Source organism: Convolutriloba macropyga, chromosome 1, assembly GCF_964194025.1.
Source record: "Convolutriloba macropyga chromosome 1, txConMacr16.3, whole genome shotgun sequence".
NCBI lineage: Eukaryota > Metazoa > Xenacoelomorpha > Acoela > Convolutidae > Convolutriloba > Convolutriloba macropyga.
The window spans coordinates 22985060-23103456 of record NC_134468.1 but is presented as its reverse complement, the minus strand read 5'-3'; the positions used below and the strand labels follow the sequence as shown (position 1 = coordinate 23103456).

The 118397-nt window shown below is 34.5% G+C and overlaps 3 protein-coding genes across 6 annotated transcripts; 1 reads left to right on the top strand and 2 right to left on the bottom strand.

Annotated features, from left to right (window-relative positions):
• Window positions 1-1622: 1622 nt before the first annotated feature.
• Window positions 1623-6966, bottom strand: LOC142347341 (uncharacterized). The gene is made up of 2 exons (XM_075398926.1): window positions 6384-6966; window positions 1623-1901 (listed from the first exon to the last, which is right to left on the bottom strand). The coding sequence occupies exons 1-2, from the start codon at window positions 6642-6644 to the stop codon at window positions 1761-1763; spliced, it is 402 nt and encodes a 133-aa protein (XP_075255041.1). The 5' UTR covers window positions 6645-6966; the 3' UTR covers window positions 1623-1760.
• Window positions 6967-14448: 7482 nt separating this feature from the next.
• Window positions 14449-20261, top strand: LOC142335980 (uncharacterized). Its single transcript, XM_075384446.1, has 3 exons — window positions 14449-14592; window positions 15832-15892; window positions 20251-20261. Exons 1-3 carry the CDS (start codon window positions 14449-14451, stop codon window positions 20259-20261), a joined length of 216 nt encoding a protein of 71 aa, XP_075240561.1.
• A 1473-nt stretch (window positions 20262-21734) lies between these two features.
• LOC142336675 (broad substrate specificity ATP-binding cassette transporter ABCG2-like) lies at window positions 21735-89991 on the bottom strand. 4 transcript variants are annotated; one of them, XM_075385587.1, is made up of 15 exons: window positions 89699-89991; window positions 87038-87107; window positions 66203-66569; window positions 63538-63721; window positions 62820-62969; window positions 56806-57121; window positions 32941-33222; window positions 32462-32637; window positions 29604-29669; window positions 27332-27507; window positions 26735-26859; window positions 25828-25982; window positions 25387-25476; window positions 24361-24563; window positions 21735-22200 (listed from the first exon to the last, which is right to left on the bottom strand). In XM_075385587.1, the coding sequence occupies exons 2-15, from the start codon at window positions 87069-87071 to the stop codon at window positions 22056-22058; spliced, it is 2469 nt and encodes an 822-aa protein (XP_075241702.1). In that variant the 5' UTR covers window positions 87072-87107; window positions 89699-89991; the 3' UTR covers window positions 21735-22055. The 4 variants fall into 4 exon arrangements, with proteins under 4 accessions (XP_075241702.1, XP_075241709.1, XP_075241723.1 ...); XM_075385594.1 differs by lacking the exon at window positions 89699-89991 and having other exon boundaries at window positions 87038-87469; XM_075385608.1 differs by lacking the exons at window positions 87038-87107; window positions 89699-89991 and adding an exon at window positions 78647-79213.
• Window positions 89992-118397: the final 28406 nt, after the last annotated feature.

Genomic DNA, 118397 nt, shown 5'->3' with positions numbered 1-118397 from the left:
ATTTGCAACAAGCAACAAAGCCATTTATTGAATGATCGCATATACGTACAGATGTGGTGCAATGAACATATAATGTTTTCGACCAAAGAGCTCATGGATTTAATGGCTTTATTGCTGTGTATGCCTAAAACAGTTTTTGAAGTTTTTAATTAAGTTCTTTGTTTGTCGTTATTTTGCTACATTACAACTCAGCCTTTCCAATGGCAATTACAATTCGGGTCCCAGAGGTATATGAGTCAATCTATCTACTGTCTGTTAGTTGAAAGCTTTTTGTTATGACATTTAGAAATATATTGTTAACAAATAGTGAAAATTTGAGCTTTACCACTTCTTTATTTAATTGTTTGAGAAAAAAAGAAGTTACTTCAGATTGCGTTGTTTTGTTTTTGTATAATAATTTTTTGCTCTGATTCTATGAATTATATTCGAAACAAAATCGGACAATTAACCGGTTTTGACGTTCTGGTCACATATGGAATTACTAGCGTTAAACAAAGGAGCAATTGAAAAAATCTAGTAAAATCATAGCTAATAGATGATGATTGTTATAGCTTCGAAACCATTTCCCTGCAAAATAAGTAGATTTTTTAAAATCTTTAATTATCTTTCATCTTTGAGCTTTTAATATGCGTTGTCTCATATAGTCGTATGATAAATTCTGAATAATGGTTGCTCTTAATGGCTTCCAACAGAAGTATTAATGAACCTATATAAATAAATTATCTGATATTTAAAAGTTTGCATGCATGAATTTGAATGTGATTGCTTTCCTGAAAAAAAAGCTTTGTCTCATTAATGACCGATTGCTTTTTTTGTGAAACAAAGCTAGTGTCTTCTTGTCTCGTTAATGGCAAAGCTCCTCGGTTCCCTAAAACGGCATTGTTTAATTCGTTTAATGGTTTGAGTTTTAAGCGATTCTCATTGCCTTCTTCTTCATTTGAGAAATAGGTCAAAAATGCCGATGAGCGTGAAATACACCTTACCTGGCTTTTTAATGAACTATATTAGAGATATTATTTAATTAAGAATTTTGCAAATATTTATGGAAAAAATTGCAAAAAACGTAATATAAATGGGCTAGTTTTTATCCCGCGTGTAGGAACTTCCTTCATTTCTTCTAGTGACTATCAGGATGACGTTTCAAGAAATTGACGTACCAAAATCCTAAAAATTTAGCAAATCTTTTTCTCAAATTCGTTGAGAATTTTGTTAACCGCTATCTATTTGCGCTCAAAGAAACCAACAGCAGCATAGCCTTATTCTGACCATTTTAATGCTACATCTTCCAGTCATAGATGGGTGACTAAGGCCAAGCCTCCATTGGACTTGATATGAATCTTTCCATATTCGAACATGAGATTGGGTTACCCAATATTTTTCTTCAGGTTGAGCACGGTTCCTGAATAATGATGATAATTCGTTGGACTTCATTGATGAAGCAATAAACCAATTAGAATACTGAGCTTACATTTTCTGAATTGGGATTGGCCAGTCAGCGCGTTACTAAATATGAAAGTCAGACAGTTCTTTGGAAAGTAAGCAAAAAATTGTGCTGCAAAACGCAACATTTCCCGCTACTTATTTGAGGTTTCTTCACCTGACTCAAGATAATTTTTGCAACAAAAAGAATTCAAAAGTTATTTTGATATATGTAAATCTTTTGCACCCAGTAAAATTAACTACTGGCTTCCTTCCAAAGTTTTATTTTCAAAAATATAAAAATGAAAATCAAGTTTTGTTTTTTTTTTCATTTCCCCCATTCAATTCCCTCTGCTTGATTTGGTGACCACTTGATTGACAGCTGCATTCGTCTGTCCCGGAGCAGGTACCACCTGTGTTATGTGTTCCATTGTGCATTTGGAGACATTCCCTATTGTAGAGGCACAGCGCGAAATGATTCTCTAAAGGCACATCAAATGCAATATATAACCGAATCGAGTCGGAGCGCCAGTCGAAACCTCGACTTCATCAAATGATTTAAGAAGTCCTTCAAGAAATTGATTTTACGGGAAGGGACTCTTGTTAAACTCCAGCGCAATTCTTTTCATGCGTCAGGTCAAATTATTTTCACGCCGGAATTATTGTCGAAACTATTCTTTTTTAGAAAGTCGAGCTTTTTCACAAATAACTTTCATGCAGTGGCCCCTAAGACCAGTTTATTTGATCTATTCACAACAACTGAAAAAATATTCTCTTGTTCCTCCAAATAATTGAACTCTTTGGATAATTTTCACTATTTTCCCTTGAAATAGTTCAATAACTCGGACTATACTTTATCGGCAAACTAAATAGTCTCATTTAAAGGAGCCAAAGTTTAGAACAACGTCTCTTGTCAATGACAATAGAACATAAGACCATAATAAGACTACAATCGCGTTTTCCATTAAGTGGAATTTTTTGTTCCGACCCCACTTGTGGGGGAAGGAACTATATACTCAAATGGGTTTTATTTTTGTTCAGTCAATTTTGGCCGATCGATATATTCATCGTAGAGAAATGTGAGTGCTATCATTAAAAAGCTCGTCCAGCCTAGATTTTGAAATTGAATTTTTTTTTGAATTTCGTATTTTTCGAGGAGTTATCGAGGATTGAAGTTTTGTGTGAACACGTCATATTTGGTATGAATTCGTTCACTTTTAGTGTAATTTTTCTTCAAATTATGATCTTTTCTTTAAAAAAAATTTCATTCCAAATTACATTTCACGCCACAAAAGGAATCAATTTTGTATTCCTAATAAACAAAAGGTGATAAAAAGATTAGTTCTGTTCTCATAGGGAAGTTTACAATAAAAAATCGAATTTTATTTGAGAGCTGTTTTTTAGAGAATTTAATATTTTTAGGTCACCTAGAAGTTGGTCTCTTTTTGTATCGATGTTTGGTTAATGATAAACCTGATTTATAGTAAAATGACGCCTAATGAACAAAAAACACGTCTTCAAGGAATCGCACATGTTTTTTATGGCTTCGACTCTGAGCTTTTGTAACTTTTAACGAAATTTTGAATTTCGTTTTGAGGTTTTTACTGAGTTTTTGGAGCCCTATGGCATAGAATCGTTAACTGAAAGTGCAATGAGTTTTGTAATGAGCAAAATTGAAGCTATTCAGTCCTTTGATTGGACAGCTAATGACTGTTAAGACTTTATATAAAATTTTTTGAAAATTTTTAAAAACTTTAACCGATCATAAACTTCTTTTTGTAATATGTAAGTCAGTCTCAGTACTGAAAGGAACCCTCTCTTTTCTACTGCAATCAAAACTAAACTGTTTGGCTGTTTTTCCTTCTAACATTTGGTTTATGACTTCAATACTACAAGATTTCAAAAACAATTTAAAAATTTGTTTTTGGATATTTTCGTATTTTTGAGTCCTTTTGAAAATTTATTACATTATTCTAATTTGGACAGCTCCCCTTGGTTTAGTGAAGACGTATAATGGATCATAGATAAAGTTTTCAGAGAAAAATTTACTGTTTAAATGGTTTCGACACTTTCTTGCACTTTTCTACTGAACTTTTGGTTTTTGCCTCTATTTGTTGTTGTTTTCTCAGTCAATGACATATTGTAATGTCCTATTGTATCGACAATTTGTCAATCACAAACAATCTTGTCGTACCATCGAGTCATAACTTTTATGCTCCCATCGAGCGCTTTTATTGCCTTTCGCTGAAAGCAATTAAGTTTAATGGCGTTGATACTACCGGTTTTATCAGAAATTTCGTGGTTTTAATATATTTGTTCATATTTGTTGAAATTTCGAATTCATTTTGAAAAAGAAAAGAATATCATGTTGTTAAAAAATTAATGGATGATAGAAAAATCATTACCGAAAAGTTATTTTTCAACGGCTTCGACACTTTTCTCGCTCCATTTTTTTTTAATTAGCGGTTTTTGCCTATTTTTTTGTAAATCTTTAGGTAAGCGTAAAATGCTGACCGGTCTCGAAAGCTTGTAATTGAGTATTCAAGGATTGATGTTAACCGAGGCAGTCATTTTATAGCGAATAATCTCAAAGTTTATGATATTTTACGTTTTCAATGGTTTTTTAAACTTTTCAGTTTTTGTTTTTTTTCGTCAACTTGTAGCTTATTTTGATCACTGAGAGACTTAATTCAATTTTTTGTATTCGCAGAATTTAAATTTTCAGTGATATCATGTCGTAACTGATGTTTTGTTTGCGGACTATATGCGTTTAAATAAAAGTTTTAGTGGTATACTTGTGTTTCTTTTTCTCTTGTTTTAGCACATTCGCGTACTAACAGATCCCAATGATTTTCAAATTTGGCCCGCATGCACTAATTCAATCTTTCATTTTAATTTTAGTTGTATTAGTATGAATGAAAATGGAAGGAAGAATACATACTATTCAGATCATAGCTAATGGTTTTAATGGCTTCAAGAATTTGTGTTTTCGCAAATTGTATAATTTTTTGAGCTTTTCTGCTTCTGTAGTCCGTTCCTATGGCTTAATCTAACCAACGACAGTTCCTATTGGTTTCATTATGAATGTTTAGCAAATTTTAAGAATTTTTTGTTAAAATCTAATAATTTAAGACTTTAGAAATTATTTGGTTTAAAAATGTTGCTTGTTTTTCCAATTTCGCCTTTTTATTTCCGTTTGTCGACTTTGTTACCTAGTCTCATTAAGAAAAATTGCCATCTACTGAATAGTATGGACAAAGTAAAATTGTGCAGTTAAGGTTTATACGATTGCATTTCGGCTTTGTTACTATGTGCGTTCAAATTTAGATACTTTGTTTTGCCGTGAAATTTTTATTTTTGCTTCTTTTTTTGTTTCTTTTCTTTTGTTTCGTAGTTTTTTCAATGAAAGATCTTGTCAGCGCTGTAATGAGGCATGGCATTATTTAATTCAATAAGTATTTAGGTTTTTAAACGTTTTTTTTTTTAAAACTCAAACATCTATTTTTATTAAGTCTTCATTTGGTTGACAATTAAGTCAAAAGTGTAGATGAGCTCGGGTCGGAACATCATGTGCGAACGCACATTAACGGGCATCCTTGTTTGCATTTTATTTGCAAAGCAAAGAAAAAAATAAATCGACAGTTTAGTCCTGCCTTGCACGTTTTCTATGAGTTGAAAGTGTGACAATTGTCGTGATACAATTCTGCCACAAAAAAGCTTTCAACCTAACTAAGCGTATGAAAAATCAGTTTATTGAAGCTCAGAGTTGATGCACAGAGGAACATTGAAAAACTCTCTGAAATCCACAAATTACATACAAGATTAGCAGAAGGAAAAGACTCACAAACTAACACAATGATCATGGAAATTAACCAATTGGGAAAAAATCTTTGATATGAAAAACTTTTTGGAAATAAAAACAAACGTCCACCATCGTACAACAAGCAACCCATCTGCAGTATTAGACTGAGAGCAGACTGATGTATAAACCAGCGCAATTGAAATAAGATAGAAGTTTTTGTAGTTGCAGGGATCCCTGGAAGCAGAGGCAACCAAGCACTCTTTCTAGTCGAGAGCACATAATGCCGTGAAAAAGAGTTACCCACTACATTTTTGCTTGAAGAAAAAGTAGTTACTGGTGGTTATAGTGCTTAATTCCCAATTTTACAGCTTGAGCTTTACAAACTTCATATATAAAATTTTAAATTCCGTCCCATTTTTTTCTATGGTTTCTGTTTCTAATTCTCTTTATAATTTTCGCAGAGGCGATATCAGAAGGTTCAAGTTTCGCAATGAAACTTTTGTTTCAATCATTGTTAGTAGAGCTTAGGTGTGGCAGCGACAATATTATAATTGTGCGACCATATAATTGTGCAATATGATAATGATAATCTCGCTTGACTACCGACGATGTATAAGAGTTCACAATTTCTGAGCAATTGCTGTCTCCCGGTTGGAAAAGAGAACAGAAATTATTGTGTCACGCAATGAAGGGGGACAATTTTTTTCATCACTAATACTCGACTGTGATTGTTTTAATACTCATATGTTGTAAACTATTTTGTATGGCTTCATTGGCCCAAATTAATGAATAGTGGGTTTTTGCGTGGGTCAATCTGCGGCCTCACTTATATCTTACCTATGTGGGTCGCATTGCGAGATGAACCTATGTTGGGTGATTCTATGAACAGAATCATTTATTATTTTTTCAATAAAAACCATGGGTTTTATATATAAATATTTTGTTAATTCATTAAGAATGTAAAACAAATTAGAAGTTATGTGCAAAGGGGGACTCAATGTGCAGCTTTCCCGCTATTTGGTGCATGGTCTAGTAACTCGTCAGCTTGCACAGCCTGTGTTGATTAGAATTGTAAGAAAATCTTCAAAATGGGCCTTCAAATGGGCATTGTTTGCCGAATATGAGTTAATACCTCTACCTCAGTAACAATCGATAATCTCACCTTCGCCTTGGCTCGTTTCACTCCCTTGACTTTAGTGGACTGTTGTAGGATAGCGTATGAAGATGAAGACTGAACGGGTGCTGACTTAGACCTCTCCAGGACAGGAGTTGCGCCGGTGGTTTCTTCCTCATCATCCTCCCAGGACTCCTCAGCAAGCGTCTTCATTTCTATCTGATCTGCTGTGAGGGCTGCTTTTTTAAACCTCGCTCCTCCCCTCGTAGGGCGAAGTTTGATATGGTACAGAAATTTATTGTCACTCATTGCCAATCGAAATTAAATGAGAATCAACTCCTACAAAGTTATACTTTATTTATGATTATAAATAATAAAGTTGATCACGTTACCAAGTTGCTGGACAGTTTTGTCTAAAAATAAGCCAAGAAAAAATACAAAATTTGTTGTATTTGCTACAGATGCGTTCGAAGAGGACTTTCAAAAGTAGATATCAAATGTTGTGGAACTTTATGCGATCGTTTGGCGAAAATCATTTGGTAAAATCAAATGTTCTCGTAAGAACGGTTTCAATGCATATTTGTGTTTTGCTTATTAAAAACACGAGTAAGCATTATTGTTTACAGTTAGAGCTTTCGTAATATTTGCTATGAAATAGAACTAAATTAATATGCTGATCATTTGACAATTAAACAGTGTTATGGTTATTTTCCTTCATTTGCTTTGACTCTGGTTACTTTCAAACCAGACGATCATTATAGACGTTGTATTAGAGTAATAATCTCGATTTTGGATCAAATGAGCCCTCTAGATTCTTTTTCAAACAATGTTTATCAGATATCCCAAGAACATGAATAAAATACAGCGTCCCGGGCCGAGGAATTTGGCCAAAAATTTGTAAGATCAGCGGCAACTAGCGTTGACAAGTCGGAAAATTCACCGCAATTTTCTTACATAATTTTGCGTTGAATGCGTTGAATTTAAAGACAAAAATTCAACGCATTTAGCGCAAAATTATGTAAGAAATGGCGGTGAATTTTCCAACTTGTCAACGCTAGTTGCCGCTGATCTTACATATTTAGCGTTGAATTTAGCGTAGATCTTACATAATTAGCGTTGAATTTAGCGTAGATCTTACATATTTTTGCGTTGAATTTAGCGTTGATCTGACAAAAAATCAACGGGTATGGGACTCGAACCACTGCGCTCCTGTTTACTTGTCGCCTCTTCTACCTTTGCGCCACCGTACCTTGGTTTCCTTAAGAGCCGCAATCCTTATAAAGCGTAGATCTTACATATTTTGCGTTGAATTTAGCGTAGATCTTACATATTTTGCGTTGATTTTAGCGTAGACCTTACGTATTTTGCATTGAATTTAGCGTAGAACTTGCATATATTTCGTTGAATTTAGCCTAGATCTTACATATTTTTTGTTGTATTTAGCCGAGATCTTACATAATTTCAACGTATTCAACGCATTTATCATGTGAGAAGTACTGGGAAAAATTTAATTTTTTTTTAAGTTTTGAAAAAAATTTGAATTCCCAAAATGGTCTGAAATGGTTTTTGCACCGTAAGAGAGCAAATGGTTATTTTTTGCTGACTTCATTTTTCTCAATTGTGCAGTATAGGGGTCGAAACAGTAAAAAAATTAATTTTTCGAAAAAAAACTTGAAAAATTTGAAATCTTCAAATGGTCTGAATTGGATTTTGCACTTTAAAAGAGCACTTAAAAAGATTTTTTCTGACTTCTGGTTACTCACCTTTGGAGTATCGGTTTCGAAATATTGAAAAAATTAATTTTTCGAAAAAAAACTTGAAAAAGTTTTTAAATCGTAAAATGGTCTGAAACAGATTTTGCACTATAAAAGAGCACTAAAAAGTGATTTTTCTCACCTGTGCAGTATAGGGTCGAAACAGTTAAAAAAATTAACTTTTTGAAAAATTAACTTTTTGGAACTCTCAATTGGATTTTGCACTATAAAAGAGCCCTAAAAATGATTTTTCTCTGATTTCACGTTTCTCACCTTTGCAGCATAGGGGTCGAAACAGTGAAAATGATTTTTCGAAAAAAAACCTGGAAAAGTTCTGAAGTCGTGAAATGTTCTCAATTGGATTTTGAACTATAAAAGAGCACTAAAGAGTGGTTTTTTTGCTGACTTCGCTTTTCTCACCTGTGAAGTATCGGGGTCAAAACAGTGAAAAAATTGACTTTTTGGAAAGAAAACTTGAAAAATTTTTGGAATCATAAAGTGGTCTGAAATGGAATTCAAAAAATTCAACCTTAAATTTGTAAGATCTAAGCCAAAATTCTACGCAAAATATGTAAGATTGGTGTTGAGAGCGTTGAATTTATGTAAGATCTACGTTAAATACAACGCTAAAAATGTAAGGTCTACGCTAAAATTCAACGCTAAATATGTAAGATCTACGCCAAATTTCAACGCAAAATATGTAAGATTGGCGTTGAATGCGTTGAATTTATGTAACATCTACACTAAAATTCAACGCTAAATATGTAGGATCTACGCCAAAATTCAACGCAAAAATATGTAAGATTGGCGTTGAATGCGTTGAATTTATGTAAGATCAACGCTAAATTCAACGCTAAATATGTAAGATCTACGCTAAAATTCAACGCTAAATATGTAAGATCTACGCCAAAATTCAACGCAAAATTATGTAAGATTGGCGTTGAATGCGTTGAATTTATGTAAGATCTACGCTAAATTCAACGCTAAATATATAAGATCTACGCTAAAATTCAACGCTAATTATGTAAGATCTACGCCAAAATTCAACGCAAAATTATGTAAGATTTCCGTTGAATGCGTTGAATTTATGTAAGATCTACGATCAAGCGTAGATCTTACATAAATTCAACGCATTCAACGCAAATCTTACATAACTTTGCGTTTTTTAGCGTTGACACCTCGGCCCGGGGTGGATAACAGCCAAAGGGAAAGTTTCCAATACCATTGTAAGTCAGTACTGAATCACTGTATTTCTGGGGGTGGTTGCCGTATTGGCCGACAGGGCGTTTAGCCGACAACCAAAAAATGAGAAATTTAACCGACAATTTAAGAAATGAGCAATAAAGCTTATTCTGAAGCTGTGATTGGCCAATTTAAAACACTATTTCGTAAGCGGGCGAATATACCGCAGTGTTTTCATCAACGAGTGTAACGAAGGTCTATCCGTGGTCGGACCGTATTTTCAACCGCATCTGGCCATGCCTCGCAGGCCATGGCCATGCCTCAGCGGCCCGTGGGACTTGATATGAATCTATCACAACCGAACAACTGATTTATGGACCAATGAGACTTTTATTACCAATTATGATAAAACTGTCGGCTAAAATTCTCATTTATTCCTTGTCGGCTATACGCCCGGTCGGCCAATTTTCCTAGCACCATTTCTGGACGTATTTCTATTGTGCACAATTTATGGCGTCTTTGCACCAATCGAAAAGAATTAAGTATTAAATTAGCCAATGGAAATCGAGAGCTCACAAATGAAGAAAATCAAAACCTATTTGAAGAGGTGAAAAATGTAGACGGACAACTTAAACACACCTCAAAATTGACGTCCAGGCCATTAGACGTGAAATTTTATATAAATCATATTGAAAAAAATATATATAGTCTTATACAAATTTGTTTAAAAACAAAAAAAATCATTATAACATTATACAAAAGGAGTATTCAAAAGACAAACTTTTTGAAAAGTTTATTTGCAGTTCAGCTGGTTTCCGATGTAGCCAAAACAGGAAAAAGTCATAAAACGTGAAAACCGAGAAAGTGTGAACAGCTTGAACAAAATACGTTAAAAAAAAATTATTCACTTTTTTCTTTGAACTATTAAAAAGACATATAACCTTGGTGTTTTATGCGGTTTCATTTACTTTAAACTGAATTAAAAAGCAGATACTTTTTGTAGAATTTTTTGTTGAAGGGAAGCAGCATTTGAAAATTATTATAAATTCTGCGATTTACGAGATTGAACAGACAAAAACATTTATGAAAAGTAAAATCTTGCCAAATTTTGCAGTCATCGAGGCTAAATCCAATTCCATCTCAGCGTTTATTTAATAAAATTTTTTATTGATAATTTTTTCAGCTGAGTAATTATTGGATACTTGGAAACGAACAACTGAAAATCAAGATTTTTGAGGAAAAAAGGAAAAAACTTTTTTTCAGAGTTTATATTGATTACTCCATACTGACGTTTTAGGTTTAATTATGCTTAAAGGCTGCTCTTTAACTCAGTTAACTAAAAATGTGAAGCAATCGCTATTATAGTTCTGCTTTCATTAATACTAGCAGGCCCGCAAAAGCATCACAAGAGAATCATTTAAAAGAAAAGATAGAAGGTTAAGAATCGGATTTTTTTGCACCACCTTGGGGTGGAACCTATTCCCCTCGTTCAAAAGCAATAGGTATTAAGTTTCGTCACCGATGTGTTTGGTTTGAGTATATCACCCTATGTGCCAACAATTTTTTGTTCAACCACGTTTTCTGCTTTACCATTTTATTTTTCAGCTTTACCAATTTGCATATTTAAGGAGCGCTCAGACTTGTAGAGATAACTATATTCTACATATGGCATAGTGTAACTCATGTTCTAGGTTAGTCTGCATGTATAAGGAGCGTTTGTAACATGCGATGAAACGGAGCTTAAACATACGAAAGAGAAAAGAGAGAAGAAAGAAACGAAAGAGAAAAGACAGAGAAAAGAGAGAAAATAAACAAAGAAAAAAGAAAAGGAAAGAGATAAACAAAAGAGAGAAGGAGAGAAAATAGAAAAAAAAAACAGAACAGAAGAGAAAAGACAGAAAAACGAAACACAAAAAAGACAAATGAAAATGGGAAAAGAGAAAAACAAACAAAAAAAACCAAGACAAAAGAAAAAGAGAAAAGAAAGAGAAAAAATCGAGAAACGAAAGACATAAATGAAAGAAGAGAAAAGCAAAAAAAATAGAAAAGCAAAAGAGAAAATAGAGAAAAGCGAGAGAAAAGGAGAGAAGACAGACAAAAAGAAATGCAGAAAATGAACAGAAAAGAGAAATAAAGGAAAACAAAGAGAAAAGACACAGAGAAAACCAAAAAAGAAAAGAAGAGAAAAGCAAAGAAAAGAAGAAAGAGAAAAAAGGAGAGAAAATGGACAGGAAAAAATAGAAAAGAAACGATACAGAAAAAAAGAGAAAGAAACGAAAAAGAAGAAAGAAAAAGGAAGGCAGAAAAAGAAGAGAAACGAAAAGAGAAAAGAAACAACAGAAGCAGAAAAGGAGAAAAGAAAAAAAGGAAAGAAAGAGAGAGACAGGAGAGACCAAAACGACAGAGAGAAAAGCAAGACAGAAAACAGGGATAAAAGAAAGGCAGAAAAGAAGAAGAAACGCAAGAGAAAAGGAAAGAGAAAAGAACAAAAACCTAAAGAAAAAAAGGAAAGAGAGGAACCGAAGAAAGAAAAACAAAAGAGAGAAGAATGAGAAAAAGGCAAAAAAAGAACAGAAGAGAAAAAAAGAAAGGAATGAAAAAAATGAGAAAAAGAAGAGAAAGGCAGAAAAAAGAATAGAAAAAAGAGAAAAGAAACGAAAGAGAAAAGTAAGGAAGAGAAAAGAGCAGAAAAGAGAGAGGGCAAAAGAGAAGACAGAAACAAAAGACACAAGGGAGAAAAGCGAAGAAAGAGAAAAGCAAGTGAGAGAAAGACGAAAAGAAAAAGAAAAGCAAGAGATAAAAAGGAAAAAGAGAAAAGGAAGCGAACGGAAGGAGAAAAACGAAATAGAAAAGAGACTGAAAAAAAAGACCGAAAGGAAAGAGAGAAAAGGAAAGAAATAAGACAGAAAAGAGAAGACAGACAAAAGAAAATAAAACGGAAAAATGAAAGCGAAAATCAATTCAGAAAAGAAAAGAAAAGAGAAAAGCAGGTGAGAAATGAAAGAAACAAAAGAAAAAGAAAAGTACAAAAGAAGCTGGAGAAAAGAAGGAAATAATAGAAAAAAGAAAGGCTTAAAAAACAAGAAAAGAAAAGAAGGACGGAAACGGAGGACAAAAAAAGTGAAAAGCAAGACAGAAAAGAAAAAGAGAAAACGAAGAAGAAGGGCTGACAAGAAGGAGAAAAACAAGAGATAAAGAAAAAAGAAGGAAAGAAAAAATATCAAACTAAAGAAAAAACCTAAAAGAGGAACGAAAGAGAAGAATGTGAGAAGAAGTTAAAAAACGAAAAGAACAGAAAAACAGAGAAAAGAAGGTGAAAAAAGGAGAAAGTAAACAAACAAAAGAGAAGAAAGGCAGAAAGGCAAAGGCCAAAAGAACGCAAAATAAAGAGGGAAGAGCAAAGAAATACAGAAACAAAAGACAAGAGAGAGAAAAACAAGAGAAAAAAGCAAGACAGTAAAGAAAGAGCAAAGAAGATTGAAAAAATAGACGAAAGCGAAAGAGAAAAGAAAGCGAAAAGAAGAGAAAAGGACAGAAAATATAGATAGGTAGCCAAACCAAAGAAAATAAAGATAAAAAGTAAAGAAAGCGAGAAAAGCAAATCCGAAAAGAAGAGAATAGAGAAAGAAGAAAATGAAAAGCAAGAGAGAAAGGCACAAAGAAAAGACAGAAAAAGAAACGATGCAGAGAAAAGAGACAAAAAAAGAAAGATAGAGAAAGAAGAAAGAGAAAAAAAAGAAAAGGCAGAAGAAACTCAGAACAGAAAGAAAAAAGCAAGAGAAAGAAAATATGGAAAGGAAAGCGGAAAGAAAAAAAACGAAAGAAGAACAAAAGAGAGAAGGATTAGAAAGAAAGAAACGAATATAAAAAAGAAAAGAAAAAGAAAAAAACAAAGTAACAAAAGAAAGGCAGAAAAAAGAACAGAAAAGAGAAAAGAAACACAAGAAAAAAGAAAAGAAGAGACAAGAAAGAGATAAAGACAGAAAAGAAAGAGAAAAAGAGAAAAAAAGCGAACAGAAAGAAAGAAGCAAAAGAGTAGAGAGACAGAAAAGAAAAAGAAAGGAACGAGAGGGAGGAGAGAGAAAAGACAGAATAAAACAGACAAGAGAGATCACAGAAACTGAAAAAAATACAAAGAAGATAAGGAGAGAAAACAAAGCAAGAAAAGAAAATCAGAATAGAAGAAAAGAAGAAAAGAGAAAAGCAAGATACAAATGGAGTAGAAAAAGACAAAAGAAAGAGAAAAAGAAAAAATACAAGAAAAAGAAACTGAAACGAAAAATAGGGAACGAAGAGAAAAGCAAGAAAATTGAAAAGCAGAAGAAAGGCAGAAAAACAGGAATGAGAGCGAGAAAAAAAGAAGGCTATAAAAGGCAGAAGAGAAAAAAGAGAACCGAAAAAGAGACCAAAGACAGGAAAGAAAGAAAAGTAAGATAGAAAAGACAGGAATGAGAGAAAAGCATGAGAGCAAGGTAGAGAGAAAAGACAGAAAAAAAAGATAAAACGAAACGATACAGAGAAAAGAGACAGAAGAGAAATATGGAGAAAGAAAAGAAAGAAAAGGCAGAAGAAACTCAGAACAGAAACAGAAAAGCAAGAGAAAGAAAAACGAAAAAGAATAACAAGAGAGAGAAGGATTAGAAAGAAAGGCGAAAAAAAGAAACAAAAAAATAGAAGAAAAAAAAACAAAGAAACAAAAGAGAGAAGAAAGGCAGAAAGAAGAAAAGAAAAGAGAAAAGAAACAAAAGAGAGAAGAAAGGCAGAAAGAAGAACAGAAAAGAGAAGAAACAAAAGAGAAAAGAAACAAAAGAGAAAAGAATAGAAGAGAAAAGAAAGAGATCAAGAGAAAGACAGAAAAGAAAAAGCAAAGAAACAAAGATGCGAAAGAGAAGAGAGACAGAAAAGAACGAGAAAGGAAAAAGAGAGGAGAGGAAAAAGACAGAAAAAGAACAGAAAGGAGAGGAGACAGAAACTAAAAAGTACAAAGAAGGTAGAGAAAACAAAGCGAGAACAGCAAATCAGAAAAGGAGAAAACGAAGAGAAAAGCAAGATACAAATGGAGAAAAAGGACAGAAACGAAAGAGAAAAAGAAACAATTTGGAGAAAAGAGAAAAATGAAAGATAAATCAGAGAAAACCAAGAAAAAAAAGCAGAAGAAAGGCAGAAAAAAAACTAAAATGAAAGCGAGAAGAAAAGAAGAAACAGGTAAAAGAAAGGCAGAAGAAAAAAGAGAACAGAGAAAAGAGACAAAAGACAGTAAAAAAAGAAAAGCCAAAATGAGAGAAAAGCAAGAGAAAAGAAAGAAACGAAAGAAAAGAAAGGCATAAAAGGACAGGAAAAAAGAGAAAGCAAAAAAACGACAGCAACGAAAGACAGAAAAGAAAAAGACAGTCGAGAGAAGAGAAAAAAATGAGGAAGAACAAAAATCTGAAGCGAGAACCGAGAGAGAAGAACAAAAGAGGGCAAAAAGAATGAAAAAGGCAGAAAAAAGTAGAGAAAAGAAAGCGAGGAAAGAAAAAGCAGAAGGCACAAAAAATAGAAAAAGAGATGTGAGAGTGAGAAAAAAAGAGAGATAAAAGAAGGGCAGAAAAGGAGAAAAAAGAGAACAAAAAAGAGACGAAAGACGGAAAAGAAAGACAAAAGCAAGAGAGAAAAGAAAGAAACGAAAAAAGGAAAAGCAGAAAGGAAGGACAGAAAAAAAGAGAGAGAAAAAGAAAGAAAGAAACGAAAAACAAAAGAAAGAGAGAAGCGAAAGAGAAGGGAGAAAAATGAGACAGAGCGAGAAACTGAAGAGAGAAACGAGAGCGAAGAACAAAAGACGGCAAAAGAGATCATAAAAGCAGAAAATTGAAGAGAAAAGAAAGTGAAAAAAGAATGACAGAAAAGAAAAAGACAAAACAAAGACAAAAGAAAGACAGACAGGAAATACTGAAAAGAGAGAAGCAAGACAGAAAAGCAAGAGATAAACGAAAGAGAAAAGATAGAAGAGAAAAGACAGACAGAAGAAAACTGGAAAAAAAAGAATCGAAGGAGAAAAGAAAGAAAAAGAAGCGACAAAAGAATGACAAAAGAGAAAAAAGCAACGAAAAGAGGGGAAAAAGAAATGAGAAACTAAAGAGTAGTTAAAAAAAGAACGAAAGAGAAAAAATAATGAGAAAAAGAAAGACAGAAAAAAGAACCGAAAAGAAAGAAAAACGGAAAAGAAAAAGACAAACAAGAGAAGACAGAAATAAAAATTAAAGAGAAAGGGGGAGAGCGAAAGATAGAAAAGATACAGAAAAAAGAAAGAAGGAAAGAAAGAAAAGATATACAGAAAAAAAACCAAAAGAAACGCGAAAGAGAACAGGAGGAGAAAAAAGGCAGAGAAAAGAAGGAGAAAAAATTGAAAGAAAAAAGAAAAACAGAAAAGAAAGGGACAATAGAAAAAAAAAGAAAAAAGACAGATAAAAGAAAGAAAAATCGGAAACGAAAGAAAGAACAGACAGAAATGAAAAGAGAGAAAAGAAAAAACGGTAGAGAAAAAAAGCAGAAAAGAAGAACAGAAAAATAAGACTAAAGACAGAAAAGAAAGAGAGAAAAAAAAGAGAAAAGCAAGAGAGAAAAGAAAGAAACGAAAAAAAGGCAGAAAAGAAGGACAGAAAAAAAGAGGAAAGAGAATAAAGAAAGACAAACGAAAGACAGGAAAGGCAGACGAACGAAAAAAAAGAAGACAAAAACGACAGACGGGAAAAACAGAAAAGAGAAAAAAAAGTTATAGAGAAAAGCAAGAGATAATCGAAAGAAAGGAAAGAGAGAAGAGAATAGACAGAAAAAACAGAACAAAAACGAATAGAAAGAGAAAAGAACGAAACAGAAGGGAGAAAAAGACAGAAAAGAAATAGAAAAGCAAGAGAGAAAAGAAAAACAAAAAAAGGGGCGAAAGAAAAAAAGGAACGACAGAAAAGGAGAAAAGAAAAAGAGAAAATAGAGAGGCAAAGATACGAGAAACTAAAGAGAAGCGGAGGAGGAACAAAGAGAAAAAAGAATGAGAAAAAATAGACAAAAGAAGGAGAAAAAAGTCTGAACAAGAAAGAAAAGACAAAGAAACGAAAGACAAAAACAAACGAAAAGACAGGAAAGAAAAAGAAAAAGAGAAAAGAAAAAGAAGACCAGAAAAGAAGAACAGAAACAAAGAGGAGGAAGAAAGAAAGACAAACCAAAGACAGAAAAGACAGACAGGAAAAACAAAAAAGTGAGAGGAAAGCAAGAGATGAACGAAAAAGAGAAAAGAAAGAAGAGAACAGACAGACAGAAGAAAAAAGAAAAGCGAATAGAAAAAGAAAAGAAAGGAACAGAAGGGAGAAAAGAAAGACAGGAACGAAAGTCAGAAAAGAAAGCGAAAAAAGAAAGACGGAAGAGAAAAAACAAAAGAAAGGGAAAAGAACGACAAAAAAGACAGACAGAAAAAACAGAAAAGAAGAAGAAAAGAAAGAGATAATCGAAAGAAGAGAATAGACAGACAGACGAAAACAAAAAAAAACAAATAGAAAGATAAGAAAGAAACAGAGGGGAGAAAAAGACAGAAAAGAAAGAGAAAAGCAAGCGAGAAAAGAAAGACAGAAAAAAAAACAGAGAAAGGAACGACAGAAAGGGAGAAAAGCAACAGAGAAGAAAAACATAGGAAAAAAGATGCGAGAAACTAAAGGGAAGCGGAAGAGGAACAAAAAGAAAAAAGAATCAGAAAAAGAAAGACAGATAAAAAACAGAAAAGAAAGATAGAGAGAGAGAGAGAAAGAGAGAAAAGAAAGATAGTAAAAAAGACAAAAGAGAGAAAAGACAGAAAAGGAATACAGAAAAGAAAGAATGAAAAGCCAAAGAGACGGAGAGAAAAGAAAGAGCGAAAGAAGAAGCACAGAAAGAACAAGAAAAACGAAAGAAAAAAGCAAGAGAGGAAAGACGGAAAAAAGCACGACAGAAAGAAAAGAGAAAAGCAAAAAAGAAAAACAGAAAGGAAAAAAGATGCGAGCAAATAAAGAGAAGCGGGAGAGGGACAAAGAGAAAAAAGAATAAGAAAAAGAAGAGAAACAGACAAAAGAAAGAGAAAAAAGACTGGAAAAGAGAGAAAAGACAGAGAAACGAAATAGAGAAAAGACGAAAGACAAACGAAAAGACAGACAGGAAATACAGAAAAACAAGAGAAAAGAAAGAGATAAAGGAAAGATACAAATGAAAGAGAACGGACAGACAAAATAAAACAGAAAAAAAGGGAATAGATAGAGAAAAGAAACAAACAAGAGAGAAAAATACAGAAAAGAAAAACAAAAGAGAAGCAAGAGAGAAAAGAAAGACAGAAAAAAAAGCAACAGAGAAACAAACGACTGAAAAGAGTGAGAAAAGCAAAATAGAAGAGCAGAAAGGACAAAGATACGAGAAACTAAAAACAAGCGGAACAGGAACATAGAGAAAAAGAATGAGAAGAAGAAAGACAGATAAAAAGAACAGAAAACAAAGAGAGAAATAGAGAAAAGAAAGATGGAAAAGAAAAAGACAAAAGAGAGAAAAGACAGAAAAGGAGCACAGAAAAGAAAGAAAGGAAAACGAGAGAGAGGGAGAAAAAAGAGCGAAAGAGAAAAGAGATACCGAAAGAAAAAGAAAAACGAAAGAGAAAAGATACAGCAAAAGACAAAAGAAAGAGAAAAAAATCGCAACAATCTTTGTTGAGAATTTAAAAACTACACAAAATCTTGACCGTGTTCCACTTCTATTTACTTCTATCTAGGTAATTCAAATTTCTTTATCATTTTTTATCATTTAAATGGACAACTTTTCATCTTCGATTTCATTTCGGACTTTTACTTAAAGAATCTTTATTCTGTCAACATCTGTGATGCATCGCAAATGTCATTCAAAGACTGTTTTCGTGTGACAAATTTTTCTGTGATGGAATAAATTTTTATAAGCAGGTTTTCAGTCATTGACCTCCTATTTTTGCATCCCCAGTTTTTCGATCGTTGACCTTTTTGGCTCAGGCAGGTTTTCGGACTTGTGTAGCTTTTTGGTCAATGACCTATTTTTTCATCCACGGCTAATCATTCATTGACCTTTAAGGCATAGGTAGCTTTTAGGTCATAGACCTATTTTTGCATCCGCAGTTTTTCGGTCAATGACCTTTTTGGCACGGGCAGCTTTTCGGACATTGGCAGTTTTTCGGTCAATGACCTATTTTTGCATCCACGGCTAATCAGTCATTGACCTTTACGGCATAGGTAGCTTTTCGGTCAAAGGCTATTCTGGCAATAGCAAGCATGCATGCAAAACGATGTGGCGCATGGTGTTCAGTGGCTCTCTGTCCAAGTTGAACTAATTGATGGATAACAGCAAGGGATTTAGCCTAGTGGTTTGCGAAAGTTTTTATACCCTGATCGAACTCAACAGACCCCGGTTCGAATCCACCTCGCAGCGCTCAAAATGCATGCAAAACGCTAGGCTGCATGTTCAAGGGACGCTAAAACATGTGAAGATTAGGAGCTTAAACATGGTGACATAGCATTCGAGTTAGAATTAATATATAGATGTAAAAGACTCAAATCGAAAGATTTTTTGACGAAATAAAAACTCATTTTTTTCTGGCAATAATGTAGCTTGTAACTGACTGTGTGTCCCATTTTTGGGGCGCTCATTTTGACATTTAAAGTAGTTAGGTCATTCTTTTAGGATCAATAAAAAAGTAAGACAAAAATATGGATATCCAAAATCATCCCTATAGTATAGACTCGAGAGCAGAAAAATATTTTCCCCATTTTTTTTAAATTTCAATTTAGAGACATAAAATTTCTTCGAATCAATCGTTGTTTAGTTAATTTCCTATTAATTAGCAGCACAAATGTCCTCAAGACTGATTTAACGGAATTTCCATTTGAGTTATTTTTCAGTTTATTCGAAACAAATAAAAAATTGATTGTTTTTATTGTAGTGAAGTTTTATTTTTTTATTAGACCAAAATACTTTTGGAAACAAAATTCTCCGGGTAAATGAAGTTTTCATTGTTCGGTTATTGTAATTGGTCACTCATGAGAACTTTGTAAAAATAAACAAAATTAAGTGATGAGAAAAAACGAAGAAAAACTTTATTTTCCAACAACACTCTGTTCTTCTGAGCTGATACTTGGTTGTCTTTTGAAGTTTCTCCAACTGATCAAAATTCAATTGAAGCATGAAGCCATCAAATACGAAAAGCATCCTGCCTGAGACAATTGATCTATTAAAACGCCAGTTTTTCAGTCAATAATTTTTTTTATAAAATCAAATTTTTTCTTTGATTTGAAACGTAAATAATGAGAAGAAAGAAAAAATTATTTGTTTGGTTTATTTTAAAATACAAATGTTTAAAATCTTTCAAAAAAAGATCAAATGAATTAAAATTATTTGTGTTAACATTTTGCTAAAAAGACAGAACTTGACATATATTTCGGCTCTACTTTCTGATTTTTTTTCGTTAAAAAAATTTTAAACTTTGATCTTTTTTATCTGTAACTTTTGCGAGAAAATCTTATTTATTTGCAAAATATATGACGTTGGTTTTTCATCTGGTAAAACTATTTCAGCGCATAAGTATAACTTTTGTTTTTAAAAAAATAAAATAGTTGTACTCAAGGTTAATACGAGAAAAAAATGTTTCAAATTTAGAATCCAAAAAAAAGATATTCAAAAAGCTCTCCGTCTTTGAACAAAAGCAGTTTTCACAAATTTGAGACGCATGGTGGATCATTCTGTGCTTCGCGCAGCTTCTTGCGAGCCGTCTTATTTCAGTTAAAATCTGTACATAATTTGCATCAAAAACCATAAACAAAAAAAACATTTACGCAACTCAGTCCCATTTGAAAATGAAAACATTTTGTGAAAATTTAGTTAAGTAAAAAAAAGAGCGAACACCAATACGCTCAAAAATCGTTTAACTATACAAAAAGCTGTTAAATTATTCATAAAATTATTCATTCTAGATAAGTTGTGAATTCTGACCAAATTGTTTAGTAACATAGCCGGCAGATTGCCGGAAAATAGCCGCCGTTTACGTGCTTAATTCATTTCGGGATTGAAACAGAAAACGAAAAATAGAAGAAACATTAAACGAATTTTTCTCTGTTTTCCAGTGTCAAAAAGTGTTCTAAACTGTTCTTAAAACAGCTTCTAAACTGAAAGATTATAAGCTTAATACCAATGTGAGCTAACAAAAACTCTAAGGAACTTTGATAACCTAATCCTAATTGACTTAATGACCGAGCTTTATCGGTTTATCCCGTCTCTTTTTATTTTGATTTTTTGACATTGACTGTAATCACGACATTGCGTAATTCAATACGTGAAAAAAATTTAAAATCCATTCAATTGAAATAGTGGGTGAAGTAAGTCAAGCGTGAAAATCGTGACTTATGTAAAACGAAAAACATGAATAAAAGGTAAAGCCAATTAAAAAACATAGCAGGACAAGTCCTGGCGTACAAATCAAAGAATTTTCATTGACTAAACAAAAAATAGACTAATAATGGACTATGAGTGAATTGGGAAAACCATTTCCAAAATAAATCAGATAAAAAGCAGAAAATCAAAGTCAAAATACCGCATGCGAACAAAAATCACTAGCAAGAAAGGAAAATTTGGTTCAAACAAAAAAAACTAGGCCTAGAATGAACAGTGAAGGGATTGGGAAAACTTTAAGAAAAAAATCCGATCCAAAAAATTGAAAAAACAGTAAACATCAAAATGAAATTGCTGCATGTGAACAAAACATCAGTAGCGAGAAAGCGGATTTTTGTTCAAACACCGTTTTCTCACTCTACTTTAAAATTAGAGTAACAAAATTTTACGCTGAAAAACCAGTCGCTTTTTGGCTCCTTTTCCTGTTTAGTTGTGACCAAAATCACTAAGCCAATTTGAGTTCAAAAATCATGAAAACGTGTGAACAGATCTTAAAAAAAATTCAACGCCCCAATATAATTCAAATTCTTTCAATTGTAAAAAAGGGAGAGCGCCTAAATAATAGCCGCTGAGAGGCTGACGGCGGCTATTAAAAATCTTCTTTACAAAAACGTGTTTCGTTTACAGCCATTGAACAAAAAAAATGGTTTTATAAATGTGATTTCATTCGGTTTTCTCAATATTACGCTCTTGCGGTGCCTTCTCCCATAATTGATAGTGGAGTAGTTAGGTAAACTCTTTTTCCCTTGTTTGTAAGGTTAAAATAAAAGTGAAACCTGGCAAACATTTTAAAACAATTTTTAAACGTATCGTTCTGGACCAGTGCCTGTTGTTAGTTTTTTATTCTTTAAACTCTAAAGGTGGCATAAAACTCATAGTTCGTAGCATTAATAGTTCAGTCATTCGTTCTCTGAAAAAGCAAAAAGACAGCAACATCATGTCGAAATGACAAATTAATTTGACCATGGTTCGAATACCCATCTCGGAGGTTCTAAACTACCGAAACGAATTTTAAGTCTACAAACATAAATTTCTTTACTATACAAATTAGTTTCAAAAATGCCCAATTCATCATTATTCTGTCAAGCACGTCAAACATAAAACAGTTTCCCTTAGTTTGGTCAAAGATATCAGAGACCTGACACATGTCACATAGATTTGCATAAGGTAACAAATAGAAGAATCTATCGTTGATTGTAAATTAGTTTCACTATTTGGCAACGATCAAGTTTAGTGGCTTCAAGGAGGAGTTCGATTATATCTGCAACTGTCTAAAGAGGTCATCCAATTGGCTATGTGTGATGTATTCTCCCCCACTGTTAGTTGGTTGTTATCTTCTGTTTGAGAAGTAAAGCCTGAAGAATGTGAGTGTGTAAGCAATGAGCGCCCCCACAAGGGTCATGAACGCGTAGAACCACTTGTTCACATTCTTGTAGTCAATGCCCTGAATATCCAAACCAGCTTCGCCTGCCACACTAAATAAAATTTTGGTTTGGTCAATAAACCCATGAAGTCAAACGAAAAGCAGTTTGATTTTATTTCATTGGTATTTTTAAATATATAGAAAAATTTGGTTTTTACTAAAGTTTTTATTTTTTGATGGGGTTGAAAAAAATTTATTGCAGGGGTGCAAATAAGAAAATTTGTCGTTCATCTGTTTCCCCAGGAAGAGATGCGCAATTTGACTTTGATCAGACCACATAAAAACTTGGACCATACACGGGAGTAGTGAACCAAAACAGACGCAAACTCCTGATTATCAACGTTTTGGAAATTCTGAGGGCAGCTCAAGGATATTGTCTTGTTACTATATAAAACTATTTTCTACGATCCCACAGGTCCCCTAAAATCACATTATGATTGATTTAGGTCAGCGTCAACCTCTAATGTAGTCAGAGTTGCTCAATAAAAAATTCATAAAATGTTCAATGTAATTTTTCAAAGTTCAAATGAACTGACAAGAGATCAGATTTGGGCGATGAAATAAATTTATTTCTCTCTACAGCTAGTACTGAATTGCAAAGGGAGAATTTGCCCACAATTGTAAGTAATTTTCACACTTTAAAATATGGGTGAAACACATAGTGCAGATTTTACTTCCGTCAAAATTCTGCCAATTTTTAAGCCGGATAAATGTAGTTTGGGCGGATAAATGTAAGTAGCTCTACCATAAAATTAACGTAACCGACTAACGTCGCGCGAATTGCTCTCAAACAGCCGGTGAGCGGTTGGCTTCGACAGTAGCTAGCCACGGTTTAGTGAGTCTAGCTTTAGTTTAATTGAATGAGCGTGAGGTGAGCGCGGCTGGGGGTTCACCAGGGGGTGGGGGCAACAGCGAGGGGGCAACGGTTGGAGGGCGTTTTTTAGCTACACGGTGCCCTTATGACCTGACCGTTGTGCAGAAGTGGGATTGGGGGGAGGGGGGTGAAACGAGAGGGGGTGTTGGGGAGGGGTTCGGGAGTATTACTGCTCGTTTGAGAGCAGTAATAAACAACTTTACAACAACGAATGCCAGCCCTGTTCTGTGAATTATCCAAATCACGACACGCGGCCGCATCCAATGTCATATCCCCGGGTCACTTTCCGATGATAAGAGTTACTCAGAGAAACTACGCATAAAAAATGGTGCGTTTCAAGAACATGAAATCTTCTTGGATGCCATACGGGAACAATAACACTTGCTCGATGATAAGTTGAGCAGAAAAATTGATCTTGCTTGTTTTCTCGCAAAAACTCAGGTGGCAAATTGCAAAATTCTCAAAACTCTTTATCATCGAACTATCTCACGTCCAAATTTAATGACAAGAGAAAAAACTCAAACACCAGATAATGAGATAATGTATTGAATATGAGTACTTAGTTACACTCATCACGTATAGCGCATACTTGTATGGACTAATGATGTAGGAAATTAAACTAAGTTTTAGCTCATACTGCTTCAGCCACATCGCTAAGCATTTAGCCGCCGCGCTTAGCTGAGTTTAGTGTTATTTACGGCTATGTGTCTGCTGCTGGGCTTGAATTCCCAGCCAGTGGATTGTAACCTCGCAGAGATGGAAAAAAACTACAACTTCCTCTAAAAATTTACTGTTTTTTATATTGATGGTTTATACTTTTTGCAGTTTGTCTGATTGAACATAGTCTGATTGGTTGATTCACTATTTCAACGTACAATATGGCAACAACACGGTAGTATTGCATCAGATAGTAATAAAAACATATGAGCGTTGTATTGTATGTAGCACTACTACATATTAAATTCCCGGTTTTTTGGGCTCACTCACTCAGTTCTTATCTGCGTGCTCGCTTATTTTTGGCTCGGTTGTTTTTGATTCCGATAAAAATAGTATCTCAGCGGATAAATGTCCGATCAGTGGAAATTAGTTGCTTAAATTCTTTCTAAGATTTCCTAAAGTCGTCATACTGTGATGAAGACATTAAATCCCACAAGCTTGATGTTGTAATTTTTATAAATCATTTACTTGCTAAAAACTGATACAAGTAAAGCTATCTCGATGAAAGTTTGGTCATTTTCTACATGATGTAAAATTTCTGGTTGCGTCAAAATATTTTTCAGCAAACAGAAAGCCTTCCGTTTCAGATATTTAACAGTTTTAGCATTTGATATATCTTACCAAATATCGAGTTGTTTGGAGAAAAATTTGGCAGCAGTGTCTGGATTGCTCATAAATGACATCATTGCTCTGTCAAATGTATCTCCACTGCCTGAGTCCACAAACTGTGCCTCTGAGAGAGCCATCTCCATCCCAGGACATGCATCATTGATGGAGGTCCTCCCACAGAACTGAAGGCCGTGGAACTCGTTCACTGATAGACCCTAAAAAATATCACATCAAGGCAAAATTCGAGAAATATGAGAAAAATTATCAAGAACTTCAGTTACGTGATGCCCATAATTAAAAAGATATGTGATCAGCCAAAAATTAAAATATCACAATTTTTGGTTATATTTGTGTATGAATTGTTCATGTAGATGGCTATGCCGTTAAATTTTCGACGTCCTAGCTGTGAGATAAAATGTACGCAGTAAACATACGCAGTAAAAATGCAATGCGAGCATTCTGTTGTCACAGTGCAGTTAGAAGAAGCTTAACTTTCAGAAGCGATTGAAAAAAAGAATTAAACACGACAGCCTGAAGGCTGAAAGAAATGCTCTCTAACGACTGGCCATGGATTGGCTTTGATAATAGCTCGTTTCAAGTAGGCGAGCCTCACTGAGTGAGGGAGGCAATTAAAGTGTAAATCTAGGATCTCCCAAAATTTCCACGTCAAGCTAAAAAGAAGTGCAAAGCGACTTAATGATCTGGTTAGAAAAAAACCATTGAACTGAAAAGTTGGTTGAATATTTCGTAAGTGAATATTTCGCTGAGAAAAAAAATTGCTTTAAAACGACCAATATTTCCCAAATAATTGCTGCGAATCTTCATTGTCTTTCAAACAATTAATCGGTAATTGGGGAAAAAAATTCAGGAAATAATTTGATTTTTGAAGAGCTTCTCAGTGACACCACTTTTACATCTCCGCAAAAGACACCAATCGGCCAAAATTAGCTCACCAAAAAAGAAGTGCTTGCCTCAGGTTACCAGCGCCTTCATAAATTTTGAGGGTTGGAATAACAATGAAGAAGTTAATTTACTCACAGATACTCCGTAGTAGACTAGACTGATGTACTTTAGGAACTCCACCCACTCTGGCAACGTCTTCAGGTTGATTATCAGACCCGCAAACACCTGAAACATGCAGATTCTCAAAACAGTCACCTCAGGGCTTAATAAAACGTTCTTTTCGGTAAGAAGATTTTCATTTTTTTGCGAAAATATCAGCGGAGAGCCTGACAGAATCGAACCAAAAGAATGGTCTTGGATCTTAACAGGACCACGAGTAAGTTGTTTTCTTTACGATATTGGATCGCTTTTCACGCTTTTGGATAATCCTCAATGCAATATAATTATTGCACGTTCAGAGCACGTTTCTAACAAAATAGAAATTTTTCTGTTCAATTCAAATTATTGTGGTTGATCAGATCAAGACATAATTGCCTTTTTAAAATTCTCTTCAGTGTCGGTTTTATTTTTCCTTACCATCATGACAACGAATACGAGAATGACTGAGATGTGTGAGATGTAGAATGTCTTGAGGAGGGACGTCGTCAGGTAGGACACCCCACAGCCACTCACAGCCAACAGGATCAACATCAGCAGAAAGAACAACAGGTGCTCAAAATCTGATCGGAGACCTATGGAACCAATCACATCCAGGGTTCAATTAGAAAATACTCAGTCAACTTTTTTCGACAATGCAAATAATTAAAAAGACGGGCTAATTAACTTTTCAATCAAACAATGGAGCTCCAAGAAAGCTGCCAAAACATATAACAGTGCCACAATTTAATGAAGGCTTTTGATGAACATAGCTTGCAGATTGCCAGAAAATAGCCGCGATAGGTTTGTAAACCTGCAGTCTCAAAAAGATACTAAAAACCGAAAAATAGAAATTTCTATTACGTTTATTAATTGCTGAGTTGTTATTTTTGATTACGAATCTGCCTAATTTAATGCTGTTTCTATTAGTTGCTCTGAAATAACCTTCAATTAGAGTGATAAACCGTCACTTAGCATTATCTTCCTGAATTAAGGAAAAATTTAATTTGATAGTAAGAAAGTCATTTTTGACAGTGTTGTAAGTCACGTGTGAACAAAAATTCAATCAGGCAAATGAACAACAAACTCGCTCCACGGAGACTGAAAAAGGACGTCATGTACACATTTCACTCAAAGAAATTAAATGATTGAATGAATGAATGAACAAAAGCAAATTCGAAGTAATCGTGATTTCATAACATCGTAGCTACCGAACAAAAATATTGACAAAGAATTAAAAAATACACAGCTGAACATGTGCCAAATAACAACCCTGAGAACTGAAAAAACTAAGGACTAGAGAAAAAAACAATGTGCGCACTAGTTCCAATAGATTGTGAGTGCTAACCGACAGTGTATGTGAGTGTGATGCCCATGATCATAGCTGGCACCACTCTCAAGGTCAGAAGGTCAAACAGCACGTTGGACAAGAAGTAGGGCAACATGTAGAAGAAGCCATTGGCGTATTCGTGACTGAAAAAACACAATACATGGTGATCATAACAATAAGTCCTTCATAAGATGTCAAATAACCGCAAATATTCCGATTTCGATACACGATAACAAAATGCGGTCTGGGTCTGCAAACTCAAAGTATACTGTGCAATAAAATTTCCAAACAGGTACCCACAAAGCGAGCAGCAGTTTTTGAATAAAATTGGGAAATTCATTAATTTTTGACAACATGTCGCAATATTTGCGAGATTAGCCATTGATGAACGTAAGATAGTTGATAAAGACATAGAATAAAGTTGTACTTCTCGCAAAACAAATGACGTCTTCTTTTAATATAACATGTTTTTCGTTTAACGTGATAAATCATACACCCATATGTTTTCCCATATGACCTTGGAATAAAATAGTTCAACACTATGTAATGTCTTGCAAAATGTTTGCAAGATTCTTGAAAGAGAGGTAGCCATTGGAAGTTGACTGGGGTACTCACAAGAATAGCTTTTGTTGGCTGATGAATAACTCTATGTGTGCTAGGTTCATCATCATCAGGGACAGAGAGAGGAAGAAGAAGAGGCCGTGTCTGTTCTGGAATCCTCTGTCCGGACTCAGTTCACTCTGCCAATACAGGGCACCAAACAGCAGAGACAACAGAGTCGCTATTATCACCTAGTACAAAAAAGGCTGTCTTTTTAGGTTACGTTGTTAGGTTCGAATTGGTACATTTGAGGGCCGAGTTAATTATCTGGGATTAGCAAGCAATCCTCATACATGCAATCCCACCCAGGCTGAGGTCCCATGCCGAAAGTCGATATGTTCAGACAGAAATGAACGCATCAGGAGGGCGACGTGCGTTCAAAATTGCATCGTCTGCATATCATAAGTCAACGCACGAGAGTCTGGATACAGGTAAGTGGACACAGGGAGAAAAGAAGCTAAATAACGTGGAAAATTCACTTTTTCTTGAGTAAATATATTCGAGTGAGTCACTCTTTTCACGACCATGTTTTAAAATTCAGATTTGTGTCATTAAGCAAATTTAGTTCAATTTGGCTCAGAGTATCGTGGTATCTGTCACACTTTTTCACCATGCCTTTTTGGAAGGAGTGTGGACAACAGTGACGAAAGTTTTTCACTTTTTTACGCTCATAGTTACACTTGTCCATAAGTCACTCGTGTCCATGGTTGAAGAATATAAACATAAACCGACTAACGTCGGACCAGACGAATTGCTCTCGAACGACAGGCGATAATGCTGTACAACTACTGTACTAATGCTGTCTATCGCTGTACAAAGAAAACTTTTTTATGGGTTCAAAAATTCAGACAAATGATTGATTTGAACTCCCGACCTCCTGCGTCCTAGACTGCAGCACTTAACACTGGGGTATCCGTCCTGTATATACCGGTTTTTTTTGCGCAGCGCAGACTTAATTTTCCAACAAGAGCCACATTGGACTTGCATAAAATCAAGAAGTCACGCCTGCAAAAACCACTCAAGAATTGAAATCGAAACAATTTTCTAGAAGAAAACAGTAAGGCAAAATTTTGCATAAGAGCAGACACATTCACATTAATTACTTCATGTTTCGTTCGAAAGCAATTAATAACTACGATAATGTCAATCAGACCGAAATGAAAGAAAGCTGAAATCGTGATTATTTTCAAAAATTTCTCTCACAATACTCATTTTGGGGTAAGTAGATGTTTAGCAGTTTAATTTTCAAGCAATAATATTTTTGGCTATTTACATGCTAGAAACAATTGAAAATGGTTATATTTAGCTGCAAATACATATGATGAAATTCATGCTGTTTCGGTCACGTATGTCGGTTCTTTTCCGCTAGCGCCCCCCCCCCCCTCCACCCCGGTTGAAAAAAATATGTGTACAGTAATGCATATAATGTAAAGATCAACCAAAAACTTGTTCTTGTTGCATTTTTAGTAATTACGAGCTTTGTAAAGCTCGTATTTACAGCCTACAGCTAAAACTTTCCTGAAAAATTGTTACATGTATGGCTGTTGATGTATTATACTAGGAACAATAGTATGAAAAAAATATAACCTTTTCAGAGGGGAGCAAAACAATAATTTTTTGGGTGACGAGCTATTGTAACAGCAATTTGGAGATGCGCCACATAATATCAGAATTTTAGACGAATGGTCGTTTAGCAGAATGAGAGGAGAACTCTAGCGAAACGCTTGAACTTCACCGGCCAAACAACCTAATTGGATAAATTTACGTACAAGAAATTTAAGAAATGAGGAAACTACTTGGACATTGCAACCACGAATAGTTTACAAGTCACGTTTTTCTTTGCCTCATGCTGGATCGCTATCCTCACACAGACACTAATATGACATTCTTGGCGTCAAAGTGACAGCAAGATGATTTTAAAGCTATGTAACCACGCTGCTCAATATTGAATTTTATTAATCAAACAAGGTCATAGATAATTTTGCAGTCGTACAATGATCATAAAAAAATTTTAAAAGGCATGCGGGCTTTAATTGATTCAATCATTTTGAGCATCCGTTAATCTAGGAACTGTAGGAATCTTGTAATTGATCAACGGAATTCACTAACGCAAGATGTTTTTGGATCTATTAAGTCTGAAGTTAGGCTCATCAAAGCATAGAAAACGCAAACTAACTGTTAAGAAAGCTAGCTGTAAAGTTCATTCACCATCAGATCTCAGTCAAAGCTACTCAAAAAAGATTGCAGAATTGGAAGAAGAGAAAATATACCAGAGTTGAGTACTTACCTGGCCAAAAAGGCACTCTGGATTTCTGTATAATTGTTTCACATCTCGTTTGAATAACACACTCATCTAAAACATACAAACATTCATGATACAATACTCATTTTGATTTACGTTTTTTATGGGGTTAGTTTTTCAGTACATAATTTAACCTAGAACTCGACAATTTGTTCATGGGATGAATTATTTCTTCAAGGCAGTTCCTCGTATAGACAGTTCTGACAAACTTGAAAATATTCAGCTCAACATTATGAATGATATCAGCTATAGTGTCAATAGAAGAAAATATCTATTTAGATTATTTCTGGGTTTAGTTCTTTCCCAAAATCAAATAGTAGGAAAAGTTAGATGTTTCCCTGTTTCATCATTATCTGAAGAAACTTTCAACCTATTCAGCGGAAAACAACAATGCAGTTTCTAAGACCTAATATGATTTCAAAATTAAAACACTAAAGCATTAATAGTTTCCCAGATGCAATAGAAAACCACACGTTTTCAATCTAATATCAAAAGCATTAACTGATTCCTCTGACTAAAAACTAATAACGAGTCAACAAATAAAGTCTTGGATCAACTCAACCAAAAGTCTCAGAGTTCGTGAAAACCTACCCAAGTCAAGGTTTTATATATGATTACAAAATCAATCACTGAAAAATTCAGCTTTGATTATGTTCATTTATTGCTCTGAAAACGGGCGTTTTAAGCATAAAAAACGTTCTAAACCTATATTCAGGTCCAAAAATTCATACACAGTAATGGATTCACATAATTGGAGATATGTGAATAGAAAAACAGTACAGAATAAAAAACATTCCATCCGTCTACATGAAAGTCACCGTAAATTAGAAGCAAAATCCGAAAACATATATGTCTTCTCAAAAAACGTGAGATATTATAAATTTACAGATATGATTGGTGATCGCATTCTGTCATTTCAAAAAACAGTCTATAAGTCCATATTTTCAAAACAGTACCAAAAAAGCCACGATTCACTCCCCATAACTCCCGATTAGAATTGAAATAAACAAAAATCAACAAATTTTTATCTATTGTTTTGTAACAAAAAAACATAGCTGGCAGATTGCCAGAAACTAGCCGCAATAGGTTTGTAGATCTGCAGTCTCAAAAAAACAGTAAAAAAGACAGACCAAAAAAAATCGTCTTTTGATTGAAAACTAATATGTTATATTTTGATTAAAAATCTGTATAAGTTTTTGCTGCCTCTATTAGTTGCTCTCTAATAAACTTCATTTAGAGTGACACACACCCATTTGACCTTATCGCTTTGAATTAAAGTAAAAAAAGTCAATTTCAAAGTGAGGAAGTCATTTTTGTGAGTGAGGTAAGTCAAGTGGTACCGAAAATTTAATAAAGCAAATGAACCAAAAAAACTAGCTCCACTAAGAGCAAAAATTGACGTCACGCTCGCACTTCAGTTGAAATTGCATGAACGAATGAACAAAAAGCAGATTTGAAGTGGTTGTGACGTCATATGGTCGTAACAAAAATCGCGACGACGAAATAGAAAAACTTAGCCGGACAAGTCCTGACGAACAATTCAAAGAATTTTCATAGATTAAACAAAGAAGTAGACCTAGAACGGACTATGAGTGAAATGGATAAACCATTTCTAAAAAAAAACAGATAAAAAAGTAAGAAAAACCAGAAAAATCAATGTCAAAATGCCGCATGTGAACAAATATACCACTAGCGAGAAGTGGATATTTGGTTCAAACAGAAAAACTAGGCCTAAAATGAACTCTGAATGGATATGGAAAACCATTCAGAAAAAATCCAAGTCAAAAAATTGAAAAAAAGTAAAAATCAAAGTGAAATGGTCGCATGTGAACAAAAAACCACTAGCTAGAAATCGAATTTTTGTTCAAACACCGTTTTCTCACTCGTCTTTAAAATTAGAGCTAAAAAATTTCACGCCGCAAAACCACTCGCTTTTTCACCCCACTTTCTGTTTCGGCAACACCAAAATCTTTACTCCAATTTGCCTTCAAAAATCATGAAAATGTGCGAACAGATTTTTAAAAAAAGACAGCGCCCCAATACAATTCGGATTCTTTGAATTGAAAAAAAAAACAAAGAGAAGGCCAATATTAGCCCCAGCTATCACTGTGCGGATATAAATTACACAAGTACGTGTTATTTTGATTGGAGTTAGTAAATGCGCTTACTACTGCTTCTTAATGGGAGGATAAAGAGACCAGTACTAAAACCAATAAGCATTACATCAGCAAACTGAGTCTAATTAAAATCAAATTTAAGCTACGGTTATCAAAAATGGGCTCTATGGGTTTATCGAGTTCCTATTCGAAGCTTTTGCTTGACAATGACTCTGTTCATTTTAAATTGCTTTGCTGAGCGAGCAACTGGTTTTAAATACCGATTCGGTAAAAATGGTGACGAATGAAACTAACACATGGAGAATTGATATGTTGAATAATAGGCAGAAGTATGTAAAGCGAAACAAAATCTTTTGTCGTAGTAAAAAATAGGAGCACAATAATAGCTGAGTAGATGACTCAACCATTGATTATTAGGAAAGTAGGGGTGAAAATTAAAAGAAAAAATGTAGTTTATGAACGTAAACATAAAAACATCGCCAGTTTGGGTATTCGTTTTTTACAATGTTTAAATTTTGAGTATTTAAATGTAGTAAAAACAAATACTTCTTTCTTTCCTTTACTTTTCTATTTTTACCTATTATTTTTTTACATTACTTTTACACAATTTAAAGTTAGAATTTTACGCTACACCCTTAGCTGAACTAGTTTTGAAAACATTATTTAGTTCGCAGTGAAGTAGTCGACTTGATCGTTTGCCTCTGTGTTGCGCATTTGAAATCTCACCTGTGTTCCAAATGGCTGGTACTCCTTGCTGGCCTCCACTTTCTCACAATGGAAACTTGACTCTATCTTCCTTCTCATTTCACTCATTTCTTTACTTCCACTGAACAGTGACTGCAGAGTCTGTTTCAGAGCACCAACCACATTCTCCTCACAGTGACTGTTGGCACTCTCTTGTTCTAAAAAGAGCTCAATTTTATTTCAATTGCCAAAGAATTGCTCGCTCGGAATAAGCTATTAGGCAACGTTCTTTTTATTGAACTTTATGAAAATTTGAGCTTCTTAAACATCTAAGGCAAAATTTTGGCAATTTTAGTAGAATTTTGCTTAAGAAAGGTAAGATCAAGGGAGGCTGACATTCAAAGGGCGGTCTAAAAGGGCTTTAATATTTGAAATCTTTGTTACAATTAATTGAAAGTAGTAACAATCTTGACATTAGATAAATTTATTAATGAATTTTTTGCCACAAAATTACAACTCACTTTGTTTATTAGCTTTATGGATTCCGTTGGGTACTGTTATAACTGCTGTGGTGTCGTCACAATTCACAGACAAGTTGCTGCCATTGTTGTTCACTTGCTTGTTCAAGTCACCCTCTGTTTGACCCCGACCGTAAGCGTCATTTTGAGAAAGAGTAGAAAAGGTCAAATGCTGCCCCTGTGCCTCTGTGTAGTTACTGTCTGGCAGACCTGCCTCATGTGCATAGCTCTGCACAAGGTCGAGGAAAAAGTCACAGGGGTTCTCGGCCAGTTCACAGAAGAAATCTAAGAGAGAAATTTAGCTTAATATTTAAATTGTGCTTGCAACAATTTTTAGTGAAAAGATATTTTAAATTGAAATTATACAGTTCCAGTGATGGACTAGCTTAAACAAACGTGAGTAGTATTCATATCTGCCATGTTACTGGAGGGGGGGGGGGGTCCGGACCCCCCCACCCCCTACAAGAACTCTCACCACCGAAAAACTGATTTTCTCTTAGTGAAAGCAAGTTTTTTGGTTAAGTTTCGCCAGCCTGAGAGAAGTTCTTGGGTTAAGTTGACTGGCGAAACTTAACCAAAAAACTTGCTTTCACTAAGAGAAAATCAGTTTTTCGGTGGTGAGAGTTCTTGTAGGGGGGGTGTCCGGACCCCCCGCCCTCCAGTAACATGGCAGACACCGGCTGCTTCAATGTGTATTTCAGAAGAAAGAATGCGTAGTACTGAGTGCTTAGACTATGGTTATAGCCTGTTGTAGTAACTTTAATTTTTTTATCTTTGAGACCATGAGAGGCATACTTGAAAAACTTTGAAAAATTTTCAAATTTTTTTTCGAAAAATTTTCAAAGTTTTTCAAAGTCCTAAAATGGTCTGAAATGGATTTTGCGCTATGAAAGAGCACTCAAAAGTGATTTTTTGTTGACTTCACTTTTTTCACCTAAGTAGTATAGGGGTCGAAACATAAAAATTTCGAATTTTTGAAAAAAATTTTTCAAAAATTTCCAGAGTCCTAAAATGGTCTGAAATGGATTTTGCGCTATGAAAGAGCACTCAAAACTGATTTTTTGTTGACTTGAAAAAACTTCTCAGTTAATGCGTTTATTATAAAAGATAGAAAAATTTTCTTGAAAAAAGTCAATTTTTGTCATTTTTATTATTTTCATATATAAAAGTAACTTTTGTGCATTTATTTATTTTTCTGTTTGAGAATCAGCATGACAACCATAGCGACAGTAGATTTGAAAAACATTCATCAAATTTACGAACAAATAAAAGTCGACTATCCTGAATATAGTGAACGATTTAGATACTTTTTGGCAGCATGTCTTTATCTGGACCCAGAAATTAACTTGGAAATAGTTCTCAAGTTGAGACCATATGGTGGTCTTATAGGTATAGACAGCTCTTCACTAGACACTTACCTGAAGTCTTATAAATTCATTCGATTACATGCAATACTTCACGACGCTTCAGGGTTTATTGCAGAGCATAGTCAGAAAAGCCCTGGATATTCATACGTTTTACCTTGTCCAATCACAAACGCCTACATTGGTCACATGACTGGATTAATGTTTTGCCTCTTCGTGAAAACTTTTAAAAAGAATTTGTTTAATTTGCTGGAATGTTGAAGCCAGAAGTTGTTGTCTTAGATTTTGAAGGTTTTCGTCATAAGAAATCGGGTTTTATAATTAAGAAGTTATCGATTTGCTCAAACAACTACACAGACACAATCTTGTTCCTTCCACCAGTTTCTTACAACTCACTATCCGCTAGTGAGAAAAAATCTCATCAGTGGGTTAGTAGGTTCTTACACGGTTTGTCGTGGAATAGTGGCAATTATCCTTACTGGTTTATATCTCAAATTTTTATTGCAATTAAACTTCGATTTCCTTCAGGAAAGTTTTATGCTAAAGGGAAAAAGAAAACTGAATCACTGCAAACACTTTTACAGAAAGAAGTGATAGATTTGGATACCCTTTCATGCCCTAAAGTTGAGGAAATTGTTTCCCCAATTAAACAATTTACTTGTGCTCTACACTCTCTTTACTTGCCTGAGAAACAAAAGAAAAGACATTGCGCTAAAAGAAAAGCAGTTGTATTTCTATTGGCTAACATTGCCCGCCAATGAGCCGTCGAGTGGAGAAAGTAGCTCCTTCAGTTCTTCAAGTGAATTTATCTCCAAGTTTGACAGTATGCAGTTGCATAACGAATGATAATCAAATAAATCTATCTTTGGTCAGAGAGGAAAAAATAGAATCACGTGGGCAATCCATTCTGAGGAAACAACAGATTATTTGCAACTTATCGGAGGTTGAGACGCTGAAGAAATATCTTTCACTGCTCGAATATTTTCAAATGTACCATGTCTTTACAAGAGAAAATGAGAAGACTGAAACTAACCCCTTTACCTTTGCACAAGTCGCCAACCCCAGTTCAAGTGAGCCTGGACGACGAAAGTCTCCCTGATGAAATCAAACAGATAGTCAGCAAAGCAAACGTGGAGTCAACTGTCTACTACGCAAAGGATTGTGGCATGCAATCGTACTACAAAGTGACTTTCAAGAAAGAAGACAAAGACTCTAGATATACTACATATGAATTTTTTATGGTTGAGAGAGTTACTAACAAAATAATGAACTAACACAAAAAACTGATGTTTTAATTCATTTTTGATCAAAACGTCTTTTCAAATGAGTGATAAAGAAGACCAGATAGATTCTCCCGCTGGAATAGGTTTGAATGATTTAGTTTTCAATGAAGAAAATCAAGAGAGACGCTCATGGAAATTTTGTAACTCTAGACTACCACGATCAGAAGTAGTGTATTTTACTCAAATCGTATTAATACTGTTTCTTATTGGTGTGTCCTTGATCAAACTTGTGTTTTTTCATCTTGATTGTGATGAGTCAACATTTTGGTTTTCATTGCTTTCATGCACAGTTGGCTACGCGCTTTCTAATCCGAAGCTATGAACAAGATAATTTCAACAAAAGATAGACTATTCATGGCTGTTTGTGGGCCATCATGCTGTGGTAAAACTGAGCTCATATTCCAAATGCTACTGAGAAACACTTTTTACCCAAAATTTAATTCTATTTACTACTTCTATCAACATGAGCAACCAAAGTTCAGCTCTATAGAGCGTAACTTGAACATTTTTTTCACAAAGTTTTCTGGATTTTGATTTCATTTCACAGCTGGAAAACTGTCTGCTTGTTTTTGACGACTCTTGCGAGGAAATTTTCAACGACAAAGAGTTTTCTAAACTCGCAACTGCTGGACGTCACAGAAATATTAGCGTCATTTACGTTAAGCATAACTTATTCCAACAGAGTAAATGGTCAAGAACAATTGATCTCAATACAACTCACATCATTTTGTTCAAATCACCTAGAGACATACAGCAGATCACCTATATTGGCAAACAGTTGAACAACACAAGTTTTTTAAAAGAAAGCTAAGAGTTAGCAACAAAATTACCCTTTGGTTACTTACTCATCGTTTTGGATCCAAAAACTTCAGACTTCTTGCGTTATTGTTCAAATATTGTACAACCAGGTCCTACAATTTTTTATCTACCTTCCTCCAAAGCGGTTATAACTAATTTGACAGATGAGAGAGAAAGAGTTATGTATGCTAAAGCAAATGCTCGAGATGTCTGATATTAATTTCAGAAAGTTCCTCAAAGAAGCACCAAATAGTTTTATAAATATTCTTTGTGAGTGTTTGCTCATTGTAATCAATGGCAATGTTCCAGTCAACAAACAGCCACTAAAAAATCAAGAGGTATCATTTCAGCAGTTATTATCAAAGGAAACAAGTCTGAAGAAAAAGCGATTTATTTTGACGAGAAAATCACAACTTATCAAGGCAATAGCATTCTCGTGCTATCTTTACTTAAAACTCAAATAATGCATGCAGAAGAATTCGTTTTGATTCCCAAGAGAATGTTCATATCAAAAAATCCAACCAAGGAAGAAATTCTTGATAATCCAATATATCAACAAAAAGCCACTCAGTTATCGCTCCTAGAAAGATCTAATCCAAACTTTGAGCAGAGCAGTGGAAAAAAAGATGCTGACACAAGCACTGATAGACTGATCATGAGAACAAGAATTGTCGGTGATGGAACAAGTGATCGAGATGATGTAAACACAGAATCATTTTTTAGTGATGACAGTGAAATTGAACCTGTAGTGAAAAAACGGAAAGACTCAGCCTTTGACTCAATAATGCTGGAACTAAAACTAATGGATGAAAATAAAACAAAAAGAGCTGCAATAATCCTGAAAAAAATTTTTGATTCCGATACTGTTTCTATTAGTGAAGAGAATAATGTTCTCCATATTGAAGATGAACCTCAAGGAGTGAAGGTGACAAATTTCTTGTACAATTTACAACAACCTACCAAAAAAATTGACGTTCAAAAGTATTCCAAAATATTGAGTGAACTTGATATAGCAGCCCACTTGGTTTACAGTACACATTCAAAAAAAGTTCTCGATGAGTTTTACAGCGAAGAAGAGGAAGAACAACCAACTCGAAAACAAAAGAAACAGCAACAAAAACAACCAAGAGGAAGATCTGAGACAAAAGAAAAAAGTGCAAAGCCAAAAGTCGATGAGAGCAAAAAAAAGACAGACGAAGACACGAGTAGAAAAGACTGGGCTTTCTATAGATGATGTGAAGAAACTTGATAACCTCTATTTAAAATGAAATGCGTCATTTGGAAACGCAAAACGACTGCAAAATTTGAGTAAAATATCAACGAAAAAAGTAAAAATGTATTTGGAAGCGAAACCATCCTTCACCAAATATTGTTCACGTCGCCTCAGATTTCCAAGGCTTAAAGTAAACGACCTAAATGAGATCTGGTCCGTAGATCTAGCATTTGTTGATAAACTTGCAAAGTACAACAGTGGTGTAAAATACCTTCTTGTTGCAGTTGACTGTCTGTCAAGATATCTCAGAGTTGAACCACTAAAAACAAAATATGCTACAGAAACTGCAGAGGCTTTCAAAAAGATGATCAAGCATAAGCAACCTAAAAAAGTTTGGGTCGATGATGGTACAGAGTTCCTCGGTGCTTTCAAAGCCCTCTGCAATAAACGCGGAATTCATTTATACAGTACGTTCAGTGAGAAAAAGTCTGCTTTTGCTGAAAGAAATATACGTTCCATCAAAAAATATAATATACAGATACTTAGAAGAAAAGTGGACCTATTCATATCGAGATAAACTGGATTCATTTGTTAAAACTATCAATTCTAGAGTTAATCGAACAATCAATCTTGCTCCAAACAAAGTCACAAAAAAAGACGTTCCGCGACTGGTATCGCTGATTGCGAATACAACATATTCTCAAAAACCAAAATTTTTTGTCGGTGATCTTGTACGAATACTGAAAAGAGAAGAGACGTTTGGAAAGGGCTACAAACAGTCATTTACAGACGAGGTTTTTGAAATTTCGTCTGTCCCAACATTGAACCCTCCAACGTATTCTCTTATCGATAAGGATAAGGAAATTATTCAGGGTAAATTCTATCAACCCGAACTCCAATTAGTTCGAGAGTCGCTTGTGCAAAATGGCAAATAAACGTTTTGAAGATGAATTTACGGTTCATGTAATCTCCTCCGCTTCGATGGAGATCTTCGATCAAAACACATTAGCTTCATTCAAGAATTTTTTCAATGATGAAATACAACTGTCGGGAGAATGGAGAGTAGCTTTGAGTGAAATTATTTTTCCAACAAAAATAGAGCACATCACAAACGGAGTCCTAATTTCTTACAGTTTAGGTGGTTTAGAAGATCATCAACGGAATAGCTCTGGAGCCAATGTCATATCACGTCCATACAACGGTGAGCGATTAGCTTTCATGCCAGGAACTTTTGATACTGTGCCACAGTTGTTAGCTACCATTAAAAGAACTGTTGGTTTACCAAATTTTTCTTTCAGAGAAATTAAAAGTTCCGGTAAATTTGAAATTGTCTTTGGAAAATACGACAGAATTACGTTTCCAAGCGATGAAATTCCTAGCATTATTGGTTTCAAGGGCACTCCTGATGGACGAGGAACACACATTGGTTATAAAATGGACACAATTGCAAATAAACTGATGAAAAAGATGATACTAAAGCTTTCATGGGTGACTTTCCAGCTGATCTGTGCGCCGGGAAACATTTGATATTCATTTATACAAACATTATTGAGTATCAATACGTGGGCGATGCGAAAGCACCTTTATTACGAGTCATTGATTCAAAACAACGATTGAAAAACGGTAGCGTCTGCGAGCTTGAACCAACACAAAGAATAGTTTTTTCGAATTTGGACTACAAAGAACTTCTTTCAAATACGATTCAGTCAATTTCTATAGAACTACGCACAGAAACAGGTCAATTAGTCCCTTTTTCAGGGACCGGAAAAGTCATTTTGACGTTACAGTTTAAAGAATTTGGTGAGTAAAAGCAATGGATTCATACTACACCAATCAAGCATCTGCATTGCCTTATTTTTCTGGGCACTATAGGCAAAAAGGTAGCGGCTTTGGAGCTTTAGCAAGTGGTATCGGAAGAATCGCTCTACCTATTGCAAGAAAATTTATTTTACCAGCAGCAAAACGAGTTGGAAAAGAACTTCTGTTACAGAGCGTACCAGAGTTAATGGACGTTGTCAGTAAAAAAAATCTCCAAAGCAAGCGCTGAAAAACACGATATCAAATACAGTCAAAAAGCAAACAGGAGGCTCATTGGCACTGCGAATGAGACAAAGACGAATGAATCGTAGACAATCTAAACGTTCAGGTCCAAAAGCGAGAAAAAGTAGCAAAAAAAGAAAAGTAGTCATTTCAAAATACAAACAGCCAAAGAGAATTGGGTCGGATTTCTTTGCAAAGTTAAAGATGATCGGTAATATGTTACCAACAGAGGCAACACATAGTTCCTTGGATTTATTCGAAAAACCAGCGCTTCTTGTAACTTTTGATGGGAGCTTTTGTCAAAACGTAGGGCCAGTTTACAGTCCTAACGGACCCATGCTTGAGTTTGAGGTTGCTGGAGACAGAAATAATTTTATTGATCTGCAAAAAATCTTCCTGGAAATCAAATGCAAGATATTTCAGGCTTCTGACGCTGACTTAAAATATGATGCTGGAGCTGCAGCAGATGTAACCAAAACAGACGCTCCTTACTTTTGTAATAATGTTTTACATTCACTCTTTTCTGACTGTACAGTATCTGCCAACGGACTGAAAATTTCAAATGCAAATGGAAATTATGCTCACAAAAGCTTCATTGAAACTGAATTTTCTCACAACAAAGACGCAAAGGCTACTTGGTTGGCTTGCCAAGGTTATTCGTACGAGGATAATCCTGGAGCGATAGCAACAGCTGAAGTTAACAGACGAAAAACTTTGGTTAGACAATCTGCTGAATGTACTTTTTATGAAAAAGTGGCAGTAGATTTTTTTACATGTGATCGACATCTTTTGAGTGGAGTCACATTGCGAATTTCCTTTCGAAGATCAATAGATGATTTTGTTGTAATATCTGACGATGCTGGAAAATCATACAAAGTAAAAATTATAGAAGCTAATTTGTATGTGAGAAAAATGACATTGAACGACGACGTCGTTTCTGCCATTGAAAGAACTTTACTAACAAGCCCAGCGTCCTATCTTTACTTGGAAACTATAACTAAAACATTTCTGGCTTCTACTGGTTTGCAAAGTTGGAAACAGGAAGATGTTTTTAGCAGGGAGCCTATTCGACGTCTTACCATTTGTCTTAACACAAATGAAGCTTTCTTAGGAAGCAAACAACTCAATCCTTTTCACTTTCGTAAATTTAATCTGGAGCAGATATGTATTTATCGAAATGGACTCCCCGTTGCAGACAGCCCCATAAATACAGCTGACGTAAAACGCTTGTACTTCAACACAATGTCAGATTTAGCCTATATTGACAATGGACATGGAATAAGTTTGTCTGAATACCCTAACCATTTTATTATGGTGTTTGATCTCACCAGCACTCAGCAGGCGTCACATGATTTTATTCACCCCGAACTCACCAATTGTTCAATTTTAATTGAACTTAAGTTTTCAGCGGCCTTACAAAGCAACATTGAAATTTTTATAATTGGTGAAAAAGCTAGCACAATTTTCATTGACTCTGCTCGGAGAGTTTCAAAAACTCATATTCTCACAAACTGATGGTTGAAGATGAAATAAACAACCTCGTTCAACGATGTAAATTGTTAAAGCATAAATTTCATGGTGTATTTGCTGCTGATAATTTTCCGCTTAGCCTATCTCAGAACAGCTTCATTATAGTGAATGTATCAACTTCTCAAACAATTGGAACACATTGGACACTTATTTGTCGGAAAAACGGAAAATATATTTTTGCAGATCCACTGGGACAAAATCTATCTTCATATAAACAATATAACATTTATACATATAAACAATATAACAATATAACATTCATATAACATTTAAACAATAGACTTGCTTCCTCTGCTGGTAATATTCAAACAGTGTTTGAATTGCTTAGAAACCAACCAATTCAAAAACCAAACTCAATATTGTGTGGCTTATTTTGCATTTATATTGCTCATTACCTTTTTGATGAAAAAGAATTTGTAAAGATGAGTGATGTTGATTTGATAAGTTTCACGCTTCATATATTGCTCTAACATTACTAACTTTTGTTTTGAAATAAATTTTTTTTTCAAAATTTTATTTTTTCTTCATAAACTAAGCGAACACACAAAACATCATTGTCAATATCCAATTTTCCATAACCACTCACAAAGATATCCATTATTTGACAGAAATCACCAGAATGAGGACCATGCAAGATTTTCTCAAATCTCTTAAGAGTTTCAGTAGACAATCGGTCAGTTTGCAATTGTTGGTTTGATTTTTTCTCAACACTATTTTCTAGAGTTTTGAAAGCAGTACTTCCAACTGTCCGATGAGTTTTGCAGCCAACGCCATTGACCAAATTGGGTAAACGTTTTTGAATGTTTGTAGTGTCTCCCTTCGTCTGTAACGTTAGACCATTGTATTCCACAGCTAGCTTCAATTTTTCGAAAACCGTTCCGATTGTCTCCAAGTCCTTGCCATTCGAGAATAAACAATTGAAAGATGTAAATAAGCATGGAACAGAACAAAGTTTAGTTCTTTTTAAGAAATCTGTAGTAACATCTGTCACATCAAACAAAACATGATAATGATTAGCAGGTAAAACTCCACAAAAAAGGCTATCAGTGTGCATGCATATGGCTAAAACTTTAGCAAACGTTGATTTTGGTTTCTCTTCAGTGATAAAAAACCTGAAATTTTTTTGAAATTGCTTGAAGTAACCAGGTGAACGTTCATACATAGCTTCTACCATTTTCAATTGAGCTCTTTAAATTATTCAGAGAATTCGTGTTCGTCGTCTTTTTGTTTTAATTTAGGTTTCTTTGCAGAGGGAGCTTTCAGAGTAGAATCGTTTTCAGTGTTGTCGTTAGCAGCAGAACGAATTTTTCCGTTCTTTTTCGATAACTTTTCAAACTCTTCTAAGTCAGTGTTATTCGCTGTTGAAGTTCAAACTCTTGACCAACTTTTTTGAACAACTTTAGGAAGATATAAGTTCCTGTTTTGTCATAAGTTTTCACTGTTGCTCGGATCAAACGTTTTTCACTTTTGGAAACGTCAAAATGAGCGTCTCCAAACTCAGCGTCTGTCTCCGCTGTAAAAGGCATTTTTGTGTTTCTTATTCAATTTATTCAACTAACTGTTTTGCTTCAAGAAAAACCGTGTCAATGATTTCGTGCACTAAAATTTTAGAAATTACACACAGACGCTAAAAATAGAATTGGTTAACTGATAAGAAATATGATCTATTGAGTTAACAGTATTTGTACGTTAGTCCTGTAGGCAAACGCATAAATGTCTTTATCCTATGTATGCATACAAATTCCCATGGTACTAGAGCCTGCCTTAACTTCAGGGTGGTCTTGTCAGGAAACAATACAACTTTAATGTTTGTTTTAACAGATAAAACCAAAATGAAGAGTACATGTATGACCTTAGGTGTGTCAAGAGACTAACTTGATCAATAAAGTGAACCCAACACGTGTGCCAAAACTTGACGCTTTAACGACATTGAACAACCTACATACTTGTTGAAATTTTCATTCAATTCTATATTCAAGTTCATGCTTGTAATACTGCAAACAAGTGTCTTTTTAAAATAACTGTACCTCAATTCATTTTTATTCAATTTTTCGTTTCAACATTACTAGTATTTGCTTCAAGGAAACATTATCTTTCAAAATTTTCGTTATTGTTGTTTAACTTCAATTATAACTTAACAGTTCATCTGAATTTTCCAGAGCAATTGCAATGTCTTAACATATTTTGTCAGAAAGCGATTTGTCATGTGAACGCACAATTATCTATCAAACTGTACATGATAACTTCATAGTAATTGTACGACAAAAACGTTCTCATGAAAAAGAAGAGTGGATAACGACCATGGCATGCTTCCAAAAATATTCATCAATTTTATGGCTCAGTTACCCGACAAACCCGAAACTACTGGTAGTGGATTCATTACATCAGGCGGAATTGTACCACCAACAACACTTTTGCACCCTCTGGAACAATATGATATATCGAACTTACCAATTGGAACGAAAATTTATATACAAATACGATTGCGACTGTGTACCATTCTATGAGAACCAGCTCGGTGTTTTGCAAGCATGCGACAACCTAGGGGATCTTTGGGGGCTTCCAAAATCTCCTGAGTCTCCTACAAATCCGTCACCATTTTGCACGCCTACTGCGGACCCCAGTCCAACACTCAGCCCAGATAGCTCAGAGCAGAGTCCTTCACTTTTTTCGAATCTAAAAAGCAACAACTTATGGATAAACTTTGACAGTCCTACAGACACAAACGATCTGTTGAAAAACCTTTCTGGAGACAACTTTGAGACTCCCACAACTTACAATGGAATTGAAGAACAAGAAGATACCCCTACCAAAAACTTCTCTTTAACTCCCGAAAACACTGAAAACCCCCCAGTTGACAATGCTCCAAAAAAGAGAAAAATTTCAGCTATGCGAGAACTCTTTGACAACTCAAAATAAATTCATTTTTGATGCGCTGATTTTATAAAACTTGAAAACAGTATGGTGTCCTAACTGTATTCTTATTCATTCGCCGCATATTGATCACAATTGGATTTCCATAATTGTATTTTCTTCAGAATATATAATTTTTCATTATCTCTAAGTAAGGAAGCAAAAAATCAAATAAGAAATAAACTATCTTGACATTTTTGCAGAACAATTAATTTCTTCTGAGGGCTGAGAGTCAAATTGAGATATCTCTGCTTACAGTGAACACAAAATCTGTTTGAAGAAACAATTCAAATAACTGAGAAACATAATTTTTAAAGGTTCCTATATGAAAAATGATATTTAGAAAAGAACTCAGAAAACAAAATTTTAGAGTTTTAATGAAATTTGCGTCCACTTTTCACAAGGTATTGTGAAAGTGATCGAACTAACTGTTAGGAACCGATTAAAAGAATGAAGGTACTATTAAAAATTAATAGAGATATTTTCTATTTTCAACAGAAATATCACAAAAAATGCAATTTTTATTGATATTTTGAACCTTAACTCAAAAACTTGACATACGATTTTTGATTTTTCTACTTGAATCCATAGGTAAGTGATCTGGAATTACAATTTAATACTTTTGAGGCACCATTGAAAAAATTTGTTTCATAATGAATTTTTGATTCAAACTTTTTCATTAATTTCTCTCTGATCTTGCGGTGATCAACAAAAACAATGAAAATCTCATATTTGTTCAAAATACTGCGTTTACTATGCATATATTCGCTGAGCAGAAGGCATTCCTTTGATTTGACCCTCCCCTGATCTACAGTAACCGTTCAGTACGTTTCTAAATATAATCAACTTTACTGTTTAATGAAAAGATTGTGTTTAGTACAGAGCCCAAAAGTTGGGAAATTTAACAGTTTTTGTTATCTGAAGCGTTCAGGATTTAGGTGGAGTTCAGTTTCATGAAACGTTTTCCTTTGATATGACACTCCCTGCTCTACAGTAACCGTTCAGTACGTTTCTAAATTTAGTCAACTTTACAGTTTACGAAAAGATTGTGCTTATTACACAGTCCAAAATTAGGGAAATAAAACAGTTTTTGTTATCTGAAACGTGCAGGGGTTAGGTTAGAGTTCAATTTCATGAACCGTTTTCCTTTGATATGACACTCCATGCTCTACAACAACCAATGGGTAAAATTTTATTTTCGATCAAGTTTACTGGTTAATGAAAAGACTAGTGTTATTACCAAGCAAACATTGAAGGGAAAGAATTTTCGTTATCTGCGAAGAGGGAACTTAGTGTTAGGTTTGCACTCAATTTGAATGAAAACTCTCTCACTTTGCTCTATTATTCATTACAACACGTTTAACAATAACTCAGCATATACTGGCCGATAGAATTTTCTTACTATTCTTATATATATTTCTGCAATAAACTCAAATTAAAACTCAAATTCCATAATACAAAGAAAACTTATTATGGGAGTACATGCAATATTTAAGAAGAACTGATAAGCCTATTTATTGTTCTTGCCATATTTTGCCTATGTTTTACACAAAGGTCTCACACAGAGTTGAAATTTGTATATTATGAATTGTCATGATAAGAATTATATTTAATTACGCCCCCCTCAGGTTTAGAAAACATTGTACTACCTAAAGCTGTAAACTGGAGGTGTGCTCAAGAATTAAACGAAACCCGTGTAGTGCCACGCAATCAAAACTTCATTTCTTGAATTGATTGCAGAAAATTCAGCTTTAACTGTTCGTCAACTTTTGGGTGAAAAAGTTTTTATAAATTGGAAAACATAAAGCAAAGAATTTATACCTCTATTTTGTTGCAAAAAATTTTGAAAGCTTTTCAGACTTTTACTATAAATTAATATTTCCTAAGCTTTTTAAAAACTCTCACAACTTAGAAATATCTGAAATTCATTCTTAACGTTATCAATCATTATTTTCTACATTTCTTACCCTATTATTCAAAAGTCTCAACACCATTCAAAGCTTTAAAACTGCGTTCCGTACTTCTGTACAGAATGCCAGTTCAGTGTCCAAACTGTTCTGCTCAGCTCTCCAACAGAAGGTCCCTTAACAGGCATATGAAAAATATACATAAAATTTTTCCAGATATACCGACTTTCAGCTGTTTTCAGTGCTTCGAGAACGTTAGAAGTCTTCCTACACTGCGTATAAGCATTCTCATATTTCTCATCAACAGCCCTTTTTAAAAGTCTGCTATACTTGTCGCGTAGGTTTTCAAACAAAACTCGAATATGCAGAGCACATAAACAATGAGCATGGTCTGCCCATTTTGGACTTGGAAACCCACGAAGTTGATACGTCTAGACCAACAGTCTGTTCAATTAGCAATGGTATAAACTACTACGAATTTGAGCCGGCCCAGGGGGATTTAGACATTATGGAATATCTGTTCAGGAACCGGGTCGAAATTTCGAAAACAGTCCAAAAACACACGCACAAGTTTCATCAAAAGGTTCAACTTGTAGTCGAAATGACGCTTCAGAAACCTTTGGATGATGATCAAGAAAAATTGAGCGTGTTTTTCATTACGAATACACGAATCGTATATCATTCAGGGATTTCGGATGAAATTTTTGAAGACTTTGTCGACAACATTGTTTCAAAACTTGTTTCGTTTTCAAGCTACGGAAGTGGTTGGCAGCTACTTTCAATAGACAAAGTTACCCTGAAGCTGGCCAAATATGTGCCTGTCCGGGGAAGCAGTTTCATACCGTTTCATGAGGAACATCCGCTAAGAGGAGATTCGAACTTGTTAAACATACACAATGCAAACGTTGATAACTGTTTCCTTTACTGCTACACAGCTGGATACCATCTGGTTTACAAAAAAGAAAAATTAGAACCGCCAACACCATGCTTCAGGTCACGCACCAACGTTCTGACGTACAGCAAAGAAAACCCATCAGCAAAGCAACCGAAAGGGGACTTTGAAATGCCAATGAGTCTACAGGACATATCAAAGTTTGAGGAACTCAATGAAGTACAAGTTAAAGTGTTCAGGTAAGAACAAATCGTATTATTCTGCATTTAAATGTGATTTTATTTTTTTGTAAAAAAAGGCAAAAAAAACGAAAAGTTGTTAAAAAAAGGGGAACAAAATTTTTCGTTCATCATAACAGTTCTTAACATTTTGCTGTTTAAAAAACCTCACTATCCAGAAAAAGTCTGAGATTTTTCATATTTAAGGTATCAGACGAAGCAATTACTACCATTGAGGCTGTAACGAGGCAAAAATTTCCCATTCGTACTCGACTTGTTGCTCCTACAAAACGAACAGACATACCACTACGTACTCATTATCAATTTGATGAAACTTGTCGCTAAAATCAACGGTAAAGAGTATCGTGATAGAATTGAGCTGTGCAGGAACTGTTTTCACATTTGTTCGTCAGCGGATGTGCTATTAGCACATCAGAAATCGTGTTTGGAAAATGATTCTCTGCAAATCACGATGCCCGATCCTGCTAACAACAAGTTAAAGTTCGAAAACTACGCCGCGAGGTGATTTTCACCTTTTGTAGTATACTTGGACTTAGAATCTCTACTTGTGCCTGTAGCAACAGCGAAAAGTAACCCAATGACTTCAAGCACGTGTGCCTTGGAACACCATTTACCGTGTAGTTACTGCTTAATTGTGGTCGAACATAACAACCCTGAACCAATACATTTTGACATTTACACAGGCCCCGATTGTATGAAACGCTTCATTACAAAAATCGAAAAACTTGCAAGGTTCTTTTACCATCAGAAAAGGAAATTTCCTAAATTTATTGGAGCCGCCCCTTTGCAAAGTACATTCTCGAGATGTTGGATTCGTGATGTTGCTTTCAACAATGACAACGAAAAAGTGTTAGACCACTGTCACTACAGTGGTCAATTCATCGGTTACGCGCACGACGAATGCAACCTCAAGCGCCGAACACTCAATTTCACGCCCGTAATTGCCCACAACATGATGAACTATGACTTACATCACATAGTTAAGTCCTTGCATACAGCCTCACAGTCAACAAAAATTGAAGTGATACCGACAAACGACGAAAAATTCATTGCACTAAATTTTGGTGTATTCATTGAAACACGAAAAAGGAAGCGAGATGAAGTCACTGTTTACGAGTACATGCGCTTTATTGACAGTTTCAAGTTTATGCCGTGCAGCCTCGATAAAATTGTACAAACTCTGCCTCACAATAAATTCAGTATTCTTGACAACTTTTACCGAGGCTATACCACTGAGCAACGCAACTTGTTGAAGAAAAAGGGAAGTTTTCCCTACTCGTATGTCAATGACTTCAGAAAACTGAGAGAACTTTCCCTTCCCAGTCTCGAAAACTGGAAAAACAGTTTGAAAGACAATAAAATTGATGTTACCAGTGAGGAACTCAATCAGTTGAATTTTGTCTTCAACGAGTTCAATTGCCAAAGTCTGAAAGAATTCCTGGAGCTATATCTCACTGGCGATGTGCTACAGCTGTCATGCTGGTTCGAGGAGCTGCGTTCTGTGTGCTATGACACATACGGCCTGGACTGTGCACAGTTCTACACAGCTTCAAACCTTTCTGGAAACGCGTTTCTCAAAACCTGCAAGCCCGAAATTGAGCTGTTGACAGACCGACTGATCCTTGAAATGGCAGAGAAAATGATACGTGGAGGCCTGTCCTCCATCTACAGTTCAAGACTAGAGATTGCAAACAACACCCTACTGCCTAACTTTGATAGCTCACAGGAAGTCTCATCAATCATTTATATTGATGCTAATAACCTTTACGGGGGAATCATGTTACATTTCCCTCTTCCCCTGAATCAGTTTGAATTGATTGAAGATGTTGCACTAGAAACGATTTTGCAGACCGACGACGAAGGGGATGTTGGTTTCATTGTTGAGGTGGATCTAGAGTACCCTGATGCTCTACATGATGAACATGCAGACTACCCATTGATACCCGACAAGGAACCAATCGATACCCTAGAACTTAGTGACTATCAGACAACTCTTAGAAGCGCTCTAAGTCTAACTTCGTCGAAATCAAGTAAGTTGAGACAGACGTTTCACCCAAAGAAGAACTATGTTGTTCACTACCGGAACCTCAAATTCTATGTTGATAGCGGAATTAAGGTCACCCGAGTTCATCGAGCAGTAAAGTTTCATCAATCTAAGTGGTTAGCAAGTTATATTGCACTTAACACACAGAAACGTCAAGAAGCTAGCTCTAAGCTTGATCAGGATTTCTACAAACTTATTTCAAACTCTACTTTTGGCAAGCTATGTGAAAGTCTGAGAAATAGAGTGTCCGTTAAATTTGTTCGCACAGAAGAGGAGCTACTTAAAACAACATCAAAAGGAAATATTTCATCGATAAAGATCATAGATGAGAATCTAACAATTATCACAAAAAAAGTGCAATCCATAGTATGGAACAAACCAACAATTATTGGAGCCAGCATTCTTGAGCTTTCAAAGCTGTTTATGTTGGATTTTCATTACAACGTAATGAAAAAACAAACAGAGTGCAGTTTGCTGTATTCAGATACAGAGTCATTCGTATACAAAATTAAAACGAATAGTTTCTATGATGATTTGACGAAAAACTCTACCCTGAAAAAACACTTTGATCTCTCAAACTTCCCCAGCGACCACAAACTCTATGACAAAACGAATGCAAAGGTGGTGCTTAAGTTCAAGGACGAACTTGCAGGAACACCAATAGAAGAATTCTGTGCCCTTAAGCCTAAATTTTACTCGGTTGTTGCTAGTAATGGTGAAAACAAAATGTCGGCGAAAGGAACTAAAAAATTCGCGCAAGCCTAATTAAATCATGAAATGTTCAAAGAGACATTGGAGACGAGCAACGTAGTGAGACTTGAAAACATCAAAATATCAACACTTAAACATCAACTACAAACTGTGTGCTTGAACAAAATTGCCCTCTGCGCATACGACGACAAAAGATATATAAATACAGACAAAAAAACGACACTGCCCTTCGGACATTTTTCTTTGCGTGATGAATACGTTTCAAAAAAACTGTGTGCCGAAACCGACTGGGAAGACGAATTGAACGAACCCTATAAAGTGCTTGAACTTCCTGAAGGAGGGGAGGCCTCAGGCTGGTAAACACCCGATCCAGGTTTTCATCAGCCCTCGTACTCTAATGAAGAGTTGAATGATGTTATTGACCTTTCAAATTTATAGGAACAAAGTGATGAGTCTGACAAGGAAATCAATAACCCGTTCATTCTCAATGAAGCTGATGAAAACCCAGATTGCTGCTCTTTAAGCAGTGAGAATGCAACATTAGCCAGCATCAGCAACAAAAAGAAGCAAGCAACATTAAGCAATAACTTATTCAGAGAAATAGATAGTGTTGAATCTACTAACTCTTCAGAGGTAACACTCTCTGAAAATGAGGAATTGCCAGTAATCTCGATTAAACGTGCCCGTGCTTATATTGTAGATTCTGACACTGAGTAATCTGTTATTTTTCTTTGTATTGTAATAAGTACTTCTTTTATAGAACGGAAAATTTAAAAATACAAAGATAAATATTAATAATGATATTTTTATACAATTGGTGAGAAGAAAACTTACTTTAAGGAAATTTCCCAGTCCTCCTGTCGGATATTCTTTGCACTTTGCACCGACAAAAATTTTTCAAATGCTTCTCGAGCTCCTGTTTATAAAAAAAATTTTGCCTGCAGAAAGGGCAAATTTGGTCCAATATTTTCCCCGAAACAAGGGATCGAGAACAGTATAATGGGTTGGTTTCAAGAAATTTGTTGTGCTTTTTATGCTTGGTGAACTGAGGAAGAAAATAAATGGCTTCCTGACATCTTGAACAATATTTTATGTATCGGTTTTTGTGATTTTCTGTGAAATGTTTCAATTTTTCTTGAAAATTGTTGAAAGTGAGCTCACAAGTCTCACATTTGTGTCCTGGCGTTCTTTTTAATAGCTTCAAGTTTCACTTAGTTCGCTCTGTAGACGCAATACAATTGAGAGGAAATAGGAAATAGTCTCTTCAGAAGGCTCATTTTGGTGATTTAACATTTATCTCTACCTAACAGGCAGAAAAGAATTTATTCCAAACATTTGCCAAGAAACGGTTCAGTTCTAACACCGAGGGCCCTGCTTTATTCCCCTCACCAAATTTATACTTCCAAACTGCTTTCACAGCCATACATTTACTTTTATTATAATTGGAACACTTCATACACCGAAGCAAATTAATTTCAAAATCAATAAAACACACCGCACTAATTTAATTTTGTTTTGAAATTCAGTTTCCAAGAGCCCGCTTTGATTTAATTCCACATAAAATCCCCCACCGTAAACAAAACTTGACAAGTTTAAACAATCCCTACTTTCGAAAGCTCAATAAAAGTTCAAATTAGGCATATCAGCCCACTCATGCGCGCGGAAGGAAATATTCCAAACTCTCCAAATTTATTTCCCAAAGTTCACATAACATGAACTTACAATCCAAAAGATTGAAGTAGGTAAAACAATAAGACTCTCAAAGTTGCTTCAAAAGTACAAGAAATCAACTTTTACAGAGTGAAAGTTCTTGTAGGGGGGGTCCGGACCCCCCCCCCCCCTCCAGTAACATGGCAGATATGAATACTACTAACGTGAATCAAATTTGCTGGACACACGCTCCAGTTTAAGTTCGCTAGACAAGTATCAAATTGTTGATTTCAAATGACTCTCGCACTAGTGTAGGGATAAAGAATTAAAGTTAATTACCGATCAATTCAATGGTTTGAAGTAAGTAAAGAAACGCACAATGCATTGCTTATGGTAGCTGTCTTTGGGTGCAAAATGTCCAGCTACAAAAATTTTTTCTGAGAATCAAATTGAATTCTGCACAAATCAAGACGCGAGGGTCGTGAACGGTACTCAAAAACTAGGAGAAACTATCCCAAATTTAAAAATATTGCTCTACATTTTGAATACACTAGCTTTATTGGCTTCAAATACAATACTTTTTTGGCAAAAAGTTAAGTTTAAAAATGTCTACCAGGAAAAGCTGTTTTTAATCCCTGAAAAATGAAAAACATGAACTTTTGAGTAGGAGCAAATATTGATACATTTTTAAAAATAAGTGTCTGTTAATGTCTCTACAACTGACAAACATTTAATTGAAACTCGATATAAATTTTTGGTATTTTCAAAACAAAACATACATAGATCAGGCAAAAATTATCATTCTGTATAGTACATAGAATCAGATTGCCGAGTAATAGCCGCGAAATAGACTGTTGAGATCCCCTGTTCACAAAAAAATACACCAGAGATAATAAATGCAGATCAAAAAATAAACAATTTCTGCAAACAGAAAAACAATTTTCATTAAGATGACCCAAATACGATTTAATTTCTTTGTGTTGTTAACACCAACAGAATGGGACCAATCGCAGGCTTTTTTATCGCTTCGGAGCAAAAATTCCAAAGCTTCTCTTCAAAAAAATCTCTAGCTGCGAAAAATGTAAAGGTACCAAATCTACAAAATTGCATGAGCTTTGGTTTGGTCTAATCAGGTTTGCTTGATTTTTATAATTTGAACTGAAAATGTAGATTATTAGTAAATTTTGAAGAGAAATCATTCCAGGTTCAAGTAGTAATATCAAACAACAGTTTGGACAAAAGGTCCACAGTTTTGCAAGATCACAATATCAAGTTAGAATCTATTTGGGTCGCTAGAAATGAATCATTTACAATAGTTTCTTTTTCAATAGTTTTTCTTTGTATTGAAAATCAAATCTTTGTCGTTTCTTTGACCTTTAATGAACATTTGGTTGCTGATGAATTTGAAAATTAGATCAAGTCAGTTTTTGCTATGAATCATGTAAGAAAGCCAACTATTTCTTCCTTTCTTTTCTATATCAAATAGGAGAAACTAAGAATTAATGAGCTCCTTTCACATCATATTGCAGCCATATATGTTAATTTTCTTAAAATAATTATTTCAATAAAATAATTCTTAAAATAATTAATTACAAATTTTCTTTAAACAATTATTTCATGTTCTACTAGACTTCTTCTGATAAGTTGATTTTTCTCATGAAATAAATCAACTGGACATTACTTGTTTTTTAAAAAAGCAAATAATCATTGTGTCAACCGTCCATTGAGAGCAATTGATAAGAATTTCGCAGAAAAAAATTTAAAAGAGGCGTTGGTGCATTGAAATATATAATTTTGAACTGAAAAGCTCCACGTGAAGTTTTTCGGAGTTTTCTTAAGAATAGAACTGGCTAAATCTAAATGTTTAACATCCTTTGGCATTTTTTTGTGACATCTTAACTGGTAAAAGAGTCTAAATAAGTTTCAACTTAATCCCAGTTGGAAAAAAAACCGACAAATTGTCAAAATAATTGCGAAACAGATTTTCAATTTGCATGCTGTAGATTATGAAACGAAAGAGAAAAATGTCTTCGCTGGAGTTGCCGATGCGATCTATTTAAGCTATTTATGAACTCAATTGTTTTTTAGGTTGAAGTACTTTCAAACCATGAAAGGGTTCTTATCTGCCCACTCGTAAAGCCATAATTTCATGGGATTCTGGGAGATGGGATATTAGGAGAAAACTCGATTAGGCGAACGAAATTTTGTAGCGAATAGTCAAAAATCCTGAAATAATGTTTTGTGGAAATTAGGCGATCAGCAATTAAAAATCCAGTCGATGTTAAAGAGGTTGTCAATTGTAGCTAACAATCGTCCTTACACGCAAAGCAATTGCTAATATTACATGCAAAATGCATCAGTGTTTTCAATATTCTGCATCTCTTTTAATGTACTCATTGTCATCGCGGCAAATGATTTTGATTTTAACAAACAGTAAAGAGGGAAAAAATATTTAAAATAATTTGATGTAAATACTTTAGAACAACTGGTTGCAAAAAAGCATGAAAAATTAAAAGTGTTGGTGTTGAATTACATCTTGAAAATAATAAGTTAATTGTTATCGTCACTTCATTACACTATTACCCAGCGGACATTGCAGTACCTCCTTTAAGTGTTTTAATTGGAATTCGCTTAATTTCCACCAAACCTAATTGCGAAAATTTCTTTCGTCTAGTCGAGTTTTCGCCTAATATCCTTCGCCCCTGAAATTTCGTCACAGCTATTGATTGTATCAAGTGGATGCTAGCAAATATAAACAGTTAAAGAGTGAAAAAAAGTTTAAAAATGCTTTTGAAGTTTGCGGTGTGAAGAAACTGAAAACCAAAAAATGACCGTCTGACTATCAAACATAGCCGGTAAATTACTGGAAACAACTCGAAGAGTCGTGCAATAAAATTACTCTTATCTAACACTAGCAATTTCAGAATTACGAAAAAAAAATCAGAAAGCAAAATACAGTTTGAAAAAAAACTTTTGAAAGAAAATCATATTTTACTGAGAAAATTGGGTAAGTAGAGGTGTGGTGGTGTGCAAAGCTAGTGGGGAGGGAGGTTAAGTTAGATAGGTTGGAGGGACTTATTGTTCCGGCACCTCTTCAGGGGGGAGGAACTATGTAGCCAAATGGTTTTTTTTTGTACAGTCAATTTTGACCGATCGATAAATTCATCGTAGAGATTTGTTAGTGGTATCATTAAAAAAACCGTCCTATCTAGAATATGGTATTTAAAAAAACGATTTTTTTTATTGTCGTTTTCGGTTTTCGAGAACGAGTTATCGTGGTATAAATGTTTGTGAATATGGCGTTATTTTTATTCACATTTTCCGGAAGTTTTGAAAAATTTTCGTCAATTTTGCTAAAATATGTAAAAATTGTTACCAATAGTACTGTTGATTTTTTTCAAAGACAAAAAAGCCTCTTTGACTGTTTTGATTTAATTTGTCAGTGCTAAAATTTTGGCTAAATAATTTAACACTCAGCATCTTTCATCAAAAATGTTTCATTTTTAAACAAACAATGGATCAAGAAACTTTGTCACTATTTTCCATTTAATATGGTCAAGTTGTAGCTTACTGTCAGCAAAAAAGAATGCTACTTCTTCCTGTTATCTCTACTAATGCAAAATTTGTTTTTTTGCTGTTTTACGCGTTAACTTATGGTTTTCCTGCTTTGATACTACTAGAAGTCACAATTTCTTTGTTTTCAGGTATTGGCCCGTTTTTCAGGTTTTTTTTCTGATTTTGTCACATTATCATATCATTAGACATTCACAATTTACATTATTGGCGTTCAAAAAAGGCATAATTGAACATATAAGAGTCATTAAAGGCACAGATTATAATTTTAACGGCTTTGGCCCCCTTTTTCAAAGAATTTAAATAACTTTTTTACAGTTGTCTTTATCTGTCGTTTCAAAAATAAAAAAATTTTAACTTCGTATTCTTGTTAAATTTTGTGTATTTGTTAACTAGTCTCGTTTTTTACTGGTCACATAAGACCGTATTGTTATCGATGGAAGCTGCAAGTGTACAAAATCTAATGTTTTTAATGTTTTGAGTTTTGTCTATATTTGACAATCTTATTGTAGGAGTAAGACATATTCTGATTAATTACAGGTCTCAAGTGCTTCCTTTGGACGAATAAATGAACCTATTTTTATTTTGTGGCCAGTGGCTTTCATTAAATTGAAATTAATTTCTACAAATCTTTTTTTTTCTAATTCTTTTCAAATTAATTACAAAAGTATTAAATATTATTGCCCTTTTTTCTCTTTTTTGTCTGCTTGTTACCTATTCTCTATAGAGAAAAGTTGCCTACTACGTTATTGGCGTTCGAGGAAGACTCAGTTAAACATACTTTGAGGGGCAAAATATGGTTTTACGGCTTCGACAGCGTTTTCTCGCAAGTTTTAATTGAATTTTTTTTGGTTGTCTCTTTTTCTTGTGCAATTTGTAATTGCATCAAAGAATTAAATAACGACAGGTCTATATGCCCTCTAAAACAGGCGTATGTGATCAACAAGTTTGATGTTTTCAATTGCTATTTAAAGGTTTTCTTTTCTTTAAAATTATTTGTTGTAAAAAACATAAGCCAATTTTTTTTTTATTTTTGCTGTTTTTTCTCTTTTTTTTCTATTTGATACTGAGATTTATTATGGAGTTGTCCCATATCTTTTTTAGTAAATTATAAAATGATTGTTTAGTCTCAGTTTTATCTAACCCTATTTTAACCTAGTTAATAAGTTTTTTTAAATTGAATTTAAGTTTTGGATTTAATTATTGTTTGTTGTTATTGTTGTTTGATTTTGTCGTTCGTCTTGTCTTGTGTTCTCAAAAATGGCTGATCCCATCAATCTAACGCGGCATTTTGTACTCCACTGAGTTATTTGCGTTGGAGGCGATCTTTTTGTTCATGCACATTTTTTTGTTGAAAAACACTTTATTTTTTGGGGGTTTTCTATCTGTTACTTTAGTAGACATTTATGCCAAAAAAACGGATGAGCGGGGTCGGAACTTTATGTGTGAATGCACAATACCGAGCCTCCTTGTATGGGATCGAATTTCTCGAAATGACCTTTTCACCTTCCATTTTTTGAAAACGGAAGTCAACGTTCTAAAACAGAAATCAAATTTCAAGTAATGACTTCAGCTTAAAAAAACTTTTAGAATCTCAATACTTATCTTCGAGTCGTAAAAACCATATCGAACACTATATAGATGCGTCTAGCTTCGCAGTGATAACAAATTATTGCAAATGTATCTGCGAACGGAAACTTGACATCATTACCTCTATTTTCAAAATAGCTTCTGGCATTGGAGGCCATCCCATGATAGGCTAATCGTCCATCAACTGTAAGCAATGTCAAATTGTCCAATTTCTTAAAAATAGCGTATCTTGGCTGGTGAAGAGACATGATAATTGTCCGTCCGTTCTCATTGGCCACTTTCGTGAGACAATTAACGATTTCATTGGCTGAAAAACTGTCCAATCCAGTTGTGGGCTCATCAAGTAGCAGGATTTGAGGTTCTAGAAGTAGCTCCATTGCAATGCATGTGCGTTTCTTTTCACCAGTTGAAACTCCGCGAATTAAGAAGTTCCCAATCTAAATCAATTTTTCATCAATTTTGGACTAAAATTAACACTTGTTTTGGGTGTTTTAAATCAGTTATCAATATAGCTAGCTATCTGTGAGCTTGCAACAGAAAAGTTTTCTAAAAGATTTTTCAATGATATGTCAAGAGAGTTTGTAATGATTCAAATGAGACCAATTGTCATTTGGGAAAAGTCAAGGAGTTCTTCTCGCACTCCGATCACTACTTAGGTCGGTGATTGACTGTAAGCTAATCATCATCATTTCCAGTGTGCCTTACCCCATGAATCTGTAAACAAGCGCTATACTGTTCACTCTTTCATCACCATCACTACGTTAACGCAATTTAGTCACAATGATTTGATAATATGTTTACATCGCTTTCAACATTACCAATTGCGTCTTCTAAAAGACTCGAAAAGAGGCCTTTATTGCTGATTGTTAATTCTTCGATCTCTTAGAAAAACTCTTAGAAGCATTTTCAGCAATGATACTTCTTTTTTAGTAATGTCCTATACCCAATACAATTTGCCATTTCACTGCAACCAAAGTATGACTCCATTATTAAAAAGAAAAACCACTTTAAACTGAGAGTTGATTTCCAGAACCATAGGAAAAGAATTCGGAGAAACACAGAAATATCAGACAAAAAACAAAGAATAATAAGTATGCTGAAAAATGTAGTATCTATTATTCTATTATGGCACTGAAAAAACTTTAAAATTCAACATGATACAACTTAGACGTCTGAGTTTTCAAAATTCTAAACCCCTAACAAATATGGTCTTCTATTAAAATTATTTTTATCACAATGTAGAAGGAAAATGTAGATGAAAAATTTGGTAGTTGTCCAAAAAATTACAGAAATGAAAGGTACATTTTTGTTCCCTTGAAGGGTTTTGACATAGTACAAAACATTTTAAGACATTGACGTACAATCTCCATTGAAAAAAGCACGGTGTTAATATTCAACAGTTTGTCTAATGGCTTTAAACAAAAGCCAGAAGACAAAAGAAAAACCAATATAGAAAGATTATTATCAATTGTCTCTTTATCTATCTGTCAAAAATATAGGTCGTATTTTAAACAACAAAAATTTACACAAAAAGCTACTTTCCTCTTCTAACTAACGAAATACTTAGTTAAACCGAAAACAAAACAAAACAGAACCAACTAACATCGATGGAATTGTCCTCAAACTTCCAAGTCGTAACCATCTAGGGTTTAGGAATGGTAAAATTAGGGCGTGCATGGTGATGGGGGGATTGAGAGCCTTCATTCAAACTCTTAGATTAGGAACCACCTTTTACAATACCTTTTAAGTGTACCCATGCTCAAAACAGTTTCGATGAAACTAGTAGGGCGTAGGTGAACTGCTCAGTCACTTCATAACCTCAGGGTGTTGCCTGCTGATCCTGTTTTATATGAGAACGAAATGTTAAGACCTTCATAGGAAAACTCGGCCAAGCAAAAAATTGCACTAAAAGAGACCAAAAGACTAATACAACTGCAACAAATTTTGATTGAGAAAGTTTGAAAATGCCTAAAATCTGCTTAAAGGAAAAGTGAACTCTAAAGCAACAAAGAGGTTCCGAGAGTGTGTGCAACAAAATTTAACGTTCTCTTCGTCGTTTTTGCTTTACGAATAAAAAACAAGGCCATAACAACCCAACAAGCCCTGTGATTACACATATAAAATTAAAGAATAGAAAAATGGCATAAGCATAAACTTGAGAATATTTAATCTGATCGCTCGGATTTTTTTTTGCAAAAATTAGCAAACATTTTGTTTTCTGCTTGTAGAAAAAAATTAACAATTTCCACAAATTCGCTCCCGAAATTTGTTTTTAACCCAAAAAAGCAAATATCCGGAAGTTTGTTGATCAATGAAAACTATGGCAAATGAATTTTGGCAACTGACTGAATGACTGAATACAAATCAACACTAGTCAAGTTCTTAATATATATTTAAAACAAGGCGGCTCGGTAATGTGCGACGTCACATAAGGTTCCGACCCCGCCCATCCACAATTTTGGCATAATTGTCTACCAAATGAGGAACAGATAGAAAAACCCAAAAATTATTTTTTGTGAATCCCGAAAAAGCCCAAGTCTTTTCCAAAAAATTCTGTATGAACGATAAGATAGTCTTCCAAGCAAATAATTCAGTGGAGTAAACATTAATGCATTAGATGGCTGTAATATCTCAATATTAAGAAAGCGAGTCAAGACGAACAGCAAAATCAAACAACAACAACAACAACAAACATTAATTACATCAAAAAATTTATGTCCCTCTTAAAAACTAAATTTAATAGCAAAGTCAACATACCGTCGGATAAACCTAAAACTAAACAAAAATAACTTATAAATCACCAGAAAACATATGCAACCAGTCCATAAAATGGTTTGGTAACAATTATACAAAAAAGAACAAAAACAGTAGGTAAAAAAATTAACTTATTTTTTTGAAACAGTTAACTTCAAAGTAATAAATTCCATTAGGAATCAATTAAAATTACCACAAATTTATGATTACCACTGCTTCTATAGAAGGGCATTAGGACCTGTCCTTATTCATTTTTTAAAGCGGCTAAAAAGAACAACAAAGAACAAACAAAATTTCAATTGAAACTTGCCAGAAAACGCTGTCAAAACAGTCAAGCCAAATTTTGGCACACAAAATATATTTGATCGCGCCTTCTTCAAACAGTTATAATGTAGTACGTGAACATTCATTAGTAAGACTAGGTAACAAGTAGACAAAAAAAGCGAAGTGCTAAAGTATGTAATACTTTTGATTTTTTTTTCGAAACATTCATTATCATAAAAGAGATTACATTCAATATTACATTCAATATCATTACATTCAATATCATATTACATTCAATATCATAAAAGGCATTAATTACAAAAGAGCTATTTAAATCGGGTCGTTTATTCGTGAAAAGGAAGCCCTCGAGACCTGTAATTATCCAGAATATTTCCTGCATCAACAAAAAGAACGTCAAATATGACAAAAATCAAATTAATTTACTTTTTTTGTGAAAAACCGATGTCGAAGCCAGTAAGGTCATAGCAAATTCTTTAGAAAAAAGATTTTGGGACACCAATCCCTTTTATTCCCTTGACACCCAAAATGTCATATTTGACCTGTAATTAACTAACGAGATTAGGTAACAAAAAGAAATATAAAAAAAACAAAGTTGCGAAATTAAAAAGTTTTTTTTTCAAAATTTTGGAAAACGATTGTATTCAAAGTCATGAAAGCCATCAGCTATCTATTAATATCAGAATATCGGTTCTTCTGTTCTTCCATGAAAAGCCAATGAAAGCTATCACTATACAGGAAATTTCATACGACCGAACCGACAAATCATAAATGACAGTTAGAGACAAAATAAATTTAAAAAGTCGAGGCCGTTAAAACGATGATATATATCTTTCAGGATTTTATTATGTTCAATTGTGCCTTATTTTGAATGGAAATAAGGTGACATGAGAACTGTCAATAATCTGATAATGTGACAAAATTAGAATACGTGAAAAACTGGCAAATATCAAAACAAACAAAAATCTGAAACCTTGTCGTATCAAAGCCAGAAAACAATAACTTCAGGCTTAAAACTGCAACCGAGATTAAATTTTAAATCAGTATGAAAAAAAAGCAGTCTTTCTTTGCTGACACTAAGCTGGAAGTTGTACAAATTAAGAAAAAATAGAGGAAAAAATACTTAAGCCATTATTTATTGAAAAGTCAATTATTTTTAAAAAAGAAACGACCATAAACTTTCAATTAAAAAACTAAATGCATTAGCTTGGAGCTGCTTAGCAAGCGAATTGGTCGGACCTATCACTCCTGAGCTTTGATTTGATATGTTCTGCTCTTTATTATTAATAAAATTTTTTTTTAAAAAAAAAGACCGACTGATTACAACCCGATTTTTTCGGATTGTAACAGTCCAAGAATGGCCCATAACTAGCCCTGTAAATACTTATTGTCAGTTAGGAACAATTGATTTTTCGAATGTTGTAGATATAGATAATTTGTTAGTTAAAAACTCAAAATAAAATCTGCATTTTTGATAATCAACGAGTAAAGTTAGCAAAAAACGGCAAAGTTTTAACTACAGTGCACTCTCAGCGGACTCTGAAGTAGAAATAGCCCCCCTCTGAGTCTACAAAGATTGTATGAGTGTTGTTTGGGGGTTTACTGTCGGCAAATTTAATCAAAGTGGACAAAAGTAGCTTATTTCGTGCTGTTTTTGATGAAAAAGGCTAAATTTTGAAATGTTTATCCAGATTTTTTGACCAAAAAAATGAAATCAAAACAATCAACAATGCTTTTTCGTCTTCAAAAATAAAATCAACGACACTATTTATAAAAATTATAACAAATTTTAGCAAAATTGACGAAAATTTAGGCAAAAATTCCGGAAAATGTGAATAAAAACAACGTGAATTCACTCTTCTTTTCTCAGAAGTTTAAACCTCGATAACTCCCTGTAAAAAACGAAAATTAAAAAAACTTTTTATTTCCATATTCTACGCTGGACGAGCTTTCTAATGATACCAGTCTCAACTCTCTACGATGAATATATCGAGCGGCGAAAATTCACGGAACAAAAAAAAAACCCAGTTGAGTATATAGTTCCTCCCCCCCTCAAGAGGGTCGGAACAATTAATCAAAAAAGGGTGACTCCGTGATGACCTGCAAAAACGCAAACAAACTGCAGTGGAATACACAACGTGGATAAATTTTTCACAATATCACCAGTATATGAGTTGTGAAATTTAAATGGGAAAATGTTGCAAAAAATGGTGATTTGCTTGAAACGTTGTGATAAAATGAAACTAATTAACTTTCTACACCAGTAAAGGTAATAAAAATGGGACCCTAAACTTCCCAAAATTGTATTGCACGTTATGAACAGACACTTAATGCCCTAGAGTTTTTCTAGCTTACCCCGTTTATGAGGACAAAAATAAAAGTCCGCATCCACATAAAACCAGTCGCGCGCAAAATCGCTTGAGAAAATGGCCAACTTTGACCACAAAACTTTTTTTGTGAGCAGATAGAAAGTTTAAAAAAATGGTAAAATTAGCTAAAAGCTAGCAACACTTAAACCGCGATAACTATTTCAAAAAGATGAAGCTCAAAAAACCATTCAATTAAATATTACACTGTCTGTGGGCTTTCTAAATATACCACTTGAATCGTTGTACGTTTATACATTTAGATCGGTCAAAATTGTCAGAAGAAAATATAACTTTTTAAGTATGCAGTCCCTTATTAATTGGAGTCGGAACAATTAAATGAAAATTTTGATGTGGAATGGGACATTACACGAAACCAAACAATGTTTTTATCGACAAATGACCAATATAATTATTGTAGTTAGGCAAAAGTTTGCGTTTGCATCAGACGACTGGCAGTTTTCAGTCGTTAAAATGAACCTAGATAATTCCATTCACATTTCAAATAACCCATTTCTTAACAACCATTCATGCAAATCATACACTATAGTTTTTTTCCACGCTTTGTATAAATACTAAAAGTTATGTTAAAATATCGGATGGTTTTCCTGAAGTTTTTGGAACTTTTTTAATAGCAAGGAATTTTGCATGAACCTTTATGACTACCAAGAATCATATATGATTGCCAGAAAACGTGTTTATAAAATCTTGTAACATATGTTATGTGTCTCACCAATGTGTCCTGACACCTCTCCAAGTGGAGTAATTCAATCATGCGGTCCACAGCTGAGTACTTCTCCACTGAAGTCTTGCCCACCATTCGCATGTTGGCAGAGAACATGAGGTTCTCACGCACTGTCAGGAATTCGGACAGGTTGTCGTCCTGAAAACAATTTATCATTGATGAAGAAATAACTATTGCCCCAGTAGCTTTCAAAGGGTTCTTACTATAAATCAACATTCAATTAATTTGTTGCTTAATACTGCTGTAAAAGTGTGGGCTTGATAGCGGAGAACCGTGTCCGTGTGCTCATCTTAATGCTCCTTATCAGTACGTCCGAGTATAATCATCACATAAAATAGTCACTTGAGTTTGTGATTTAAAACAGTTATCGGGGTCATAATTTTGTGCGAAACGAACAGACGAGAAGCCATTTAACCGAACAAAGAAAGTATAGCAAATGATCAGTAAGAAAAACGGTATCAAGTAATGCGTTCAGTATACGTTTTTAATACTCAAAAACGCGCCAATTTTTCAGTTGTTGAATTTTACAAAATAGCAAATGGTTGAAAAATATGGTTTTTGAAAATTGACTATGATCTCAACTGACACAAACGTATCCATGATGCAACCACAGTTGTTGTCCATAAATAATATATTTTTGAATACAGAAGATAGAGAATTCTTGCAACAAATTATACAATAATTTAAAGAGCCTAGTCTGTGTTACCTGTGGCACGTAGGCTGATATGGCTCTGAAGGAAGGACCAGAGATGGGGTTTCCATTGACCAGAATGTGTCCAGATAGATACTTTTTCTGCATTGGTTTATGACACGCAATCAAATCCAGAATGGTAGTCTTCCCGCAGCCAGAGGGACCCAGTATTCCATTCACTCCCGGCTCAAAGTGTAGTCTGATAAATGGCAAGTTTATGATCAAAACTACCGATCATTAGAGAAATCGATATGAAAAATAGAAATCAAATGACATTTTTGACAATCAAGATACTGTTATTTATGGGGTAAAAATAAATTAATAAACATAATCGACTAACGTCAGAAGAATTGCTCTAAGAGGACAGACGACCGAATAGCTTCGGTAGTAGTCAGCTTAGGAGGCTAGCGATAGGGGGTGCATTGATGGGAGGAGTGGGGAGTCAACAGGAACGAGGCGTTGGACGCTGGGGGGGGGGGTGTTGGTAGAGGTGCGGAGGTGTCAGGAGAGGGGAGTTCCAAATCGCCAAAAACTGCCCTTTACACCATGATCCTATGTATTCTCAGCAGCTTCAATTAATTGAACAGGTCAAACTAGCAGAACTCTCAGAGAGCTCTTCAGAGACTTTATGCCCGCCGGAAATTACCTGCTTATCCCGTTAAAAGGTCAGATGAAAAATGGATTCAGAAAAATACGCAAAATAGTGTAAAAACTGAAGCTCTACCTTCGTCTACAAAACAAGTGCTTTCTATGATAAAACATTTGGCAATTCAGAACAGCAGGAATCAAAAAATGTATCTCCATTGAGAGTGCACGAAAATGTCAACAAAATATTGTACGCTCATTCTTGAGGACTCAGAAGATATAGTTCAATTAAATTGCAAAAAAGAAATGGAAAAAAATTACATAAAATAGTAATTAATGCCCAAAAAAACTATAATTTGAAACAACAGGTCAAAAATGTTTCAGAAATGTATGAGATATTTTGGAGCAAAAAATCAGTCATGCACGAATCAAAAATAGTGAAACACTTGTTATATCACAAATATATGTTGTCCTAGCTGTAAACCATATCATTTTATGTATTGCTTTAATTTGCAGGGAAAATTATTGAGATTAGCATTAGCATTTATTATTAGCATATTTAGCAATTATTAGCATTTTGTCTATCCCAAACAATTGCGTATCCATAAAACAAAACTGAGCAGCTATCAATTTGTTTCAAGTGAACAAACATCAAGCACTGACGTAAAAAAGCAGTTAAAAAATTTCATAATAAAGATAGTTAGAAAATAATTTATTTACTGCTTAAAATGAGATGAATTGACTATATAAAAAAATTCTTTGAAAAATTGGAAAAGTTTAGAAATCAACGAAAAACTTTTGAAAAACAAGAGTTGCAAAAACACGCGCAACTGTTGGGCTTTTGGAAGAAACACTAAAATGCTCTTCTATGATCGCTCTGATCACTCACAGGCCTGTACAGAATATCCAACCCTATTTATTTAGTACAGAAATTCTCAATGAGGAACTCCTTTAAATTTTACAATTTTAGAAACAATCGACACTTTTTGTGTCTAAATTTAAATGTAAGCAATAGTCGTACAGGAATCTAAAATTAAAAACATTTTCAGTTTCTTCAAAAAGTTTTGGGGACATTTTCAATGATTTTTGAGTAAATATACTTCCATCAATTTTTGAGAACCACACTTTTGTGACTTAGTATCATTGTTCGTATCGTCCAAAAAATTGTCAATGGATCTTTTGTTTCTCTTTTTTTGCTGAGCCCCTATTTGTTCTCTATAATAAAGATTTAATTAAAATGATTAACACTGAAATCATTGGTACTGGTCCTGTGTATTATTGATCTCTGGATCAGATCAAACCGGCATAAAAAATTTTATTTTTTCTAGAATTTGAATTTTTCCCCATATATGAGAGTAATTTCCATTAATCTAAACTACTGATCAACTTTTCACGACAAAGAAACTATGTCCTGGGAACGCAAAGACAAATCTTTTTTAAATGTTTTTTTCAACGAACTGTTGTTGACTTGTGGCAATAGCAATTGTTTGGCAAAATTGTTAAGGGCAAAAAATGTTGTCCCTATTACGCTGATGTAGCTTCGACATTTTTGCCTGTTTAATCTCAATGCTTTAAATTCGTACAACTCTTGTCATATAAAAAAATTGGAAACAGACGTGCATCGCATAGCTCTTTGATTGTACCATTGAAATGCACTTGATAGTTCTGGCAATCAAAAACTTGCGAGTACGCCGGTAGAGCCGAAAAGGAGCAGAGCCGAATGTTATAAATGCGATTTAGAGCCAAATTTTTCCCGTGCTATGATTGGTTGATCTTAAACTCGTTAATTTAGGGGTAGTATTTTACAAAATAGCGTAACGAAGGTCTATCCGTCGTCTCAACCTCCCCCCGGCCACAGAGCGGCCGAGTGAAGCGCAACCCGACCGCACACCATAGATAATAAAGCGACGACAACTAATTAATTCGCCATTTGACATTAGCTGTACTTCAATTTAAAACAATTAGAATATGTTGGCAATTAAATTTTTAGCATTCGGCTCTAATTCTCACTTTTTTCATCCGGCTCTGCGCCCCTTAGGCTCTAATTCCTAGCTCCAACAATTTGCCATATTTTGAGAAATTTAATGAAACTTACGATATATTGTGCAGTATTTGCTTCTTCTTTGACTTCCAATATGCTTTCACGGAGTAATTGACGTCTACCAAGCTGACAGAGTAACAATTCTCATCGACAAAACCCGGGAGGCGTCGGTTCGAGTCCAACCCATTCCTGTGATTTTCCACATTTTTTCTGCTGAGTGAGATTTCGTCCTGTGATACATCGCTGTCTTCTTTAGTGTACTTTGAGCTGTTATGAGAACTGATGATGCCATTACTGTGTTTTACGCCATTGAGTTCTTCGTGGTTTGTTTGCTCGACATCTCCGTCTTGTACAGTCATGTCAGCTTCTTCTAGAAGGTTCTGACTTTCGAGGTGATTAAGTTGACGTAAACGTGCTCTCGCTAAATACAAGCAAATTATTTATTTTTTGGTTCCTTTATCCGTAAAAAATAAAAGTAACTATTGTCTATTTTCCAGAACTGGATAATTTATAAAAGAAATGCTTTCTAGACAAATAAATAAAAGACTGTAAAATCTAAGTGAACTTTCCAGCAAAAATAACTTTCATTGCATGTGACGTATAGATTTATTTACAATCTAGAAGACCAAGATTTCATTTAGAAAGAAATTCTATATATTTAACTTTTTTTAGAACAGAAAAAAAACGAAAGTGAAATAACTACGTAACTTTCTATAAACGTTGTGATAAGTATTCGTATGCACTTGAAAAATTTCGCAGTAAATTGAATTGCTTGCAGACAGTTATTAACATTGGGGTAAAATCTGGCTTAGTTCTCGAAAGAGAAAAATATTTTGCAAGCGACTTATAAATGTCACATTTGAATCCATCACCCGCTGTGCTTCTTATTTATAGTCAAGCCCCGGACTTATGTTGATAAGTTGTACGTGCTCTTACGTGAATGGAATGCGCACACGTGAATAAAATGTATACATACACACGCACGTGAACAAAATGCATGCGAACGCACGCACGTGAACAAAACCATGTATCAATTCATTCCCTCAAATTTCCCAATGCAATCGTATGTACCAATGGTTAGAGTAGCGGTTGGAAGTGTGAATTAATCTACGGAAAATGCAAAATGTTTCCCTTTATTCACTCGACACTGCAGTAGACGTACTATATGGGGTATATTTTTAGGCTACAAAGGATTAAAAGGTCATTACGTCACTGCCATAGAGCCAGCTTCTTTGCTTGGATAAAAGGACTTGAAGAACTTAAAAAGAATTAGGTGACATGGAAAATGTGTTCACACTTGGTAATCTCTCAAATTTGAGATTACGAATCAGTGTGATCATGTTTAACTACAATTCCAGAGCTTGATGTAAAAATAGTGGTATGTGGTATTTAAAAAAAAAGATGTAAAGAAGGGGTTAGTGGGCTTGGTAAGCGTTAATTTTCAGCAAAAAGACCCATTATTACAGGTTCTTTGCAGGCATAATGTGAGTAGACTTGCAAGTTGGGCGCCTTCGGAGCTCTACCGTTTTCCAAAATTGCACTACAGCTACCTTCGCCAAAGAATATAAAAAAGTTGAGTGGAATTCAGTAATCAAATAGATCGGACGAATTACAATTGCTGCCAAATATCAATCGAAACAATTTGGTTGACTTTTACAAAAAGTTAGAAACTGCTCTTCATTTATTTAGCCAGCTGATACCACTAAACTATATTAAGTCAGTACTACGAACACAATGTCGGGTATATCGCTGCTTAAAACAAAAGAGCTTCGTAAAAAAGTGAAATACAGGCTTCGTCAAAACGTTTTTTGTAAAAACATAAGAAACCTAAAATAAAATTGCGGAGTTAAATATGTACAAAAATTTTACTGCATCACTTCAAATTTGCTCAAGTAAAATATCTTCCACTGAAGAAAATATCGTTCGTTTCATTTCTCTGTTGCGAAAATCACAACTCGTTTTATCGAATTAACCGATAACGGAGTGTCTGGCATATTCCTTTTCAATTGGCTGCCAGTATTTTGTTCACCAAAAAATTTTCAGCGATATAACAAACATCGGACCTTTTCCGTTGGTGCCCCCCCCCAAGTACGTTATGCCCCCAAAAACAGAGTACCTGCCCATACGTAGTCAACAATTATGTAAAAATATGACACGTGAGTCTGGGGGTGCAAATAATATGCATCCACTAAGCCGTGGGGGAACAAACGGAAAAGATCCAAAAAATGTTAACACTGTACCAAAATAGCTCATTCAATTTTAATCAGAAGAGAAATTGTAAAAATAGCCATGCAACGTAGAAAAAATTTGATCTAACTTCAAAAGTTGCAAAGAAGAATGTGATCAATCAGGCACAAAATGAAGTTGCGATAGCCATACTTGCACAAGAAAGGAAGTTATTGGGACCCAGACCTTCGAATTCAAGCATCTCAGCGCTGACTCATACTATTTCAAGTCTGTGATTTTACTCTGAGCAGTACTGTGTCCATGTCATTTTTTAAACTGATCAAATTAAAAATTCAGAACAAAAAAGATACTCTGAATTTAGTCTGAACTTAATCTGAATACGGTTTGAACCTCATCTGCACAGGTCATTTTTACATTCTGCTCAGTCTGAACTTATGCTGAAAAAGGACATTCTGAGAAATAGTCCATGTACGGGTACCTACGTCTGAGAAATTGTCCATGCACGGATGCCTAGGGCTGAGAAATAGCCCTTGAACGGGTACCTACGGCTGAGAACTAGACCTTGTACGGGTACCTAAGGCTGAAGTGCGGTCCGTGTACGAGTATCTGTGGCTGAAGGAAGGCCCAAAGAAACGGATGTAGCTAATAATCTGTTGCGCTGATAAATCAGCGTGAACTTGTTGAACTCACTCTAAGTGAGCTTAAAACAAGCTTTTGAGCTATCCTGAATTTTAGAGCGTTAATTGAGGAGAAAATTTCAAAATGTTTAAAACAAAATTGAGAGCTTTGACCACCAAATGTAAACAACTGACTCAGACCCTGTTGATTCCACAAATAATAAAACTGAACCATTACTTGCATATTTTATGAAAAAGAACAATGATTAAACTCCTCAAATTGATCCAGACCGTGTCTGACCGCAAAACATCACCTTTCAACTGTATCTCAGAGAAGTTAGTTCTTGCACAGAGTAAAAATTTCAGCCCGCGAACCGTCAAAATGTCCTGTAGAATTTTTCATCGCACAAACTTCACGATGAAACTGCACTTCATCATAGTTTGTTTAAATAATTATGTAATGAAGAAAATGAAAAATGTTTGGCGAAAATTTAGAGTCAATTGAATCTCGTCAACGTACCTCGATAAATAGCGCTAGTAGACATAATCAACACTGACAATAATTTATTTGTTAGGCAGGAAAGTACTATAATTTTGAATAACAATTAATATGATTAACTCAAGTAGATAAATAATGAAGAGATTACTGACTCAATATTAGATCATCATCATTATTAAAACGCAAAGAAAGTTATAGTCAACTAAACTCTTTTCTATAATGGTCACCATGCACATCTGTTTCTTGCAGACTACTTCCAATCAAGTTGCTGAAGCACGGAAGGATGAAACCATATTTGACAACGCACTTAAAATTCTGCTTCCAAATGTCGCAAATAGTATTTCAACGAAAATAATTTCATTTTTTTTAAATCCGAAACTTATCTGTATGAGCACTAATAGTTTTAAATTTTAATGCGTTTTGTCCTTAGATTTTGTTTTCATTACAACTGGGACTGACATTCTATCGCAATAATAACGATAGCGCTTCTCTGCAAGTTCGCGGTGTGACATGGAGTATAAAACTGTCAATAACCGGAAATAGTTAGTTGTAGCTATCCACTCGATGCTCCCGTCACCCGGCTGCCCTATAGGATTTATGCCCATACCCTACTCGAGAAGATCAAGCGGTTTTTTGTCATGTTTGTTTCTAAATGTAGGGAATCGTCGTTATGTTCATTCTGGAACGTAATATAGCTTCGGTATGTTTGACTTCGCAAAGTTCGCTATGTTCGGTTTTGATTTTTGAAATGTTGGATAGGCTCAATTCGAAGCTTGAGAAAATGTCAAAATATCTTCGCACAAAATTTTCAATTTTTCAGTTATAATGTAGACAAATGTCATGATAGCGTTCCGCTAGTAAGAATTTCAAACGTCTTTCTTGGAGACCAATACTGAAAGAAAGTTCACATTTACTGAAAATTTTTTGTTAGCTTATTGACAATACTATTAGAACAATTATAAATGGCTTGTTTGTTTAAATTGTTATGATAGTGTTATGATAGCGTTCTGTTTCTAAGTATTTCAAACGATTTTCTTCGAGAAAATTTTTGAAACAAAGTTCACATTTATTGAAAAATGTTTGTTAGCCTGTTGACAAAACTTGTAGAATAAATATAAATGGCTTGCTTGTTTTGGCCCATTGGCTACGTTTGAAATCAAAGATAACAATGATTTTTAATGCATGATAACCAAACTTACAACAAATTTCCAACATTTAAAAAACGAACATACCAACAATACCAAAAAACAAAAGCGTAAGAGCTTTCATCGGTTTTGTGTAACTAAAACTGAACACACTGTCTATCTTTTTATATAAAAAAGTGACAATTTGGAGACCAGGATAATCACTAAGGGAACGTAGCTCGGTAACAAAACAAGGCGTTGTTAGCAGTATGATGTCGACTTAAACTGCAAACATGGTCAGTTTTTTTTTTTGAAAAATTTTGGAGAGTTAAGCGCTTGTTGTCACCCCTTGTGTTCAATTTTTGCAGGAGATAAATTAATATTATCAGGCGTATAGCTTCTTCTTCTCGATTTTCTCTTCGACCAGACAATGTTGTTTTCACTTACCGCGTGTAATAGAGTAGTGAAACTGAAAAAGTTTTCAGTATAAACTGACAGCATCATCTTCCTTCCTACTGCGAACAAATTGAATCTGGCAAGCGGTTTTATCTTCTATCTTTTGGTTATATGACTTCAATGACACAAGATTACAATAATTTTTGAAAAGTTTTTTTGGATATTTCCGTATTGTTGGTTACTTTTGATATCTCATCACATTATCCTAATATTGATAGTTCCTATTGGCTGAAAGAAGACGTTCAGTTGATCACAGATAAAGTTTTTAGAGAATGGTTTAAATGGTCTCAACACTTTATTGTCGCACTTTTCTACTGAATTTTTGATTTTTGCCAGTTTTTGTTGTTGTTTTCATAGTCATAAGACATGTTGTGATTTCTTATTGATTACTTATTCATGACAAAAATCCCTGTACTCCATTCCGGGCTTATTTGAGCGTATTTATTGACTTCCATTGAAAACTATTGCTTCGACACTTCCTTTTGGTTAGCGGTTTTATGTTCTAACTATTGGTTATATGACTTCAATGACACAAGATTTCAAATTTTTTGGATATTTTCGTAATACTGCTGGTTGCTTTTGAACTCTTATCACAATATAAAAATATTATACAATTATCGAGATATTATTTTAATCCCATTGGCTCAGAGAAGACATTAAGTGGATCACTGATAAAGTTTTCAGAGAAAAGCTAATGTTATAAATGGCTTCAACATTTTCCTCTCGCAATTTTCTACTGAATTTTGGTTTCCGCCTGTTTTTGTTGTTCTTTTTATAGTCATAAGACATATCGTGATGTCTTATTGATTATCTATGCATGACAGACACCCTCTTCCTCCCTTCGGCTAATTTTTGAGCGTAGTTATTGAGTTCCGTTGAATGCTTTTGAGTTTAATGGCTGTTAAGACTTTAAAAAAATTTTTCAAAAATTTATTTTGAACATTAAACAATGCTAAAATTTTTTTCGTGAATTGTTAGTCAGTCTCAGTACTGACAGGTTTCCTTTATTTCATACTGCAGCCAAAAATAATCTGGTTTGCGGTTTCATCTTCTACCTATTAGTTTTAAATCTTCAAGGCCACGATTTTTTACAATTTGTTTTTAATTTTTGGGTACTTTTGCTTATTTTTGGATCCTTTTGAAATCTTATCGAATTATCACATTACTGACATTTCCCATTGGTTTAGGGAAGACGTTTAACGGATCATAGATAAAGTTTTCAGAGAAGAGCTCATGATTTAAATTTCTTCAACTTTTCTACTGAATTTGTTTTCTTTCCGGTCTTTGTTGTTGTTTTCATCGTTAAAAACTTGTAGTAAGGCCTTATTGACGAAATATGAATGGTAAACAAACCTGTTTTCCCATCGAGGCTTAATTTAACGTATTTACCGGCTTATGTTGAAATCTAATGATTTTAATATCGTTGATACTACGAGTTTTCTCAAAAATATCGTTGTTCTAATGTACTTTTTCACATTTGATTTTTTGAAGTTATATTGATTAAAAAAGAGGAATCCAAGTGCTGTTAAAAATTCATCGAACATAGAAAAATTTTTAGTGAAAAGTTCTTTTTTTAATGCCTTCGCCACTTTTCTCGCTCAATTTTTTTTCTTGAATTTGCTATTTTTGCCTGTTCTTGTTCTTTAAGTTAACATAAATTGCTGACAGGTCTTTTAAGCTTGTAATTGAGGATTGAATGAATGATGTTACTCCTAGCAGTGAGTTTATGGCGAATAGACTCAAAGTTTGTGATTTACAATTTCAAATACTTTCAAACTTTTAAGTTTTTTGTTGTTCTTTTCTTCAAATTGTAACTTATTTTCATCAAACATAGGTACCATCCAATTTCTTGTAATTCACAAAATAATATATATACTGATGTAATTTGTCGCCGATGCTTTGTTTATTGGACACTATGCGTCTTTGTAAACTTTTTTGAGTGGTTAGAATTTGTGTTTCTTTTTTTCTTCTTCCAGAACAATCGCTCAATAACAGATCTGAATGGTTTTCAAATGTTGTCCAAGTAAATTTATTTAATATCTCAGTTTAAATCCTTGAGTTGAATTAGTAGAAATAAGAATTGAATTTAAAATATTTAATATTCAGATAACAGCTAATGATTTTTATGGTAGCAATAGTTTGTGTTTTTGCAGGTCGTTTGTTTTTTTTCAAAGTTTTTCTTCAGTTCGTTTCTATGGCTTAGTCTAACCGAAGACAGGTCCTTTTGGTTTTGTAATGACCTTTTTGTAAATTATCAAGGACTATTTAGACAACAGCTAATGATTTTTAAGATTTTTGAAATTTCTTGGTTTGAAAAATGTTGATTAATTTTTGAAAATCGCCTGATTGTTCGTTCTCTTTGTCGACTTGCTGCATAGCCTCATTAGGAAAATATTTCATCTACTGTATTTTTAGGAGAAATTATTTTTGAATAGTTAAGGTTTTATCTGACTCCATTTTGACGTTGTTACTATGTTCTTTTAATTTTACATATTCAATTTTTGCCGTGAAATTTTTAATTTTGCTAATTTTATTCTTTGATTTTTTGTCTTGTAGTCTCTTTAATGTCAGATCTCGTTGGCGCTGTAATGAGGCATGGCATTATGTAATTCAGTTAGTAGATAGGTTGTGTAACGATTGTTTTAAACTGAAACATCTATTTTTGTTATGTTTTCATTTGGTTGACAATTAAGTCAAAAATGTAGATGAGCTCGGGTCGGAACATCATGTGCAAACGCACATTAACGAGCCTCCTTGCCTGTTTTCTTTCATTTAGTGAAAAGAGAAGGTTTTGTGAGCTATTTGGCATTAAAAGACAATTCGAGATAGGTTGAAATATATTTGAAATCTGTTTTCCATTTTTCTGCGAACGGGCCACTACAATCATTATGGAAACAAACAGCCCATCTGGTGAGTACAGAGCTACTCGTCAACAGTCCCATAAAATAGGATTGAAAAATAGTATTTATTCAACTGCACACCTTATTAATCAGTTGAGTAAATGTTGGAACATTGTACAAACGCACATTAACAATTCTCTTTGTGAATTATAGTTGCAGCCATATTTCAACCGGGTGGGAAAAGGAAACTAATCTAAAATAGCTCGCTCTATAAGAAACAGACTACTTTAGATCACCCTGAAAAAATATAGACTTGAGAATGGTATTCAACGTCTCGGCTTATCTAGAGCTAAACTTAAATGAATACGATTCAATGCTCGGCGACACGTGAACAAAATTGAATTCACTCACCTTTTCTTGAGAAAGCGGAAATGAAACTGAAGGATAAATGATCAATTTTCAAATGATGTAATTCAAGCTAACGGTCACAAAATTATATGTATTTGTTCAGTAGACTACGAATGCAGCGACAAACGTTTCAGGCGTGAAAAAACCAGAGGTTAAGCTAGAGCAAAAGTACATTTATTTGTGTTTCTAATATTATACGCATACGCATACAATTAAGCAACAACAAATTTATATGCCACAATTTGAAGCAATTTTTTTTAGCTTACTACAATTTTCATACAGCAATATTGTTATGCATTACTGTCGTTTCACTTGCATTGAAAAACTAAAATGTAGTGATTTGAAAAAGAATACAAAATAAACAGGTATTTTTTTCAAAAGCTTGTCCATTTAAGTGCGTGTTCAGTTGTTTTTAGCATAAAATCTATGTACAGCTCTAAGTGGCACAATTTTAAAAGCACCGTTCGCTTTACAGTAGATTTAAAAAAGAAATAAATAAATTAAATTATAACCAAATGCTTAAGGATACTAAAATTGAAACAAAAAATTATATATAAACAAGGATGCTCGTTAATGTGCGTTCGCACATGATGTTACGACCCGAGCTCATATACACTTTTGACTTAATTGTCAACCAAATGAAGACATAACAAAAATAGATGTTTGAGTTTAAAAAACGTTTAAAAGCCTAACTACTTATTAAATTACATAATGCCATGCCTCATTACAGCGCTGACGAGATTTTTCATTGAAAAAACTAAGAAAAAAAAACAAACAAAAGAAGCAAATCCAAAATTTCACGGCAAAAACTAAGTATCTAAATTTAAACGCACCAGTAACAACGGAAAAATGCAATCGTATAAAACCTTAATTGCACAATTTATTTTGTCCATACTACACAGCAGATGGAAATTTTCCTTAAAGAGACGAGGCAACAAAGTCGACAAAAGGAAATAATAAAGCGAAATTGGAAAATCAATCAACTTTTTTTAAACCAAAAAAATTCCAAAGTCTTCAAAATCATTAGCTTTTAACAAAAAAACTCTTAATAAGTTTACTAAACATTCATAATGAAACCAATAGAACCTGTCGTTGGTTAGATTAAGTCATAGGAACGGACTACAGAAGCAGAAAAACTCAAAAAATTAAACAATTTGCGAAAATGCAAATTATTAAAGCCATTAAAATCATTAGCTATTATCTGAATACTATGTATTCTTCCTTTCTTTTTCATTTATACTGATGAAACTAATGTTATACTGAAAGATTAAATAAGTGCATTTGAGCCACAGTTGAAAATCATTGGGATCTGTTATTACGCGAATGTGCTAAAAGAAGAGAAAAAGAAACACAAGTTCACCACTAAAACTTTTATTTAAACGCATATTATCCTCAAACAAAACATCAGTAACGACAGGATATCACTGGATTTTTAAATTTTTCGAATACAAGAATTTGAATGAAAGCTCTCAATGATGAGAATAAGCTACAAGTTGACGAAAAATACAACAAAAACTGAAAAGTTGAAAAAAATCATTGAAAATGTACAATATCATAAACTTTGATACTATTCGCTATAAAATGACTGCCCCGGGTAACCATCCTTGAAGACTCAATTACAAGTTTTTGAGATCGGTCAGGATTTTACGCCTACCTAAAGATTAAAAAAATAGGCAAAAACCGCTAATTCAAAAAAAAATTGAGCGAGAAGGGTGTCGAAGCCATTAACATTTACTTTTCGGTAATGACTTTTCCATCATCCATTATTTTTTTAGCAGCATGAGATTTCTTTTTTCAATATGAATTCAAAATATCAATAAATCAGAACAAATACATTAAAATCACGAAATTTCTAAGAAAACCGTTAGTATCAACGCCATTAGACTCAATTGCTTTCAGCGAAAGACAATAAGAGCACTCGATGGGAGTATAAGAGTCATGACTCGATAGGATAACACAAATGTTTGTCATTGACAAGTCATCGAAACGATAACCCGTTACAAAAAGTCATTGACTAAGAAAACAACAACAAATACAGGCAAAAACCAAAAATTCAGTAGAAAAGTGCGAGAAGAAAGTGTCGAAGCCATTCAAACCATAAACTTTTCTTTGAAAAACTTTATCTATGATGCATTGAACATCTTTTTTAAGCCAGTTGAAACCAATACTAATACGATAATGTGATGAGATTTCAGAAGAACCAAAAACAAATCCAAAAAATTTCCAAAATTCCAAAAAACTTATGAAAATTCGCGCATCGATTTTATCAAACCAATAGTTAGAAGAGGCAGCCCAAATTAAATGATTTTTGTTGAAGTAGGCAATAAAGAGTTCCGGTAATCGCTGAGGCGTTCGTACAATTCACGAAGATAAGTTTACGATTGGTTAATGTTCGAAAAAAATTTTCGAAAAAACATTTTTGAGGTCTTAACAGCCATTAAATGCAATAGCTTTCAACAGAAATCATCAAATACGCTCAGTTATAATTTGATAGAAGAACAAAGATGTTTGTCATGCTTCAGTAATCAATAAGATTTCACAAGAAGTCTTATGACTATGGAACAAAAACAAATTCAGAAACCAATAATTCATTAAAAAAGTGCGAGAAAAGATTGTCGCAGCCGTTTAAACCACATCTTTTTAACTGAACATTTTGTTCATGCTCCATTTAACGTCTTCTCAAATCCAATTATAGCTATCAATATTAGGATATTGTGATAAGATTTCAACAGGAACCAAAAATACAAAAATATCCAAAAACTTGAAATTTGGTTCGAAATCTTGTGGCATCGAAGCCATAAAACCAAGAGTTAGAAACGAACGGTTACCAAAACGATTTAGAGTACTGTAAAAAAAGGAAGGGGTTCTGGTCATTACTGAGAATTTCTTATTAGTCATGAAAATAAGTTTAAAATTAGTTAATGTTCAAAAAATTCTTTTGAAATATTATTTTTAAAGTCTTAACAGACAGTAAGTTTAATAGATTTCAACAGAAGTAAAAAAAACGCTCAGTCATGAGGTGATAGAAGAACAAAGATGTTTGTCATGCATGGGTAATCAATACGATATCACAATAGGTCTCATGACTATGAAAACAACAACAAATACAGGCAAAAACAAAAAAATCAGTACAAAAGTGCGAGAAGAAAGTGTCAAAGCCATTTCAACTATAAGCTTTTCTCTGAAAACTTTATCTATGGTCTATTGAACGTCTTCCTTAAACCAATGGGAGCTATTCAAATTAGAATAATGTGATAAGATTTCAAAAGGATTCAAAAATAGTAAAATATCCAAAAATTTTAAAATTGTTTTTGAAACCTTGTGGCATCGAAGTCATAAACCAATAGTAAGAAAAAACCGTTGAGCAGATTAGGTTTGTGTGCGCTAGAAAGGAGGGGGATCCAGTCATTACTGAGAATGACTTACATTTTACAAAAATAAGTTTTTGATCGGTTAATATTTAAAAAAAAATTCGAAAAATTATATATAAAGTCTTAACAGTCATTAGCTGTCCAATCAAAGCACTGAATAGCTTCACTAATGCTCATTATGAAACCCATCGCACTTTTTGTGATTGATTCTATGCCATAAATTCAGGGCTCCAAAAATTCAGTAAAATCTCAAAAAGAATATCAAAATTTCAAAATTACAAAATGTGCGATTCCTTGAAAAAGTGTTTTTTGTTCTCTAGGCGTGATTTTACTGTAAATCAAGTTTACCATTAACCAAACATCGATATCAAAGGTGACCAGTCTCTAGGTGACCTATAAAATATAAAGTTTTCTAAAAAAACTGCTCTCAAATAGAATTCGATTTTTTCTTCTATAGTAAGCTTCCCTATGAGACTAGAACTAGTCTTTTTATCACCTTTTGTGTGTTAGGAATTCGAAATTCATTCCTTTTGTGGCGTGAAATGTAATTTTGAAAGAAAAATTTGTAAAGAAAAGATCATAATTTGAAAAATTACACTAAAAGGGAACGAAATAATACCAAATATGACGTGTTCACACAAAACTTCAATCCTCGATAACTCCTCGAAAAATACGAAATTCAAAAAACTTCTTTTAATTTCAAATTCTAGGCTGTACGAGCTTTTTAATGATACCAAATCACATTTCTCTGCAATGAATATATCGATTGGCCAAAATTGACTGAACAAAAAAAAACCATTTGAGTATATAGTTCCTTCCCCCACGAGTGGGGTCGGAACAATAAAAGCAAGCATTTATTTTATTATTATCTTAAACATAAAATTGTGATGTACGCTCCATCTTCGAATTTATTTATTTTGACAGCAAGTAGGCCAAATCATTTTTTGGATAAAGTGTTATAATTGAAAATGGAAAATGGATTGAAAACGGTACTACCTTGCCAGAAAAAGAGATGAACACAAAATTATCTGTATGGCGATAAATAATTTCAGCGATTATCGAAACAGTTTATGTAGTTTATGTAGTTTCTAACAGGGACTGTTGCTTCTAACAGGGACTGTTCAATGTTGTTTCATATAATTTCGCTACACAGGAAAGCGCGCAAATTATCAGGTGTTTCGATTAAATGGCAAATGTGTGTTAATTTCTGATCTTCTCAAGTCAAATTTAGAGCGATTTAAAGCCCAAATCAAACCATAAAATCTCGTGAACAAACTTATAGCCACACAACTAATTGAGGTCACAAAAGTCGATTGAATCGTTTGTCTTACTTTACTTTCATATAGTACATAAAAGGGGTGAATAACACGCGGTTAGGATTTGGTTCAGGTGTAACAAAAGTTTGAATGGATTTGAAAGACACTCTAAAGTTCGATTTTGAGATCAAGTTGAGGTGTTTTTATTGCGTTCTTCAGCCTAACTGCATTATGATTCGGATAGGAATACTCTTGTACTTGTGTCTAAAATTATTTCATTCTGTATAACTCCCCAAAGCCTTCTTTTGAGGTAAACAAGAGTAGAGTGTGCACCCCACAAACCATAATTTCAGTCACTATATTATATTTGGTTTTCGAAATGAACGTTTGTAAACTATAGGAACCGCAAATTCCAGACAAAGAATTGAGATTGGCAATTCCTAACTTATTCAATGTGTTTTAATATAAGAAATCATTTTAAAAAACATTCCAACATCGAGTAATCAACAGACGATAATTAACTGCTGAAGGCAATCAGCGCAGATCATGACATCAAAAAAGTGAATTTATAAACAGTAGAAGTGATAGGCGACTCTTTTGTCGATCGCAAGCTTGCAATAAGTATTGTCAGAAAGCATACCAAGCTATAAACTGAAAACAAGATGTCAATTTTTGACAAATTTTGTTTTCTAGGTAATTTGGCTCAATTTTATGAGAGAAATTTTATGCCGCCACTTGAAGTTTTTTCTTCTTTTTTAACTAAACATAGACGGTACACTGTTGAAGAATGACTGCCATTGACCTCATTGCCCTTTAGTGGGATTGGAGCAATAAGAGAAGAAAGAAAGCGTATAGCGGAACGTGTCCTCCAAAAAAGGAGACAAAGATGATTAAAATTGATGTCAAACTCCTCACAATCAAAGACAATTCAAACTAATTGAACAATTATTTTAATCAACAATCCGTATCGAAAAAAGACTTTTTGGCCCGTAAAAACTTGCTGATAATTCGACAAACTGCTTTCGGATGACATCTTGGGGCTCACATATTTTGCCATTTGAAGATATTGAGTTTATTAAAGACTTGAAGCTTTTTAAAGACCACTACAAGTGTATAAAATGGAAATGAAAGTGAACTTAATTTAGGCGCGTTCTTCATTTATTTTTAGCGTTAAACATGGATCAATTGGATTCAAAACGTGATCTAAAGCAATTGCGACCAAGAGCAAAATGTAGGATCTCGGGAGAGCAAAATCAAATAAAGTGTAGAATTTTGCTGACAGTAGAAAAAAATTTATACAGCAAAATTTCAAATGAAATGTTTTGCATAGTTTTACATGAATCATAGGACTTCCAACGAGCCTCAGACAATGACCATTACATTTTTATTTCAAAAAAGATACGATTTTGAGAACCTAGCCATGTGCGTTGAGAATAGAGAGGGGACAACTATTAGAGTCCTGAAAAAAATCAAACGGTTAAATTAGGTGCCCTCTTTTGTCCTTCAAATATGTCCCTCGTACTATTTTAAGATCAAAATTCAAGGCAGAAATTGTGGTATGCGTGAGTTATTTTACTCAAAAGTAGTTAGCGCCCGTGAAGTGATAAATAAGGCTCAAACTGTTATCAAACGACCCTGCTTGTGTCATACAGTTAACGAGCTCTAAAAGTCCCCAGTTAAGGGTACGAATTCAAACAACTGGATCATGCTTACATAATGAAAAGGAAAATACCCGCATTGACCAGAAAACATATTTCGAGGTCACTGGAAAGGCACTGAAAACCTTACAAACTAAAAAGTAGCCGGAAGAACTTGATGAGCCGTCTCTGCCAAAAAACTACCCATTCAAAAAAATTAGCACCTACTATAACCACTCATCAGAATTTTTAATAAATATATTGGGTGAAGAAAAACAGGCACTGAAAAACAAAACAAATCAAAGTAAAAAAGTAGAAAAAAATTAAAGCATTTTTCATTTTGCAGGAGTGATTTTTTACAATACAACTAACTGTCTCCAATTTCACGTGAACGAACTGGACAGAAACACATGACAAGAGCCAAAATTTAAAAACTGAATAAATTCGTACAAACGATGGAGAAATACTTTTTTGCATTGACATTTGACGACTCGATTACTGAAGTCGTTTGTATAAAATTTTATTTTTAAAAATTCACTGAATACAGGATGAACGTCCATTCTAAGTGTCATAGTAATATGTATTCCCAATTTTGACCATTAAATGAATTCTAAGTTCTAATTTTCAAAACCATTATCCGTAAGAGTCTTTGGGGAGCTCGTATTTTTTTTATCGTTTTGACTCGTTAAGCATTACAAGGACAAGCAAAATTCTCCCAGAGTTACTTAAAGCTACTATGTTTCTTTCCCAAAATTTGATATAATAAATCATAAGCAACATTTTATGTTAAAATTAGTGCGCAAAATTAACGTTTGAGAAAAGAATTGTCAACACTATTTATGACTTTTTACAAAACTTTTCTTGCCAAACCACTTTGCAAAATGTTTATGCTGACTCCCTTCAAATGCTGAAACGTTTACTGAAAAACACATTTCCTGATCTGAGGGCCTGAATTAAATCTAAAATGAAACAGAAAAAAACAATACAATGAACAATTTTGCCCCTTGTTGTAGCCTATGTTGAGCTTAAGTGTAAAACGGTTGGCTTACTAGATATTTGGATAGATGTTAAATTATTGCTACCTTGAATGACTACAAGAAGGTTGGTAATGGATGAGAAAAGTTTATTACTACATAGAGTGATCCCAACGCATGATTTGTGTCTGAAAGGGTGACAAATTAGTAGTCAGTATAAAATTTCGTAAAAAAAAAGTTATTTTTAAAATTTACTGAATACAGGATCAGCGTCCATTCTAAGTTAAATAGCAATCTGTATTCCCAATTTTGACCATAAGGTAAATTCTGATTTCTGATTTTAAAAACAAAATTTATTAAAAAATATTGAATAGGTAATATGTTTTGTTCAACTTCATAAGAAATGTCATCTATGAAGCGAGGCTGAGTTAATTCTATGGCTGGTAATTCCAAGTTGTTGCTCCATGCGGTACGTATTACCAAAACAATTATCTTGGTTCCGACGACAATGCTTTCGATTTGCAAAACTGAAAGCATAAGGAAAAGTCGTACAAAAAGAGGACTCTGAAAATTCAAGATCAGTCTTCGTGGACTTTTGGACTATCAACTACGGGTTGGACTTTGACCTCTCTTCAGCAACCCTCTCCAGAAGATACCCAATACAAACTCCCGAGCTTCACTTCTCCAAGGAAAATTATTGCAATATGTAAGATTGGCTATTGCGTGAACACATTCTCGAAATCAAGAACTTTTGTTAAGTCTCTTCTTGGGTTCTTTCAGGTTTCTGTGCTTTTTCTGCAATAGTTCAACCTCAGGTTTGCTGTTAATACTGTACCCAGAGGAAAAAAGAGAATGACAGCTTGGTAGATTGTATTGGGTATCTTCTGGAGAGGGTTGCTGAAGAGAGGTCAAAGTCCAATCCGTAGTTGATACTCCAAATTTCCACGAAGACTGATCTTGAATTTTCAGAGTCCTCCTTTTGTACTACTTTTCCTTATGACTTCAGTTTTGCGAATTGAAAGCATTGTCGTCGGAACCAAGTTAAATCTTTTGGTAATACGTACCGCATGGAGCAAGAACTTGGAATAACCAGCCCTAGAACTAACTCAGCCTCGCTTCATAGATGACATTTCTTAATAAGTTGAACAAAACACATTTCCTATTCAATATTTGTAATTAAATTTTGTTTGATTTATCAGCTTTGACTATATTGTGAATCTTTTATCAACTACTAATGGAGACAATGAATAGCACAAAAACGGCAGTTAGTAAAACAAAACAGAAATTAAAAGTTAATTTAAGATTGCGTAAAATGAACAAAAATTTTTCTTAAATGTTGGTCAATTAATCTTGTTGTGACTTTTTCTCTAAGACAAGCGAAGAGCGTTTGACATGGGCATATTTCTTGCTATCAGCAGTTGAGGCTATGCGAAAATTATTTTTGTCCTAAGTTGCGTCTATTTTCTGTCCTTCAAAATATCCTGACAAATTAGATGTAGTATTAGATGATAAAATAAAATTCACAGAGTAGTGTTTCAATAGTGGTATCAAAGCACTGCTTTTTTATCGAAAGATGGTAGAGGTAGACCTAAGGTTCTCGTGGCAGATCCCCTCAATAATTGGAGTTCTATCTTCTAAAGGTCAGCAGACCAAATATCTAAGGCTCCAACGAATGGAGGTACATTGTATCCTTTTGAACAGAAAGATTTCAGATCTTATTCAATTGATATAATTCGATTTCCGAAGTGCCTGATATTAATTCTTACAAATTATAATGTCTAACTGTGCAATATATTCTGTTAAATTTCATAGTTTTCGAAATTTCAAATGCGTGCTGCTGACAAGGAGAATAAAAAATGGATTGCTGACAGTGGAAAAGGTGGGGTTGCTATGCAACAAAGGGCAACAAATATTTGATATGCAACAAGAGCATAGATTTAGATTTTCACTCAGCATCACCTTTTGCTTACAAATGCATCGTTTTAAAATATTTATTCGATCGAAATTTCTGCGAACACAAAAACATGTACTAGTAAAATGTAATAAAGGTCGAATTTTTAGCATCCGAGGATGCCTTAGTTGTTGGCAATGCCGTGGCAGAATTGGGTCTTGTTTTGTTCATATTGTCTGACTCATTATCTTCTCCATCCTTATTAAGTTTTCCATCTATAGCACCAGGTGCGCTACTACTTCGGGTTGGCAGTTTTCCCGGTTTATAGGTGGTATCTTTTTCGTATTCAGCTCGCCAGTTAGTGTAGGGTGAAATGTCGAAATAGCGCGAATGATGCCGAGTGGATTGCAAACGGTGCAAGTCCATACGTATAAAAGACGAGCAATTACCCGAATTTACAGAGGGCAATTTTGAATCATTGCCAACATCCGCCCTTTTGACCATTTTGAAATATTTCACACCTCTCAGCAAAGTTGTCAATTCTTTCCTGTACACAGCTACACTTGTTATAAGTATCAAAATTGAAGCGAGGTGGATTAGATCTGTAACTGAGTTAGTAAATTCTGCTAGAGCTTGTTCACAACAGATAGCGATAGTCGATACAATAAAAACGCCAATAGTCACCCAAATTGACGGTTTCTTTGAATATTCGATATTGTAAATTAAACAAAACATGGCCACAACTTGTCTAGAATACAATTCCCATATCGTGATGAAAACTTTTAGTGGTACTTCACATAAACTATCTCCCCGGTTGAACTTAAATTGGAACCGTTTCTTTTCCCCGTGGAGAAAATTTTTCTGTTCACTAGATTGTTTTGCCCGAATATTATTTTGTATAGCTTAAGAGGCGGGTCTACCCGACTCGACAAAAACTGTCAAAACGGTGAAACAAATTTTCGCGTTAAGTTATTCAGCGTTTATGATTGTTATTTTTTTAAAAGGGAATAACCGTTCTTAAGCGTTTTTGACCTTTTGATAGAAAATAAAGACCATTAAAAGAGGTTCAAAAATATCAGTTATATATGTTCATATTCTTCCAGAGTGAAAAAAACAGCTCCCTTAATTTGGAAGTTAAACGCGTTGTAGTTAACATCATGGCTGCTTTTATTCCTCATAACTTGATCACCATATATGGAATCAATCTTAATGCGAAACTCAGTGTCCGATATTACATGGTCCAGATTCTCGCTTCTATAGTACACACTCTTCTTGAAACCACTCTGAGGGTCAGCAATGTAGAAATTGAAGTCAAAAACATCCCAGCCGTAATTGACCAATGAAAATAGTATAATAGCCCCCAGTGATGAAAAGTTAACATGCAATAAGAGCATAGAAGCCACACAACCAGATAATACGAACCAGTAAACCATAATACTGTCCGATTTTCGAAATACCGCGTAAATCACGCCCAGCCCAAGTCCCACGATAATTCCGGGTATAATTGATTTAAAAATGCGGCCACAAAGAGCAGTGTGAGGATACAGTTTTTTGGTCCGATTTGCAATTCTCAAGTTAAAACTGGCAAACGCTAAAGTTATACACAATATATAAAGTGCAGTCATGACGTATACGAACGCATCAATCTCGAATAGCGCCAGCATCAAATTGGATATCTTTACTATGAGAAGGAAAATTAACCCGGAAAAGTAGCCAAATCGAAAAACAGGAACCGGGAGCTGATTTTCCATCATTATCAATCGGTGCAGGAACCTATCAATTTTTTGGAAAGGGGCCAAGTAAGTAATTGCATCTTGATCGAATTTTCTGACGAAGTAAGAGAAGCTCAGAATGGCAACATAGCCCACGGCTAACACACTTGAGACTAAGTAATCTGGCAAGTAATACCTAAAACATTGTTTTCCATCTTCACATACAATTAAAATTCATTGAAAGAGAAAATGCAAATAGTTTCAAAGTGATGTTATTTTCGAAAAAAATTCGAACAGTTTTTCACGCCCCCCCCCCCCAGTCATCAAATGATATTAAAGTCCACACTGGCGTCACAAACCTCTAACCATTTTTTGAACGAAGTCGATTTAACAGCAGTCGACTCTATTATACTGAACGGCAAAATTAAGTTAGCACACCATATCTTCACGAAGTAAAAGTTCAATTTTGAGGAAATATTACTCCAACTTCAAATCACATTTCGAAGACAATTATTACACTATTAATCCCCTGCACTAGTCCTATCACCAACCTATGAATTTCAGATAAAATACGACATTCACTTAGCAGAAATTCCAATGTAAAGTTGATGAACTTTGACCCAGCTTCTCAATTAAAAGAAAGTTGTCTGAAAACGTGATATGTAATCATGTTTGTTCAACTATGATTAAGTTTGCATTTGCGTTAAACATTAGAGGCAGAAAAGATGTGATTAAAATGTGATAACTTGACAATTTTCTTTCAACTGATAAACTGGGACGAATTTCATCAACTTTTCATTGGGATTTCTAGTAAGTGAATGTCATGTTTTATTTAAATTTCATAGGTAGGCGAGAGTAGTGTAGGGGATCACAGATGCAAAAACTGTCTCCGAAATCTCAGTTCAAACTGGAGTAATAATGCCTCAAAAATTGAATTTTTAATTTGTGAAAATAAGGGAAGCTAATTTACTTTTGCTGCTCAGTATAGTTACATTTAACTTAAATTTTACCGCATGACTTATGAGTTTTGATGTAAATAATGAACACAATCTCTGTTATAGAGTTCAAAAACTTAGTTAAAAGGAATCTGCAAATTCTAAGAGAAAAATTGATCAACAACAGGAGTTTTGCATCTAGTTTAAATCCATTTCAGAGATCTCCTCCGTTTGTGCCCCCCAGTACGTTATGCTCCACCCAGTTAGAGAGCACGTGCCATTACACACTGATTCATTATGTAAAAATATGGCACGTGCGTCTGGGGTGTGCAAACAATATGCACCCAGAAAACGGGGTGGCATAAACGGAAAAGATCCCATTTCAGATTTCACTGTATCATATTTCACTGTATGCCAATTTGTATCATATTTTGAGAAAACTATTGCTGTTTGTTTCCGACAAATATTTTGTTTATTTATCCCTCTTCAAGGACCGTAGATATAGATCTGGTTTCACATCTGGTTTTTCTGAGTATTTGTTTCTTTGACCTCATTACCAGGCCTTCACTTTTGATTTCTCAATATTGCAATGAGCGAAAAAATAATTAATACATTGCATAACTTTATAAATGTTTATTGCGTATTTTTGACCAACATAACAATTCACATGTTTCGGACTCGGTTTTTTGGATCAAGGCTTTCAATAAGGGATCTCAGTGGTTAAAAAATGCTTCACCGTTGAGTTCTTTGCTGGTTCAGAATGTTTGTTGACGTTCATGCTCGATAAATGATAATTTTAGGAGGTTATGATTTTGGTATAGCATTGTATAGTATCCTACAGAAAAAAAACACCTGCTATAATTCTAAGGCCGTTAACTCAATCATTTGGCAAGGCTTAGTTGGGTTCATTCATTGAAGTTAATTTGTCCCCTAAATTTCCAAGAAAATATAAGTACTTGAATATATGGAAAGAAACATTTACCTACTGATAATCTCTGTATCCAGAACAGAGACATCAATTGTTACGTTGTCCCCAGGTGACGAAAAGACTACGAAGAGAGCTGTTTCCTTGTCTTCTGACTATGCTTTTTGTGTTCATAAACGGGCGTTAAGAAAGTGAAGCATATCTTTTTATTGACCAGCCAGGTCAGAAATGGATCTATAATAGTTGTTCTGACCCCACTTTAGTGGGAGGGAGGAACTATATACTCAAAGGGGTTTTCTTTGTTCAGTCAATTTTTCGATTGAAATATTAATCGTAGAAAATTGTGTCTGGTATCATTAAAAAGCCTGCCCAGCGTATAATTAAAAAGATTTTTCCGAATTTCAATTTTTTCGGGGGAGACATCCAGATTTAAATTTTGTGAATATTAGACCAATTTCCGTTGCTTTTGTTCACACGTTCCATACTGTTAGCCCAATTTTTTGTCAATTTTGCTAGAATTTGTTAAAAATCTCAACAATTGGTTTTACCTCTAACGATTGAGGAGGTTTGCTCAATGGTTTGATCTGAGTTCTTTTGCTATATTTTTCGAACATCAGACCTTCTCATCAAAAATGTTGCCAAATCTGCTTTTATAGCCCACGTTGGTTAAGTTTGCCAGAAGCAGAAACCTAAAAACTACTAACCAACTCTTTTTCAACTTCAAAAGAGGGCTAATTTTGTTTCAGCTTCCTAAAGTGGCCTCCTTGCTTTAAAGTTGTTCCCGCTTTTTGCTAAATTAAGGCGATAGGTATGCAAAATGCAGCATTTATTTTTGATATATTGAAATAATTGATTTGCCTAGGTTTTATTACGCAAATATTTTGAACTATTAGGTCCTTAGTGAAACGCTCAGCTATATCAGTCTCAGTTTTGTTCTCTTTGTGGAACCTTATTATAAAAGATGGTTTGCATTGTGATCGGGGCAAAATCTTTCTTTTTCTCAATTTATTTTCAATTTAATTTCATTTTTGATTGGTACTACCAACCTTTTGTTGAAGCAAACAAAATTTTTTGTTGATTATATTATTTAACTGATGCTTATAGGGCTTGGAAAGTTTGTTTCTATAAGAATTATTGTGATATTTCTTTATTCGTAAACAATTCATGTTATTTGAAGTCTTTTCCTCGTAAAGCTTTTATAAATCAGACCGATTAAAGATCAAACGAGAACTAAGTAAAAAACTTTTAAAAAAACTTTATTTGACAATCGTTTTTAATTGTTTGCACTGTCTTATAGTTTCAATGGCTTCAATGATGTGTTTTCAGAAAGTAGTATTTTTAAATTTTGAGTTCTGACCGCTTTCACAGTTTTTTTTTAAGTCGTATGAATTGGTCAAAATAAAACAAATTGCTTAAACAAAACAATTAGTCAAAACAAACCAAACTGATTTGTTTTATTATAAAATATTTCTTTCGAAAAATGAATCGATTTTTCAGCTTTGTCACATTCATCTTTTTTCCTTCAAAGGTAGCTTAGTCTGTGTAAAGAAAAGTTATAACTTCTTTTTATTGAGCAAAGTCCAATTTTATAATTGTTTTGTTTCAATAAATGGGTTGCGGGCTTCGATACTACGCATTTTCTTTTAAAAAATGCTATTTGGATATATGATATTTGAGTTTTTGGGGTTGTTCTTTTTTACCTAGTCACAACAACAAACTAAGGGGGAGGTGGTTTTTTCGTTAAAAAATTGAGTAATTGACCTGATAGTATATTGAGCGAATAGATTACCGTTTTAAGGGTTGCAACACCGCTTTCTTGCTAAATTATTTGATTTTTTAGGAGGTCTGAATTGTGTTTTTAGAGGTATCAACTGACAGTTTTCAATTTCATCCTCACTTGTATTTGAAGAAGTACAAATGAAACCTCCTAATTGTTTCATTTGATACTTTACGGTTTTAATCGCTTAGAAAATACTGGTTTCCAGAAATAAAAACTTATTTGTGAAATTCGCCCTTTCTGCAGTTTTTTTTCTAATTGTTACGAAGTCTTATCAAGGAGAGTCTTCATATCTGTTTAGTCATATAAAATTCAATTTGTTGGGTATTTTAGAGTTCAATTACTTAGGTGTTATCTAGTGCCATTTTTTGTTATTATGTTTTTTTAAACAAAGACATCTAGTTTTGAGCGTAAAAATATATTTTTTTAGTTTTACGTTTGTCTTGTCTCGTAGTCGCATCATTCGTAGGTTTCATCAATTTTCTAATGCGACGTTACTTTCGTTTAGTGGACTCTTTGAGAGTTTTCTATCTCTTCCTCATTTGGTAGACTATTCGGACAAAGATGCAGATGAGCGGGGTCGGAACATTATCCGCAAAAGCAAATTACCGAGCCTCCTTGTTGCAATTTTTAGAGTTGATATTGAGGGACATTAGAACCATTTTCAATTGTTATTTAGTACTTCTCGATCAGAATTCACGTCTTGCGTTTTAAAATCAGCCCAATTCTTACGACTACTTTTTTCAACTCCAGAAAATTGTCAGGTTTCGAACATTATTTTGAGATTGCGTCCAATTTGCCTTGGAAAGCGAAGATACGTTCTTAAGAAATGATTCCTGAAAACATTATCTTTAGAGCTCTTAAAGTTATCTTTTAGTTGTTTGAAAATTTCGAATCATTACTTGTAAAAGTGAGCCAGCTGAAAAGGAAACAGCTCCCTAAAGCACTGTAGTTTCTCAAAATTTCCCAATCGGTGTTGTATAGAAACAAGGGTTTGTTTACCACGCTTGAAACATTGTCATTTGATAAGAACTTTGAAAGGTCGCTCGGAAACGTTTCATAAGTTGTCCTGTAGCCAATCATGACGCCTTCGAAATACTTGTCATTGTAGAATGGAGAACGCAAGCAGTCAACATTGCCGGATATAAAACTATCTCTTTCTAGCTCGCTCGTGCACACTGAATCCTTCCAATACTTCGTCATGTTTTTTCCTTCTATCGGCGGAACTGCTTATTTTTCCTGAGAAAAATTTCTGTTGAAAACTTCTTCTATGCGAACAAACTAATCAATTATTTTAATCCATTCAGTCTCGGCCCCCAATGTTTTATATGACCCACAGTTACAAACTATTTGTTCTCATATAGAACGTTACTATGAAAAAAACACATGTGCTGGGGGGGGGGGTTGATTACTATGTGATTGAAGCACTAAGTTCATAGCTTTCACAATTTCTTCAATCGATGTTTCACTCATTTATCCAATGATTTCATGATTCCGGTGCGCTACATTCCAGCACCTATAGCCTAAAAATACGCACTAGCCATTAAATATAAGTGGTGTCGAAACTATACCGGTGGGAGGGAGAGAAAACAGTTTCCTTTCAGTAAGTCTGTCGTGAACAACGCTAAGTCAGGCGGGCGAAGGTTCGATTTGAATCGGGTCGGCATAAAACAGTAGTCGCAGTATTCTATGCAAGTGTCCACGTGGGGTTTGAAATCCAACTTCACTTGGCACACTGCAATGAACTGGATTAGACTTTGAAGACTGTCCGCAATTGAGATAGTTTGGAGAATTAGGAGTTCCAAAATAGTCCGGCAAGACATCTTGATAATGATGTATACTGAACGGCGACTGTAAGTTAGTACCTGTTTTAACGAGTTTCATCGTCAGTCTTATTAAGAGTTGTCCAGTTTTAATAGCCAGTTTTTTATGATAAGGTTCTACTAACGTCAACTTAGAGAATCCGATGAAAGATAATAGGGAGGGGATGGGGTACAATTTTACGATTTAGATAAGATTAAATTAGAATTGGATTTCCAAACTCAGCATAAAAAGCGACCTATTAAATTTTAGGTTCTCATTTATTTTTGCCGCTCAGTTTATCTTCAGTTGGTTGAATAGTTGAATTGCGTTGTTGCCCTTGATCTCGGTTTAAAACTTCTTTCAATATTGGATACAGTTTCAAGGTTATTCTGTAGTTTAGAAGCTAAATCGATTCATTTTGATCACGTACTATTTTGGCGCTCAATCAGCTAAGATAAAAGAAGACATTTAGTTCAAAATAAAATCAGCAAATTGAGCCTTTTCGGTTGCGACTGCTCAAATTTCTAATCACAGTTCATCGCATTACTTCATCAAACGCTTGAGTATTACAAGGCCGACTTTTTCAAATGTGAAAATTAATCAAGTTACACAGAGCTTAAGTTTAAGAGTACCAGGAGTCTCGCGCGTCTGTGCTTTCTTACGCGTCGACTTTGCACGTGAAAATATAATCAGACAAGGGGGGATTAGCACCCACTGTGTTCCGCACAGAAAGTGTTCAAACTTATTAAATAGCCACCATTTTCAAGGGGATATGGAGAAAAGACAGTAGTAATTTTAACCACAAGTGTGGAACAAAAATATATAATCTCGTCTAAAATTTTTTAGCTGAAGGCTTATATCGAGAAATAGTTTTATTTATGTCAATCGGAAGGTTGAAAGTAATTGTCTAAATGAGCCTATGTGACAATAAAACGATACAAAATTCACTCGGTTCCCGTAGGACTCCACATAAAGCCAAGGAGAATTGTGATTACTGAGAATAAACCATATGACAATAAAAAAAACAGTAAACACGTTAAAAGTATTAAAATTTAAAAATAATTTTTAGGACAATGTGAAATAGACACTGAAACACTAAGCCTGGGTAATGCGCCAACGGAAACTATTATTAAAGAGACTGCGTAATAAAGCAACAAAAAACAACAAAAACGGGTAAGAATTTAAAAAAACATTCCACTTTATCGAAAAGCAATGTGATAGCTTAAACAACCAGCAACAGTCAACTGAAAACATCTAATCATTTTGGACTGATGCTTCACTAAAAGCCAATCGGCGGTTGTGAAGGCCGAGCATTATTAATTTTTGTCAAACAATTATTTTATTATCACAACAAATTTAGAGAAGCATGCAACGCAAGTTTGAGTCACTATAAGTCGACATATTTCGTTTCTAAATTCAAAAACACGGAGTACACTTTATCTTAAGTAAGGTTATTATGTCAATTCTACACCGAAAACCTGACGTGTATTTGTAAATTTCTATAGATAATCTGCATGGTTAACCACCAACTCTTGACGTCAGTTTTACATGGAAAAAACGACGTTTCGGAGTTATGCCGACTGGGTTTAACAAATCAACGGTTGAGAATTGACATATACAACAAAAATAGCAAGCTATAGATAGGACTGGAACCACAACCACGGAGCAGCAAAAACTGTAAAATTTGAATGTTAAATTGATAAAATTGCGGGTTGTCGCAGTCTCACTTGAGCAATATAATACTGTGTCTTGCTAACGTGAAAATTGTTATTTATCAAACCATCGATTTGGTTTTCAAAAATTAAATAAAGTGAGAGAAAGGAAACTAAATAACCTCTGATATCTAAACCGTAGGGTGACAAAAAATTCCTTTTCTTTATTTCTTTAAGCACACGAACGATTTACACTAAGTTCATTGAAAGTAATAGGAAGTTTTTCAAACCAAAAACCAGGATGCTGTGTCGTCTTTATGGCTTCGGCCCCAGTGAGTAATGAAAGACCTCTGTTTTGAACATTATTTCAAGACGGCTTATGGCAAAAACGGGTTCTCCCTGAATTGTGTTCTATTCTGAAACCGCATGTACCCCTCAGATTCGTTATAAACATAAACAGTGAGCAACCTATAGGGATACAAAATTGCTGGTTTTGAATAGCCCCAACTTCAATTAAAAAGTTATTAACCATAACTCCGGAAAATTATTTGATTAGTTGATTAGCCCTTGCTGAAAAATTCCGCCAATCAAAATTATTATTCAGCAATGCTGAACGATTAGTTATTTGGACTAGATAAACAACTTTTAAAGCGACGGTGTTTTACAGGAAAGCGGATATAAAGTTAGAAAAGCGAACTGCATAACTTAGTATCCCGACAGCTTGTAAACAGCTAATAACGAACTGGGCTGTATAAAACTTGTCATTGAAAGGAAAGCAGCCGTTATGTTTGTTCCGCAGACCCGGACAGTGGAACACAAAACGCTGTCTAATCTCGAACTACACAAAAAAAAACGAGGCATTTCGCGCTGCACAGTGGAACGACGTTAGGGTGCTAGTTTTGCCAAAAACAGAACCACAGGACAGAAAGGCGTCAAACATTGGCCAAAAAAAAATAATTTGTGACTCGGTAACGTAGTCACAGCAACCCCGAGTGACAAAGAAAGAAGGCTATTAACAAATAAAAAATACGGATTGGCCGAGCAAACTTAAAACAGTATATAATCAAGTTTTGCAATTTGATATCAGTCTAGAGAAGATGCTTGACAAAAGAAGTTATATCTTAAACAATTTAAAATTCTGCTAGATGGTAAAGTTTGAAGACCTATCGGAGAAACTTCTCAAGGCTCATTTAAGAATCAACAAAAGGAAAACCAGGATAACGTGTCCAAAGCGTCTTCCGATAAAAGCGAAAAGAAAGCAGAGATGCTTGCAGTTCTAGAAAAAGAAATGAACTCCAAGATGCGTTTGAGAAAAATTGAATCTGAAATGAAGCAATGGTATCTTGAAATGAAACTGCACCATTTGCAAGAAGAAGGTGTTCTCAAACTGGAATTTGAAAAGGAGGCACCTGATACAAGAGACTTTGCTTCTGATGATGGTGCCGCGCTTAGTATAAGAAGACAATTGCCTTTCAATTGGAAAAGTCCAAGGAGCAAAGACATCTTCCACTGGTTCGACAAATCAAATAAATTCGCAAATTTTAAAGACTGTATATTTGATTATACAAAAAACTGGCACAACAACTATCGAGTCAGTTTTGGCCGCCAAATTTTACTTAAGTCCAGATCGCCAAGCGACGAGCGTTTCAAAATTAACCATTTACCGGACTGGTCTGAGCGCGATATACCGAGCAGAAGTAGTCAACTACCAAAGTTGAAGTTAAATTCTTTCGACGGAAATCCAGTTGAGTGGCCGGAATGGTGGAGCATGTTCGTTGCAACAGTTCATAACCGTGACATACGCAAATCAGAGAAAATTAACCACTTGAAAATGTTTTTGACTGGCAAAACAAAAGCGGTTATAGCAAGTAGGGGATACTCCGGAGAGCTATATGGTGAAGCTTGGGCTTTGCTGGAACGGATATCTGGCCGACCTTCCCTAATTGTTGAGGTATCCTTTGCGGAATCAACAGGCAATCCGAATGCCCAATTCAAAAGCTTTAGTTAGTTATTCAACAACCATCAGAAATGTAGTCAGTGTTCTGAAGCGGTACAAACATGACGGCGACATGCGATCTAGTACAAAACTGCAAATCGCGATTGAAAATATGTTATGCAACGCTTATGTTATGAATGTATGGGACAAGGACTTGTAATCAAAGATTGTAAAGTCAACGTTTGTGGTATAAGCGGATGTACCAAAAACCACAACCAATTGCTACCTTCAGAAAGTTGAATGGACAAGGGCAATCACGCAGTCAGCGTAAGCGCAGTAACAATCACCCAAAAAACAACGAAGTTGCAAGCTATCTTCAGATAGTTCCAGTTTCGATTCAGTGTAGGAGCAACCGGTTAAACTTATCTGCTTTCCCGATAGTGAATTAACAGTATCATTCATCAATCAAAACTTTAGTAAGAAGTTGCAAGCCAAAGTGGCACCGATGTTACGCTTAACATAGAAAGTATTTGAAGACAGAAAAGTTGTCCATCAAAATAAAAGAACTGCATTCAAAAGTACATTCAATCGATGCGCTTGTAATCTCGTCAAAATTGATGGGAGCCACAAACTACGACTACATTAAACTGAAGCAAAGTTTCAACCAATTGAATGTTCTTGCCAACAAAAGGTTCATTTTGATGGAAGTAGGCATTTATCTGGGTCAAGAAGCTTACGAGCTACAGAGACCATTGGACTACAAGATAGGAACACGAAGTAAACCTTTCGCGGTTCTGACAACACTGGGATGGGTAGTGAGTGGACCCATGACGGGCAAGAGAAGACAAAAAATTTGCGATTTCGCCTTCACAGAAGATGTGAAAGCGACTGAGAATATCCAAAAAGGGTGGGACATAGAAACCTATGCCTTCAAAATTAACCTTGTCAGTCAATCAAAGAAGGAACTGCAGGCAGAACAGATGCTAAAGAGTATGGTGAAGTTTACAGGCGAGCGTTAGGAGTTAAAAATGCTTTTGCGTGAACCTGAGCCCACCGAACAACTACACCTAACTGAACTAGACCTGAAAGAACCTGACCTTCCGAACAACTACAACTCAACCTTGGTTAGGATTCACACTCTGGAGCGAAGATTCCAAAGGGACCGAATCTTTAAGACCTGTATCAGCAATCAATAGATACAGACGTAGAGAAGGGATTAGTTAAGATCTTGGACGAAGCCGGAGTGAAAGGCACCTTCGGGAGAAAGTGGTATTTGCCAAACCATCCAGTTCTAAACACGACCAAGCCTGTCAAAGTGAGTCGTGTTTGCACTGCTTCATCAAAGTACAAAGGAGTATGCCTAAACGACAAGCTACTAGCAGGACCTGTCCGATCTACTGCATGGGTTGATTAGAATAGTTTTCAGATTTCTTAAAAGACCAGTAGCCCCAACAGCAGATATCAAATCGTTGTTTCTACATGTGCAACTTCCCGATCAGGATAGAAGTTTGGTCGAGGTTTCTAAAGCGCCCAAGAACCACTGAACCTGTTCGAATATACAAATATCAGCTTGTTTGGAGCTAAAGGTTTTCCAACTAGCGCAAACTAAGCTCTCAAACGAGCGAGACTTGATAGCAAAGAGTTGTATCGAAATGCAGCAAAAGCAATACAAAACAACTTATACATGAACGATTTCATCAAATCAGTAGAAACCCCTGAAGTGGCAATTGACGTCTTCAGTCAGTTGTGACATCTTCTTTCGAAGCATGGATTTGACTAAAAAATAGGATAAGCAACGGCGTCAAAGTTTCCGAAGCAATTCCAGTAGACTTGAATACACTCATCAACACGAAAAAAGTAGAGAATGGACCGAACTTGGAGGGATCTTCAGCACTTTGACTACAATGGACGGTTATGATAGTCTTCAAGTTTACAGAGGTACCAATAACGAAATTGAAAGACCCACACCTATGAGATAGATTCTGTCACTGGTTTATTGAGTATTTTACCCAATCGGATTGTTTGCTCTGTTCAGCGATCCGAAGAAACGACTTCTCAAAGGCATCTGGACTAAAAATTGTCAGCACTGGGACAATGAAGTGAAGCCTGGTGAAGACGCAGAGCTCTTGAGGTGGAAGGAACAAGTGCCAATTGTAGCTGAGCAAGCATCGAACAAAGATACTTCAAAACAACGGGGAAAAACTAAACTTCAAAACAACGGGGAAAAACGAATGTGCTTGCTGACGCATCTAAAGTCACGATGTGTTCGTTGGTCTATCTACAATCCCAACCAAAGGAACATTCAGCCAACTTAAAAATATTAAAATGCAGAAAAGCAACGATGGGACATCTTTCAATACCACGAGTGGAATTGCAAGCGGAAGTCATGGCAGTACGATTGAAGATTCATAGTCAAGGAACACGAAATGAAGATACAATATTGCATTTTTTGGTCAGACTCAACAACAGTATTGCAGTGGATACACAGCTCCCATCGTAAACAACAAGTGTTTGTGGGCAATTGAGTGGCTGAGATATTCGATACAACTGATGTTTCACAGTGAAGACATGTGAGCGGTAACAACAACCCAGTGGACATTGGAAAGAGAGCGATCAACATTGAAGAACTCAGGAGGAGTGAGTGGCTCAGTGGGCTGGCGTGGTTAAAACAACTAAAAAGTGAATGGCCAGAGCAATTCAACTTAGTCTTTGCCGCAGATGAGGAGAACATACCCTCATCTGTCTTCATGAAAAAGACTGAAGAAAAAAAGATGTTATTCAGTGTGAACGATTCATCAATTTTAACAGGCTATTAAATACAATGGCATACGTACAGCGAGCATTGAGCTGATAAAAACAGCCACACAGAGAGAGAGAGAGAGAGAGAAAAGAAAAGGCAATCATCTTCAAGTTCCTACAGCGAGAACAGTTTGTTGAAGAGTTGACATCTCTGAAAGTTAAAAAGGAAATCCCAAAAAGCAGCAAAATCCTACAACTCTTACCTTTCTTGGATGAGGAACGACTTAATCGTGCCAAAAGCAGTATAGGTAAAAGTAAATTGGACTTCAACGCAAAGCATCCAATATTAACACATTGGTAACATCAGGCAGTTCAGTTGTTCTTGCGAAACGAGAACAAGAACAATCAACACGAAGGCACAGAGCTTGTCAGAACTATTTTTCAGCAGAAGATGTGGATCCTAGGCAAACGAAACGCCTCCGATCAACCTGAACAAGTGTGTTACCAGCAGAAACGGCAGAGCACAAACGATAACACCAGTAACGGCATATTTATCCGAAGAGAGCTTAGATGCTTCAACAGCCTTTACAAAAGTTGTAGTTGACTACTTTGGCCCTTTCACTGTAAAGATTCGGCGAAGAAACAAAAAACGATGATGTTGTCTGTTCACATACCTAACTGCGATAGCGGTGCACATAGAAGTGGTACTCAAGTTAGAGTTAGATACCGATAGTTGTCTCAATGCAATCATGCCATTTATTGCACGAAGAGGAAAATCAAGTACAATAATAGGCTACAACGGGACAAACTTTGTTGGAGCTGAAAAAGAAATTGCTGAGTTCGTCGCGGCATGGAACAAAAAAAGAAATCGAAGAACATCTAATTCAGCAAGGGTTCCGATGGAAATTCAACCCATCCTCAGCCCTTCACTTGGGAAGGGTATGGGAACGGTACGTCAGAAATTTCAAGAAAGCAATGTATAACGTGTTGGGGAATAGATCAGACACCGAGGGCGTTCCTTCAACAACGATGTGTATTGTGGAGCGATCATTGAATTCGAGACCGTTGACCCCAGTAACTGCAGATGTTAATGACTTAGAAGCATTGACTCCCAATCACTCCTCGCTCAGCAACAAGAATATTTGGTTACCCTACCTACCATGCGCAGAAGAATTTTTTGATCATCGGAAACTCTTCCGACAAGCTCAAGCTTATGCAAATATCATTTCGGACAGATTTCGAAAAGATTGTCTGCCAACGTTGAACAACCGGCAAAAATGGCAATCTACAGCAAACGCAAACTTTACAGATGGTGGTCACGTTTAGTTTGTCGAAGACAGCGGCAAGCAAGGTTATCTTAATTTGTTTAATTTGGGTAGAGTCACGGAAACTACTGAAGGGTCCGACAGATAGATTCGATCAGCGAAAGATCGAACAAACCATAGAGTTTACAAAAGACCAGTGAGGCTCTTTTCACTGTTACCAAACAAAAAGATGTTTTCGTGATGGTCAACAGGGCTGGCGATGTGAACGCAGAGCATTGATGATTTCTTCAAACATTTTCTGTATGGAAAAAACAAATTTAGAGAAGCATGCAACGCAAACTTGAGTCACTATATGTCAACATATTTCGTTTCTAAATTTTAAAATACGGAGTACGTTTCATCTTAACTTAGGTTTTCAAGTCAACTCAACACCGAAAAGCTAACATATACTTGGAATGTTCTATGGATAATCTGCATGGTTTTCCACCAACCGCTGACATCAGTTCTACATGGAAAAAGTGGCGTTTTGGAGTTGTAACGACATAGTTGGGTTTATCCAACCAACGGTTGAGAATTGACATGTAAAACAAGAACAGCAGGCTGTAGATGGAACTGAAACCAAAACCACGGAGGAGAAAAAAAATCTAAAATGTGAATATTAAAACGACAAAAATTGCGGATTGTCTCAATCTCACTTGAGCAGTAAAATAATTTTTCTTGATAACGTGAAACTTGTAATTTATCTAACTATCGATTTGGTCATGAAAGTTTAAGTAACTTGAGAAAAGAAATTATTGAACCTCTGATAGGTAAACCTTAGGGATATAAAAATGCCTTTTCTTTGACCAGACGAACGATTTATAATAGGTTCGTTGAAAATAATAGGCGGTGAAAGATAGATTTACAGTTGACAGACTTGAGTTTTCGATACCAAAAACCTAGATGCTACGTCGTTTCTATGGCTTCAGCCCCAGTGACTAACAAAGGATCTCTGTTTTGAACAATAAGTCAGGTCCGTTTATGGCAAAAAATGGGTTCTCCTCTGTGAATAGTGTTCTATTCTGAAACCGAATGTACCCTCAGATTCGCTTGAAATATAGACAGTGAGCAACCTATAGGGACACAAAACTTCCGGTTTTGAATAGCGCAATTTTGAATTATTGCGTTATTAAACAGAACCAGAAAACTTATAACTTATTTGATTAATTGATTGGAACTTTCTGACAAGTTCCAGCAATCGAAATTATTATTCAGCAAAACTCAACGATTAGTTATTTAGACTTACAAAACAACGTTAAATGTGATGGTATTTTACGGTATAGCGGATATAACGTTACAATAGCGAACTGCACAACTTGATATCCCGACAATTTGTAAACCACTAACAACGAACTGGGCGGTATAAATTTTTCCTTGTCATTGATGGGAAAGCAGCCGTTAGAGCGGTTATTAATTCATGCTAAGTGTTAAGATACAAACGTGTCCAAAACTAAAAAAACGCATAAAATTTCTGAAATGACATCAAAAAAGATAGAAAAAACAGATACTATCAAGTAAAATAAGACCAAACAAAAGTTCAGACTTTAATCAGACCAAACAAAGGTTCTATTAAAAGCTCTATAGCACGTAATGAGATGATGTAATGAGATAAACAAAAACAATAAAGACGGGAATTTGTTAAACAGCATCAATTTTCTTTTTTAAAGAAAACATCTATTATTTCAGCCATGGAAACCATTTCTTGCCCATTGAGGGCATCAGACAATTAAAAATTTGAAATGATGGACACATGTATCAGTTTTGTCAGTGTTCTTGAAAAAAAATTTCATACCCAAAAATCTTTCGCGTTTTTTTGCTCTCGTTAGTGCTTTTCAGTAGATAGAATCACCAATCATAATTGACTATGATCACTCAAAGTTGACTTAAGAAATGTGTGAACAGATCTCAAAAAAGAGACTGCACGAACAGAATCCAATCTCTTCGATTTGTGAAGCCCCAAGAAAAAGTGAAACATAGATCTGCAGATAGAAATCAGCTTTTAAAAAGCGGAAACTGAGAACAATTTCAAGTGAAATTGGACTAATTGTAGCTTGCGAAATAGTGTAAAGGCAAGAAAGAAGAAAAAACTGAAGAAAGTTTTGAAACTTTTGTCTGGAGAAGTTAGAAAAAGTGACAATGTTTGTTTAACAATTGATTCAATTTCTCAAGATTCTTCCAGGATAGCCATTTGTGTAACTCAGTTTAAAATTTCTATCGAACAAAATAGTTAGAAAACGAGGGCAGCATAAAGTTGAAGGTGCGAACAAAAAAAGTTCAAACGAAATACTTGCTCCATTTTTGTTTAACGAGAAAAGGAGAATTAGAAGCCATATATCCCTCATAATATAACGCGCAACCATATTATCATAGAATATCTTAGAGCTTGCTCTTGACAATCGATTTTTTTTATACAAAAACAGCGAATTAAAAAGAAAAATATCAATAAAACAATTCTAAAAACAAAAATTTTGACTTTTTTCTTGTTTTTTTTTAATTCAATTGTCCCTGCTTTACTCCACTTGCATTAGGGTTCAATAGCGAATTTTATAAAAACTTTATATTCTAAATCGCATTAGAAAGAGATCAAGTTAAACAGAAAAAACATGAACAAATATATCTTAAAATTAGCCTGATGAGTTTTATTTTTTATTGCAAATTTAACAGAGGTAAAGGCCAAAGAGGTATAACTGATGTTGTTCCTAGTTAGAACAATTCCAAATATTTTAGTTAAAAACTTCACATTCGAAACATCTCAAAATTTTTTTAAAGCCAAATTTCTAGCACCATTACAACCACCCGTTGCAGATTTTGTTTGCAATTTTCAACTAGATTTTATTGAAATAGGAAAAAAAGATTTCGGAAACAAAAAGTACCTAATGAGAAAGCGCCCTCTTAGAACCTCAAGAGAAAACAAAAAACAAAATCAAAAATCTAATCTCACGCTTTATTGAACAATCCGATTTACCAAATTTATCGACTTACAAACTAACAAATTACAAATTAACAAATTTGTGACTAACAAAATCTGCTTTACTTTACCATGAAGAAAAAACGATCACTCTATTTTTTATAGCTGACTTGATCAAACGAAAATTGGATCAAAAGTTTGATAATCCTTATTAACATTTCAATAATTTGATGTTCCTGTAGCCATCAAACACTGAAAACACTGACACAAAAGCCTAGTGCATAACTATAAAATCAAACTATTTTCTAAAATAATACACAGAACGTGCATTAAGAAACAACTAAGTATACTTCAGCAACCACATTTGTTATGCATGCGCTGAAATGAAGACTGTTGATTTGTACCCACATTAAACTAACTCATTAGCCTGTTGGCTTCCACAAATAACAACAGCAAAAACGGAAATCATGGACATGTTAGTAACAAGATTTCAAGAGTCGTAGCCATTCCCTTTTCACACTTTTGCAGTCTCGTTGTTGCTGATACGTACTGTTTATTTCGCAAGCTCCTCATATTTGGGAGCCAAGTTTAAATGCCTGAAGATCACCAGCGTAAAATAAGATCAATCGGTGTCTTGGTATCACCAGAAGAACAATGTGCAAATTTGATATGCACATTGTAAGTAGTAACAAACATATACACCCTAGGCCACTTTTTGGCTCTTTTTCCCCAAACATGTTCGATCATGCGCGCGGATGAAAAGTTCTTGGCAATTATTCCCTTTTAGTTTAGGATTGTTGCCTGAAAATTTAATGGGATTAACTTTTTGAACAGGACATGTTGGCTTGCCTCTTTAATAAGGTATATAAACACACTTTGGAGAATACTGTCTGTAAATCCGGCAAAGGCCTAAGGGCTTTAAATCCACTATATATTTGTCATGAACACTTTGCGTTGAAATCTGGGCTTCTAATGTGAATAAACTATATATTGGTAATGCCTAATCGGGGTTAATTCCTGCATACGCAACTTCCTAACCCAAAACTAACACAAAACTACTTTAAAAAACATCAATTTTGCTCACATAACATATATATGAGTCATCAAAGGTCAATTGTACATCATTTTTTCCCTCTTAATGTACAAGTCCTAGAGAAGAGTTTCGTAAGGAAAAGTTGTTCCATTAGTGAAAACTAACATAAAACTACTTTAAAAAACATCAATTTTGCTCACATAACATATGTATGAGTCATCAAAGGTCAATTGTACATCATTTTTTTCCTCTTAATGTACAAGTCTTAGAGAAAAGCTTCTTAAGGAAAAGTTGTTACATTAGTGAAAACTAACACAAAACTACTTTAAAAAACATCAATTTTGCTCACATAACATAGATATGAGTCATCAAAGGTCAATTGTACATCATTTTTTCCCTCTTAATGTACAAGTCCTAGAGAAGAGTTTCGTAAGGAAAAGTTGTTCCATTAGTGAAAACTAACATAAAACTACTTTAAAAAACATCAATTTTGCTCACATAACATATGTATGAGTCATCAGAGCTCAATTGTACATCAATTTTGTTCCTCTTAATGTACAAGTCCTAGAGAAATATTCTTAAGGAAAAGTTGTTCCATTAGTGAAAACTAACACAAAACTGCTTTAAAAAACATCAATTTTGCTCACATAACATAGATATGAGTCATCAAAGGTCAAATGTACATCATTTTTTCCTCTTAATGTACAGGTCCTAGAGAAAAGTTTCTTAGGAAAAGTTGTTCCATTAGTGAAAACTAACACAAAACTACTTTAGGAAACATCAATTTCGCTCACATAACATATGTATGAGTCATCAAAGCTCAATTGTACATCAATTTTTTTCCTCTTAATATACAAGTCCAAGAGAAAAGTTTCTTAAGGAAAAGTTGTTCCATTAGTGAAAACTAACAAAAAACTACTTTAAAAAACATCAATTTTGCTCACATATCATATATATGAGTCATCAAAGGTCAATTGTACATCATTTTTTTCCTCTTAATGTACAAGTCTTAGAGAAAAGCTTCTTAAGGAAAAATTGTTACATTAGTGAAAACTAACACAAAACTACTTTAAAAAACATCAATTTTGCTCACATAACATATGTTTGAGTCATCAAAGGTCAATTGTACATCATTTTTTTCCTCTTAATGTACAAGTTCTAGAGAAAAGTTATTTAAAGAAAAGTTGTTCCATTAGTGAAAACGAACACCAAAACCACTTTAAGAAACATCAATTTTGCTCACATATTATACATATGAGTCATCAAAGGTCAATTGTACATCATTTTTTTCCTCTTAATGTACAAGTCCTAGAGAAAAGTTTCTTAGGGAAAAGTTGTTCCAATAGTAAAAACTAACACAAAACTACTTTAAAAAACATCAATTTTGCTCACATAACACATATATGAGTCATCAAAGGTCAATTGTACATCATTTTTTTCCTCTTAATGTACAAGTCTTAGAGAAAATTTTCTCAAGGAAAAGTTGTTCCATTAGTGAAAACTAACACAAAACTACTTTAAAAACATCAATTTTGCTCACATAACATATGTATGAGTCATCAAAGCTCAATTGTACATCAATTTTTTTCCTCTTAATATACAAGTCCAAGAGAAAAGTTTCTTAAGGAAAAGTTGTTCCATTAGTGAAAACTAACAAAAAACTACTTTAAAAAACATCAATTTTGCTCACATAACATATATATGAGTCGTCAAATGTCAATTGTACATCATTTTTTTTCTCTTAATATATTAGTTCTAGAGAAAAGTTTCTTAAGGAAAAGTTGTTCCATTAGTGAAAACTAAAACAAAACTACTTTAAAAAACGTCAATTTTGCTCACATAACATATGTTTGAGTCATCAAAGGTCAATTGTACATCATTTTTTTCCTCTTAATGTACAAGTTCTAGAGAAAAGTTATTTAAAGAAAAGTTGTTCCATTAGTGAAAACGAACACCAAAACCACTTTAAGAAACATCAATTTTGCTCACATAGTATACATATGAGTCATCAAAGGTCAATTGTACATCATTTTTTTCTTAATGTACAAGTTCTAGAGAAAAGTTTCTTAAGGAAAAGTTGTTCCATTAGTGAAAACTAAAACAAAACTACTTTAAAAAACGTCAATTTTGCTCACATAACATATGTTTGAGTCATCAAAGGTCATCAAACATCATTTTTCCTCTTAAAGTACACTTCCTAGAGAAAAATTTCCAAATTAAAAGTTATCACTATAGGGAAGCAAAATTACTTTAAAAGATATGAATTTTGCCCTTACAAATTGTATATGAGTAATCAAAAGTCAACTGAAAATTTTTATTGCCTGTACCAGAAATACAAAACAGTTTAATTAATGGAAATTTCCTTAGGTAAAAAGTTATGCAGCTTTGAAAATTAGGTTTAAAAATTAAGTCGCCAAAAAATTCTCCAAAAGCTCTTTTGTTTGATTTTCTCTCTTTTCACATCTGTGAAAAAAATGGATTGACACCAAAACTTTCTTACTTGAGACATATAAAGCAAAAATCGAAATAAACCTGTCGCTCAACCATAGCAAAGATTCCTCGCTTAAAGTTATTCTGCAGGCTAAACGTCATTCTACTTGATAAAAATAACGGTCCCAAAAAGCACAAAAAACTCCTTAACTCCTTAATAGTATTATCTATTTGTCGTTGGCCGTTTACAAACATTAATTGCAACCAAAATTTCCGACTGTATTCTGTTAGTACTCTAAAACATAACTAAAATTGTCCAGAAATATTTCAAAACGTGTCAATGAGTCATCAAAGATTTAAAGTTCAAAAACGTTTCTAGAAGGTAAAATTTTTTATAAAGTTTTTAACAGAAAGTTTTTCAAAGGTCAGTAAAACCGCTATGCGCATTTCTAGAGACTTTCACTTATATTTAAACAAATTAAATTTCTTCCTAGAGGCTAAACATTTGTGAAAATTATATGAGAATAAAAACGTACCAAAGAGATCATCTATTTAAAAACTTAAAATCAAAGAAAATTTGAGATAAAAATTTGTGAACATTAGCAAAAATTTCTTATCATTAATTAACTACTCATGAAATTTTTGAGGTTGTTTTTTTAAAACCATCCTTAAACAGTTAATAAACGTTTCCAGCAGTCAGTAGATGCAAACTAGTTCTTATTAGATGTCATAAACTAAAGACATAGTTTCTCTAACTTTGTTTTTGAATGAAAAACTAAACTAAAAACGTTCAGACCCTTTTGTTTGAAGAAGCATTTATTTTAGAGTGCTGATTCGTTTGGCAGCACCAAAAAAAAATTCAACAACCAGAATTTTGTCAAAATTACAGTATGAACTATGAACGTTTTGTACTATATATGTATCTGTAGTAACATTAATTTTCAACCAATTTATAGAACCGAAAACAATTTTAGTTAGATAATAGTTGCATATTTCGTAATCAACGGGAAATTTCAGCATTTGTTTTACATTATATCATTCTGAGTGCGGGGATCTACAAGGTCAATTTTTTGTTAAACTGACAAACTAAACTGAACAGAAACAGAATGTTGATTGGTATAACAAAGATCAGCAAGGTAAAATTTGCTATGCGTTACCCAAAAAAGCCGGTTTTTTCCCATGCTATAAAAAGCGGCGATTAAAAATTACAAAACTAGAATCCAATAATGTAGCTCATTTCTGCTTCAGGATACTATACAGCACTTTGTACAATCTACTCGAAAATTATGATAACTTTACCAGATGAAGCAAAACTGAAAAACAATTGTTTTCTTGGAAAAGAAAATAAGACAACTATGTCAGCTGTCAACTTTTGGTTGACTGTTGAAATAATTGTGTTCGTCAACCACAAAAATGTTCTCAGTTGACTTGTGTGAAAATTCGTTTTGAACACCGAGGTCACAATCAAGAATTTTGAAAATTCAGTCAATATTTTGTCATATTGCATCTAGAAATTGCTTTTATCAAATTTTTTATTGAACTTCAAAAGAATTAAAAAAGCAACCCAAATTACCAACGATTTGATTCTGTCGCACTTTATTGATAACTTATTTTTTGGTAAGTGAAAGATTTGTCTGACAGTTTTTAAAGCAACCCAAAAAAATCAAGGAGAAAAAATCAGTTGAAAACTTTAAGCAACTATGCAGCGAGTTTCTATTCAAATATAAAACTCAAGTATATTATAACAAATTGTCAAAACTGCCATAAAAAATATTAGTTCCTCATCTTGATTTTAGCCTAGGTCCATTGGCTCCACACAAATAGAAAAATCAATTCAACACACAAAACTTCAAACAGATTTTATAGTCAGAAGAGTACAATAAAAACAATCCTTGCTTTAAAAATATTCATTTCGAAGCTTTCAACAACTACAGATCAGTCGTTCTTTTTTTCTCAATGAATTAGTTTTGACTTGTAAAAACTTAACAACAAAAATTTTATGGAAGTAAGCTTAATCTTATAATATACAATCTAGTTGTTGCAAGTGGTTTCAATATAATGAGTTTCCGACCTTTTTTAGTCCTAAACTAAAATAAACCACCAAATTTCGGAAAACAAAACGGAGGACTACCAAGTTTTCGATTATCTCATCAGTTTAAACCCAGTATTTTGAAAGTAATTTTTTCGCCATATAAAACTGCATTCCCAACGAATATTTGCCAGAATTTGGGATCACCTGTAAAAAACTAAATTAAAAAAGTTTTCAAACGGTAAAGTTTTCCATTCATTGAAGAGGTTTACGCGTAACCAAACAGAAAAAAATTTGATACAAGTATATATTTGATTGAAAAAATTAGAAAACAAATGAAAACTACAAAAGCAAGATATTTATTAAGATAAATCACTTTAAAGCATTCAACAACTGCAAACCAGTCGCTTTGATTGGAGTCAAGCAAAATGTGTTCCAAATTAATTTTTGGAAAAATATTTTGAACAAATTAGAAGTGTAAGTTTCTATTTTTCTCAATAAAACCAAATTTTTTAACAGCAGTTGACAGATAGAAAAATACCAAGCGAAAGGTCTAAATAAATAGCTTTTCCTTAAATTACTGATTCTTCTCTAAAAAAAACTGGCTTATTTTTTCGGAATTTTTTAAAACAAGTGTAAACTTATTGTTTCCATGATTAATTGTGTTAGAGTGAATTTCAATAAGGTCATTCCTTTTAAGCTCACAAAATGTAAAAACCACAAAAGCTTATACAAGGTCAAGATCATTGATTTCATAGTTAGATTTTCTTAGGAATCTTAAGTGAATAGGTTAAGTGATTAAATTCCCTGTATTCTTTGCATAATTTAAAAAATATATATGATCCGTGGACGAGTATTTTTAGAAGGTTTTTTCAAAGTGTTAATCAGTAATCAAATATTAATATACCTTTTTGTTTTCGATGAAGACTTTCAACTGTGACGAGTGCTCGAAGAAGTACAGCAGGAAAGAGAAGTTATTGCAGCATATGGAGAAGGAGCATAACACAAAATTGGAAAAAACAGCAAGCTATGAATGTGGAATTTGTAGTAACAAATTCACAGAGAGCAGAAATGTAATTCGCCATTTAAAAACAGTTCATGGATATCAGACGTACACAAAGTGCAAGCATTGTACACAAATTTATGGCAACACTTCATCGTGTGCTAGACATGAGGAAGACGCTCATGGTACTCACACAGAGGTTTCCGAGAAGACTGAATGCAGTTTGAAGCTACAAGAGGAACAAGCTATTGGAAAGATTTTCAGTCGTTCAGATTACAAGCGGACAACCAAATTGATGTGTTCACCTTTGTTACGGAGCATCTCAAAGAGCTTAAATTATTCGTGAGAAACAAAATAGCAGAGCTCGGACCTTTGCAAATTCAGCTCTCTGTTTTTGTAATGATGTTGAAACCTACAGATGATACCAAAGTCGGCTGTCATGCAAACACAAAGTCGAAAACTTTAATGACAGAACTATCAGATGATGAGATTTTTGAAATGGTTGACCAAATGAACAATTCAATCCGAATTTTTTCAACCGGTGGAAGTGGATTTGTTGTTCAGAAAAATGATCACTTGGATATCAACATTAACAAATTTAAACCTATCAGAGGAAGCAGTTACATTGCTACACCATCCGCTTTAATTGGAATTAACTTTCTCCTAAATATTCGAAACAATGATAACAAATGTTTTGCATACTCAGTGCTTGCAGCAATGTTTCCAGAGAAGGAGCATAAACAACGGCAGAACAAATACAAGCCAAATTTGCACACACTGCATTTTGACAATATCGAGTTCCCGATGTCCTTAACGGATGTTCCAAAACTTGAAAAGCAAAACAATATTGGAATTAATGTTTTTGGTTTCGAGAAAAACAAAATTTTGCCGCATTACTTAACCAAAATAAAAACAGAAAACATTATTCCTTTGTTGCTGCTGACCGATGAATTTACTAGTCATTACTGCTTGATAACGAATTTTCATACTTTCATGGCTCAGCAGTTTGGAAAAAGGAATCATTACCGATATAAGTACTGCGAACGTTGCCTTCACGGTTTTTGGAGTTCAACGGCACTGGAAAAACATTTGGATTTATGTGGGGAGCATAAAGCTGTTCATATTACTATGCCAACGGAAGACTCAACAATTGAATTTACAAACTGGCATAAAACGATTTCAGTTCCCTTTGTTATTTACGCCGACACAGAGGCTGTCAGCCTTAAGCATGACACCTGTCGTCAAAATCCTGACAATAGCTACACCTTGAATAAAGAAACTCAGATCCCTTGCGCAATAGGTTTCTGTGCTGTTGATAAAGCTGGTGGAAGTGATTAATACAGTTTCGAAAGTGACAAATGCATCGAAGAGTTTTTTCAGTGGCTCAGAGAGAACGCCAAATCCATTTCTGAGAGAAAACAGAAGCATAGACCTCTCATAATATCCGATGAAAAGCGCAAGCAAATGATTGATCAGGGTACAAGATGTGTTATTTGTCAGATGTGTTTGAACGACAAAAAAGTAATCCATCATGATCACTTTACTGGTGAAATCTACGGAGTTGCACACAACAGCTGTAATCTTAAGCTTCGTACGCAGACTTTTACGCCTTTTTTTCCACAACCTAAGTAAATTTGACGCACATCATCTATTGAAATACATTGAAATCCAATCGGAAGAAAAATTGACAGTCATTCCATGCAACAGTGAGACATACATTTCATTCTCGTTCTTTGTTCCTGTTGGTAAAAGCAAAGACGACAAGCTACTATATGAAACATTTCGTTTCCTTGACAGCTATCGTTTTATATCTGGGAGTCTTGAAACGTTGGTTACAACACTCGAAAAAAGAACTATTGTCAATTATCTAAACACTTCCCAAAACATGTCGACAAGTTGCAAAAGAAACGAGTTTTCCCATATTCGTTTCCCGATAGCTTTGAGAAACTCTCTGAAAAATCGTTGCCTCAATATGGGTATCAGTTGATAAATTCATTGTCTGGCCAAATTGATGTTTCTGAGGAGGATGTTCAGCATGCTAACAAAGTTTGGAATTTGCTTGGACGCAAAAATTTTGGTGATTATATGATGTTGTATCTCAAAACTGATGTTATTTTTTTGGTTGACGTTTTTGAAAAATGCAGGAGTCTCTTTGATCAAGTGTATGGATTAGACCCCTGTCATTGCTAGAGTGCACCAAATATTTCATGGGATGCAATGCTGAAAACAACTAAAGTGAAATTAGACTTGCTCTCTGATATAGATATGCTGTTGTTTTGTGAGAGAACCATCCGTGGAGGATTGAATGGAATTGGTGAAAAACGGTATATGAAAGCTAACAACAAATATTTGCATGACTTTGATGAAGGAAAACCAATTACGTATGGACTTTTTCTGGATGTCGTTAACTTATACGGTGGAACAATGATGAAAAAACTGCCAACCGGAGGATTTGAATGGTCAGACATCAGCTTCCACAAGATCATGCAAACATCTGACGAAAGTGATGTTGGGTACTTTGTAATGGTTGATCTGAATTATCCTAGCAACTTACATGACTGTCACAACGATTTCCCTCTGGCTGCTGAGAGGTTAAAAATCGATGCTGAGATGCTTTCTCAGTATCAAGTAGAATTGGGAAACAAGAACAGTCATATCCCAAAAGCTTCTGGAAACGCTTCAGTCGAAGCAGAATTATGCTTGTCATTATTCAGTTCTGAAATTTTATAGTCAACAGGGGCTCCAGGTAACCAGACTACATAAGACTCTGAAGTTCAACCAGAGTGAGTTTATGAAGTGCTATATTGAGCAGAATACAAAGTTGCGACAACAACCCGGTATCAGCACCTTTGAAAAGAACTTTTTCAAACTGTTGAACAATTCATGCTTCGGAAAAACGATGGAAAATTTGAGATGTCGTTACAAGATGGCATTTGTTGAAAATGATGAAAAAGCAAAATTTTATTGCAACAAGTACAATTTTGAGAAGTTCACTATATTTCGAGAGAACCTTGTTGGGATCACTCTTAGCCAGAAAGAGATCAGGTGGAATAAACCAACTTATCTGGGTGCTGCTATTTTGGATCTGTCGAAACTACACCTGTGCAGGTTCCATTATGATGAAATAGGGCCTTTGTTTGACAAAAAAGCACGAGTGATGTATCGTGACACCGATTCTCTCTTTTATGAAATTGAGACGGATGACATATACGAAGATCGTAAAAAGTTGAAACACGTACTTGATTTGAGTGATTACCCCAAGAATCATCACTTACATAGTGAATTGAACAAAAAAGTGCCACTTAAAATATCAGATGAGCTGAATGGTGACATTGTGATGGAAGCAGTTTTTCTAAAACCAAAAGCTTACTCTGGAAAAACTTTGCAGAAAGTCAAACAAAGTGCCAAGGGCGTGAGCAAACATGTGAAAAAGACACTTCATCATAATAAGTTTAAAGATGTGCTCAAATCAAAATCGCCATTGAGAAAACTATTAACATCTATAACTAGTGACAAACACACACTCAACATAACAGAGTCTAACAAAATTGTTTTGAGCGCATTTGACGATAAACGTTATTATCTGAGTGACGGTATAAACTCATACGTGTATGGACACTACAAAATTGGTCACAAGGGGAAACAACCCTTGGAAAAACCTCTAAAGTCCTATATTGAGATCAGTGAATGGGAAACCACCAGAGATTTAACTGAACAACTTGATACTGAGATTGAAGAAACCTTTTCACCAACTGATCCTGAGTTCCGGAAAACTTCTCAAATTGAGTCCGATGAGAAAAAAAAATTTGATTTTGATGCAGCTCCAAAAGAAAAACCGCTCTCAAGATGTCCATATATCGATTTCGGAGCAGAGGAAGAGCCGCCTGCAAAAAAGCAACGCTTGTCCAGCAAGCGTTAAATATTGACGATGCTGCCCTATTCCACCCCGGTTGGGAGTCTCAAGAAGTATTGACGAGGAGATACAACAACCTGCGACTGCTCCGCGCAGGAGCTTCTTGTAACAATAACAGCTTTTATAGGGGATAGCTGCCCAACTCCACTCCGGTTGGGGTCTCAAGAAGTATTGACGAGGAGATACAAAAACCTGCGACTGCTCCACGCAGGAGCTTCTTGTGACAATAACAGCTTTTATAGGGGATAGCTGCCCAACTCCACCCCGGTTGGGGTCTCAAGAAGTATTGACGAGGAGATACAAAAACCTGCGACTGCTCCGCGCAGGAGCTTCTTGTGACAATAACAGCTTTTGTAGGGGATAGCTGCCCAACTCCACCCCGGTTGGGGTCTCAAGAAGTATTGACGAGGAGATACAACAACCTGCGACTGCTCCGCGCTGGAGCCTCTTGCGACAATAACAGCCCTAACAGGAGATTTGAATGACTTCTTTTTTTAATCGTGCATTTCTAATATCCAGATGTTCAGACAACACAAATAGAAGAAGATGCTGACGGAGAAGTAGTTTTAAACGGGTACATTTATAAAACTTAAAACAATGGCTTAAAACAGAATGAAGAAAAATTTTATTAGATGTTTGTTATAAAAAGTTTACTGTTTGTTCTTAACCTTGCTTTATTGATTTAACTTTTTTAAGTTTGTTTCATTTTTACAGCTTACGCAAAAAATGACTTCCAAGCTGTCTGTCGGTATGGTTATTTTGTTTTTTGTTTCCTCTGAGTCAATTATTAACTATCAAGAGACAAGATAACCGCGGAATTTGAGTAATTAAACCATAAAAAATGTATATCTCTATTTCAAAATGAAGTTGAGGTACGTCTATTACATATTCAGGCGACAATCCTAAACTAAAAGGGAATAGTTGCCAAGAACTTTTCATCCGCGCGCATGATCGAACATGTTTGTTACTACTATTGTATTATCAAACAGCTTAAACAAAGCAGACTTTCAAATCGTCTAGAATGAACTGTTCAGGAGTTGTAGTGCTTAGTCCTTGATCAATGTCTAAACAAAATCGAAACTAATCAAGTATGACAAAAAAACATTATTTTGCTGAAATAAGCAGGTTTTTTAAGGTTTTGAAACAATTGCATTTTTCGCGCTAATGCTAAGATGCCAAGCTACTCACCAGCAAATTCTGAAAGACTAAAGTTCCGAGCCAACTTACGGGCGGGAGGAACTATATACTCAAATAGGTCTTTTTGTTCATTCAATTTTGGCCAATCGATATATTTATCGTTGAGAATCGTGAGTGGCATCATTCAAACGCATAATTTCATACTTGGGTGTGATTTTGTTCAACTTTAGCGTCATTTTGCTTCAATTTTAGAATTTTTGTCATCAATAGATTAGTTAAAATTGGCTTTTTTTTCGGTAAAATAGACCAATTTAGTGTTCCTAAAAGACAAGCAGCGATTAAAAGGCAAGTTCTGGTCTCAGCGAGAAGTTTAAAATCTAAATAATTCGAATTCTGTTGGACAGCTTTTAATTCTTTTTTAAATTCTTTTCACAATATTTTCGTTTTCTTCATGTCCATGAGAGACAAGTCTCTTTTAACACCATAGTTTCATTAATGACAAACCCCACTTACGATCAAATGAGACCCAATGAACATTTTTGTTTTCAGGGAATAATCGCTCATGTTTTTAACGGCTTCGACACTGTTCTCGTAATTTTTAATGTAAGTGTTTGGCCAACATTTGTTGCATCATTTCAGTCTTATGATCTACTTTGGTTACTTAAAAGTGCATTTGGCCCCTGAGGAGGAAGAGAAAACCTATCGGAAACTTTGAATGCCTACCTAATGGCCATTAAAATTATATTTAAAAACAATTGAAATAATGGACCGTTACCCGCTTTCTTATTTCATTTCAGCCAACTTGTATGGTGGTTTCACTAATGAGAGGACTCTTATTGCTTAATATTGAATCAAAAAAGTTTCTTTAGCGATTTAATTTTCTAGTGTTAGGTTTTATGAATTAGATGCTACGAATTTTTGTCAATTTTTTTGGTTTTGATTTTTTTTCAAAATTTTGGTATTTTTTAGCAAAATTAGCGGCTGCCATTGACATTGAAAAGAAATTTAGCTGAACAAACAAACATTATAAGCAAACATGTTTTTTGGCTTTGACAGTCGCCTGCCTTTTCTATTGAATTATCGGTTTTTGCCTGTTCTTGTTGTCGTTTTGTAATCTTGAGACATATTCTGATTAATGAACGAGTCATTGGCTTTCAATTGAGTTGAAAGACAAGGTGTTTATTGCTTCTGTGATAACTCACTCCAAGAGTGTGTGTAAGTGATGCCATTACTTGCTAAAGTTTGCAACCTGGATTAGTGACACGAATCCACTATCGAATGTTAAATTTACGTTTGAAGCTCTGATAGTATTAAATGGAATTCTCATACAATTCCAGTTTCAATTTTTGACTTGGAAAGCTATCGCGTTTCCACTAGCAAATTACCTTGGCTCAAAACTAGAGGTTTTATAAGTAACTGAATTCAACAAAGATTATGAGAAGAATGAAATTTGATTAAATTAAATAAACAAAGAAGCGTGAACAATATGAACAAACATGAGCAATAAATTTTTTTTGAGTCAGAGGTAGAATTAGTTAACGGAGAAATCAAAAAGTCATCAACATATCATACGAAACTTATGGACGTTGTAAAATTTAGTACATTTAACAACATTCATTTCTCATATATCCTCGGCTTTAGCCAATTTGACAAAGAGGATTGCTAACAAATGAAAATTATGTACTAAATTTTACCAATGACCATAGAAACATAAAAAATTTGCTAGTTAATATAATATTAAGACATTGGTTGGAGAAATACAATTGTAGTGTAAACGTAGAATGAAGACATGAACAACTTTTAGGATGTCAAACATATTAGTAATCCAGAATACCAAAATTTATCAAATAATTGAGGCACAAAAAGAATGAATTAAACAAAAACATAAATTTAACTGGAAAAGTGTCACAAATGAGTGACAAGTTTAAAAGCAACAAAAGAACTGAAAGTGAATCATTTGAAATTAAATTAAAATTAATTTCAAATTGTTTGTTTAACAGGTTTTATTTCAATTTTGATCTTTGGCGTCAAATACGCTCAAGCTTACTTATCTTTGATAGTCAGCATAGTCGTAGTCCTAAGGAGAAATTGAGATGGGTCGAATACGCGAATTGGATGGGCTGACTAGTGGCAATACAAAGTTTGTGCCCTTGAGTGGTGGTTGTGCTGCTTCCTCCTGTATGACTGTTTCAATAACTGGATTTGTGGTTTTCTGTCCCCTCGACGCTGGTGCAGATTCAGAGTCGGTCACTGAGCCCACAAAATTTTCGAAAACGTAGTAATCTGGGTCGCGTCTGATTCGTTTTCCTGTGGATGTGGACGGTGTAGAGATTGACGAGGCAGCTGAAGTTTTCGGGTTGACTGTATTCTTACTAGTTCGTCCACGAGTCGCTAAAGATCGAGGTTTGACCGGGTTGCATGAGGTCATCGCCTTTGAAATATTGCTATTGGCTGACGAAATCCCAGAAATATTATCGTTGCGACAATGAAGTATCTTAACGTCTCCTTGATAATTTTTCCTGAGTGCCTTTGAGTGGAAGGCGATCATCTCCTCTGTTGTTTTCTCATAAGGAAGGGGGCGCTTTTGAGCAAATTTCCACATGGTAATATTCTGTTCAGCTTTTGTTACGAATTTTGCTATGTCGCTCTTTCGGACACACACTTCGCGGACATCGGGCTCTTTTGTCACAGTTGTGGTTGGAGATGTACGAAGAACTGTAAAACCGGTTTCTAAGATATTATACAGTCCATGCAATTTCTTTTTAGAACGTTTGGTGACTCCTAGCCAGTTTAAACTCAAGAGACGTCTCCAAGTGTGGGACCGGGTTTGTTAATTAGGGTGGAAGATGAAGCCAGAAACCGGTTTGCTTTTGTTGCTGTTGTATCTCCCGCCTGCATCCAACTGTGCTTTTGTCACAGCCTCCTCTATGAGAATGTCGCTTCTGTTTCCTGACACCCATCCATTTTTATCCAAATATTCTTCCACAGGAACAGTATCAGCGTCTAAAAAGTGGTATAATTTTTGTTCCTATGTTAAATTTGATTATTTTGGAACTGTTTTAATATTGCTAAGTGGTGTATCCGGATTTCTTCCAAAGTGTGCTTAGAAAGGTGTTAAAATTGTTGTCTTTTGTTTTAAACGTAGCTGATACACTAATGACTTTATTGATTGTTTTATTGTAAATCTGTTGTTTTTACTAGCCAATATCTTGCAACCTAAGCTTCGTTTAATAGTTTGTAACAAACGCTCGACTAATCCAATGACTATGATCATTTGCAGGTGCTGTTAATATGTTATTATTAATTTATTTACACCTTGCTTGATCGAGTCGTATGTTACCTGAAACTCCATGAGTTTGGATGTATTGGTCTAAAAATTTAACAACATTTGATTCATTTGTTTTGTCAAATAATTCTATGGTTGGATATTTGGAAAAACGGTCAATAAGTGCGAGGAAGTGTATGTCTTGATCTTTTTCACTCGTAGTTGTTCCACCAAAGTCTATTTGAATTACTTCTTCAGGTTCGGAACAGTTTTTATGTGGTCTCAACTTAGATGCTCGGATTATTGGTTTAAGGTTCTGTACAGCGTTTACACTTTGCTGCATTTTTAAGAATTTAACTGCGCATTTATGTCCAGAAAGCGTACTGGCCCAAAGTGATCACTCCCCAGCTCCCGGGGTGTGTGAGATAAGAGGTTCAAGCAAGCTTCTAATCGAGTTAGGTATCGCAACTCTTTCTTCTATAAATACGCAACTTGATCTGACATAAATGTCGCGCTAGTACGAGTGCATGTACGGATTGACGTCTTTGCACCACTGTTCATCATTCTGGAGGATGCAGTCTCTCACCTCCTTCAGCACTGCGTCTTTGCTAGTCAAAACATCCGATGAGCCTTTTGTGAATAGTTGGGTGAGATTTTTTTCGAAGAATTCTTCTTTAGAGAATTCCAGTTTGGGAGTTGTAGGCCCTACATTTCAGGATCAACTGGTGTCCACTTCAGAGTTAGGCGTTGATTGGAATGTCATGTTTCCTGATGGAGTTTGTGGGGAAGTATTAGTGGTATTCAAGTTTGATTATTTGTGAAGTGGGATTTGTGCTGCGTTGGCAGAGATAGAAAATAGCAACTGATTTGTATTGGATTTTAAGGCAGAAAGCAATATGGAAGGGTTTATTTAGTGAGTCTTTGTGGCAAGTGTAGAATGTATGCTATTCGTTAATGTGCGTTAATTTGCTGTGATTGACAGTTTATGGGTGCGGAATTTGTATAAATTGCTGCAATTGCGCCGAGAATGCGGGTAATTGTCGCAACTGCAAATACCTCATCATATTTGTATGTAAATTTTGCTTTCTGATTTGGTTGGTGAGAAATTTAATCTACCAGTCCCATTTTAGTTCCACCTGGTTTAAGTTCAATGTTCAAGTCAAAAGGTAATAAACAATCTACACAACGTGTGAGACGACTAATAAAAGATTTGTTAGATCTGTCTTCTTTTTGATGATAGATAGTATATCTCTATGATCAGTGATGACAGCTAATGATTTTCCGAATAGATAAAATTTTAAATACGAATGTGTGCCAGACTGTTGGTAATCGCTGTTCTAATGGAGCGCCTAAGCTTGCTCGAGAAGCATCGCATTCGATTCGGGTTTCTAAGTGTTGATTTTAATATGTCAATTCAGTAGCATTTGCTACTTGATTTTTAATGTGTTGGAAACGTGTTTCTAATTCATTATTCCAAATGAGTTTGGTGTTAATTTTAAGAAGGATCCAAGAGGTTCACATAACTGTTAAAGATTAGTTATGAGCTTTCCTAAATAGTGTGCAGATCTTAAAAATGAACGCAATTGTTTCAAATTTTTTGGTGCAGGATGGTTTAGAATTGCTGAAGTTTTTTTACTTTAGTGCAACAATTCCGGATTGGCTAAATTTGTAACCTAACCATTCTAATTCAGTTTTAGCGAAGTGACATTTAGGTATGTTAATTCTAGTTTTATCCTCATCAAGTTCTTTCAAGCCTTGTAGACTAAGTTTAAGCGATAATCTTTATAGCCACGGCAGACGATAATGATATCATCGAGGAAACAATTAGTATTCTTTAATCCAATAGAATATAATCCATTACTTTTTGAAATGCTGCTGGCATGTCAGTGAGACCATAAAATCCGGTAAGAAAGCAATATGTACCTGTACATTCGCCACTAATAATATTAAAGCTGCAATGGCATGGGGTTTCCGGGTCTAAATTTAATTGACTGTAGGCGTATTTCAAATCCAAAAAAGAAAATTATGCAATTTCATTTGAATTGGTTGTATTGATATTTTGTTGTATCCTGTCTATTAAATTGTCAATACTAGGCATCTGATAATTGTATTTGTGAATCGACTTAAGTAGAGTTTTGGAAATTAATGCTACTTTAAGGGTTTTATCTCTTTTAACAGTTATGACAATTGGGGATATGAAGTTTTAGTCAGAGCAACTTCTTAGTTTTACGATGTGTTTATCCATTAATTATTAAGTACTGCATTTACTAGAAGTTGAAGAATAATGGGATCTCGTCTTCCCTTTTGATGAGTTCGAGTGAAATTTTTGTGAGACGGAAATTTTACAGTTTGTTTATGAGATTTAGCAGTTCTGGAGACGAGACCTGGAAAGTCGTCAGCTATTTGTTGTTTAATTGGGCACTGGTTTTGATCAATGTTTAGTTCTTGTTTTGACAGAGTTAAAGATAATCTGAGTTGTGGGAATAGA

Coding starts and splice junctions, on each gene's coding strand:
- LOC142347341 (XM_075398926.1), bottom strand. CDS start 6,644: ATGAGTGACAATAAATTTCTGTACCATATCAAACTTCGCCCTACGAGG. Junction 1,902..6,383: donor TGAAACGAGCCAAGGCGAAG/GTGAGATTATCG, acceptor ATGTGCCTTTAG/AGAATCATTTCGCGCTGTGC.
- LOC142336675 (XM_075385587.1), bottom strand. CDS start 87,071: ATGTCTCTGTTCTGGATACAGAGATTATCAGTAG. Junction 66,570..87,037: donor GATACAGAGATTATCAGTAG/GTAAATGTTTCT, acceptor GCTTGTATTTAG/CGAGAGCACGTTTACGTCAA. Junction 25,983..26,734: donor CACACTCACATACACTGTCG/GTTAGCACTCAC, acceptor TTGGTTCCATAG/GTCTCCGATCAGATTTTGAG.
- LOC142335980 (XM_075384446.1), top strand. CDS start 14,449: ATGAAAGCGAGAAGAAAAGAAGAAACAGGTAAAAGAAAGGCAGAAGAA. Junction 14,593..15,831: donor AGAAACGAAAGAAAAGAAAG/GCATAAAAGGAC, acceptor AAGACTAAAGAC/AGAAAAGAAAGAGAGAAAAA.